We start from the raw sequence: 144,179 nt of genomic DNA, 5'->3' as shown, positions 1-144,179 counted from the left end.
AAAAACAAGAACTCAACCCACAACTATACGGTCAATTAATCCTTGACAAAGCGGGAAAGAATATCCAATGAGAAAAAGTATCTTCAACAAATGGTGTTAAGAAAACTGGACAGCAACATTCAAAAGAATAAAATTAGACCATTTTTACTAACCGTACACAAAAATAAATTCAAAATGGATTAAAGACCTAAATGTGAGACTTGAAATGATAAAATCCCAGAGGAGAACAAAGGCAGTAACCTCTTTGAAACTGATCATAGCAACATATGTTTCCTGAGGCAAGGGAAGCAAAAGCAAAAATAAACTATTGGGACTTCATCAAAATAAAAGTTTCTGCACATTGAAGGAAATAGTCAACAAAACTAAAAGGCAACCTTTGGAATGGATGCAAATGACATGTCTGATAAAGTGTTAGTATTCAAAATAAAAAAAGAACTTCCCAAAGTCAACACCCCAAAAAACAAAACAAAACAAAAATCCTATAATGAAATGGCCAGAAGACATGACAGACATTTCTCCAAAGACACGTGAAAAAATGCTCAACTTCCTTCATCATCAAATCAAAAGCACCATGAGATATCACCTCACACCTGTCAAAATAGCCAAAACCAACAACACAAGAAACAACAGATGTTGGTGAGAATGTGGAGAAAAGGCAACCCTCTTCACTGTTGATGGAAAAGCAAACTGGTGCAGCTACTATGGAAGACAGTATGGAGGTTCCTCAAAGAGTTACACATAGAACTAGTTTATGATCCAGTAATTGTACTACTAGGTTACCCAAAGAATATAAAAGTACTAATTTGAAGGGATACATGCCCCCTTAGCATTATCTATAATTGCCAAATTACGGAAACAGCTCAAGTGCCCATCAACTGATGAATGGATAAAGAAGTGGTGTGTGTGTGTGTGTGTGTGTGTGTGTGTGTGAATATTACTCAGCCATCAAATAAAGAAATTTTGCCATTTACAATGACATGGATGCAGCTAGAGAGTTTTATGCTAAGACAAATAGCATATCATTATAGTCATATATGGAATTTAACAAACAAAAATAAGCAAAGGGGGAAAAAGACAGAAAGAGGCAAATTAAGAAAGCCATTTTTTTTTTTAAGTAGACTCCCTGCTGAGCAGGGAGCTGGTTGCTGGGTTTGATGAGGGACTTGATCCCAGGACCTTGAGATCATGACCTGAGCTGAAGGCAGATGCTTAACCAACCAAGCCACCCACCCATGTGCCAGAAGAAATAGTCTCTTAACTATGGTCATCAGAGGGTCAATGGGCAGGGGCATGGGTAAAATATGTGATGAGGATTAAGGAGGGCACTTGTGATGAGCACCGGTGTTGTATGGAAGTGTTGAATTGCCATATTGTACAATGAAACTAATATCATACTCTGTGTTAAGTACCTGAAATTTAAATTTAAAAACTTTCAAATAAATAAATAAATAAATAAATAAATAAACCTCACTAAATGGAGGCAGGAATGGAGAAGCCTGAACAGCGATGGAAATATGCAGAGAGCAAGACTGGCCAGTGGGGCTGAGTGCTTGACTAAAACTCCCTTCAAGGACTGTAATGCATTACTGTACATCAAGTCTGGTGTGAGGGACCAGCCTTGCCCTGGAGACCTGCTCCGTAAATCTTTTGTAATTGTCTGTGGTCAGGCCTGAAAAGTCACACATAAGGTTTTTTCCTGCAACCAAATTCTGCAATGAGGATATGGTTGAAAATGCGATTTCTGGGGTGCCTGAGTGTTTCAGTAGGCTAAGCGTCTACCTTTGGCTTAGGTCATGATTCCAGAGTCCTGGGATGGAGCCCTACATTGGGCTCCCCACTGGGCAGGTAGTCTGCTTCTCCCTCTGCCACTCCTTCTGCTGTGTTCCCTCTATTGCTGTCTCTCTCTCTCTGTCAAATAAATAAATAAAACCTTTAAAAGAAATGCAATTTCTTTGCTCTCAAATTCAATAACACCATATTGTATACACACTATTATTGCATATAAAAGAGAAGAATAGATGACCATATTAGTTTTAGACTAAGTTATTAAGCTATTTTGTTGAATAGAAGGTAAGACTATTGAATAATAGAAGTATCACACACACAAACATATGGGAATGATAACTTTTATATGTGTAGTTAATATGGGGTTATTTGTTTTCATTAATAATGATGTAATTAAGAATACTTTGCAACACAAGCTGTAGCAATTGCCTTCAGTATTTGTGTCTTGTTTTCAGGGAAAATATCCTCCCTCAGTGAAAACCAACTTATTATTTTTTTAATATTCATAAAAATTAAAATCAATTATAATATGGGTTACTGAACCATGCATGATATGAGCAGTTTTCAAATTTTTTCTTTCCTCAGAATCATTTCTTCAAAAATTTGAAAAAATGAGTAAATCTTTTAAATATTTCTTGTTTTCTTTCCAACATGCTTAAAATGCAAAAGTCCTTTAAAATATAAATATCGTTCTAATTTTTAAAAGCACATTTCTATTTAGCCAAGCTACATTACAGTAAGTGTATTACACAGCAGATCATAGCACATTACATAGTAGGATAAATATTGATGCTTTAAAAGTGTTTTTTCAATCAAATTCAGAATCCAGTTAGATTTTGTATCAAACTGACCATTAGATTTAAGTCATATACCTGTCTTTCTTTTGCCATTAGCTTGTGGTTTAGAACAGCCAAATATAAATCAGATAATTATAATTAGGGGTATAGTTTATGACCATGGGGCTGTGTAATTAAGTAGAATAATGTCACTTTTTAATGTTATTTTAAAAATTGAAAAGAAATGCATATACTCTTTAATACTAAAGTGCACAAATGCACAAATATGTATGTATTACTTGACTCCAAAAATAAAACGTGTGTATATATCTTTTACTAGATAATTTAGATTATCTTTAAATATTTAAGGAGTTAAAAAGACCAAATCAGAATGTTTCTTATTACATATAAGTGTGATAGCACTCACAAAATTTAAAAAAAATATTGAGGCAAAATTCACATAACATAAAATTATCCCTTAACCATTTTGGAGTGTAGATTGTCATGGCATTTAGTACATTTATGATGTTGTACAACCATCACGTTTCCCTAGTTCTAAAACATTTTTGTCATCCCCAAAGCAAACCCTATACCTTCAAAGTGGTCTCTACTCCTTTCTCCTCACCTGAAACCCTGGAAACCATTAGTCTGCTTTCTGTTTCTGTGGATTTACCTCTTCTGGAAATTTCATACAAATGGAATCCTGTAATGTGACATTTTGTTTCTTCTTTCATTAGGCATATTTTCAAGTCTCATTGTCAGCACTTTATTTCTTTTGATGGCTGAATAATATTTAATCGGGTGTGTTTACCACTATTGCTTATCCATTCATCAATTGATGGGCATACTTGACTGGATATCACCTCTTTTCTATGGGGATTACAGCTTCTATGAAAATTTTTATGCAATGATTTATTTGAATACCTGTTTTCAATTATTTTAGGTTTATATCTAGGATAGAATTAGTAGGTCATATAGTAATTCTTTGCTTAACTCTTAGAGGAGCTATCAAACCACTTTCCACAGTGAATGCACAATTTTACAATGCAACCAGCAAAGTACAGTGTTCTAGTTTTTCACATCCATGCCAACACTAATTATTTTCTGATGATGATGATGATGATTGAAACTTCAATGTAAAGTAGTATCTCTTTGTGATTTTGATTTGTGCTTTTCTAGTGACTAATGATGTTGAACATCTTGTGCTTCTTGGTCATTTATAAGTCTTCTTTGGAAAGTTTACTCTAGTCATTTTCAATTTAAAATAATTTTTTTAAATTTATTTTTTATTTTTTATAAACATACAATATATTTTTATCCCCAGGGGTACAGGTCTGTGAATTGCCAGGTTTACACACTTCACAGCACTCACCAAAGCACATACCCTCCCCAATGTCGATATTCTCGTCATTTTCAAATTGGATTGTTCACCTTTTTGTTGTTGTGTTGTAAGAACTCTTTCTAAATTTTAGATATTAGATTCTTATCAGATGTGTGATTTACAATATTTTCTCCCATTCTGTAGATTTTTTTTTTCATTTTCTTAATGGTGTCCTTGAATATATAAAAGTTTAACTTTTGATGAAATCCAATTTGTCTAATTTCTCCCTTTCATTGCCTGTCCATTTAGTGTTATTTCTAATACTAAATATGAGTAAATATACATGAACTCTCATGTCCTCCATTCCCATGGCCACCTCTACTGTTGTGTGCATATAATGTGACTGATAGTCCAATTACACACACCTTACTCAATCTGGGTTAATGAGTGACTCCCATGGGACTCTCTTAATTTGAGTTTGAGTATGTCAGACATTCTCAATGACGGTGCCAGAGGTAAACAATATAAAGCTTTAATCTTGTTGGTAGCCATATTTCCTGCTTCATGGAGAAAAACTACAGTTGGAGTGGATCACACTAATATAAGAGAGAATCAGATACAAGAGCCTGAAATACAGTTCTGATTATTAAAGTCTTGGGTTACAGTGATTCTTGAGTCCATCTCTGTCCCTCAGCTTTCTTTCAGTAAAATTGTTTAATATTAAGGAAAATTCCTACAGAAATTCTTAATCCTTTATTTTTTTAAGCTAAGTTGATTTCAGGTTTCCTTCCATGCATGCAAATGAGTCTAACTAATACATGGCTAATTTGAGCTACATAGAACATTAAAATGGAAAGTGATGCTTAATCAACTAAATTACCACAGCATTGATTTTATTTATCCTGTAAGTTAAATAATTAGAATCACTTCCTTGTCTCCTCAACAAGCACCACTCCCCCATCCCTCTGAATGTTGCTTATTCCATAACATCTTTTTTTTCTTAAATTCAACTTCTGCTTCTGAACTTTCTCAAAGTTATATCTTAAACACTCAAGAATCATTTACTCCCAAATATTCATAGGTTCTCTCCTCTTTTCCTTTGTTACTTAAACTAGCTTATAGTTTCCATTATAGAAATATGCACATTGTCTTAGTTGATATTAGTTTTCAATAAATAATAAGCTATTAAAGTTAGCTTAAGAAAGCAGGGATTTACATATTAAAACAAAAACAGAAAATGCTATTGGCATCCAGAGCCAAGAAATATAGCCAAATAACATAAAGGAATCAGAAGCAGAGATTACCCCATCTTTTCACAAAAAAATCATCATTCCCTTCCATTTCCCTTCTCTCTAAACACCGAGATCATGCGTTTCTCTGCATTATAGTGAGAGTTGCTCACACAAACTTCTATTTTTCTAAATGTTATGTAACACTTCATCATTTTTTTTTATAGTCTAGTTAGAAACAAATCATTAGGTTCAGTCTACATTCAAGGGGGGTGGTAAATATACAAGGGCATGAATACCAGGGTGTGGGACTATCTGGGACTATCTAAGAAGACTATATCCACAGTACTATTACTGATTTTTTATACATTTTAGTTAATATTTGTTCATTTAACTAACTGACGCTTACTGAGTCCCTACTTTATATCAAATAATGTGTTAGGGTTTAGGGGATCAAGAGTGAGTTTTATGTATATATTCTCTAGTCCTCTCAAAAACAAAAACAAAACAAAAACTTCTGAAATATAAAAATAAACTCCTCTCTTCTCATATTGTTCCTGCAGATAAATAATGATTATTGTGAGAAATTTGGATCATAGAAGCTTGTGCTTTCATTTCTAGAGATATTTCCTGTTCACATTACCTCAAAACTAATGCCCCAAAGTGATGGTTGTGGGTTTTCTTACAAACCATAAGCACTCGTGGCAGAATCGAGGAACAAAGAAACAGCATTGTGAAGAGTTAAAGAAACTTCCACCGCAACTTCCCATGAATTCTGCTTCTCTGTGCTTACTCAATGACTTCTAAGTTTATCTCTCCTTCAGGAATGTTCCTTTTGGCAAATAATTCGCTATAATCCTGAAATCTAATTTGTACGTGAAATGCTACTTTTTAATTTAAAAAATAAATAAATAAAGTTATTTACTTTAAGAAATTTATGCACAGTGCTTGTCTTCATGGAGTTCACATTCCTGTCTGGAAATAAAAATTCCAAAGAGGAGAAATGATAAAAAAAAAAAAATCAAATAAGATCTCTAGGTAGATACTAAAGAAACTCACATAGAAATGTGTGGGACCAATGACAGCTTCTTTAGGAAAATGGAATGTAATTAGAAACCTGAAGATCCTTTGAAGAATCAGGAGAGAACACACAAAAGGAAGGAAATAGCATGATAGCATGTTGAATAACATGTTCAAAATCCTGGAAGCAAAACATGGAATGGCGTGAAAAATCTGTGCTGCTGAAGCACAGTAACAAGGCAGGAACTGGGTGTGGAGAAATTGACCAGCTCATCTTCTGTGGGCCCTGCATGATCTAGTAAGCAGTGTAGATCTTTTTCTAGGTAACTTTGAATGGTATTAAACAGAAAAGTCGCACATACCATTTTTTGTTTAAAGAAGATTAATCTTTTATAGCATAGCATGATTTATGTCATGCTTTCTCAAAACTATAGATCATTTCACTTGAACTCAACCTGTACTCTGCTTAACCCATTATCATCTGCAGAGAATTTTTATAGCTATTTTCAAACATTTTCATGCCTTCAACCAGTTTCAGTACTACTGCATTGCATTCTAATATCTACCATTTATATTTATGGAGCAATTAGAAGTATGAAGGAAAACATTCATGTACGTAACATGTACGTATTTTCATCTCTTTTACATGGCATTTACCTTTGAAGTAAATATGTGATTTGACTTGGAGATTTTTCTGTTTCATTACTGAAACACTTCAAAAATTGACTCAAAATACGACTTGCCATCATTTTATAGACTAAATGGAATGAGTTGATCTCAGTATCCCCGTTTTAAGTGCTCTCATCACAAGCAAGCAATATGTTTGAAGTAATTTACTCCCTAGAGATGAGTGCCTCACGATGAGTCATTCAGTCTATTGTCATAGTCCCACAAAACTTGGATAGTGTCTTATTAAAAACGTGTGGAACACAATTCACTGCAATACAGTTGTTGTATCTAATCTTAAATTGTAGGAGACAGTCAATCTTTATCTTGAAATAAAGGATGTTTTTTGTTGTTTTTTTAAAAATTGTGAGCCTTTAAAGGCTAGGATCACTCAGATTTATACACTTATTGCTCTGAATAAGCATAGCTCAGGAAAATAAAATATATCTTTTATTACCTTTTTATATTAATTTCTGACAAGTAGTTATCATTAACCATTAGAATGTATGACTTATGAGAACACTACAGTATTTGTAAGCTTCACATTGAGTTCATTTCAATTACTGATATCCTCAAAGTTGACCTTAAAAGATATATGAATCTCCCCTCTTATTAACTTATTTTTTTAAACTACAGTTAGCACACAATGTGACATTACTTTCAAGTGTACAACAGTAATCGGCCAAATCTCTATATATTTGTAGAACAGTGATAGGCCAAGTCTGTCTATCTATCTATCTATCTATCTATCTATATCTATATAGATATTTAAGATTCTATCCATTTATTTGAGAAAGAGAGAGAGTGGGAGAGAGAGCACAAGAGCAAGGGGGAGGAGTAGAGGGAGAGAGAGAAGCAGACTCCCTGCTGAGCAGGGCTTGATCTAAGGACCCTGAGGTCATGACCTCAGTTGAAACCAAGAGTTCGTTGCTTAACCAACTGAGCTACCCAGGTGCTCCTTTAATATAATTATTCCTAACAGTTTTCCTCTCTAACAGTTTTTCCTCCTTAAAATATGCATGATTTATAACACAAATAGAGACAATGAGATTGAGTTTAAGAGACCCTGGCTGAGCTCCAGTTTTCATGCCATTAATTATTTTGAAAAGATGTTCAATATTACATTTCTTCATCTAAAAAAATCTTTAGTAGAAGTCACAATCCAACTAGTTTGTGATTAAAATTAGCCATATCACTTGGACTGCCTCAATTCAGATCAACGCCAGGGCCCTGGGCGGGAAAACAACTTGTATCATTATCTTTTACAAGTTTCTTTCTCTTTTCTATCTCTTCTCATGTAGTCACAAATGTTTTCTTGTATCACATGTGTAAAGTTAGTATTAGAGGAATGTGACAAAGAAAAACAGGCTGATGGTATCAACAGGTGACTCTATGATATTAATTGTAATGATACAAGAGGACATTAAAAACTTTAGAGATTGGGCGCCTGGGTGGCTCAGTGGGTTAAAGCCTCTGCCTTCAGCTCAGGTCATGATCTCGGGGTCCTGGGATCGAGTCCCGCATCGAGCTCTCTGCTCGGCAGGGAGCCTGCTTCCTCCTCTCTCTCTCTCTGCCTGCTTCTCTGCCTACTTGTGATCTCTCTCTGTCAAATAAATAAATAAAATCTTTAAAAAAAAATAAAAACTTTAGAGATTTTAAATGCTATGTAAAGTACATTTTAATCCTGGCATTATATATAACACACCAATAACCCATTTCCATTTCATGTAACAAATTCAACCAAATTATTCCTTAAAAATATTTTTTGTTTTTTTGGTTCTTTGAGGGCATTATGTTAACTGAAATAAGTCAGATGGAGAAAGACAATTACTGTGTGATTCACTCATATGTGGAATCCAAAGAAACAAACCAGTGAAGAAAATAAAATCAATACAAAATGAACTCACCAATACAGAGACCATATTAATGTTACCAGAGGGGAAGGTGGATTGAGAGTGGGTACAATGGGTGAAGGGGTTAATTATATGATGTTGAAAGATGACCAGACTTTTGGTAGTAATCACTCTCTAGTGTATACAGATGTCAAATTATAATGCTATACACTTCAAGTTTATACAATATAATATACAATTTTATCTCAATTAAAAAATAATACTTATGTTCCTTTAGCAGTTCTTTGAGATATCTTCATTGTTCTGGTATAATTTTTCACATTCTCTATTTAAAACAAGTAAATCTGTGGGACACCTGGGTAGCTCAGCCAGTAAGCGGGTGACCTTTGGCTCAGGTCATAATCCCAGAGTCTGGGGATCGAGTCCCGCATCGGGCTCTCTGCTCAGCAGGAAGCCTGCTTCTCCCTCTCACACTCCACTTGCTTGTGTTGCCTCTCTCCTTGTCTCTGTCTCTGTCAAATAATTAAATAAAATCTTTTAAAAAAATCTATGAAAGCTGTATTATACATCTATATACTGCTTTTTGGTCTGCTACTTTTCTCCTTAATCACTGGTCACTTGTCATTCCCCACTTATTTATTTATTTTTTTCTCTTGAACTTTCTATGTTAATCATGTAAGATTCTCAGTAGATTTAATAGTAAGTTTACTTGTTTATGAATATTTGAAACAATACCATATTTAAAAATCTATGACTCTCCATATACTATTCTGGAGCACTGTATGAGCTACTCTATTTCACCTATAGAACAACTTCAAAGAAGCACTTCCATGATAGAGGATAGCTATTTTTCCGATGGGAATATCCTTAAGGTTTTAGTAAGGAGGGTTATGATGGGGAAAAGATGCGTTATTTTCCTTGTTCTCCAACATTTCTGTTTAATGAATGAAGAATATGCATGCCCACAACATTCCTCAATATAATGTTAGTTATACTTTAGTTAATGACAGGTTTTCAACAATTGAGCCAGCACATTTCTTGGCAGTGTTAGTTTTCTTGTTGAGAATGTCACCATCTTCCAGAACATAATGGACATTTGATTATAAACTGGGGAAAACTGTATTTGAGTCTATGGGTTAAATGTCATTTTATAATCACTTGCCACCATAAAATTACATTTAGTATGAAAAGAGATAATGTTTATGAGTACATAATAGACAAAAACATATCTATAAATCAATGTCACGATTTTAACAAGAGGAATAGATTTCAACTTGCAGTTTCTTTTATGTGTTTATGGGATGAAAAAAACATTATTATAACAAAATATATATAAGAGCTGAATATAATGTTTTGAATCTTCACAGAATAAATTTAGCTGGGAATAAATATTATTAGCTGGGAATCTGCACAAAAGTAATAACATCAAGTGAAGATGGCATATTTTCAAGGGTGCTACCTGGAAACTTTCTAATTAGTAATTCTTAAGAAGATTTTGGGAAGCAAACTGAGAGTTACAGAAAGGGGAAGGTGGGGTGGGTCGGTTGGATGGTGGGTATTAAATAGGGCATGTGTTGTGATGAGTACTGGGTGTTAGACGGAGCTAATGAATCATTAAACTCTACATATAGCACAAAAATTATGTGCTATATGTTAGCTAACTGAACATAATAAAAAGTAAAAAAAGATTTTGTAATGACCACCATATAGAACTCCCCAAGACAATTATCCAGACTCACTGATTTTAATTCTGTTGTAAAAGAACTTCCATATTTTGAAGGGAAATGATCCTATCTGATGTGCATATATATGTATTTTCCTCTTCTCCCTTCTGCCTGCCTCTTGACCGTATTTTTTTCTTGCTTAGTTTGGATTCTACAAATAACTTAATTTATGGGAACAAACTCTGGATAATCATGAACATAACTTAAATTAGACTTTATGCTTTGTGAAGAAAATTGCCTTTGGCTAAAGAATCATTGCATATAATGGTCTCCCGTGCAGGTTTTTCCAGGAGAATATGAAAAGTTGGCAGGTGGAAAGTATTTTCCTTCTCCTTGTGTAGAATTAGAAAAATTCAACTCTCTTCAGTATAAGAACCCTAAACTGAATTGTTCTCTGAAATTAATTTATTTACCCATTTAACTTTCTGGCTTGAGAGAATAATGCAGTGCTTTTACTTACTTCTGGAAGATGAAGGACAATAAATTATGTACCGAATTTTGTAAAGGGTTATTGTCATCTCCCACAGCCACATGCACACAGGCTAGAGAATCTCATGCCAGCAATTTAGTTCTTCCAACAAGAAGTGATGCTTGTTACTTGCACTCACATTTGCATGCCTAAAGCAAGCTACCAGACCCCTGTGTACATGGGAAGGTCAGCATTTAAAACCTCCTTGTGCCTGAAAGGAGAGAAGAACTGAATATAGATGAGCTTTAGTGTGTTTGCTTTCCTGGGCATCCTGGGTAATCATGCACATGATTAAAAATAAAGGCCAGATACTCATTTGTAGTTAGGATAATACTCATCTAAGAGTGTAAGTTTCAGATTCTAAAACAGAGTGGCCTTTAATGTTTGTATCATAGTATATCTGAAAGAAGTTCAAGAGGTAAAGCACTGAAAAACTGATGTTATTCCCTTTCCATAAATAAGAAATATTAGTTTCAGAGTGATATGTACATTTACCATGTTCACACACTAATAATTTATCTTACTGGGATTTGTACCCACTTCAGTTTGGCTCCAAAGTCGATGGTTTTCTCACGATGTTGTAGTTTTCCAAGAGGAACAAGAGCTAACACCAATGTCCTAAATGTCACTAATGAGGAAATTAAAGGCAAAAGTCATTAAATAATACATACATACATATATACATACATACGTAATATTAGATAATACAAGATCATAAGGAGTATTCAGGTTTTCTGAAACAATGTCGTAAGGATACAAAGAAAGAAAGTAAACAATTTGCTTATTGGCACAGAACTTCTGAGGATATCATTATTCTGAACAGGATGTAATGATTAGGAGTCACAAATGATCCTTAAGGCCACAAAAGTAGATATTTGCAAGGGCTAAAAGGAAAAATGAGAGTTTGATCTGTAATTTCATGAGAAACTATGAGCGAGCCTGTGTGAAAGTATCTTGTTTTCAGATAGATCAGTCCTGAATATGCTGCCTCCGAAGTAAAAGAGTAGTTTAGAAAATTATCAAATGGTTGAGAAAATCATGAGTGGAGAATTAGTGATAATGAGGCCCCAGAGAATGCAGGAGAGAGGGAGAATAAGAACATCCATGAGATTTTTAATAATCACTATTTTTTGTAAAATATTAGAGATAGTAATTGGTGATATCATATTATTTTTCAAAAAAAAGTGTTTAGGAATAATATAGGTTATATTTAGTGGTAATAATTGGCCCATACCTTTATTATTTGTCTTCAGTGATTCACAACAAGGAGGTCAGGAACTCAAAAAAAAACTACAATAATCATTGATATCTGCATATATAATGATGCAGTAGATGGGGCACCTGGGTGGCTCAGTGGTTTAAGCCTCTGCCTTCAGCTTCAGCCCAGGGTCCTGAGATCGAGCCCCATGCGGGGCTCTCTGCTAAGGAGGGGGCCTGCTTCCCTCCTCCCCCTGCTTCTCTGCCTACTTGTGATCTCTCTCTCTGTCAAATAAATAAATAAAAATCTTAAAAAAAAAAAAAAGATGGGGCGCCTGGGTGGCTCAGTGGGTTAAAGCCTCTGCCTTCAGCTCAGGTCATGATCTCAAGGTCCTGGGAGCGAGCCCCACATCCGGCTCTCTGCTCAGCAGAGAGCCTGCTTCCCCCACTCTCTCTGCCTGCCTCTCTGCCTACTTGTGTTCTCTCTCTCTCTCTCTGTCTAATAAATAAATAAAATCTTTAAAAAAAAAGGTGCAGTAGATTATTCTCCATATATATCCCTTTTGGTGAATACTCCTTAAATTTTATCCTCAAATAGTTAAACAGCTTTTTCAAATCTAAAATCAATGTATTTATCTTGTTGACACGAGTAGATGAAATTTGTTTTGTTCTGTTTTATTGGTTTTATTAGTTTGTTTGCTTTCGAGAGGAATATGAATGCCAGAATTATAAAATAAATAATATGAATCATTTGGTCCCAAGCTTATCAACAAAATGGTAGCTTATATAAAAATATGAAATGTTAATTTATTCTTGTGTTGACATTTATTAGTTAAGCAAATTTACTTAAAATATATTTTCCCACGTGATTTTACTTCTATAAGTGAGCTAGATCACTACCATTTAACCAAATTTTCTGAACTTTGGTCAATGAGACATATATCTGGGAAAACTCAGAAAAACTAGAACCTAGAAAAACTCATGCTAATAGTGATCAAAAAGCACACAGTATTTATATTCTGGGAGTGTTTTGGTGTGATGATAGAAACAGAACAAAGACAGTTATTATTTCACCATGAAAAGTCTGTGGTTGACATTTTTGAGTATTCATCTTGTTTGCATTATTGAACATTAAGAATAAAATTTAAAAAAGAACATTTAGTTACACTGCACATTTAAATGCAGAATATGCTTGTTTTTTTTTAATCTAATTTGGCTATCATAAAATGACGTGTGCCAAATAAAGCTGGGATTGTTTTCTCAATTTCAGAAATAAGTCCCTGAAAATGTCCAATGGAAGAGCAAAAAACTATAATAAAAATTTATTGATATCCAGGTGTCAGCATGATCCAGTTCATGTATCAAATCTACTTTATTATGTAGACTCAAAAAATTACCTCATTCTCTACATGGATAATTTCCACATAAGAATTACAAAAGATAATTAATATGATATAGCTGTTCATAATAATAAAACATAATACAAATATCATATACACAGCATATTGCTACTTCCAAAATATTTTCACATGTTTTTTATTGAAATACTTATGCTGTGTAAAGACGTCAATAATTTGTAATCTATCACTGTGGTGCTGGTGAGCCCGTACTTGTCTAAATCCTCTGGGTTCACGGATTCTCGTTTTCTCACAAGCTTCTTTCTTTTCTGGTACCCTCGCCATTCTGCATTTGTATCTTTGTTTTAGCTAAATCCTTCTTTTCAAAATTTAAGCTACTTTTAAAATTCCATCTTTAAAAATTGAGCTCACTATCTTGTGATGAGCATGGCCTAATGTATAGAGCTGTCAAACCATTATGCCTTGCACCTGAAACTAATGTAACATTGTGTGCCAACTATACTTCTTCTTCTTTTTTTTTTTTTTTTTAAATGGGGTTCCTTGGGCGCCTGGGTGGTTCAGTGGGTTAAGCCTCTGCCTTCGGCTCAGGTCGTGATCTCAGAGTTCTGGGATTGAGTCCCGCATCGGGCTCTCTGCTCAGCAGGGAGCCTGCTTCCTCCTCTCTCTTTCTCTCTACTCTCTCTCTCTCTCTCTCTCTCTGTGTGCCTACTTGTGATCTCTCTCTGTCAAATAAATAAAATCTTTAAAAAAAAAATGGGTTTCCTTAAAATCCCTGTCTTCTCCATAGGTGTCAAACTTCAGATGTAACATCTATTTGCAGTTCTCAATCTCTTATCTCACTTTCCCTCCTCCACTGTGAAAATCTGGTGTTTCCCCACTGCTGCTCTTAACCTCTTAACCCGCACTAGGGTTAAGAGGTTAAAAAAAAATATGTGTTGCTCCTGATTGCTATGTTTTGAATCATGTGTCCGCCCCCTAATTCATATGTTGAAGTCCTACCCCCGACTAGCTCAGAATGTGACCCTATTTGGAAATAAGGTAATGGTAGATCAGACTAGATAAAATGATGCCACAGTAGAGTAGCTTGGACCCCTAATCCGATATGACAGATGTCCTTAGAAAAAGGGAAAATTTGGGTGCAAACATGTAACAGGAAGAAAATATGAAGACACAAAGGAAAAGACGGCCATTTATAAGCCAAGGAGACAGGCATGGAATGAATTCTTCTCTCATTGCCTTTGAAAGGGACCAGTATGAAAACAAAACAGGACATGTTGGTTTTGGACTTTGGACTTTGGACTTGATCCCCCAGACCTGTGTGATAATACATTTCTGATATACAAGTCACTCAAGTTTGTGGCACTTTTTTTGTTTTGTTTTGTTTTTTAATAGTAGTTCTACCAAGGTAATATATCGAAGTAACCTGACTTTCTCCTTTCATTTAATTCTCTCAAACTTGTTTGTTTGCTTGCTTGTTATTATTTCCATTTCTTCTTTTGGCAAATGCTAAAACATTTGAGTTTAACAGGGGATCTCACTCATTGCTATGATTCAAAAAGCACATTTTAAATGGTAAAACATGAATTCCAAACTATATTTCCATAATATTTGTCCCCTGAATTATAAATCCACATATCAGTGCCTCTTGGCTATTTTCATGTAATAGTTCTGTGGGCATTTCACATTCCAGACTAACTGAATTACCTCTTCTCTTTGAGTTCCTTGTTTTTGGTTTTTTACTGCACCGATTGACATCATCATCAAAAAAACTGACTATATCAAATACCTGAATACTTTCTTTTACTTCCTTCTCCCTTTGCTATTGCCAGTAAATCACCAAGTTCTTGATTCTGTTTCTTTCTATTAATGTTCCCAGTGCTTTATGGAAGGACAGCATCATCATTCACCTGGGTAACTACTGCACCTTCCCAACTGATCAATCTATACGGAGCAGGAACCCCCAACTGATCAATCTATACGGAGCAGGAACTTTCCCAACTGATCCTCCTCACTGCACCCACAGTGCCATATACCTTTTCTCTCAAAATTGCTAACATTTTGCCAGATTTGTTTTAGCATTCTCTCTCTTCTCCCTCTTCCTTTCTCCATCTACATTATTCATATTATTTGTTATGAAAAATTTTAGAGTATATTACATGTATCATGCACCATTTCCCCTAAGTGCTTCACTGCATATTTATTAAGGAAAAAGGTATTTCCTATGTAACTATAATCCTAAAATTCAAAAAAATTATATTTGACTTAATATTAGCATTTCATTACCTACAGTCACATTTTTAATATAGCACTGCCCCCAACAATATCCTTCAAAGTAATTATTTTTCCCCGTATGTGTTCATGTCTAGAATCTTTTATTGCATTTAGTTGCCATTCACTTTAGTGTTTTTTAATTTGGAATCTTTCCCAACTTTTCTTTGTCTCTCATACAACTGACATTTTTTAAAAATACAAATCACTGGTTTCATTATTTATGTCTTAATTATTGATTTTCTGGGTTTTTTTCATGATTAAGTTGAAGGTTTTAATTTTAGGCTGAAAAAAAAAACACTTAAGTGATCTTGTATTCTTCTCAGGATAACATAGCTAGAGGCATATGCTTTAATTAATCTTATTTATCAAGTCGATTTTGATCATGTAGTTAAAGTGTTGAGCAGTTACTATATAGTCACTACTTTATTAATTTTATTTTTTGCATTTAATAAATAATTTAGAGGAGGTATTTGAGACAGTGTTAATATTCTACTACTCATTAAACTTTGACTTTCTAAATTGGGCGTTCATTGGTCATCTTTGCCTGAATCATATTTTACTCATCTATTGCTCTTATCATAAAGCTGAACCATTTTAAATGGATAGAAGACCTTTAATGATTTGGCTCCTGTTCAACTGCCTGTTCATTCTCTCGTCATCCTCCCCCCCTTCTATGTATATGCTCATGTTTATTTGGAGACATGGACTATATTTTGCTTACCACTGTTAAAATATTTTGTACTTTTGCCTATGTATGTGTTTTCGTGTTTTTATATGAAATATATATCCCACCACAGTTGATATTCCTTCATCAAAAACCACAAGAGGCATTTATAAGACTGACAAAACTTTTCTCAGTTTATGGAATCATTCAATATCCTAAATGAAAAGAAATACATTAATAAAAATAATCTTATTGTCTCATTTACTCATGTGCCAGCTATATGTATTCTGGATTAAAATAGTAAAATCTTATGGGAGAATATTTTCCACTTCCCGTTAAGGAGTCTTTCACATTTGGCTTTTCCTCCTCAATTCCTGGTATGTGTACAAGGAATGCACATTTAATTTAATAACTTTAAAATATAATTAAAACTATAAATGTATAGGAATAAAAGGATAATATATCACCAGGCCAATAAAAGTGAACCATTGGATGGCATGCAATATTATTTGGGCCACTACCTTGTCCCATTAACAAAGATAACACAGAGTTGATTGTCAATTTGACTTCATGATATTTAGTGTGAACTGTTATTTCCTTTTTATCCCCAACATAAGTTGCTGTCATCTTTACTTGTTTGTATTTTGGGCTATAATTGAATTTCTATTTTTAGTTAAAATTTTAATCCTTTATAAACATTAGAGGAGTATCTTTAAATGAAGTATTTTAATGTATAAATAAATAACATTTAAGGAAAATAGAGCATTTATTCAGTTAGTTGAACTTCCTGACTTCTCTTACACACACACACACACACACACACACATGCACACAGGGAAAATATTTCTGGGCATAAAAATCGGCAGCTGTTTTCTCTGACAAAAAATTGTACACAAAAATCAGGACAGAACAGCTCAGTGCTTTCATTTCGTATCAGATGTTCAGATAGTTTGAGGTGCTGAAGGCACATAGAGAAAAAGCCAATATCGAGTTTGAAAAGCAATTTGAACTTGTTCTGAAGCCATAGCTTGCAATCTGAAGTGTTTTAGTTGATAACCATTTTATATTCTGTCTTGCTCAAATCTTTCACTGTCAATATTTCTGACAGTTGGGAGTTTTTTAGAACAAAAATATTCTGTGTCAAGATTCACTTTATATATATTTAACAAGCAGCATTTTACATTCAGAATTTAATCAGAATTTACTACTCAAATAAGTTATCTCCTACTTAAGTAATACAGATACATACACTGATAGAAAAGAAGATAGCCTTCTTCTTACTGGGGAGGTGAAACTTATAATGCACATTTAGTAACTCAACTGGAACACTACTAAAGGTCTCCATATCTAAAATCTCTTAAAAACTTGGGTTTGTGGTTATAAGATTCTAACTTAAAGTTTTATAAAAGAGAGAAAAAACATCAATTACAACAACATAAGTATCTGTATCTTGGTGAAACAATTACTCAATACATTTATTATGTTCCTTACATATGTAGAACATTGAAGAGCTATAAAAATTTTCTATGATGTTTTTCAGTTAAAATTTAATTATGTTTTTATATTTTTAATACAAACATCGGAAAACATTTCTGGACCTCATTTAAAAGTTGTTTGAACTTGTGTACTAAGCATGAGGAATATTTTCTTTTCTTTTACAAAATATTTTACTTATTTGTCTGAGAGAGAGATAGAGCGTGAGCTCGAACAGGGGGAGTGGTGGGCAGAAGGAGAGGGAGAAACAGGCTATCTGATGTGCAAAGAGCTCAAGGTGGGGCTCCATCCCAGGACCCTGGGATCATGACCTCCTCAGAAGGCAGAAGCTTAACCAACTAAGCCACCCAGGTGTCCCAAAACATGAGTAATAGTTTCATTCTGTGAGAATTTGCTAATACACACACACATTATCTATTTATATATATATTATATTATACATAATATAATATATATTATATATGTGTGTATATATATATATGAAATTGATTAACAACTACTTTCTTTCACTTTCTCTATGGTGGCCACTGTGTGCGTTATGGAAAAACAGGAAAATCCCCGTTTTCCACTTCCAGCTGAAGCATGTTCAGAACCTAGTCTATAGGTCCAGGCTCTGGTAGGCAATGTTATAAAAGAAACACAGTGATTAAAGATCAAAACTCCCAAGAAGTCTTATTGTCTGTTTCTGCTTCTACTTCAAGAGGGCTGTAGTCACAAAGAACTGCTTCAGGCCATCTACCAGCAAACAACCATCAGCCCATGAGAAATCTCACAAACTAAAGGTACAATTCCAGGCCAGAACAAGTAATTAATCTAGAGTGAATGAACATAACCTGACTTCCATTACTCTGTATGCTCACCTGGACAGCACAGAACTTTGTATATCTATCCTTATAATTAGGAACTGAACCCTGCCTATACCTTGTTCTTTGAGATTTGGGGGATATATCGTTATCATGCACATCTTTGTGTCCAATTGATCTTTCTTAATATTCTTCAGTTTCTAGCCAGGATTTTCTATGCTGTATTGTTTTGGTTCTTGGCTCATAATGTTTATTTCAATTTCTCTTAATTGCTCATGTTGGACTGTGATTAACACATTTTCATGTCATTTATTGGACTCCTTGAGACAAGATGTTGTATCTTCTTCGTTGATACTTCATCCTTTGATGTTTTACGTCTGTATGAATTCATAATATTTCTTTGCCAATCTTTATTCTGTGTTAACAAAACCATGATGTATAAAAGCTGGCCCCAAATATTTCTGATCAATATTAGGATTTAGAGTAAAAAAAAAAATTAGGATTTAGAGTAAGATAAATAATATATAGATAATATTGCAGCATCTCTCCAAATCAGAAAAAAAATTGCAATACATATAAACTATTTCACATTTAGCTAAATTTGCCTTACATGATTTCTGAGTAAGCATAAATTTTACAAAGAGGGATAAATACCAAGCATGAAAATTGTAAGGCCAAGGATTGACACTGCCTTATTTCACACCATATGAAAAAGTATGAGTTTATTGTTTATCTTTGACAAAGTGATACTAACTTGACAGTATTTGATCTCCAAAATGGCTGAAAAACGTATTTTCAAGTTTAAAATAATTCTAGATTATTTGTATTTTGTAAATTGCTCAAGTAAAATGAGTGTGTTCTCGTTGAAAGATATATGAGCACATTCAGCAGTGTTTTGAATGAAACCACATTTCCTTCAGAGTTAACCATATTAACTATAACAACTATAGCTTAATGGCTTCATTTATTTTTCTATATAATTTTGCAATATTTACAGTTATTTATAGATACTTAGGTTATATATTTTATTTTGAATTATATTTTATTTACTCAAAGATGACCTTTTTATATCAATTAACACTACGTCTTAGAGGATTTTTTTCATCTATTTACATATAACTGCAATCATTCTATTGGTTATCAATTTTAATTTTTTAATGACCCCCCCACTAAAGGTCACTTATATCAAGCATACTGTTTTTTTCAATATTGGAAACAGTCGTGCTTCACATCGTGCATATATGTGAGAGTATGTATTTTCACATTAGAGTCTTTTTGCTAATCTGACTAGTGAAAATCACATCTCATGATTTAATTTACACTTATTTTTATACCTATTATTTCAGTCCATTCAGGCTATGATAGCAAAGTACTGTAAACTGGACAGTTCGTAAACATTTATTTCTCATAGTCCTGGAGGCTGGGAAGTCTGGCAGATAAGGTATCTGGTGAAGGCTTTTTCTGGGAAATAGACTGCTGAAATCTGTGTCCTCAGGCAAGGCAAAAGACAAACTACCTGTCTGGGGCTTTTTTTTTTTTTTTTTTTTTAAACAAGAACAGTAATCCCATTCATGAGGGCTCCACACTCAGGACCTAAGCAACTCCAGAAGACGCCACTTCCTAAGATTATCACTTTGGGCATTAAGTTTTCAATATATGAATTTTGAGGATACACAAACATTCAGACTATACACTTACAATTCATATATGAAACTTCTTTTTGTGTTTTTGCAATTTTTCCCAATAGGTTATAAGTATTTCTCATATATTCCTTGTTGGAATTTTTTTTTTAAGATTTTTTATTGATTTACTTGGCAGACAGAGACCACAAGTAGGCAGAAAAGCAGGCAGAGGGAGAGAGAGGGGAAACAGGTTCCTAGCTGAGCAGAGAGCCTGATGCGGGGCTTGATCCCAGGACCCTGAGATCATGACCTGAGCCAAAGGCAGAGGCTTAAGCCACTGAGCCACCCAGGCGCCCCTGGAATTTTTTCATATCAGAATAATTTTCGTAAATTATTTTTTCTTTTATCTATGGTGTAAACATTTTCCCCTAGCGTGACTTGGGTTTGGGGAAGTATTTCTGCAGAGGAGCGGATCTGAAATATTCACAAAACTGTACTTTGGGACATTTAAGTCTTACAGATGTCTCAGTTTACTAAAAAACAAGCTCAAATAACACATTTTCTGCAGACCATGTCAGAAAATGTTGAACTGGGAAACATTCCATTTGTGCATCTTCTCCCTATTTCCTGTGTCTACATAAAAACTTGCTTGCATGGCAGTTAAATTATATCTTGCTTGTCCGTGGTACATATCTGACCTGATATAAGAAATAAACACCAAGGATACTGGAGTCACCATAGAGAAGGATATTTACTCTAGACAGATGTCTTATTCTCAGTAGAATTTATGAGTTAGTATTCTACCAGTGATGTATTGAGGCACTGAAATTTGAAGTTAGTCTCTTATTACAATACCATCTAGACTTTTCTGATTATTAAATTTCTATTCCTCAGTTACTGAAATTTCTCCTACATAAATTGTTAATTTATGTAAAAAGATACCACTGGCATCTATAAGTTAAAGATTTTATTGATTAATAAATTACATTATTTGATTGGTTTAGGTGTGTTAAGTGCATGAGGTCTTAATAAACTTCTGCTTTGCCATTTTTCGTTTTTTAAATTTCTTTTTATTTTAAATCTATGTATAGATTTATCATAAGGGTTCTGTGAGCTTTCTATTAAATGCTGGAAAGCTTTTTATTTTTAATCTCTATTACTGGTTTCCTATTGTTGCATAGCAAATTCTGACAAATTTAGTAGCTTAAATCAATACACATTTATTAGCTCAGTTTCTGTGGACCAGAAGTCTGCACACAGGATGGCTAAGTCCTCTGCTCAGCAACTCATAAGGCTGAAATCAAGATGTTAGCGAATCAGCAAAATCATCAGCAGTGCTGCATTCTTTCTCACTAAATGATTATCCACAGAAATCAGTTCCTTGTAGGTGTAGAAGTAAGGTTCTCACTTGCGGGAGGCCACTTGCTGTTCCCTGCTACATGTCTCCCTCCAAAATATGGTAGTTTGCTTCTTTAGGATCAACAGAAGAAAGCCTGCCACTGCTCGCAATCTGTCTTCTGTCTTTTAAGGACTCACCTCATTATGTCAGACTAATATGAAATAATCTTTCTCTGATGAAGTGAAAGCCAACTATTTAGAGACCTAAAGTTACACTTGCAAAGTTCCTTCACTTTTGCTGTTCCTTCATCTTCAGCTACACTCACTCTTAAGGGGAGGGATTACAGAGGAGGTATATTCCCATTTTTTTTCCTCTAGAAGTCATTTATTTTGATTTATCCTATGAATTAATTCACAAATTTCAATACATTGACCATATTTCCTTAATAATTCTATTGCATTATTGTATATGTGTAAATATTTTCTCTAATTGCTTAACACTTATATTATTTGTTCCCGCTCCCTTCTTCCCTATTTGTATACTTGCCTTGTATTCTTTGTACTAACCCAATTATCCTTGAATATCCAGTATATAATATTCACTGAGTTAACCCCCTCTGTCAGCTACTGAGTCAACCTCTGTCAACTACTTTGTCTGATGGATGTACTGGAGCTTTTGTGGCTAACTGTGCAATTGTGTGTGTGTGTGTGTATGTGTGTGTGTGTGTTTCTTTTTTAATGAGATGTTGGATTCAACTTGATTTAAACTTGAAGAAAATTTCAGCATGCCAATGGCCTTATATAGACTCATACTTAGCAGGTATATTTCAGACTCCAATCAAGAACCCTTAATGTATTCCAATGAATAATCAATAAGAAATCTAAAATATTCTTCCTACAACTGTATGATTCTTCTTCTTCTTATATGTCTTGCCCTGCCAATTCCATCAGCTTTAGTGGCCTCCTAAGCTCACTGAGGTTGGGTGTTTCATTTGGGATTTATTTTCCTGCTTCCATATTCAAAAGTCTTTTTCAGAAAGAATGCCAAGTTTATTAAGGGGTAACCTTGGAGTTCATCTCATGCAATTAACTTTTGCCAAAGAATATAGTTCAGCAAATCAATTGTTCAATTACTAAAAATAGTTGGCTCATATGCTTTGTCCAATTTTTAGGTTGACTTTTTCTAGACAGTAAATCTGGTGCCAGTTTTCTGTCATGGTAGAAAGAGGAAATCCTACAATGATATATAGTCAGAAAAAACATTTCAAAGGATATACTCGATAAATTCTCCAAGATTACACAAATTAACATCATAATTGAAACAAAATATATAATCATTGATAATTGATTTGCCACAACCCTGAGGATTCCTGAAACATTGAGTAGAGATTGAAAAAAATTAATGTTTTTATAGAATCCTCCACGTAGGTGGATATTGATTAGAATGATAATTCCCTAAAGTAGGGGCATCTGCGTGGTTCAGTTGGTTGGGCATCCAACTTTTGATCTCAGAGTCTTGATCTCAGGGTTGTGAGTTCAGGTTGGGCTCCACCCTGTGGGCATGGAGTCTACTTAAAATAGTGATAATAATAATAATAATAATTCCCTAAAGTAGATGGGACTTTTTGTTTCAACTGATTTGAAGATAAAAAGTGGATACATTTGAGTAAGGATTAAGTCATGAGAAGTAGATTATGATTTCCATACAGTTTACAGTGCTCCACTAGGCACTAACTGAGGATAAAAGCCTAGATGAAAACCGAGTTGGTTAGTGAGAGTTAAAATCTGGTCTAAAGACTTGAGGAAAGAATCACAAATGGAATGGAAAGCTAAACCATCTAGAATTGGAAGAAATGATTTTTTTTTAAATTTTATTTATTTATTTGTCAGAGAGAGAGCGAGCGAGAGTGAGCACAGGCAGACAGAGTGGAAGGCAGAGTCAGAGGGAGGAGCAGGCTCCCTGCAGAGCAAGGATCCCGATGTGGGACTCGATCCCAGGATGCTGGGATAATGACCTGAGCCGAAGGCAGCTGCTTAACCAACTGAGCCACCCAGGCGTCCCTGGAAGACATGATTCTTTATGCATTTCCTATACTATCCTTAGTTCCAATGAAATGCTCTGGAGCAGACACAAAATTTCTCCTTAACAAGTCATCCTTTAAACTCTATCCATAAACTTTTGTTTTTGTTTGTTCCACATTTTTCTTCTTGTTTAATGTATATTTTTTAAACAATGCCTGCAGTCTGATTAGTAGCCACTCTCTCCTTTGTATTTTGTGCTCAAAAGAAATGATTTTGTTTCATACTTAACTGGGCTTTATCCACTTCCAAAGACTCCTGTACTTCACTCCTTTTGCTTTCTCATGAACGATCTTCCAAATGATGTAATCTAATGGTATACTCTGCTGGTCAAAAGCAGAATTTTAGAATCAAATGGTCAGATGGCATCCCTGATAGCTAACAGAAAACATTTTTGCCATTAATTTTGGAGATATGTTTAGTTTCATATACATGTTTGTGGGTGGAGTGGTGGTGGTTCTTGTCATAAAAAGAAAAAAATGTATTCTAAATAATATTATACTTAAAAGCTGTTTTCTAGTATATAAATTCTGAAGATTTTAGCAAGAGAAATTATTTTTAGCAAAATCTACCATAGGATCAATATGAAGTAGAATAAAAACACAACCTCCAGTTGAACTGGCACCGGAGTGTTCAGAAATTCCAGAATCCTGATTTTAATTTCCCTGAGGCTCCTGGGTTGCTCAGTTGGTTGAACATCTGACTTGGAGGATCTTGGGATGGAGCTCTGTCCCTCCCCATCATTCTCGCTCACTCTCTCTCTCTTTCTAAAATAGATAAATACAATTTTAAAAAAAGTTTTCCTCTTTTCAGTGGTCTCAGAAAAGTTTGAAAACCACTACTGGGGCAGATAAAACACTAGTCTAAATTCAGAAAGCATGTGTTATAATCCTGACAGCCCCCTTGAACTGATCCGGCTTTGTCAAATCAGTTGACATCTGTGGAACTCAGCTTCTTCATTAGTCAAATAAATTGGCAAGAATAAGAAGAATGCAGGTGGCTTCCATATTCTTCCCTAGCTATTGAACTGTACCAATATGATCTATGCGTAATTACTTACAAAAAATAGAAATATTTAAGACTTTGGCAATATAGATGAATAGTCAATGGCTATAATACATAGTAACTGAATCATTTCTTAAAAATTCCCATTGTAAATTCATAATGGCCTATTATGGACAAAAATTAATCTTCATATGATCTAGAGTATGAGTTTTTAAAAAAGCTTTTTTTTCCTTATTTGAGAGTGAGAGAGAGATAGATCATGAGCAAGTGGGAGGAGACAGAGGGAGAGGGAGAAGCAGACTTCTCACTGAGCAGGGAGCCTGATGTGGGGCTTGATCCCAGGACCCTGAGATCATGATCTGAGCCAGAGGTAGATGCTTAACCAAGTGAATCACCCAAGCACGCCTAGAACTTGACATTTTAAGTATGGTTTGTCTCATATTCATCTTATGCAGGGTGAAAGTGATCTCAAGAGAATCTGGAACTTTCATCATATCACTATTAATGTAACATCACTTTTTTTTAATAAGAAACTGTGGATATGACTTGAGTTTAATTATATATTTTGAGAGTAACTAGAGGACTGACTTTTTAAAAATTCATAAACAATCATCTAGAGAGGGCTATTATTGCTCATTTTGATTTTGAAGTTTAAAGACCTCTACATATCTGACACCACCTATATACCTATACATACCATCTTTCTATGTATCTGTGTAGCTATCACCTATCTATCTATCATCTATCAATTAATCCATCTATCATCTAACTAGGTAGATAGCTTAATTATATGTAGACACACACATACCAGGAAGAGCTAGCTAAGTATATCTTTTCAGCATCAGTAATATCAATATAGTGATAATGGGTTTATTTAACTAACTAGAAAGTTAACTCACCCTTAAGTGAATGGAATACACAATAAGTTTTAAGAAGAACATAGTCTTGAACTTTTAGACACTGTCAAAAACAGGTGAGTGGATGGAATGGGATGCACTAAGGTAGGTAAATGTGTATCAAGGAAATTGTGAACTGTGTCTCTGGCAAGGAAGAGGGTCATAGGAGATTTAAGGCACCTCAAACAAATAATAGTTGTCTTATCTAATGTCTCCTCAGACTCAACCTGGTATTTATTTTTTTTTTTTTTTTTTTTTTTTTTTTTTTTTTTTTTTTTTTTTTTTTAAAGATTTTATTTATTTATTTGACAGACAGAGATAGGCAGAGAGGCAGGCAGAGAGAGAGGAGGAAGCAGGCTCCCTGCTGAGCAGAGAGCCCGATGCGGGGCTCGATCCCAGGACCCTGAGATCATGACCTGAGCCGAAGGCAGAGGCTTAACCCACTGAGCCACCCAGGCGCCCAACCTGGTATTTATTTTTAATTCACTTTCAAAAGAATGTGTGTGGGGGCGCCTGGGTGGCTCAGTGGGTTAAACCGCTGCCTTCTGCTCAGGTCATGATCTCAGGGTGGGATCAAGTCCCTCATCGGGCTCTCTGCTCAGCAGGGAGTCTGCTTCCCTCTCTCTCTGCCTGCCTCTCCATCTACTTGTGATTTCTGTCAAATAAATACATAAAATCTTAAAAAAAAAAAAAAAACAATGTGTATGTGTGTTTTTTTTTTTGTTGTTGTTTGTTTGTTTGTGGGTTTTTTGCATGGCTACAAATAGTTTTTTGTTTCCATTTTTATGGTTTTTTGTTTGTTTGCCTGGTTTTGTTTGTTTTGTTTTGTTTTTTTAGTTTTGCCTTCCATAAAGGTTTCCTATTCCCAGTTTCACTCATTCATTCAAGTCTACAAATACGTAATGAGCACCATATAAGTCACACAGTGTTCTAAGCACTGCTGACAGAGCAAAGACCAAAACTTATAAAGCTCCCTACTCCCATGGAATTTATGTTCTGGCACATTCTTAGATGCCAGTGCTTAATTATGACTGCTGAATGGGACACTTCTCATAGATGGAAGAAAGCGTATACATCTCCTTTTTTCTTCTGTACTTCATTCCTATTCCACTTCATTAAATTTTGTATAGACTCATTTCCTCCCTATCATGGGAAGCCCTCTGCCTACTTTGGATTATATTTATTTTCCTTGCTTGAGATATCTAAACTGTTTCCATCCGCATTGAAAACCTATCTGCAACATACGTCAGACTTGCAGCTTCTTGCAGTACAAACTTCTTTAAAGTTAACATTGTTTCATCCTTTTGTTTAAACATACTGAGTTCTCTTATTTTTGCATATGTCCCAGTACAATTGAATTGAATAATGATATATTGGAACAGAAATAGCTGACTTTTTCATGACAGATGTAAAGAGATTTCTGATGAACATGGAGCTTCATTTTATACTTGAATTTACATGGCTTAATAGGCTTACAATAGCCCTCAAACTCCTTTATTCCTCCCAAACATCTTTTCATTGAAAGTTTTGGTGTTTAAACACAAACTTAAGATGAATTAAATCAAAAGATGTCTTCTTTTAGCGAGGTTCTATTTGAATCTCTGAAATACTCCTAGAGATGTGGAGATTCTTCTCCGTCTTTGAGCTATAAACCATGCTGCAGCTGCTGGGTATATAAATATCCTGGAGTCACCCAGGTTTGTGGTGAGAAGGAAACTTTTGGCAGCAAGAAATATCTGTTTGCCAGCCCAGAGTTCCTCCGTGTATGGGCCGCCTCCTGATTTCTTTTTTTCTTTTTTTTTTTTTTTATATAGCCAGTTTCCAGTGGCTGTGTAATCACCAAGCACAATACAAGATCAAAACAAATATGTCCTTAGGTTGATATTTTTCAATTTTTCCACCCAGCAGGTAAGCAAACATTCGTCAATTTTCTCAGAGTGAGCTCACTTCCAATTTCGAGGAACTGATTATTTGAACACACTAGAAAGGGAAGATGGAGGTCCAGGTTACACAGTGGTTACTACTTTGTTGAAGCCTCTTTGAGGTTTCTCCCAGAAGGAAAACTGCAAATGAACCCCACTGTGCCAGCCTGTCGCCGGTGGTTTGTACACACATTACTGTTCTGTGGAGTTCCAACAGTGCCTTTGCCCCTGAGCTTGATCTTAGGACCTCAGATAAAACATCACCCGTGTGTTCAACCGGTTGCTCAATGCTTTTATTCATTTCTCTAAAATAACACTCCAGTATAAAGCATATGAGTAATAGGAATAAAATTATTTCTGCATATCCACACATCTATGAACAAGGGCAAGATTAAATTTTGCCCTTTTTCATGTATACTCTATGGAAGAAGTGCCAATATATAAAAGATTTATTTTCACATTTCATCTAAAATACTCTTTTATCACTAAATTCAGGATAAAGATATTGCTAGTTATATATGTGCCTTCCCTGACCATAGGTCTTTTAAAGGAAGAAAATGTGTCTAGACATCTTTGATCCAAAAAAAATCACTACCAATATTTACTATACCTTGTAGTAAGTATTCAATAACTATTTCTTTGTGTCTTTAACATTTAGGAATAGTTGGAAATCACATATATTTCTATATAGGAGAATCTATATACATTCTCACATATTCATGTGTGTAACAATCTTTCCATATCACCATCAATATTTTTTTTCATATCTATTTACTTTATTATGGTTTTATATTTTAAAACTCATGGTGAGGAGTGCCCGGGTGGTTCAGTCAGTTAAGCATTTGCCTTTGGCTTGGGTCATGATCCCAGGGTCCTAAGCTGATACCCCACCTTAGACTCCCTACATATCAGGGAGTCTGCTTCTCCCTCTGCCTCTCCCCCTCACTTGTGCATTTGCCTTCTCTCTCTCTCCCTTGCTTTCTCTGTCTGAAATAAATAAATAAAATTTTTTAAAATAAACAAATAAAACTCATTGTGACTTGTGCTATTTTCTATCTTGCTAATATCGTTAAGCCCCAAAAGAATTCTAAGAAAAAGTACCATAGATTTATATCTGATAATTCAACTGCTTAGGATAAGTTGGCGGTTTGGTTCACTCAGAATATTCTCACATAAAATCAAGTGAACACAGTAACAGTGTGAAGTAAACCTGGGAATAATGTGTTAATTGTGTCTTGTGTGTAATGTTGTATAGAATGTGGTTTGGTGAATCTGCTCTAACATCTACTGGGTGACCCAATCATTTTGAAGAATCTGTTATCATTTCATCTCTACTCCTTTGCTTACTGGAAAAAGAGAAATGGCTTTTTTTTTTTTAATTTGAAGATGACAGTAAAATATATTTTTTCTTGAAAAATATCTATTTTTAAGATTTCATTTTACTTATTTATCAGAAATATATAGAGAAAAAGAGAAAGATAGAGAAATATAGAGTTAGAGTGCACACAAGCAGGAGGAGTGTGCACACAAGACAGGCACAGGAGAAGCATGCTCTCTGCTGAGCAAGGAGCCTGATGAAGGACTAGATCCCAGGGTCCTGAGATCATGAGTGGAAGGCAGTCACTTAACCAACAGCCACACTGGCATCCCACTGAAAAATATTTAAAACAAGTTTGAATTTCCTTCAATCAGTATGTCCTGACTTAATCCCTAGAAAACCCACTGTAGCCCTGGAACAACCCTTTTTTCTTGGGTGTTTTATTATCCACACATACGTCATGATGTCATCCACCCTTTTTCTTCAAATAACAACATGTGAATGATATCCAAAATGATGTTTTCAATTGTGAAACCTTGCTATAATTACATACTTCTATAAACAATGTACTCATTGTCACTAATTATATATCTAAAAGGCAGCTTAAGCTAAATTGTTAGAAAAACAAACTACTACTCTTTCCTTGAAACCTACTTCTCACATTCTTCCCTATCATACCAATGGCAACTTCATTTTACATTGCTCATTCCAAAACATTATCACTTTCCTTAAATATTCACTTTCTCTTATTGTATATATTTAATCTTTCAGCAAATTCCACTTTTTCTACTTTCAGAAATATCCACTGTTGACCATCAACTACAAACTCCAATGCTATTGCCCAAGGTACAAATACTATTTCTCATTTGATTTCTGTAGTGGGTTCTTAACTGAACTTTATGCTTCTACCTTTCACTTACTACAGTATAATTTCAAAATAGGAGACATATTATTTTAAGAAGGATGATGTCAGCCATCCTATCAAAATTCTGTAATTACTTCATACTTCGTGTACTATAAAATTAAAGTTCTTACAATTGTTCTTGAGCTTCTTCAAGGTCTATTCCTGTACAATATATATATATTTATATATATATAAATATATATATTCATATATACATAAATGAGTGGAACTGTCATATATATTAAACATAATATATAAAATATACATACGAAATACATATATTCACATATATAAATTCCACATATATATTTCATACATATATATTTCATATATATATATTTCATATATATATATACACATTCCCACACCTATATATACACAATATATATATTATATATGTGTGTATACCCCATATTTTATAAATATACCAGGCATGCTTTTTATTAGTTTAATCTTTAAGTGTATCTTGTATGATGTTCTCTAAGTATTGCACATTTAGTGATTTTCTAATCACAAAATGTAGTTTGAACCTGAGGTTTTATTACTCAATGAAAAGAAGCTTCATTTAAAACTCAATGTTGGCTCTCCTCTGTGAGCCACAACTATTGAAGATACTTTTACAGAGCTGGAATCCCTGAGAGAAAAGAGACATTGAATCCTAAGTAATAGGGGTCACATATTGATACTTAAGTATGAATAAAAAGGTAGAGACATTATTGTACTGGGAGGGTACGTGGCAAATAGGACGGTAGGTAGAACCACAGAGAACAGTGGAGATGGTTATTAAAACAGTATTCTGAAGGACAAGACAAATTGGCAACCAATAGCATATTGCTCAATCTATTCAAACAAAAGAAATTAAGAACCAATAATGAGGAGCCTTCAGAAGACATTCTAATAAAATGTCATGACCCTTGTCCAGGTGCTGAGGTTGAATCAATATTCAGATTCTAAATGAATGGCCAAATCCCCATGAGAAATGACCCAACAACACAAAGGCAAATGTATCCTGTGATGATTCTGGCAATTTCCTCCATAGGATTCTAAGCCATTTAATCCTCTTGAAAACAAAATCTTTCAAGGACACTTAGAAGTAAAATCCCAATTGATTTTGATACTGAAGTATCAAAATCATTGATACTGAAGTACTTGTAGTGTTTCACAGCAACATTTACATTTGGGGGATAAGCATGTTGGGTTGCAAATGAATCCAGTATTCATTACACACACACACACACACACACTCAAATACACATAGACATACATAAAATGTATGAGTGTAATGAACAGACTTGAAAATTGACAGATCTCCACATAATGCTGAGTCTACAGAGAGATATTGTAGTAAAGATAGTGAAGTGAAGCCAGTGAAACTACCTTTACCCTTCATTATAATTTGTCCAGAAAAGCAAGATATGGCAAACACATCAGAGGCCTTGTAAAATGTATGTTACCCTAAAGGCTGGAAATAACCTTATAAATATTCAGATGCCCAATACATCACTTAAGTTTTTAAAAATTCACTTATCAGGAGCATGCTTCTGAAAAGTGCAAAGAAAATTCTTGCATTACATAATTTCTCTCCCTTGTTTCTGGTAGTTTTTTTTTTTTTCTTTTTTACTTCTTGAAAGGTACAAAGAAAATTCTTGCATTACAGAACTTCTCCCCTAAAAAAAAAAAAAAAAAAAAAAAACACCTGAGGCTTTATCAGTTCTGGAGATAGCATATTCCACATCTCCGGTTGCTGTTCAGATGCATTTACTGAGTATTAAAAAAGGTTGTCAGATTTCTTGGGGTCCAGATCAAGAAAGTCTCTGCAAAATGTCTATGGGATGGTGTACATAGCTCTGTTTTTCCTTTCCTATAGTCCAGGTAATCCTATAATCTTAGAGTTAGTGATCTGTGGTGAGAAAAGATCTTGTGCAAGGTTTATAGCAAACCTCAAATTCAGCTGAATCATGTAGGTCTCTAGTTAAGAAACAAGGTTGATTCAAATTAAAACGACATTGAGATATCAGCTTACACCAGTTAGAATGGCCCAAATTAGCAAGACAGGAAACAACATGTGCTGGAGGAGATGTGGAGAAAGGGGAACCCTCTTACACTGTTGGTGGGAATGCAAGTTGGTACAGCCTCTTTGGAGAACAGTGTGGAGATTCCTCAAGAAATTAAAAATAGAACTTCCCTATGACCCTGCAATTGCACTACTGGGTATTTACCCCAAAGATACAGATGTCGTGAAAAGAAGGGCCATCTGTACCCCAATGTTTATAGCAGCAATGGCCACGGTCACCAAACTGTGGAAAGAACCAAGATGCCCTTCAACGGACGAATGGATAAGGAAGATGTGGTCCATATACACTATGGAGTATTATGCCTCCATCAGAAAGGACGAATACCCAACTTTTGTAGCATCATGGACAGGACTGGAAGAGATGATGCTGAGTGAAATAAGTCAAGCAGAGAGCCAATTATCATATGGTTTCACTTATTTGTGGAGCATAACAAATAGCATGGAGGACATGGGGAGATAGAGAGAAGGAAGTTGGGGGAAATTGGAAGGGGAGGTGAACCATGAGACACTATGGACTCTGAAAAATAATCTGAGGGGTTTGAAGGGGCGGGGGGTGGTAGGCTGGGGTACCAGGTGGTGGGCATTATAGAGGGAACGTATTGCATAGAGCACTGGGTGTGGTGAAAAAATAATGAATACTGTTATGCTGAAAATAAATTTAAAAAAAAAGAAACAAGGTTGAATCATCTGCAGCAGAGATTTATATAGTTTCAATAGTGCGACAGTGTCCTGGTAGAGATGGAATATCTAACAAATACAAGTGATCGTGTAGCAGGGATTTCCCATCATTTGGGTATGGTCAATCCCTCCAAGTCTTTATATATTGAATTAGCCCAATGATAACCTATGTCAAGCTTATATCCAAGACATCAGTTTTTTGAATTTTACAATTAAGCTCTCCAAGTAGATTTTGACCACCATGTCAACTACATTGCTGCCCACTGTCTCTCCATTAGTTCATGCCTAGAGCCGCATTGATAATAGTGGTTGAGGTCTAGAGAGGTTTAATCGGTTTTGTGACTAAGAGAGAAGGATAAAAGTCAAATTTGGTTCATAGACATGTTGATTTATTGTGGATGCAAGCTCAGGTGGCTTTATGAGATGACACTGGGGGCAAACACCATCATCTTTCATTTGGTGTGAGAGAAAAAAGTGGTCCAAGCTTAACATATACACAAACTTGGGGAGTTTTGAATGTTGCTTTGGGATTACCAAAGGCATGGAAGTACAAAGATGAAAAAACTACCAGGGACAAGAATTTCTGCATAAGAGGCATGTGGATGGACCTATGTATGTGGGAATAAAGTGTAAAACTCATTTATTGCCTTTTAGCAAAAACTTCACTTCTTAAATGGATTAGTCACTAAACAATGAAATAGGCAAAGTGATGTCAGCTGGTCATTCACTAGTACAGAGCAGGGACACAGGACTCATCTTTGGAGAACACAGATGTTAAGAATGCAGGTTCTGCATAACTGCAAAAGCCTGGGCTCTATTTAGCAAGGCTGTTCCAGCTGGCACCACCGATGGATATCAAACTGGCCAGTGATAGTCACCATTGCTGAGCCCCTTACAGAACATCATTCCTCAAAGAGGACTAACCAGCTGCTTTGGAACACTGAAGTAATCAACTAGAATAGCATTCAGCAAGAAATGGCAGTGATTTATCTTGCTTGAAATTAACATATATTAAGGAATCTGTTTGTCTTTCCTGACTTGAGGGCTTAAGCCCTCAGTACCACTTTCTACGGATTTACAGTGTTTATTTAACACAAGATGCTGCATAATATCGCATTGAACAAGAAACACAACTTATAGAAAAAGGTGTGTAGAAGTGGGCACATGCTATTGGGATCCATTAAATGGTATATGAAACTGACACAGGCTTTCTCATTACAGAGACAATCTTTAAAAGTTCAAGAAAATTGCAAGCTAGTTGATGTTACCTTGGTAGCTTGAAATTGGCCACAGTGGGAGTATTTATGATGTGGAAACTGGCACATGCTATATATCAGGACTTTCCCCCACACAAAGTATTGATGGTTATACATTTTCCAGAACAGGACTGGATCTTCCAGTCTCATCATATCATGCTACTCAGAAGCTGATGGCCTAATAAATAGATGAAAATCCCTTTTAAGACTGTATTTGAGGAATCATCATTAAAGTATTCTGGATCCAGCAACGGAGGTGTTATTTCATTTATCTTCCTCTTGAGAGATTCTCCATAAAATATATTAACCAGAGTGTTGGAATAGACAATTCCACAAATGTTAATTTCAACACATGCAGCTAGAATTTCTGAACAGCACATGTGGTGGTCTGCAATAGTATGCTGCTTAGGTCCCTCAATAGAATAGAGGCATTCAACCTACTTGTTGAGGATGTTGACTGCTGATGAGCTGAACCCTTCTCCAGTAATTTCTATCAGCTGCACAAATCTTTTTCATCCAGGGTTTCTCCCCAATGAGTGGATATCTAAGGGTTACCTTCATCCAATGATTGGACAAAGCATTGGGACCCAAAGTCCCAATTTCTGCATCATTTGAAATAGTTTTATACATCTTTTCCTGCTCCAGGTCTTCCCATAGAATGATTTATAATTCAAATTCTTCCTCTGCCTGATGTTTGCAGTGGTTATTCCTGAGACCACCTCCCAATACATTTTCTTCTCTCAAATTTCAGAAAAGCAGAATATGTTTTCTGGGGAATTTGATCTATGCCAGATCTTAATACAACCTTTGATGTTTGTGTTTATTTGACAGCTGATGATAAAATATATTGTCTATATAAATTATTACATTGTATTTTTTCAAATTTTGTTAATTCTACAAACAAATGCTTAAAACATATAAAATTGTTATGGCTTATTTCAGTGAGCAATTAACTCAATATTTATTGAACTTATGACACTGACAAGTCCTGGGAAGGACATGCTCAAAGTTGGTGTTAATGTATATAATAACAGCATGGGACAAAATAGTTAGATATCTCATTGTAAGCTCTCTATTCTTATATATTTGTCAAACATGTACATATAACGTATCTGACCAAATTGTCTTCAAATATAAAACAGAATTTTTAGTCCATAAATTGAAAATAATTTTTTGGTGGGGATTTAGCGTATTTTCATAAAGTTTGCATTTACATTGACAACATGTATCTAAAAAGAATGTATTTCCACAGGAAAATAATACACAAAATTTACATCTAAGAAAAATGAAAAAAATTATGTCTTATAAATATTTTGCATGACATCCATTACCAATTTTCTGTTAGGTTTAAAACATTCAGGGTACAGTCATAGACACAAACCTAGTATGTACACCAAATCCAGATTCTTTTTTCAGTGTAGGAATAATTATATGACTGAATAATGAAAATTAAAATCAGGTAGATGTTTTCATTATAAGTGTCTCCTAATTCTTCCACAAATGATTGAATAAGCAAAAACCTACACAAAAATAAATATCACTGAATTTTATATTTATTAAAGATTTAGGTGAAATTATATGCAAAAATACGTTGAATTGCCTATTTTTTTTTAAGATTTTATTTATTTAGTTATTTATTTATTTAGAGTGAGCAGGGGGAGCCGCAAAGGGAGAGGGAGAGTAAACCTCAAGCAAACTCTGCAGGGGGAGGGGATGGAGAGAGAGACTCTCAAGCTGACTCTGTGCTGAGAACAGAGCCCTTGATCCAAGGATCCTATGATCATGACCTGAGTTGAAATCAAGAGTTGGATGCTTAACCAACTGAGCCACTCAATTGTCCCAAAAAGGAAATATATCTTAATCTAAAATGATGTTATTTTTTTTTTAATTTTTTATTTTTTATAAACATATATTTTTATCCCCAGGGGTACAGGTCTGTGAATCACCAGGTTTACACACTTCACAGCACTCACCAAAGCACATACCCTCCCCAATGTCCATAATCCCATCCCCCTTCTCCCAAACCCCCTCCCCCCAGCAACCCTCAGTTTGTTTTGTGAGATTAAGAGTCACTTATGGTTTGTCTCCCTCCCAATCCCATCTTGTTTCATTGATTCTTCTCCTACCCAAAGATTTTATTTATTATTTGACAGAAAGAGACACATAGCAAGAGAGAGAACACAAGCAGGGGGCATGGGAGAGGGAGAAGCAGGCTTCTGGCCAACCAGGGATCCCTATTTGGGGCTTGATCCCAGGACCCTGGGATCATTGCCTGAGTCGAAGGCAGATGCCTAATGACTGAGATTTTGGGATGGAACTTGGGTAATTGCTAAGGAATTCATTTTGTAACAACAGTTCTAACAAGCTTTAGTATTTCCTTGTGTTTGCTTTCAGCCAAAGACATCCACTACAGAGATCTAGGCACGTCTTGGTTTTAGATGAAATTCTAGGCTCTCTTCCAGCATATCATCATAAAGAATTCAATTAAGCTTGGTCTGCACTTTGAAAATATACTCTGCAATGACCCCTAAATAACTTAAAATTAAGTCTGGCTGCTGGAGTCGAAGTCTTTACCTGATGCACAAGCTTTAGCTAATTATTTAGCCTCTGTATGCTATGATTTCTTCACTTGCAAATTCAGATAATGAAAATAATATTTATCTAACAAAAGTATTGTGAGATTTAAGTGAAATTACATACAATAAACATTGAGTTGCCTAGCCCTTTATTCATGCTAAGGAAATATTTGCAGTGGTGCTTACAATATAATTGTTTTGGACTTGGATAAACACAAACTTCGATTTTAGCATCCATTTCCTCTTTCCCAACAACCAGGTTACTCTCCTGTTTTTTTTTTTTTTTTTTCTTCCTCATCTTTTCTATCCCAATGTAAACTGGAGTGGATCTTCTATTTCCTTACTACTCAACAAAATGTGATTGGATTATTAGCAGACAAACAGGATGACAGCTGGTAAGCATTTCTCTTGGTATTGTTCATTTGAAGAGAAAAAGTGATGGACTATCCTCAAAGGATTTATATGAATAGATACCTAGCAGTTATATAATCCAGAATTTCATCCCCCGTTAAGTGCTCTCACAGAACTCACAAGTAAGTGATTTTGTGGAGAACTACTTTATTATCTTTGTAAGGTTGGTTCACCCAAGCTCTCAGGTAGCTCCTGTGGGTCCTGATTATATCAGGCAGTTATATTTTCCACACACATTTCTTCATAGAAGGGAAATAATCTATTTGGTTTCTATCTGCTCTTCCAATGTGTCTTTTGTTTACCTTCTTTTTATCTGACTTGTGATATCTTATTTTTTCACATCTCTTTGATTTGACTGTTGTTTCCTAGAAGACAATACAACAACTTCATTACCTGTTTTTCCTAGCACAGTGATTGACCAATAAGAGGTATTCTGCAAATGTTTGAATAACTGAATTTAATTTGGAATATCTTATCCTTCTAGAAGATTTTTCTGACATATTCTACCTTTACATAGAATCACTAATATTTCCCTTCTTTTTACTTTTTACTTTGTGATGTAGAAAAAAAGCAGTATTTGTTAAGGGTGGTGATGTAAAAGATTATTATCTTTTCTATAAACAGTTGGGCGCCTGGGTGGTTCAGTGGGTTAAGCCGCTGCCTTCGGCTCAGGTCATGATCTCAGGGTCCTGGGATCGAGTCCTGCATCGGGCTCTCTGCTCAGCAGGGAGCCTGCTTCCTCCTCTCTCTCTGCCTGCCTCTCTGCCTACTTGTGTTCTGTCAAATAAAAAAAAAAAAATCTTTAAAAAAAAAAAAAGATAAACAGTTGATCAGAAATTAACATCTAATTGGCTATTTACTATGACACATTTCACAACACATCAGTTCTATGATCTTTAGTTTATGCATCAACTGTTTCACCAAACTCATTACTATAATTTCTTCTCATTGTTCATGTATTTACATAAAAAATTCATGTAAAACATTACATGACATAAAAGTGTAATTTCTTAATATTATCTATTTTTCATATATATTCCTAGTAGCATGTGTTCAAATGACACTGAGACAAACAGGTATATGGCATGGTGGAAACCCCTTAAAGTGACTCCCAGTGAGTCAAACACATCAGAGTAAGTGAAATCTGGGACTTAACTACTAATCTACAAAAAAAACAATATGGATGTTGGTACATGAGAGTGTGACGCTGCTGAACACATGTCTTAAAAGTGGAAGCAGTCTTGGAAATAGGAAGTGGACTAAGGCTGTAATGATTTTGAGGGGCATAATAAAGTTGACGTGATATGAACAGACTGTTGAAATTCAGTGCTGCTGGTGAGAGCTTAGAAGGAGATGAGGAGTATGTTATTAGAAACCAGATGAACAGATATCCTTCTTAAATAATGGCAAAACATTTAATAAAATTTTCCCCTGCACTGAGGTAAAAGCAGAGCTTAAAGGTTTAGAAATTTGGTCACATAATAAGGAGATTTCCAAACAGTATTGAAGATGGGGCTTGATTTCTTCCTGCTGCGTACAGTGAAATTCAAGAAGTGAGAAATGGATGGAAGGAAGGATTCTTAAAAAGCTATAACCAGGACTAGAAGATTTTGAGAATTATCAGCACTCTAGAACAGACACTGGAAGTTATTATAATTAATACTCACTGTAGGGAAAGCATGCTCTGGAGTCAAGGCTGGGAGTTAGACAGTATGACTATTTGACATTTACTAAAACTTAAGAAGGATAAGAAAAATAAATAGAATTCTGTCACAGGAACATCTTTTCAAGAGATTAAAGGTCTTTTCAAGAGATTAAGAGATAAAATCAGAGGTCTCTAGAAAGCTTAAGAGCATTGGTTCCTCAGTCATCTCAACAAGAGGCCAAGGTACAGAAAGTATGATCTCAGAAAGATATGTGATGAGGTGTGTGTGTGTGTGTGTGTGTGTGTGTTTGTCTAATGTAGGGAACACCAGTGAAATCTACAGAAGGCCTATAAACTTCCTTAAAAATCGTTTCAGCAGAAACACCACCATGATGGACCAGAAGGGACAGAAAACACAATTATAAAAAAGGAAACTGCAAGATCTCCAACATTCTAATAGTAGGAAACTGGATAATAAAACTGAGATACCAACATGCATTAACTTTTATATCATAGGAAGATTTATGTAACAATGGAACTAAAACCACAGAGAGCATAGTAGAAAGCTATAGATGATTTTTCAGGTATTAAAACCTAATCAAGGAATTCCAACCAGAGTTAATCCAGATGTATTTCAAAACTGCCAGGACCAAGGACTCTTTACCATCTTTTTACTTCCTTTATGGGCTGGAATATATATAGCTGGAGTCCTATTATTATTATTTTTTAAATTTATTTATTTGATAGACAGAGACCACCAGTAGGCAGAGAGGCAGGCAGAGAGAAGGGGAAGCAGGCTCCCTGCTGAGCAGAGAGCCTGAGGTGGGGCTCTATCCCAGGACTCTGTGATCATGACCTGAGCCAAAGGCAGAGGCTTTAACCCACTGAACCACCCAGGCACCCCTGGAGTCCTATTTTATATTGATACTATATGGTGGGTGTTTTGTGGTAGATAAATTTGTCTGTTTAATTTTGCAGGTCCAGCAAGAGAGTGAGGTTGTGCCCAGAAGCTGTGTTTAAGAGATTATAACCAAGAGCCTCATTTGCACCTGGACCAGAGATAGATGATGGGATTTTGAACTTGGTACTAATGCTAAACAGGATGAGACTTTGGAGACTTTGAGGTGAGGTGAATGTACTTTACATTTGATTATGAAACATTGGGGGCCAGAAGACAGAATGTGACTTACAGGAACTAAGGTGACTACTAACAAGTGACATCCTTGTTTCTAACTCTTCTGACTTACTGGCATTCACCTTAGTAGAATCCTTCTCCTTGAGTGCAGTCAGAACTTGTGACTGGCTTCTAGCCAAGAGAAAATTAATACAGTAACTTTCTTCCCATTTTCATAATTCACTGAAATTATTCTACAGAGCAGAATCCACTGTCTGGTTCCACAGGTCTATTGTGAATGAAGAGGAAACATTCCAAGCAGACAAAATGACATGTAGATTATTAAGTATAGAAAAATGTATAATCTATTCAGGAAACTAAATTAAGTCTGGCTGGACCATAAATCGTGTGGAATGAAGGGAGAAGAAATGGATATGAGGTGAATATATAACCAAAGGCCATCATCGATATTTTTATTCATGTTGAATAATTTGACTTCACAATTTATTAACATGTAAATAATCACATTTTTGCTCTACCATTGTGATATTCAGTATGTTGGCCACTAGCTACATGTGGCTGTTTACTTTTAAATTGATTAAAATTAAAAATTACGTCCCCAGGTGTACTAACAACATTGTAAATGTTCCATAGCACTATGGGGCTGGTGGATACCAAACTGGGCACCGCATTTGCTTCACCACAGCAATTCTATGGGAAATAACTTTTTTGAAAAGTTAACTCCCTTTGTAAAGTTGAGTGAAATTGAAAGGAGAAAAAAGCAGGTGAAAGAAATACAGAAAATCACCAGAATGATATAGTTGAGAGATTGAGGTGACAGAAATATGAATGGAAAGAGGAAATATTAGCAAGGCTACAAGGGATTGAATGTTTATGCTCCCTTAAAATTTATATGTGAAATTTTAATGCAAAATGTGATAGTATTAAGTATTAAGAGATGATTAAAGCATGAGGATACAGCCCTTTGTAAGTGGGAGTAGGGGCCTTGTTGAAGAGACCCCGGAGAACTTTTTCCCCCTTCTGCCCTTTGAGGACACAGCAAGATCATGGTCTCTGAACCAAGAAGTAGGCCCTCCCATAATCCTGAACATGCTGGCACCTTGATCTTGCTTGGATTTCCCAGCCTCTGTAACTGTGAAAAATAAATTTTCATTATACTTAAGCCATTCACTTAATGGAATTTTTTAATAGCAGTCAGGCTAAGACAAATGCCCAAATGATTTAATGAATATTTTTATGTTGACAATTGGGAAAGAGTAGTTAAAAAGGTACTCAACTTCTGATCAATAAATCTAATATAAAATGAAATCTGTGTTTTGTGTGTTATGTATATTTAAATAATAATATAAAAAGCAAAATTTAAGTCTTTATGTTGTACAGTCTTGCCACTATACCAAAATACCTTACTGTGCTCATTATTTTACTTTTGAGATAGTGAGACTTCAAGGACAGCTGCATTTTGGACTTTGATGGGCCTATTAATTCCTATCTCATGAGAGGATTTCCCATAAATATTTGTTGAATGAATGAATAAATAAGTAAAAGAAAAATGGAACCTCAGTAAATTAGGATTATATGCAATGATATATTCAAATATACCTCATGCTAAACTATGTGTTTTTAGATTTTTTTAGCTATCTTTAAGATGATAAATTAAAACAGAAGAAGAAGAAGAAAACCTTTTTGAATTTGCTTTGATATGTTAGGTATCACAGATAGCCTGTAATAGCCTGTTTATACCAAGGAAGAGAATTGGAAAGCAAGATCCTCCAGGAAGCGTGATTACTAATTTTATTATAGGAATGAGGAGGGATATCTTTTTAGCATTTCTTGTTGAGAAACATCATTATCTGAAGAATGTAAAGAGGTCAGTGCTTCTTACAGAATAGTTATCTAATGCCTGAGGAAATATCTGAGTCTAAAGTTTGAATATTTTATTCATATGAAAGGATGGTGGGGAAAATAGAACATCTTTGCCATTAATACTATCATATTTGGGGGACGCCTGGGTGGCTCAGTTGGTTAAGCAGCTGCCTTCAGCTCAGGTCATGATCCCAGTGCCCTGGGATCTAGTCCCACATCAGGCTCCTTGCTCTGCAGGGAGCCTGCTTCTCCCTCTGACTCTGCCTGTGCTCGCTCTCGCTCTCTCTCTCTGTATGACAAATAAATAAATAAAATCTTTAAAAAAAATACTATTATATTTGGAGCTTAATTGTGCCCCCAATTTTTTTGTTTAGTTGGTTATTTTCCCCACTATTTCTTTGTGAAGTGTCTCTCTGCAAATATATTTACTTATGTGAGTTTTTTTGTCTTTGGTTATTACTATCCTTTTTATTTTATTTTTTTTTCCTGGGTAAAATTCTGTCTTCCAAAATATGCTTACTACAAAAATACAATTTCTGAATCAATTCTTACTACTGGTATCTTTAATAAACTGCTTTAAGGATATAATTTAATTAAAGCTAATTTGTCATGTGGTCATTAAAAATTAGAGATAATATGGATTCCCTGAGTATATTTAGGAGGCATTGAAACCCTAGTATCACATGAAATTAAGACAATTTAGTGGGTTTCAAATTATCCTTGAATAACTTAAAAACAACAACAGCAAAAACTGTACTGTAGAACTGCATTGGTATTCTCTGGCAGATATAATTTGATTTTCCTGTGCAGATTTCTCCCATGTTTGGTGATCAGTATATTATGTCTTCATTACTCACAGCAAACAAAGTTTTCTTGTGAATACAAATATATGTTATTAATCTTTGCTTCACTGAAACTTGAAATATTTCAGCCATTCTTTTCTTTTTTTTTCTCCAAAATACACTTACACTTGAGGTCCTATTGAAACGTGCAGCCTATTAAGGAACTGGTAAACTACGCCAAAACCTGTAATATTAACAAATTATCTTTTAAAAGTGTTCAAAATATATAGTATAAATGAGTTATCTATAAAAAAGTTTTATTGTATTTGTAATCAAATTATTTTCATTAGAGAACTATTGATGATTAGAATTATTACTAGAGATTAAAATAGGAAAACATGATATAGATCTGTCAACTGTTTAAATGGAAGACTTGTCTTCATAATTTCTCCTCTGTCTACCCCTTGTCTTCACATAGTATGTCAGAATAGTAGAGAAAAGCAGAGTTTTCTTCAATCCAAAAATCGGAATCAATATTTCTTGGCTCTCTTCCTTTCTTTTCTTTTTGTTCAACCTTTATTCTTTCATTCCTTTACTACTTATATTTGTCTCTATGTAACTTAAAAAAATAATCTCATTATATTATGCAATTGAATAAAACTATTGATCTGTTTTTAAGAGATTTACTTTATAATGCCAACTCTTTAAAAATGGAGATCCAACATTTTATATTCTCTCAAAGTAATATAAATTACAAAATTGTAAATGAAGAACTAGAAAGTAAGTTCTGAAGCGAAAAATACAAATTTTGAACTATATATTCTCATGAAACTCTCTAATTTTATATTCAGTAACTTTATTCATAATTTAAGAATAACAGTGTTTTCAATCACAACTCAAAGGACTACTGTGACCATAACATGTTTGGATATTCAAATGTTTTACAAAATGCAGAAGTGGCAATTACATTAGAAATCTGTTTCTCTTCTGAAGGTCCATGATCATTCAGTGAAAGAGGTTTCTTTATTTCTGCTTTATTTCATATTATTAAGTTGAAAAATAGTTTTCTTGAAAATTAAATTCGTGCAATTTCACTATAAATCAAGACTAGAGTGAATTCCTCTTCCAGGAGGAGATAATGAGATATCTGGAGTGATTTTGCCCACCTGTGAAATTCAGAGGGTATGTGAAAGAGCCCCAGGAAATTTTTAAGTAAATTATTTCTCTCTCATTTTCCTCTCTAGTCCTTTTTTTTTTTTTTTTTTTTTGACATCACTTATGCCCTTGGGCTTCTCTGTTCTCATGGACCCTGAACAAGGGTTATGCTCTATACCAAATGCTCTCTCCTCTACAGCAAAACATTTTCATTCTGTCACCTGGGTGGCTCAGGTCACTATCTTGGGGTTCTGAGCTCAAGCCCTGGGGCCAGGATCCTTGCTCAGTGGGGAGTCTGGTTCTCTCTCTCCTTTTACCCCTCCACCTAGCTCATGCTCTGTCTCTTTCTCTCTCTCAAAGAGATAAATAAAATCTTTAAACACAAACAGACAAAAAACTATTTTCATTCCTTTCCCCTCCCACCCCCCAAACCAAAGTGCTCAACTTCCCCTATACTGCTGTATGGTCTGCTCAATTATTGAAACAAATATCATATTGAGATTTTATATATATATATAAAATAAGTGTGTGTGTGTGTGCGTGCATGTGTGTGTATACATACACACACACACATATATAACACACACACATATATAACACACATACATATATATAACACACACATATATATGTATGTGTATACATATATATATATATATATATATATATATATATGAATAAAATGACTAAAAAGGCCAGGGAAGATTTTAAAAAATGATATAGGAACATCACTGATAAAACATATGGTGTATTCAGTGTGAATCGCTCAAAGGAATTAATATTCTTATTGATACTTACTCATTTCACACATACCAAATTTAAAAATGGCAGAAGACTGCAGAAAAGGAGAAGGATAAGCAATAGCAATATAAATTTTATTCTGGTTTTTACTAATTTTCATTAAAAAACAATATTTAAGTTACATTCCATTCATTGCTCACTTTTGGGAATAGTGTGACTATAGAGTACATAAGTGATATTACACTATTTTTATATGGTCTTTGAGGTATATATCTATTCATTCCAATCCCAATCATATCACAGGAAAGTTTTTGTCAAAATTGACAGTCTACTACTGTAATTTTTATGAAAATATAAGGAGCAAATACCCAGGACAATCTGTGAGACTATTCTATAGGACTTAAACTACCTGATGTTGAGACCCGCCTACAGCTATACTAATTAATACAATGACTGTTGGCACAATGACAGATAAATAGACCCTGGAAGGTAGTCAAGAAATAATCTTACATTAATCATGTCCTTATATTTGACATTTGTGACACTGAAATGCAGTGGGTAAAGAATAGTCTTAACAACAAATTGTGTTGGATCAATAGCATATTCACATGGAAAAATAAATAAATCTTATTGCTAACTCACAATATGCACAAAAATCAATTTCAGATATATTGTGATTTAAATATAAAACAGTAAAGTTTTTAGATTAAAATGTGGGAAAATATGTTTAGGATAATTATATAATAATTATTATTATAATAAAAAAGTGCTAAACATAAGGAGAATTGATAAATATGACTACATTTATTTTTTTCTTTTCTTCAACATTTATTTATTTACTTACTTTACAGAGAGAAAGAAAGTGTGAGTTGGGCGAGAAGCAAGACAGGCAGAGAGGGAATCGGCAAGCAGACTCCCTGTTGAGTGCAAAGCCCAAAGCAGGCCTTCATCCCAGGACACTGACATTGTAACCTGAACCATAATTCATATATCTGAAAAGGGACTAATTTTCAAAATATAAAAATCAGTAAGTAAGGGATATAAAGCCCATCAGCAATGGACAAATCTGTAAAATGTAGTTCACAAGAGACTACCTAAATTATTCATAAACATGAAAATTTGCTAATTAGTCATAAAAGAAATTCAAATTAAACATTTATATAAAACAACTAAATATCCACCAGAAAAAACTTTTAAAAAATATAGTATTTAAAAATACAGGCAATAACCAGTGTTGGCAAGAATATTGACCATCTGGAATACATACTCTATTTGTGGAATTATAAATTGGTACAATGGTATAATTATTCTGTTAAACACTTGACTGTGTCTACTAAAGCTCCACATATCTATATTCTTCTGATAAATGTATTTGACTCGATTTTTACACAGAGGAAATATAGACATATCCCATCAAAATATACACAAAAGGATTTATAAAATCATTATACTCATAATAACACAAAACTGGAAATGACTCTTCAACTATAAAAATGGACAAATAAATATACTGTGATGCATTTTTTAAAGATTTTATTTACTGTAAAAATGGACAAATAAGTATCTTGTGATGTATTTTTTAAAAAGATTTTATTTATTTACTTGAGATAGAGATAATGAATGGAGAGAGCTCAGCAGGAGAAGCAGACTCCCTTTTGAGCAAGGAACCTCTGTGGGATTCCATCATGGGACTCCATGATCATGACCTGAGCCGAAGGCAGTTACTTAACCAACTGAGCCACCCAGGCACCCTACTGTGATATATTTTAAGCAAGGGTTACTTAACCAGTAAAAGTAATGGATGAAGTTTGTCTACATTCTTAATCAACTGAATCTCACAAAATAGCAATGAGAGAAATAAACTAGAATCAAAATAGGATTGAGTAGAATCATAGATCTTTTTTTTTTCTCTTTTTTGAATGTTTTTACTTTTTATTCACCTTCAGGGTGATGAGACACCAACTATTATGCATCAGATTTGCCTTTGTATATGGGAGAGATGACAATGAATAACATGGGATTCATGTTGAATCAGTTGATATATTTATTATAACATCCAGTCACAAAATTCATGTAGCACCTGAAATAAATATTTGTCATTTATTTAATTTCATTCAATGCACTAAAATATCATCTGTTCTTCCTTTTGTTCACTAACACCAAACAATACTTGGTACCATGGATTTGCTTAAAAAATCTCATCCAAGATATTTTTATAACACAACTGTTATGGCATCTATCTAATCTATCTAATCATCTATCTAAATGATACCTTTTTTTTTTTTTTAACAATCTGAGACATTTCTTTGACAGGAGAAATTAGCAGACTTCTAGTCTTCCTTTCTAACAATAACCCTGAAGTGATCAAAAGTTTTATGTCTATGCTTCTGTTTACACTAACTGTCAAAACTTCTTAGTGAAATGGATATCAAGATAGGGAATTGCTTTCATTATTTAATACTGAAATTTATTTTTCCATGTTTTCAGAAAAAAGAGAAAGAGAGAGGACATATTGTGAAAAATTTCAAATTGCATGGGGTAATCTCACATTTCCAACACTTGGATGGACTTCACTTTTCATCTTTCACATTGTTATATTATTTTTAAATATTAGGCACAAGCAAATTTATGAGATAGGGATTTTAATTTTTTAAGAAACAAGATATTTTACATTACTCATTTGTTTATGTTTATATCTCAGCTTGTGCAAATTTAAGTGTCTGATGAGCATTTTTACAGAAGTGACTTTATTTAGAAAATCATTTTTGTTTATAAATTTGAAGTGTAGTTCTATTAAATTACTGTACACCATATTACTGACATGATTCTCACAGAGGGTTACTTGTTAACAGTTAATATCTGCTAAAAAGCCTTTGAAAATTTGAAAATATTGTAAATAATTTTCCACAATGTTAAAATAATTACATAATGAACTAGAATGATCTACATTAAATATATCTAAAGCTAGACAAACAGTCATCACTGGGGAAGAGATGCACTTCTGGGATGCTCTACAGATATCTTCCCTAATGAAATAACTATAACTTGTAAAAAGTATCTTTTGAAAACTATCTGAAGTACCTGGGGAAACATTAATTCAGAAGTATTCATATAATATTATGAAGATCAAGAAGTCTGCAGCATTGGAGCCATTATCTCCTACCCTCCCCACCAACCCTGGCTCGGTGAGAAAGTGTCCCATTCCAGGTATTTATGGTTAAGAAGGACATGAGGTTGCAAAAGCAAGAAACAATGGAATTCCAATTGTCCTTGCTTTAGCTCATTCACAGAGTGAGTTTCCATGCCAGGAAAGGCAAGCTGAGAATACCAGGGGTTATCATACCACACTTGTCTCAGACAATTCAGGTTACTATAACAAAATACCACAAGACTGTGTGGCTTATAAGCAGCAAACATTTGTCTCACAGTTCTAGAGGATAGAAGTCCAAAATCAGGGTACTAGAATGCTCAGGTTCTGCAGAAGGCTTTCTTCTGGGTTACAGACTGCTTACTACTTGCGATAGTCTCTCAGGTAGAAGGAGCTAGAACTCTGCATGGTCTCCTTATAAGAACAATAATCCCATTCATGTGGACAGCATCATCGTGGTGTAAGCACATCCCACAGGCCCCATCTCTTACTACCATGCCTTTGGGAATTGGAATTTCAACATATGAATTTGGGGGAACTACAAACATTAAGTCCATAACAACACTTCAGTATTCTACTTCTAAAATAGGATGTCAGTCTGAAAGAAGAGACCAGCTGTATCCACTTACAGCTCTGGAGAATTGTCTCAGAGCTTTGGGTAAGGTGAGAGACAGACCATAAGGCAAAGCTCCTAAGCTTTCCTAGAAAGAACTTACTTTATTTATTGTATAATGTGGCCAGCTCAATATAATTGTACTCTTGGAAACAGGGAGATTTTGTACCAAGCAAGTAAGAGGAACCTGGTAGCTCCAAGAGAGCAACAAGCCAAAACACAGACCAGTTTGGCATTCTCAGATAATTCCAAGGAAACAGGACATTGTTGAAAAACAAATAAAGCAATCATCCAACAATAAGTGGAGCCTAGCAGCTGGGTGTGTTACCAACGGAGTCAGCAGGCTGAAAAGAGAGAATGAGATGCCCAGAGAACGTCCAGTTATAACCACTCTTCCCCCAAGATGACTGCAGGCTCAAAGATTTCTAAGGAGTAGATTGGGGGTCTCACAAAGCAGGGAAAATAGATTTTGCTAGTGAATGCAGCCAGGACACTAAACAAATATAGGAGGAAACTACAGCAACACCAGAACTGTAGGAAAGATGGAGTTAGTTGCCAGAGTTACTATAATAGTCTCTATTAAATACCCAGGTTTGGAAAGAAATGATGAGACACATAAGTAAGCAAAAAAGTGTGAGCAATACACAAATAGGAGGAGAAGGCAACAAAAATTATGAGAGGGCCCAGATGTCACATTGACCAAAAGGTACTAACTAACTAGTCATTATTGATACATAAAAATTAAAAAAAAAAAAAACTAATGAAAAGAAATCATGTTTAACAAAATATAGTAAAGTATGATGATTATGATGATCATGTCTTATTAAATACAGATTATCAATGAAGAGAAATTATTTAAAAAATAAATAATTATTAATTCTAGTATTGAGATGAAAAATTCACTAGGGAGGGTTAATAGTAGATTTCATCTGGTGAAAAAAATCATCTCCATAGACACAGAAAATTCACTGGATAATATTAGACATACCTTCATAATTAAAACACACACACACACACACACACACACACACACACCCCAAAACTAAAACTAGGGGAATCTTCCAGAATGTGATAAAGAATATCTATAAAAACTCCACAATTAATATTGTATTTAATGATAAAATGTTGACTATCCTCTCTACAATCCCTACTTATATTCAGCATAGAATTTCTATTCAGGGAAATCAGGCAAGAAATAAATTGAAAGACATTAAGATTGTAAAAGAAGTAGTAAAACTACCTCTGATTGCAGGAGACATGATCTTGTACATAAAAAATCCTAAGAAATCCACACAATAAAATACAAAGTCAGTATACAAAAAGCAATTTTAGTTCTACACATTAATGATAAACTTCCAAAAATAAAATAAATGAAACAATTTCATTTGCAATAGCAACAAAAAGAATAAATTACCTAAGTACAAACATATACACTGACAACTACAAAATATTTTTTAAGAAATTAAAATAGACATAAATAAATGGGAGAATACCCCATGTTTATGGATTATAAGCCTTAATACTACTAAATGACAATACTCCAAAATTTGCTCTACTGCTTCAAAGTAATCCCTCTCAAACTTCAACTATATTTTGCAGAAAAATTGACAAGTATATTATCCTAAAATTCATATGGAAATGGAAGAGACACTGAGAAAACTTGAATGAGAAAAAAAAACAAACAAACTTGAAAACTTAACTTAAAATATGCTACAAAGCTAAGGTAAATAAAACTGTGTGTTACCAGCATAACACAGTCATATAGATATACAGATTCCATATAAGTCAATGAAATAGAATTGAGAGTCCAGTTACAGTCAACTTACTTTCAACAATGATGCCAGACAATTCAGTGAAAAAAGAATGTTTATTTTTCATTGAAGTATAAATAAATAAATTAAAAAAAAAAAAAGAACCCATACAACTCAAACATCAAAAGAACAAGCAGTCTAATTAGAAAGTGGGCAGAGGAACTGAATAGACATTTCTCCAGAGAAATGCCAACAGGGACATGCAGAAATGCCAACAGGTGCATGATAAGATTCTCAACATCATTAATCATCAGGGAAATGAAAACTAAAACCACAATGAGTTTTCACCTCACACTTGTCAGAAAGGTTAGCATCAGAAAGACAAGAAATAAATGTTAGCAAGAATACAGGGAAAAGTGAGTCCTTGTGCATTGCTTGTGGGATGGTAATTTGCTGCAGTCATTATGAAAAACTAAATTTTCCTCAAAAAATTAAAACTAGAAGTCACATTCAGCTTCTGGGTATTTATCTGAAGAAAACAAAGACACTAATTTGAAAAGATACATGTGCCTCTATGTTCATTCGTTCATTGCAGCATTAGTTCCAATAGCCAAGATTTGGAAACAAGCTAAGGGTCCATCAATAGACAAATGGGTAAAGATAATGAGGTAAATATATACAATGGAATATCATTTGGCCATAAAAAAGAATAAAATCTTGCCATTTTCAACAAAATGGATGGAATTAGAGGCTTTTATGCTAAGTGAAATAAATTAGAATGTATGATTTTACTTATATGTGGAATCAAAAAACAAAACAAAACAAATGAATGAATAAAACAGAAACAGTGTCATAAATACAGAGAACAAACTGGTGGTTGCCAGAGGACAAGGGTTAAGGGGTATGGATAGAGTAAGTAAAGAAAATCCAGAGGTATTAACTTCCAGTATTAAAATAAATAAACCACAGGGATGTAAGATACAGGATAAGGAACATGTCAGTAATATTGTAATAACTTTATATGGTGGTGACAATTAGTAATTAGACTTAAATTGGACTGCTGATCAGTTCATAATGTTCATAATGTATATAAACGTTGAATCACTATACTGTATACCTGAAACTAATATAATATTGTATGTCAACTATAATTTTAAAAAAAGGTTAAAAAAGTCATGGTTTGGGGCACCTGTGTGGCTCAGTTGGTTGAGCAACTGCCTTCGGCTCAGGTCATGATCCTGGACTTCCAGGATCAAGTCCCACATCGGGCTCCCAGCTCCTTGGGGAGTCTGCTTCTCCCTCTGACCTCCTCCTTTCTCATGCTCTCTCTCACTCATTCTCCCTCAAATAAATAAATAAAATCTTAAAAAAAAAAAGTCATGGTTTCCTAGAAGCAGAAGAACCAATATCACAAAGTAAAATAAATAATTACCTAATTTTTTAATCAACTGATATTTTAGAGACTGTGGATCAATAGCAATTGTACATGATTAAAAAAAAAAAAACCTGTTATGTTCTATTCCAAATATAATTGGAATTCTTTAAAAGGGATCTGTTCTTTAAAATGGTAATTGCCTTAGCAGTGGTTCATTTCACTGAGAGTCAGTACTCCTCAGGGAGTAAATAGTTTTGTGTTATAAATAGGAAATTGTTTTCCAGCACTACAAATTAAGCATAATAGGTCATGGACTAGAGGACTATTCTGACCTAAACTAAACTCAAAGTATACAACAAATAATAAACAGAGCAAGTGGAAATCAAAATTAAAGCATAGAAGAGGACTCTTACTTATTTGTATTCCATATTCTCCTCATTACAAAAATAAAGTCATCAGAACTGAGGATCTATAAATGGGACCATGGCCTTTCTTCCAAAACTGTATCAACTAAGATTGTAAGCAAATTCAGATTAGACCTTGACAATGACAGTGGCTTATTAATGTCCTTATTTATTATTGTCCTTAATTATTAATGTCCTTAATATCAAACAATTTACTCATTTGATAATTGCAAATGATTATTCATGTTGAAGACACCAAGATTTGTGTTGTTTGAACTCAAAACTGCTGGTTACTTTATGTTTATTTATATCATTGAAGGAAAAAATATAGAGTATGATTTTTTTTCTAACAAAATAATTGCACAATTTACATCATGTTGGGTAGACTTACTAAAGTTAGTATATAACATGTCAACCCATTACATTTTCTAACATAAAAATATTCCATAGATTAAATAAAAATTATAATAGCTTACATATTTTATTAAAAACTATATTTGAAAGAAACTTAAAAGGGACTTTATGTTTATTATTGAATAAAATAACCAGGAATAATGTGACATCTACTAAGACATTCTACTTTCTCCTTCACTTAAATAACATCTTTCCCTCTCCATTTTGTGTCATTGCTCTTGGCTCCTGTAATTACTAATATTTAAATGTTCTTCAGTGCCGTCTCCTGCTTATTGAGGATAATGATTACCTCAAGACTTTGAAAATTCACAGTTCTTGGTACAGAAGTGTGTATATTCCTAAAGTGTATTAAATATATATTTTTTCATTTCAAACAAGAATGTAGCAAATACTTTAGATTTAAAAGTCCCTGTTCCATATCTACTATGGATCAAGTAATGTGATAGAGATCACACAAAGACAAATCAAACACAGCCCTGTATATGGTGTAGTGAATTTAGAAAGACCAATATGAAGTTCTAAATTATTTTTTGAAGTTCTAAATTCTAGTCAAATATGTGAAATGTCATTTTTTTACTTGAATTCTTTGTTGTTGTTGTTGTTTTTTAACTGTTGTATTTTAAGAGTTTCTTGTATATTTTGGATACCAGTACTATTTATGCATATATTTTCTTCCAGTCCATAGCTTATATAGTCCCCGGATTTCTATTGAAATCATCAGCTCTAACAAGTCTAACTTTTGCCAGTTGTGTCATTTCTCTTGCATGCAGAAATTAAGAGATACTGTACTCTGCCATTAGTATGACTCAAAAAATCTATCCATTGTGAAGCCTTTGTCTCCATGACATTATCTATTGAATTTCATGACTTACATTATGAAAATAAATTTGGGGACCAACCTCCTCATCTCCACTCACTCAACAATAACCCTGGTCTTTACAGCAGGATTTCCCTAGCATATTTAATGTACAGAATGTCAATGCTAAACCAGATCATTATGAAAAAACTACATTTGAAAGTACCTAACCTAATTCTCTGTCAGAACAATGGACTGAGTTGAATACTCCATGAAATATTGTTTATTGAGTTACCCTAATCAATTGCATTTTCCTGAAAAGGAACTCGAGTCCATATACAAAGTATCTCCCTCTCCAACCTCAAACAAGCTTTGTGTGATTTCCCCTTCTGCTGAAGTAAACAGAGTTATGCTGGGAGTTGCTGTTGCACTCTTGTTAGACACGGTTTCTCTTCTCGACTTCACAGCGTTGGTCAGGCATGGCCTATAATCCTGAGCAGTGGGGATCACCAATGAATAATTTTTTTAGTTCTTTCATGGTAAGCTCTAACCTAGGGGGAAAAAAAATTTCATCCCATACTAAAATGTATGTCTATCAGGTTTAAGCAGCTATTTAAATCCTTTAGAATCCCAACAATAAACTGGACTTCTTAACTTCCACAAACAGGGCTTGACATGTGTCTTCTCTCCAGGCTGCCAGCAATGCCCACACAGATGTTAACTTATCACAGAGCAGGCGAAGAAAGCTTTATGAAGCTGTGAGTTACATGACTATTTTCCCCAGCTCCAGAGAACCAGAGAGAAGACAGAGTGTAAAGAACTCTCTTTTTGCATTACTGGTTTTAAAGATGAAGGAATGCCATCATGAACCAAGGAATAAAGCTGGCTTCTAAGAAGCTGAAAAAGACCAAGGTTCACATTCTCCCCTATAGCGTCTAGAAAACTGCAATCCTATCAATGCCCCAACTGTAGCGCAGTAAGACTTGGGGCATATTTCTAACCAACAAAATATAAAACAATTTTTTTTTATTTTTATTGCTTAAAGTCACTAAGTTTGTAGCAATTTGCTGCAGCAGCAGTAGAAAACAAATACAATGTCTCAATTAACTCACAACTTGACAGGAAAAAAAACATTTGAACAAATGCCAGTTTGACTTTGCAATCAACTCACAGATACTTAATCATATATTATATGTTAAGGGGTGATTTGGGCATCATAATCAATGTTGATACAACTGATTTTGTTCCATGTCTCATAAGAAGTAGATTTTGTGAGTGAAGTTGGGACTTGAGAAGCAATTTAATTTACATATGGGGAGAACCAGAGAAAACTGTCTACGGAGGAGAGAAACATGAACATAGAATCATCATTCTATATTTATTAATCATTTAACCTTGAACAAGCTACTTTATTTACCTAAGTGATAGTTTTAATAACAATGCAGTGAAGGTAATAATAAGTACATAGAATTTTGATATATATAAATAATTATGCATTATATGCATGTATTATTTGATATGAAAAACATGTAAGTATAGCTCTTGGAAAGAAATAAGTAGGTAAAAATACCCAAACCATAGGTCCTAACCCTTAAAAGGTACTCAATAACTAAATTTATATTATTAGAATTACATGATATCTTTTCCTTCCTTGTAATCTCTTGGCTTTTCTCTCTGTCATTTGCAATGTTTATTAATTCATTTATTTAACATGCTTCATTATTTTATTCAACACATAATTATTAAGTTTATATTTTGTACCAAACAATGTCCTAGGTGCTCACAGTACCAGATTGTAATAAACAAAGTCCTGGAACTCAAGGAGTGTGCATATTCTAAAAGGGAATGGCAATAAATACATAAATGTATACAAATGTAAGTTAGAGTATTACAGAGTCCTCTTCCTATGTTTTGTATATCTCTTTATCTTTCATTCTGCTAGTACTATGTCAACCAATTTAATATATTAAAACTTTGCAAAAACAAGAATTGATCTAGTATTTCTGAGAGAAGCAATGACTTTGATCAGAGTAGAAAAAAACATTTTTTTCCTGTATGTATTTAAGTGTATGTATTTAAATTGGGAAAGTAGCAGTTTATCCTAAAATATGTTCATTCAAAAATGTGGAGTTTGGTTTGGTTAGTGTTCTAAAAGAATGTATAACACCACTGGAATTGGTGAAAATTATTTTTCCCTTAGTTGATAAATGGAAATACGAATTACTTTAAAATTTCCAGTGTCTATTTAATTTCATTTGGTATTGATTATAAGGCATATGTGAGCAGCACATTTTAAGAGTATCATTCCGTGGAGTGCTTGGGTACTCAGTTAAGCGTGGGATTCTATTTTGGCTCAGGTCATGATCTCAGTGCTGTAAGATCAAACTCCATGTCATAACAGGCTCTGCTGTCAGTGGGAAATCTGCTTGAGGTCCCTCTCTCCCTTTCCACAGCATGCTTGCTTGTGCTCTTTCTCAAATAATAAATAAATAAATCTTTACCCAAAAAAAAAAAAATATTTCCTCAGATCCAATATATTTAGCTAATAATTATCAGCTCGCCATTTTTACCAAGATCAATATGATAGATTGTCGGAATCTGCAATGCCTGGTTAGCTAAGACATGGTAAACACAATCCTCCTTGGGAGAGGCTGTTTGAAAAGCAAATAAGGAGGGACTGGAAGAGATTATGCTGAGTGAAATAAGTCAAGCAGAGAGAGTCAATTATCATATGGTTTCACTTATTTATGGAGCATAACAAATATCATGGAGGACAAGGGGTGTTAGAGAGGAGAAGGGAGTTGGGGTAAGTTGGAAGGGGAGGTGAATCATGAGAGACTATGGACTCTGAAAAACAATCTGAGGGATTTGAAGTGGCAGGGGGGTGGGAGGTTGGGATACCAGGTGGTGGGTATTATAGAGGGCACAGATTGCATGGAGCACTGGGTGTGGTGAAAAAATAATGAATACTGTTTTTCTGAAAATAAATTAATTAATTTAAAAAAAATGAAAAAAAAAAAAAAAAGAGTGACCAGAAAATTGGGCCCCCTTTGAAGTTTCTGGAGTGAAACAGCCAGATCCTAATTGTGGCTCAACACTATCTCCCAGGGAACAAATGTTTAACTTAGGTTAGACATAAATCCTTAATAATCACCTACTTCCTGTCTACAGGTCATGAACACAGTTGTAATCACACAGTCCCTATACATGTCACTGCCCTAATTATTGAAATTTTACACTCCATTTTTTAAAAAAAATATTAATTTTATTTTATTTTTATAAACATATAATGTATTTTTATCCCCAGGGTACAGGTCTGTGAATCGCCAGGTTTACACACTTCACAGCACTCACCATAGCACATACCCTCCCCAATGTCCATAACCCCACCCCCCTTTTCCCAACCCCCCTCCCCCCAGCAACCCTCAGTTTGTTTTGTGAGATTAAGAGTCACTTATGGTTTATCTCCCTCCCAATCCCATCTTGTTTCATTTATTCTTCTCCTACCCCCTTAACCCCCCAAGTTGCATCTCCACTTCCTCATATCAGGGAGATCATATGTCTTTCTCCGCTTGAGTTATTTCGCTAAGCATGATACCCTCTAGTTCCATCCACGTCGTCGCAAATGGCGAGATTTTCTTTCTTTTGATGGCTGCATAGCACTCCTTTTTAATCTTGATTCTTTGATGTAACAGTAACATGCATAATAAAAATGGAGGTAGAGTTTGACTTGGGGCCTTTTACCACTAGAGTGTTTGGTCCCCAAGCCCTCTGCTTTCTCCTACTTAGGCTTCTGGAGTAATCTTTTCATTTGCTGTCTCAGGGTTTTCTGGCGAAACCCAACAACAGGTGTGATAGGAAATGGGGAAAATGCCAAGCTAGGAAAAAAAAAAGTATCTTAGAGACAATGATCTAGTAAAATGGATAAAAAAACTAAGTGAAAAACAAATTGTATGTCACATAATTCACTGATGCCTCACAAGTCTATTAAGAATTTTGTGTTTTAATGCCTTTTCTAAAGGTACAGAAACTGTGACTCAGGGAACAATGGTTGTAAATGATAATATAAATATTAGACATCGCCCCATTATTTTATTTAAAAATATGTTTTTCAAAACAGCACATATTGTAACATTAGTATCTCTCCTTAGGTAATAAAGGTGTTTGGGAAAAGCCTTTATTGGGTAAGATACACCTGTTGGAAGGGGATACAGTTTATATGCTATACTGTTCCTATTACACAGACATGTTGTTTTTCAATTTTTATCACATTTGTAAGAGTTTAAAATGTGATGATTGAAATGTGATGATTAAACATGGGGCACCTGTTGACTCAGGGGGTTAAGCCTCTGCCCTTGGCTCAGGTCATGATCTCAGGGTCCTGGGATGGAGCCCCCGCAGGGCTGTCTACCCAGCAGGGAGCCTGTTTCCTCCTCTCTCTCTCTGCCTGCCTCTTTGCCTATTTGTGATCTCTGTCTGTCAAATGAATAAATAAAATCTTTAAAAAAAGAAAATTAATCATAATATGTAACTGAAGGCCTATCGCTTCCTACAATTAGAAATAAAATAATTACTTAAAACTAATTATCTAAATTTTAGATAATTGCCTCTTTAGATAAATTTTGCCTTTAGATAAATTTCTGCCTCTGGAAATGCAGAGGATTGGGTAGCTGCTCCTCTTACAAGAGTGAAAAAAATGAAATTGGATTTCTCCAGAGTCAAACCCAATGTTCCAAGACTAAGTGCACTTAACAGAGTTGCTTGTTGAACTACTAATGCAAAAATATATAAAATCAAGAGGAGCAGCTTAGTCTTTCATATTAACATAAAGAGGAGAGGGAAATATTTATAGTCAGTCTAAGAAAGATTCAAATTTCTTCACTGTGCATTGATGAAATTAGTAGCTATTTGGGATTAATAGTTTGTTCTATTATTTAATGGCTGCCCAATATTCTTGTCTTGTGAAAAGAAAAATAAAACACAAATTAGGTATAAATTGTTTTGGTTTCCTAGTTTTAGAGTAGATATGATGTATTTTAGTTGAAATGTTCTCTTTATTTAAAGGAAAAAGTAAAAATCTCAAATTAAATTGTAATATAATTTAGGAAAAGTTGTTAAAGTGGTAGCCATATAATTTTTAATAGAATTTTACTTTTATAGAATTATAAAGGTAATAGCTTTGATATATTTAAAAATAGCATTTCATATCAGTCATTTTATAATTGAGCTATTGTCCCATGCTTGATTGTTAAGTAACCTAAAGTAACCATAGGCATGTATCAAAAGATTTAAAAACATATGTCTATTTTATATGTATCAAAAGCATGCACCAAAATAATTTAAAAAATCTTTTTCTTGTTGTCTTTCTTTATAAGTGGTTGCATAAAAGCACATATAATAATAAAGTTTGTTTCTTTCCAGATGTGAGTAAAAACTCAAATATATATTTGTTATCATTAAGTATGAGAGAAAAAAAGGAAAATAATTATGAGCTTTGTTTCTTAAGATTTTTGTGTTAATGATATTCATCTGTCTAAGTTCACTGGTATATTTCAATATTTATTTTAATTAATATAAAATATATATGTATATATTTCTCTGTACATATGTAGAAATAAATTTACTATAAGAAATTAACTCATGCAATTATGTAGATTGTCAAGTCCCAAGATCTGCAGTTGGAAAGCTGGAGACCCAGGAGAACTGACAGCACATTCTAGTCTGAAAGTCTGCAGGCTCAAGACTCAGAAAGAGCTGAAGTTTTAGTCTGGACATGAAAACAGGAAAAAAAACTTATATTTCAGCTTGAAGGTAGTCTGACATAATAATCTCAGTCTTGCTCAGTCTTTTTGTTCTATTCAGATCTTGAACTGATTGGATGAGGCCCATCCTCTTTAGAGAGAGCAATCTGCTTTATTTGGTGTATTTTTTTAGATGTTAATCTCAATCAGAAATATTCTTACAGACACACCCAGAATAATGTTTGAGCCAATATCTGGACATACATGGCAGGCAAAATTAATCATCACATGCTTCATAATTTTTAGAGCAAAACAATCTTACCAGATTGTCTTGGTCATTTATGACCTCTATAACAAGAATACCATAAACTGGATGGATTAAATGACAAGTATTTACTTCTCACAATTTTGGAGGCTAGGAAGCACAAGTTCATGACACTAGCAGATATGGTGTGTGGAGTCAGCCACCTTCTTGTATCCTCACATGGGGAAAACAGAGTAAGAGCAATCTAGTCTCTTTCTCTTCTTCTGAGGACATTAATCGCATTCACAAGGATCTCACTCTCAAATCCTTATTACCTCCCAAAGGACTCATCTCCAAATACCATCAAATTGGGAATTAAGATGCAATATATGAATTTGGGGAAGACACAGATATCTAGTCCATACCAAAGATCAAAAAGCATACTAAAAATATATAGTAAAATAAAGTTTATTGGATTGATGCAAAAATGACGGACTTATCTACATTTGGAATATAAAAAAACAAAAACAAACAACATATATATTTAATTATATGCAAGACATATATAATTACAAATTTATATTTATTTATAATTGTATATAATCGTTTGATAGGGATAAGATTTAAAAATAAATGAATATATATATATTTTTAGTGATTGGCATTACTGCAATTGAATAAATGTTTGGAACACAATTAAGCTACACAGTTCTTTAGACGTCATTATAAAATGTATAGACAGACAAATATTTGCATATAAGAAATAAAATCATAACAGTATTATAATAAAATAGACATTAGGTCTAAATGAAGGAAATCTGCCTAAAATATATTAATATCTGAAATCATAGAGATAATGGTCACTAGGTCATATAAACTTAATGTGCTATTAACAAGTAATAATTATAAACATTATTTTAAAAAGAACATTTTGCCATGTATATGATGAAGTTGTAGTCTACTTTATATAATAAAAGTTCTAAAAGAACTACAGAAAAAAATAAACTGAATAAGAAAAATAAACCTGATTAAAAAGTAGACTTAAAACTTTGACACCTCAATAAAGAAGATATACAGGTGGCAAATAAGCACACAAAAAGTTGCTCTTCATCATATGCTATCAGGAAATTGCAAGTTAAAATAACAGTGAGATACTACTACATACCCATCAGAATGCCCAAATCCAGCACACTGACACCAGTAAAGGCTGTTGAGGATATAGAGCAAGAACTTCATTCATTGTTGGTAATAATGCAAAACAGTAGAGACACTTTTTTAAAAATTTTGATTTCAATTTTTTATTTAATTCTAGTTAGTTAACATATATGGTAAAATTGGTTTCCACTGCAGAATTTAGTGATTCATTACTTTCACATAACACTCAGTGCTCATCACAAGTGCCCTGCTTAAGTAAGGTACGGACACTTTTCAAAAACAGTTTGCTTGTTTCTTACAAAACTGAATATATTCTTACCAAGCAATCCAGCAATCTCACTCATTGGTATTTATCTAAAGGAACTGAAAACTTAGGGCCACACAAAACCTTTAGATGGATATTTATAGCAGCTTCATCCATAATTTCCAAAACCAGGAAGCAACCAAGATGTCCTTCAGTAAATGAATGGATAAACTGGTAGATCCAAGCAAAAGAATATTATTCTGCAGTAAAAATAAATGAGCTAAGAAGCCATGAAAACTCATGGAGGAAATGGAAATGCATATTAGTAAGTGAAACTGGCCAATCTGAAAAGTCTGCACACTCTATGATTCCTACTATATGATTCTGGGAAATGCAAAACTAAGGAGACAATAAAAAGATAAGTGGTTGCTCAGGGTTGGGAAAGAGGAATGAATAAACAGAACACAAGAGGATTTTTAGGGTATTGACAATACTCTATATGCAACCATAAGGATGGGTACATGCCATTATACATTTCTCCAAATTCCAAAGAATGCACAATACCAACAGTGAATCCTAAAGCGAGTTAGGGACTTTGAATGATTTTGATGTCTCAATGTAGGTTCCTCGATTATAACTGAAGAAACACTTGGTAAGGGAGTTGAGAGTGAGGGAGTTTAAGCATGTGTGGGAGGCAGAGAGCATATTGGAAATCTCTGCACCTTTCTATCAACGTTATTGTAAATGTAAAGTTATAGTTAAAAAAATTCAAAACAGGGGCGCCTGGGTGGCTCAGTGGGTTAAAGTCTCTGTCATCAGCTCAGGTAATGATCTCAGGGTCCTGGAATCGAGTACCACATCTGGCTCTCTGCTTAGCAGGGAGCCTGCCTCCCCTTTGCTCTGCCTGCCTCTCTGCCTATTTATGATCGTTCTTTCTCTGTGAAATAAATAAATAAAATATTTTAAAAAATTCAAAACAAAACAATAGTCCAATATAAAAGTGGAATGGCGACCAAGTCATTAAGAGAAAAACAAAAACAGAAGCAAACTTCATAGCTGGGGCACCTTGGTGGCTCAGTTCATCAAGCCTCCCATTCTTGATGTCCATTCAGATCATAATCTCAGCATCTTGAGATCAAGCTAGCTTGGGGTTCTGTGCTCAGCGGGGAGTCTGGTTGGGATTCTCTCTCTCCTTCTCCTCTGTTCCCCCTCCCCCTGCTCTCCTATGCATACATTCTCTATCTCATACAAATTAATTAATTAAAAAAATCCTTCATAGCCCAAACACACTTTAAAAATAAAATTGTAAAAGAAGTTTTAGAAACAAAGTTACCCATACAATTTTGGTGAGAGTATAAATTGAACAATTTTCTAAAGAGAAATAGAACTATATGTGCCATTTGGTAGGGAAATCCACCTTCTAAAATATATGTATGCACTTTAGAAACTATCTAGTAATTATGGAGATGCATATACAAAATTATTTATAATATCAAGGGTCTCAAATTGCTCATGCAAACTGGGAAAATAGTTTAATAAGAAATTAGAATATTATTTCTCCAGAATATCATTTGTACTGTGTCAACTTCCCACAAATTGAACAAGATTATAAAAGATCAGCTATTTTTTAATAATTAAAAATTAAAGACCTATAATGATACAGTAATTTCTTTTAATTAAGTAAATTATGACCTGTTAAAATTAAGTCCTGTTAATCAATGCACAGTTATCATGTGTCTCTCAGTATGGTCAGCACCGTGCATCACCTGCATGGATCTATGTTATGTCCTCTGCAATTCTTTCAGTTTCTTTTTATGTGATTTTTCCATCTTGCTTCTAAATTTTCCATTCTTGCCTGCCCTAAATTTCTCTTAAATTCTAATATTTTTCCAGATTCTGGGGCATAACTTTGCTATTTCCTTTTCTTAGAAAATTATCTGATTCATTTTCCTCTGACTAAATCTTCTTGATCATCTAGAATTGTTCCAATGTTCAATCATAATGAATGGTTATAGTCGCTTCTCCTAATGGGGAAATATATTTAATTAGTTATTAAAATCTCTGGTACTTGAAATACTCATTATATATTCAAATATAATTGGGTAATGAAAGACATTTGTTTCACATTATATATTTATAGCAGTTAGAGTTCAGTTCCTAATGTCAAGGACCGTAGAAACTACATATGCATAACTGGGAACATAATTCAATATGGAAGAAATTGAGGATATGATGGCTTTCAAAATAGAATGGTTAGTCTGACTTTCTTGGTAACTAAAAAAATATTGTATCATTTAAGCCATCAAGTACTGCATTTGAATCTAATATCTCTCACATAACCTATATGAACTTTGAAATGTGCTTAATGTCCAATGACATCATTATCCTCACCTACAGTAGGAGAACATTAGCTCCTTTTGTGGGGGTGGGGGTGGCTGAAGGAGATGGGTTTAAGAGGTGGAAGAGGGAAAGGTGGTCTACCTAACCTACTTTTAGCTCTAATTAAATATGTTTATATTCTTACTCTGTTTACTATTTTTGTTGATATAAGCTGCTTCAAATCCTGTTAACTTTTAAAAATTCTTCCCTTTAGTTTATACATATCCCTATGTTTATTTCCATTTTTAAGAAATACATTTGAAACTCCAGTATTTTATCACCTTCTATAAAACTTGCCCTTGGAGGCTGATGCAAAGACCAATTAATGGTTTCTTCTCTTTGAATCCTAGAGTGAAAGGGTCCAGGGATATTTGGATTAATAGTTTTCCTGGATTCTAGGTTTAGAGATTTTACCTTCCAGGTGGTTGATCTATTGTATTTGTTCTCTGGGGCTACCTCAACAATGTACCATAATTTATATGGATCATGCAATCCAATTCTGTAGTTTAGAGGACTAACTGACATCAAGATATTGGTAGGGTTTCTAGTTCCTTCTGAAGGGTGCAAAGGGGAATCTGTTCTATGCTTCTATTTTAATTTCTGGTAGTGTTAGACATTCACTGGTTTGTAGATAATATTCTCTCTGTCTCTTTATACCATCTTCCCATGTGTCTGCTATCTCTATATTTCCTTTTCTTATAAGGACAGCAAATTGGATTATGGTTTAATCACTGCATCTTAACTTCATCATTTGCAAAATCTGTATTTCCAAATAAGGTCATAATAGCAGGTCCTAAGTGTCAGGACCTCATCTTTTGTCAGGACACAGCTCTTCCCATAATAGCTACCTATTATAAAAATTTAACTTAGTGATTATATCTTGTTTATAAAAACATATATTTTTTAAAGATTTTATTTGTTTATTTGACAGAGAGAGAGAGAGGGAGAGAGAGCATAAGCAGGGGGAGCAATAGAGGGAGAGGGAGAAGGAGAAGGAGAAGCAGATTCCTTGTTGAGCAGGGAGCTGGATGCGGGGCTTGATCCGAGGGCCTTGGAATCATGACCTGAGCCATAGGCAGAAGCTTAACCAACTGCCACCCAGGTTCCCGTAAAAATGATTTTTAGTATTATAATAACTTAAGAATTGCTGTTTAAATGAAACCTCCAATTAGGCAGTTATACACACTCTAAAGTTATAGGTGATGCTGAAATGCTGATTAAAGAAATGAAGTCTAATTTCACTTGAGCAGGACCAGGGATTTAATTATGTGAAAACCACTGTATAATAATGGTAGAATAGTGTTTTTATTTTTTCAAAGAGTATTTTTTTTTTCAATAACTAAATACACACACACACACACACAGACACACACACACACACACACAAATCCTGTGCTGGCCCATTAAAAAGAGTCCCAAAGGATTTTAGTGTATTTGAATCATAAAAAGTGGTATTCCACAACTGATTACCATTGAGTAGCATAAATCAGAAAAGCACATCCATAAAATTGAAGAAGTGCCAAAAACATCTGGTAGTCACTATCAGAGAGCACAAGTAACTGAAACTTGAAGCAAAAAGATTGTGAAAAGAAAATAAACAAATTGCAGGGGGCCAGAATTATACTACTTTTTATGTTGGGGATTTTTTTTTTCTTACATCTCAGAAAAAGGCATAAAGGCCTAGCAGAAAGCAGAAAACTTGAGTTTGAGATATTGTTATGGAGGAGACAAATTTTTGTTTCCAGAAGTAATAAGATATCCAAGATGTGAGAAACAGAAATCTTGGAGAAAAATGACCCAGAGAAGTGATCCCAGAATTCTGAGCGCTTTACTACTGTAGGTCACTGGTAAATCCTAGAAAGCATGGGGGCAAGAAGCCAAGATATCAATCAGAAAGAAATTGTTAAGTGACTAAAAGCTAAGACCTTTCAGTAGTCTTATGTTGCAGTGGAAGCAAAATTGGATTGTAAGATAAGTGAGGAGAAAGGACAGCAATAAACACCTCATGCATTCAATTGAGTCTTCTAAAGAGCTATGGCCTAAACTAAAAAACAAACCAGATAAAGACAAGCCTTACAACACAGGCTCAAAAAATTGAGGTTTTTATTGAGACCCAGAAATACACCCTTACTCTAACTTCTTGCAAAGAGCAAGTTAATTCTTCCCTGAAGGAAAATAAAGCTATCTAGAGCTGCTTAACATTTTCATATACAGAGTATAATATGCAATAAAATATCCCCAGTATTAAAATGAGACAAAAATTGAAAGTCTAAAAACCAAGAATAAAATCTTATACATGAAACCGATCCACAGGTGACCCAGAAAATTAAGTCATCAGGCATGAAATTTAAAACAAATCTGATTAGTCCACTTAAATCTGCTCAAAACAATGAATAGCAATATTAGCAATTATACAAGATAAACTTAGAACTACATCTGCTACGTGAACATTTGGGGTGACTCCTGCTACTAAGCCAGCAGAGGTAGGACAATTGGTCGTGATCACTCTGTGTAGGTAGGTTAGCTTTTATGCAATGGGAACAGAAAGTAATAATATTGCAGTTCATTGATGCAATTTGTGTTTTTCCCATGCCTGGCATTATTTGTAAATGATCAAGTATAACAAATAAAGTCTAGTGAGAATATGATAAACAGGGTATCAGATACGAATTTCTGAGTCAACCAAGTTGGCAAGCAAATTCTGATCAGCAGAAATGTTAACTAAATGGGAGGTGAAACTGCACTGGATAGTAGACATCCTATTTAAAAAAAATTTTATTTATTTGTTTATTTGACACACTGAGAGATCACAAGTAGGCAGAGAGGTAGGCAGAGGCAGCCAGAGGGAGAGGGAAAAGCAGGCAAAGGCTTTAACCCACTGAGCCACCCAGGCACCCCTAGAAAATAGTATTAGTGATCATCTGTTGTGCCCCCAGAACCAACTACAGCAACAGGACTTAAGGTTTCTCACATTAACCTTCCTTGGCTAACTTTTCCCAAAATTATAATTATATGGAATCTTAGTGAGACTTAACCTAAACACAGTAAAAAAAAAAAAAAAAAAAAAAAAAAAGTTGTGAGAAGTAATTGAATCTGCGTGGTCCAAAGAGTTAGACTGTGTTGGGTACAATCATTCACCAGAGTGTCCTTTACCAAATGGCGTAGTCACTCCCCAATTTCAGTCACCGTTGGCTAATGAAATTTGCAGCTGCTCTCTTCTCCATAAAATTAGTAGAATGTTCTCCTTTGTAGTGTAATATGTACTCCATGAATTCCCTGTGGTATGAGAGTGAAGTTTGTCTCAGCCAAGATCACATTGTTGACTAAATTACTTCTACGGCCTTATTCTGAAAGAATTCCCCACCCCCCAAAACCTATTGGCTCTAGTGCTAGAGAATCTGACATAAACCAATTTCAACGTATTCTATAGCCCCAGGATAACCTGGACACAAAACTCTCGACAATGAAATAAAACTATATTATTATAAAACTATATTATAGTTTCATAAAATTATATTATAAACTAATGTCTCTCAAGAATATAGGCAACATATTTTAAACAAAAGCCAATCAATTTACTTATGTACAAATATATAATACATCAATTTACATTGGAAATTTAATATTTATCATTCAAAAACAAACACATATTTCTAAAATAAAAATATATAATATTCTGAAATAATTTTAAAGAAACCTATATAAATTGAGAAACAAAACTTTTTCAGGAAGTAGAAAATTAAGTATTTTAAATATGTCAATTTTTTAAAGATCTCCATTTAGCACAGTATCAAAAACAATAACATACTTAGGAATAAGTTTAACCAAAGAGGTGAAAAATATGTACACTGAAATCTATAGGACATTTTCTTTTAACAAACTAAAAAAACAAAACAAAACAAAAAACCCACAAATAAATGGAAAGAAATCCAATGCCCATTGTTTGGAAGAATAAACATCTATACATTCAATGCAATGTCTATCAAGATTCAATAGCATTTTCCACAGAAATAGAAAAAGCAATTCTAAAATTTTTATAGCATCACAAAAGACCCTGAATAGACAAAGCAATATCAAGAAAGAAGAGCAAAGCTGGAGGTCTCACACTTCCTGATTTCAAACAACATTACAAAGCTATCGTAATCAAAACAGTATGTTACTGGCATGAAAACAGACATATGGATGAATGGAATAAACTTGAAAGCCCAGAAATAAACTTCTGCATATTCTGTGAACTAATATTCGACACAAGTGTCAACAATACTCAAAGGGGATTGAATAGTCTTTTCAACAAATGTTGTTGGGGAAACTGGCTATTCAGGTGCAAAAGAATAAAATTGAACCTTTAACTACACTACTCAAAAATTAATTGAAAATAGATTAAAGAAGGGCACCTGAGTGGCTCAGTAGGTTAATGTCTTCAGCTCAGGTAAATGATCCCCAGGTTCTGGGATCTAACATTATATCAGGCTCCCTGCTTAGTGGGGAGTCTGCTTCTCCAGCTCTCTCTGCCCTTCCTTCTGCTCCTCCCTCTCACTCGTACTCTTTCTTTTATTCTCATTCTCAAATAAATTAAAACTTTTTTTTTTTTTAAGAAAGAAAATGGATTAAAGATTAAATTCTAAAACTCCTAGAAGAAAACATTAAAAAAATTTTGCTAAAAATTATATAATGTGCTTGCTACGTAAGTATTTCAGCTCTGTCCACAATGTACGACACTTTTGAAAATATGTTTTAAATGATTTTTTTTCCTAGTGTGGATGTACTCATTTATATGGGATTAAGAGCACTGCCAATTGTTTCCTGGAACTTGTAAAATTAACCATATGAGAATCTCACTAACATTGGCAGGTATAATGATTCTTGCTAATGAAAACACAAGTTAGTATAAACTAGAAGAATATAATCAAGAAAACTGATTTATATGTGTAGATTTTTATGTGATTTTATAAAGAAAACTTTAAAAATAAATTTGATTTCTCCTGACTTCACATGGATAATTTATCACATGCTAAGGTAAGCATGTCATTAAAATAATAGTATTAATTGATGTTCTTTTCACAGACATTATTTATGATAGTATATGTTACTGTTGAGAGTTTTGCATGACAATACACTTAACCATAAATCTGGTCATACTTTACTGAATTTTTTCAGAGTGTTTGGCAAGCAGTTGTTTTCTGCAGTAAACATGCAGACGGATTTTAGTGACCTTTTGAGTATAGATCCTCATCTCATTTTATTGCTGTGATAAAATGTCAGCAAAAAATGTATGTATTCTTTAATAGCCTCTGGAGAGAGCTGAACCTAAATCAGAAAATAACAACCATGATGATAAAAAGCATATATTTTAGTATTTGGGGTGCAAACATAAGTATTTGCTGAGGAGACATTTTGTGTTGAGGATTCTAATGTTTATGAATAAGGAATACGTATAACTAGGTGTATATTTACGATGATAAAAACAAGTCTGTTAAATGAACTGTTTTTCCATCTAGTGCCAACAATGGGTCTTCTTTTAAAACTAATTTGCTATGTCATAGAAGAGTTTGTCCTGTAATTTATAGCAGAATTTTTAAGACTAAGACTACTACAAGTGAAAATGTACATTCTTAACTTCTTGCTTCTGGTAATGTACCTACAAAGTTGTCCATAAGAAAAAGTGTGTCTTGATTGAAACAAAGAATTAACAAAACAAAATTGTTATTAATAGCAATTAATACATCCTCCTGTGAAAATTTGTGAAAAATGAAAGATCTGCTGACCATTTTATAGCCACCTCTAAAATTTTAATTCTCAATTATAGGGATTGGAGTTCTACAACTTAAACACACAGAAGTGTGAATTTTTTATTAGGATTAACCAATGTTGATTATTTATCTCTATGATGAACATTTAACTTATATACATCACTCTCTCTATAACAAATTATTATAATTTTAAAATCTCATATCAATAATTAATTTTTTAAATTTTTTTTATTTTACAAAATTAATGAAGTTATTTATTTATTTATTTATTTATTTATTTATTAGTTTTTTATTTTTTATAAACATATATTTTTATCCCCAGGGGTACAGGTCTGTGAATCACCAGGTTTACACACTTCACAGCACTCACCAAAGCACATACCCTCCCCAATGTCCATAATCCCACCCCCTTCTCCCAATCCCCCTCCCCCAGCAACCCTCAGTTAGTTTTGTGAGATTAAGAGTCACTTATGGTTTGTCTCCCTCCCAATTCCATCTTGTTTCATCGTTTCATCTTCTACCCACTTAAGCCCCCATGTTGCATCACCACTTCCTCATATCAGGGAGATCATATGATAGTTGTCTTTCTCTGCTTGACTTATTTCGTTAAACATGATATGCTCTAGTTCCATCCATGTTGTTGCAAATGGCAAGATTTCATTTCTTTTGATGGCTGCATAGTATTCCATTGTGTATATATACCACTTCTTCTTTATCCATTCATCTGTTGATGGACATCTAGGTTCTTTCCATAGTTTGGCTATTGTGGACATTGCTGCTATAAACATTTGGGTGCACGTGCCCCTTTGGATCACTATGTTTGTATCTTTAGGGTAAATACCCAGTAGTGCAATTGCTGTGTCATAGGGAAGTTCTATTTTCAACATTTTGAGGAACCTCCATGCTGTTTTCCAGAGTGGCTGCACCAGCTTGCATTCTCACCAGCAGTGTAGGAGGGTTCCCCTTTCTCCACATCCTCGCCAGCATCTGTCATTTCCTGACTTGTTGATTTTAGCCATTCTGACTGGTGTGAGGTGATATCTCATTGTGGTTTTGATTTGTATTTCCCTGATGCCGAGTGATATGGAGCACTTTTTCATGTGTCTGTTGGCCATCTGGATGTCTTCTTTGCAGAAATGTCTGTTCATGTCCTCTGCCCATTTCTTGATTGGATTATTTGTTCTTTGGGTGTTGAGTTTGCTAAGTTGTTTATAGATTTTGGACACTAGTCCTTTATCTGATATGTCGTTTGCAAATATCTTCTCCCATTCTGTCAGTTGTCTTTTGATTTTGTTAACTGTTTCCTTTGCTGTGCAAAAGCTTTTGATCTTGATGAAATCCCAATAGTTCAATTTTGCCCTTGCTTCCCTTGGCTTTGGCGATGTTCCTAGGAAGATGTTGCTGTGGCTGAGGTCGAAGAGGTTGCTGCCTGTGTTCTCCTCAAGGATTTTGATGGATTCCTTTCGCACATTGAGGTCCTTCATCCATTTTGAGTCTATTTTCATGTGTGGTGTAAGGAAATGGTCCAATTTCATTTTTCTGCATGTGGCTGTCTAATTTTCCCAACACCATTTATTGAAGAGGCTGTCTTTTTTCCATTGGACATTCTTTCCTGCTTTGTCGAAGATTAGTTGACCATAGAGTTGAAGGTCTATTTCTGGGCTCTCTGTTCTGTTCCATTAATCTATGTGTCTGTTTTTGTTTCTAAAATTTATATGGAACCAGAAAAGACCTCGAATAGCCAAAGGGATATTGAAAAAGAAAGCCAAAGTTGGTGGCATCACAATTCCAGACTTCAAGCTCTATTACAAAGCTGTCATCATCAAGACAGCATGGTACTGGCTCAATAATTAATTTTAAACAGGAAATTGTCAACCCATAGATGAGAAAATCTAGTAGTATAAGTGAAGAATATAGAGAAAGGCAGGGATGATTAACAGTGTTATAGAGTCAATGAAGTTTTGCATGTACAAATAAGAAAGAGAAGCACAATGACAACAATAAATATTTGACAATTAAAATAAGGTTTCCAAAAATAAATTTTAAAAAATGTAAAAATATAGCTGAGGACTTCATTCTGAATATCAAATACATTAAGAGAAAATATGAGAGAAGTAAAGAGGTCTAAACTAGAAAGTTTCAACATCTGAAAAATGATTAAAATTACTGAGTGCTTTTAGTCAAAAAAATGTGAATTTTCTAAAATAAAATATGATAGTGGTTTATCAACAATTTCCATATTTGCACTTCTTTTAAATATTGTACATTTTGGGGCCCCTAGTGGCTCAGTGGTTTAAAGCCTCTGCCTTCGGCTTAGGTCATGATCCCAGAGTCCTGGGATCGAGCCCTTCATCGGGCTCTCTGTTCCACAGGGAGCCTGCTTCCCCCTCTCTCTCTGCCTGCCTCTCTGCCTACTTGTGATCTCTGTCCGTCAAATAAATAAATAAAATCTTAAAAAAATATATTGTACATTTGTCTTACATTTTAGATGGAATTTTACCAAGCTAATGTTACTTTAAAATAATATTTAATGTTGTTGAAATGTAAGTTTTATCATTTACCTATTGCTGTGTAATAATAGTTCATTTCATATTTAGTAGCTTAAAACAAAAACCACGTTTTTAGTTCATGATTATGGTAGACAGCAATAAAAGTTAAATACAGCTCTTTGGTTCATCAGATTGCAGCAGAACTTCAGTATGTTACGCGTCAGCTAAGAGACCACATCTGACAGTTGACTAAGGCACATTAGTTCTTGTTCACATGATGTCTTCAAACCACCGGCTGTGTCTATGCACTGCTGCAGTTCCAAGCAAGACTGACTGGAAAAATGCTGCATTCCATGGACCATAGTAGGTCACAAGGCAAACTTGCATAAATAAGTAGTATTATGAGGAGCTAAAAATAATATTGCAAATGCTGAGGATAAAGGGAAGAATGAAGAATTGTGATCATTTTTGCAATATAGTCCTATACAATTAAGATTCCGTTTTTATCATGTGACCCACATCTTTGAATGTTAGATATTTATTTAAAGATTTTATTTGTTTGTTTATTTATTTATTTAAGGAATGCAAGCAGAGCGAGGGACATAGGAAGAGGGAGAGAGAGAATCTCAAAAAGACTCTCTGGTGAGCAAGGCGCCTGAGCAAGGTTAGATTGATCGCATAACCTGAGCTGAAATTCTGACACTCAACTGCATAAGCCACCCAGATACCCCAGAACGTTAGATATTTGAAAGATTTATAGGGTCACCGGGTGGCTCAGTCATTTGCGTGTCAGACTCTTGATTTTGGCTTAGACCATGACTTCCTGAGTTATGGAATGGAGACCTTTTCCAGCTCCAAGCTCAGCAGGGAGTCTGCTCATAGTCTCTGCTCTGTTCCTCCCCTTCTTGTGCATGTACACACACTCTCTCTCTCTCAAATAAATAAATAAATCTTAATTAAATGATAGCTTAATAAAAGTGTGAGAATGCCAATTATTTTTCTCCAAGTTGGAGACTATCTTCCTCAAAGTGAATTAAATATGACCTTATTTTCTTTCATAACTACATAGCTTTGATGTATATATTTATGTGTATATAGGTAGATATTTCATATCCATATATGAAATATATGGATAACTATAATTAATAGAGACATAATGCATAGTGATTCAATTACATAATCCCCAGCTTCTAGGACCCATTTTTACTTACAAATATCTATCAAGTTGTTGACATAGTTTTTTCTAGTGAACATTATATCCATATTTTGCCTGAAATATTAATCCCTATTCATTTTGATGAAGTGGTTTAGTTAATTTAATTCCTAAAATGAGCCAAAATAACTGGTAATATTTAAAACAATTTTTTTAAAAATTAAAGAAACAAGACTGGTTAGTAGCTAAAAATCAATACATACCCAGAGAGACAAATTCAGTTACTTTGATATTCATGGCCCATAACATAGTTTCTCATTTCCCTACTAATCATGTTAACTAAAAAACAAACAAACAAACAAACAAACAACAACAGCTAGTTTTGACACACTTTTAGTTCATTCAGTTTGTTTGAATAAACCTGCTAGTATGTAGACATAGATTTCAGCCATGGAAATATTATTTTTTATTTTTATTAAGAAGCAAATAATGAGCACAGAAATATTACATTTTCATAAGATTAAAACAAATGAGAAGGACAATGTTAAATTTCATCTGATGACATGGAAATTAAATCACTAGTGTTATGCCTCTATTTTCCAAATGTGCACTTCACATACATAAACTCTGAAGCAAAATACAGGAAACTTCTGGATTAAAGAATATCCAATCTAAGTAATGAAGGAACACTAACTCTTAAATTTTAATTGGGTTATAAAAGTAATCATCCCAGTCTATAAAAGCTGTTATCCTTATTACAAGCATACATTAATATCCCATATATGGTTAATTATGTCCACTCTCTTTCATCACTATTTTCAAAATGAAACACAAATTGAGAAAAAATGCATTAGGTATCTAAGATTACATAGTTTGCATTTTCTATTTTATTTAATTACCAACAACATGCATCTAATAAAACTTATTTGCTCTACATTGCTAATAAATGTCATAAATAACTCCTCTCTAACTGCTGAACCAAGATGTTCACTTACAGTACTAAATTAAGAAATGCCTTAAAATAAAACATTGGGAAAAATTATGATACTAAAACAAGTGAAGAGGGCAATGATTTTAACTGTTTTGTAATTAATTGTAAATCTAAGTTTAAGAATACTACTGCTAAATAGTGAATTTGGTTTATATACCTCCCAAGTGCCACAGTGTTTGTCATTCAATAATCCCATAAAATAATAATGTGAACCAAAGTATATGCATGACAGCCTGAGGGATAGGCAGTAAACCTCTACAGATCAATGTGTTAAGAAATTTTGTTGTTGTTCATTTAACTCCATGATAAGTGTGGGTATTAAAAGCCCTGGCAACCCCACTGAGTACTCTTAGTCCCCAAAGTAGCTCCTTTCTTCTACTTCCATTGATTTGCCTATGGAGGATCGGACTTCAGTTTCCAGTATCCATCCACCCAAATGTGGGCAGGCTGTTTTATTTGTCCATTATGAGTCATGAGCCTCAGTCTCAAAAAGAATGTGTCATTTTGGGTGGGAATGGAATCAAGGGCTATTGACATTGCTACACAAGTTTTAGGTAACCATTCAAAACAGATTTTTGCTGTATTGTCTTGCATTGATGTTTCTCTGTTGGGTTTCTGTTTTCAATCTCTGATTTCTATTCTGATGTTTATTCTTTCTCCCACTTGCTTTGGGTTTATTTTGTTCTCTTTATACTCATTTCTTAAGGTAGAAAAAAGTATTGATTTAAAGTATTCATACTTCTGTAGTGTAAATCTTTAGTGTTATAAATTTCCCTTTCAGTCTTTAGATACTTCCAATATATTTTAATGTTTTATTGCTGTCTTACTTCAATTCCATTTCCTCTTTGCCCATCGATTATACAGAAGTTGTTAATTTCCAGATGTTCAGATATTTTCCTTCTGTTTTTGTTATTTCTAGTTTGATTCTATAATAATCAGAAAAAAAAAAAACATTGCATGATTTAAATTTGTCTAATTCTGTTAAGGTTTGTTTTATGGCCTGGGATATAGTCAATCAATATTCCATGGTTGTTTGAAAAACGGGTATTCTATTTTTGTTGAATGTCTTACGTGTTTTTATTGTGGAGTGCTTAATAATATCAGTTAAATTCTGTTGACTTTATCGTTCCCTTCTTCGACATTCTTGCTGATGTTGTCTAGTAGTTCTATCAACGGCTGAGAGATGAGTGTTAGTGTCTCCAACTATAAATGTGGATTTGTCTATTTCATCTTTTAGCTCTGTTATTTTTTTACTTAAGGAGATTTTTGACTCTGTTCTTTGGTACTTTTACACATTTAGGGTTTTTATGTCTTCCAGGTAGATTTTTCATTTTATAATTACATAATTGCCTGTCTCTAGTAATTTTCTTTGCTATGCAATCTATTTAATCAATATTTGCACGACCATTCCTGCTTCTTTTTAAAATTAAGATAGCACAGTATATCCTTTTCTGCCATTTTAGAGTTGGTCTATTTATATTGTTGAATTTGAATTAATTTTCTGGTATACAGCATATACCAGGAACGTGTTTTTTCTACTTAACTATTCTCTGTCATTTAATTAGTGTATATATTTTTTGATCTTTTTTTTTTTTTTTTTTGAGAGCAAGAGAAAGAGAATGCATACAGGCATGGAGGGAGTTGGGGGAGGGGCAAAGGGAGAGATTCTTTGAGCTGACTCCCCACTGAGCATGGAGCACCACAGGGAGCTCCATCTCATGATACTGACATCATGACCTGAGTCAAAATCGAGAGTTGAACACTTCCACTGACTGAACCACCCAGATGCTCCTAACTAGTGTATTTAAACCATTACATTGAAAGTACTCACTAAAATATTCAGGCTTAAGGCTGCCATTTTATTATTTGCCTTCTGTTTGTTCTACTCCTAATTCCTCTCCTTTTATTATTATTATTATTTTAATTTTCTGTGAAGAATTTGAATGTTTTACTTAGAACTCCATCTTGATGTATTTAAAGTTTTGTTATTTTCATTTTAGTATATTGCTTGGCAAAGTTTTCTCATGTTTGCTTTGTATTTTTTTAAGTTTTAATTATTTGAAAGAGAGAGAGAGTGCACACACTCGAGAATGTGAGTGGGGACGGCGCAGAAGGAGAAGGAGAGAGAGACTCCCTAAGCAGACTCCCCACCGAGCATGGAGGCTGATCTAGTGCTGATCCCAGGACCCTGAGACCATGATATGAACTGAAATCAAGAGTTGGCTGCTTAACCAACTTAGCCACCCAGACAATTTAAGTAGTGGGTGCTTTAACTATTATGGCATACATACATAACTTATTATAGTATATTAAAATTTTACCTTAAGTAAAGTGTAGAAGTCTTACTTATATTAGGTGTTTTTCTCAGTTATTAAATGTAAAGATGAAAATTCCTCCCTTATGGATATTTGTAACAGTATCTTCAATCATATTTGGTAGAAGGAAGATCCTTTTGGGATTAAGCATTTATTAAGTCAGGATCCCCATTACATGTACCCTCTCCAGGCACTTCACTGTCTCGGCAGAAGCAGGAAGTGTTTTAGACATGGAAGGAAGGATAACTGTTCCCCTACTGGATTTTGTAAGTAGAATTTGTGATTGATCCCCCTTGCTAGTGACACCAAACTTACCTAATACTATGAAAGATAATCATGTTTAATTTGGTGGGAAACAAGCTTCCCTGGCTGGCTGCCTTCTGTTACTAATCTGAAGATGAGAAATACCATTGCTGACTCATTCCCTTCTGTTGGGGAGAAAGGGAACTTAATATACCCTAGTGCTTTGATGTTCCTCCAGTAGCTCAGTCTCCATGTTTTTCCTTCCCATACTACCTTTGGCTCTCCTTTGGTTATATCTCACAATGTTTTAAGAGTTTATGGTTTACTTATTATGGAAGAGGTCTTCTGGTCTACACCATCTTGTTCAGAGCAGAAGTCCCTGTAAAGCCTTTCTAAAGTATCAAGACTTTTTCTATAACATCTTTGTGTTTTGAGAACTTACTTCAACTATTAAGATTATATGTACTAGCAACACATTTTCTTAGTTTTTCTTATTTCAAAATGTCTTTATTTTCTGAAATATATTTTAGCCAGATACAGAATATGTGTTTGATAGTTACTTTTTTTTCAAACACATGAAAAATGCTGTGCAATTTTCTTCTGGTATTTGTGGTTTCAGATGAGGAATCCACTGTCAATCATTACAGGTGTTCCCTTTAATGTGCCATTTACCTCTAGCTCCTCTCAAGATTTTTTTTCTTTGTCTTAATTTTCAGAATTTTAGTTATTATATATTTTTTGTGTTGATTTCTTTGGGCTACCTCTCATTCAGTCTCTCAAATCTATAGGTTTATGTCTTTCACCAAATTTGGAGAATTTCCTGCCATTGTATCCTTGAATATTTTTCAATTCTACTTTCTCCTTTCTTTTTAGGTCTCACATTATACAAATATTAGTTCTTTTGCTTTGTTCCACAGGTCTCTGGCATTCTATTATTTCAGCTTCCTTTCTATTGTTCAGATTGGATAAATTCCACTGATCTTTCCTCAAGTTCATTACTTGTATTCTGTGTCATTTCCACTCCAGTATTTTCTCCATCGAGCAAGTTTGTTTTTATTGTAATTTTCAGTTTTATAATTTTTTAAAAAAGATTTTATTTATTTATTTGAGAGAGTAAGTAAGAGAAGTACAAGTGGGGGGATGGGCAGAGGGAGAGGGAGAAACAGACTTCCCACTGAGCCAGGAGCCTAGTGTGGGCTCTATCCCAGGGCCCTGAAATCATGACCTGAGTCAAAGGGAGACACCTAACCAACTGAGCCACCCAGGCAACCCTCAGTTTTATAATTTCTATTTGTCACTTTTCTGCAACATCTATTTCTTTTTTTTTTTTTTAAGATTTTATTTATTTATTTGACAGACAGAGATCACAAGAAAAGCAGGCAGAGTGAGATAGAGGAGGAAGCAGGTTCCCCACTGAGCAGAGAGCCGGATGTGGGACTTGATCCCAGGACCCTGGGATCATGACCTGAGCCAAAGGCAGAGGCTTAACCCACTGAGACACCCAGGTGCCCTGCAACATCTATTTCTTTACCAAGATTTTTTTTTTTCATTTATTTCAAGAGAACCTTTAATTGCTTGTGGCAACTTCTATGACGTCTGCTTTAAACTATTTAACAGAGATTTCCAACATTTAATTCATTTCCACATTGGTTTCTGTTTTTGTGTTTGTTTGTTTTTTTCTCATTCAACTTGTAATTTTTATGAGTATTGGTATGAAGAGTGATTTTCAGTTATAATCAGGACATATTGGTATTCTGTACAAGAACTATGTACCTTTTTTCTTTCTCCCTTCATCTGGGAATGCTGTTAAGCTGTGGTACTATGGAGGTTTGGGTGCTTATGTTCAGTTTATCACTTGGCCCCACCAACTCAATCCTGGAAGAAGCCAGGAACTTATTCATACCATCTTGTTGCCTCCAAGTGGGAAATTACCTTACTTCTCTACTAGCCTCACAAACTCGACGGAAAGGAGAACCATACAGCCAATACACACTGTGTGAGAGGGGTATAAGCTTAACTTCTCATGGTTCCTGCTGACTTAAAAAAGGAAGAAGTTGTGTGCCAACTAATCCTTCCTTGTACTACCTGTTCTGTCTTCTTCATAGAAGGTGTATGGTGAAGGCTTAGGTCCCCACCAGGCCTTGCTGTTGTAAAGTGTGAGTGAAGGGGAGGGGGTACTGAAATATCCAGTAATCCTGACTCACACTGCTTCATTCAGCACTGGGTGTTGAGGCTCAGCCATTCATTGGGCCCCAGTGATGCCAGATTTGTGTGTAGAAAGTAGAGTGCTAAGTAGCTTGGATTCTCACTGCCTTATTTAGTCTTCCTGACATTGGGTAGTAATGGTGGAAGGGTATAATTTGGAGTAGCCACTAGCTCAACCTTGTGCTGCTTTGTTAAGTTTCTTTGCAGTTGGATGGGAATAGAAGCTCAGCTTGCCACCACACCTCCCTGGTTGTGGTGAAACTACCCTGATTGAGAAACTGGGGTACTATCTGATTTCCCCAAATAGGAAATGGTATATCAGCTTCTCTCTCAGACCTAACAATACTAACTTAGTAGGAGAAAAAGAACATCACCTGTTTCCTTGGGAAAGGGAAAGATAATAAATTCTCTGTGAGACTCCACAAACTACCAAGTTGGATACTCCAGAGTACTGTTACCTGATTCTGCAGAGCAAGGAGAACACCACCTTGATTAACCTGTTAAAACCCACTATGTTGGTGCTATATGTAGTAAGCAGCAAGCACTCCCAGGGATATCCATACTCTAATCCTGAAATCTATAAGTATGTTACCTTACATGGAAAGGGGGATTTTGCCAAGGTTATTAAAATTATAGCCTCACAATGGAACTATCTCGGAATATACGGGGAGTGGACTCTAATGTAAACATAAGAGCTGTTAAAAATAGAATATTTTCGGGCGCCTGGGTGGCTCAGTGGGTTAAGCCGCTGCCTTCTGCTCAGGTCATGATCTCAGGGTCCTGGGATCGAGTCCCGCATCGGGCTCTCTGCTCAGCAGGGGACCTGCTTCCCTTCCTCTCTCTCTGCCTGCCTCTCTGCCTACTGTGATCTCTCTCTGTCAAATAAATAAATAAAATCTTAAAAAAACAAATAGAATATTTTCTCTGGGTAGGTTGAGAGACATGCTGAAGAATAACAGGAAGAGAAATGTTACAGATAAGATAATTAGATATATTCAAATTGAGATAATTTGATATTCCATTGCTGACTCTGAGATGTAGGTAGGGGCATACACTTAAGAATCATAAAGAAATATGTACAGATGTTTCTGAGGCTTTCAACCTTTTTTCTTTTCATAAATATCTATTAAAATCTTTTGCCATTTTTAAATTAATTTTTTGTCTTTTAATTGTTGAGTTTTAGGAGTTCTTTATATATTCCAAATATAAGCACCATATCATATAAGTGATATATAAATGTTTTCTCCTGCATATGTTTTCTTTTTTTTTTTTTTTTTTTTTTTTTTTTTTTTTTTTTTTTATTTATTTATTTGACAGAGAGAAATCACAAGTAGTCAGAGAGGCAGGCAGAGAGAGAGAGAGAGGAGGAAGCAGGCTCCCTGCTGAGCAGAGAGCCCGATGCGGGACTCGATCCCAGGACCCTGAGATCATGACCTGAGGCGAAGGCAGCGGCTTAACCCACTGAGCCACCCAGGCGCCCCTGCATATGTTTTCATAGTTGTCTTTTTTAAGTAAAAATATTTTATTAGATGAAGTATAATTTGTTGAGGTTTACTTTATTAACTACCAAATATTTTTCATGGAGAATATTCTAGATTCATTTTAGAAAATTGCATTTCCTGATGTTGTTGGTTGAAGTGTTTTATAGAAGTGTTAGGGATAGTACTGCTTAGATCTTAGATTATCTTTCAATCCTGTGTTCTGTTGTTCAATTCATTATAGGTCATTTGTCTGCAAGAATTTTTTTTTTGTATTGTCTATTTTTCCTTTCAATTCTTTTTTTTTATTTTTTACATAATCTTTTAGTGTTCTTTAGTTATATATTTGTTGATCATTGCTTTGCCTTTCTATAAGATTGATAACTTTATTATAAAAAACCCCTTTGGTCTTAGTAAGTTTTTGTTATTGCTATTGTTTGTTTGTTTTTATCTTAAATTTTATCTGGTATCAATACATCCATTCCATTTTTTCATTGGTTACTATTTAAAAGGCATATATAGTTCCATCATTTTCCTTTTAACCTATCTGTAACTTGAATCTAAAATGTGTCTTTTTAAAACAACAAAAAACTGGTCATATTTTTAAAAGTCTATTCTGTCAGTCTTTGCTTTTTTAAAGTTTTAGTCCCTTTGCATTAATGTAATTATGGACGAGGTATGATTTATGTTTGACTTCATACTATTTGTTATATGTCTAAATTTGGGGTGGGGGTAGTACTCTATTCTTCTATTAATGACTTATTTTGCTCCCAATAGATATTTCCAGTGGACTATTTTAATCTCCTCAATGTTTCTGTAATTATATTTTGTTTGAATTATTCTTAGTGCTTTAGCAGATTACAGAATCTTATTTAAAATAATTTCACATTAATACCTACTTAATTTAAAGAGTATACAATTGTTTTCCCTATTCAGCTCCTTTTCAGACCCATTGTTTATGTTACATTGTCATCCAAATTACGTCTTTCCACTTTTTGACACTGTCAACATAATTTTATAATTATTGGTTTATGCAAAAAGGGTTACAAATGAAAATGCATCGTGCTCTATGTGAAGTATGCTTATGTAGTTACCTTTATCAGTGTACTTCATTTTGTTGTGTGAAGTCACCTTCTATCCTATCCTTTCACAGTGAAGGATTCCCTTCATTATTTCCTATGGGTCTGATCTGCTAGCAAAAAATTTGTTCATGTATTTCTACCTCTCTGTGTCTTGATCTGGTACTCCCTTTATGCTTATATTCATATTTTGGTGCTGTCCTTCAGGTATGCGAGACATTTATTCTTTTTTTTTTTTAATTTCTCTTAGTCCACATAATATCAGTTGATTTATCTTCAGATTCACAAATTATTCTTTCTGCCAGCTGAATTCTGCTGTTGTGCCAGTTTCATGAATTTTACATTTTTATTTTATTTTTCAATTCCAGACTTAAATCTTTGGAATTGAGAAATATATATATATATATATATATACATATATACATATATGTATATTTAATTTTAATTTTTTTATTGTCATCCTTCATTTAGTGAAACATTGTTCTCATAGTTTCCCCTCTTAGAAAAATATGCACTGATTATTTTTAACAAACACTTTTGGGAAATGGTTGTTCACACTGGGAAAGTTCTGAGTCAAATCAAATAAAAATAATCCTTGCATTGATGGTTTCTGAGAATTAATAGACAAATCAAATAATTACAGTTCTCTAAGAATGTTGCTTTTGAAGAATATGAATGCCATTTTGCCCCTTCTAATGAATGCTAGGCTGTTGGTTTCCACTGTGATTGTCAGATTCCATTGTGATTGTGAGACTGTTTTCATAGTTTCTGCAGAGCTAGATAGAGGGCATTGGGAATGGGACAAGATAATATACCACGTGGCTTACCAGTTCCACAATTTTTCTTGATTACTCCCGAGATTGTTGAAAACCAATGTTTAATTTCCAAATTTTTGAAATATTAAATTTGGTAAGTTTTGAGTGTTTTTGTTACTTTTGTAGAAAAATAAAATATTTCTGGTGGTCCTTACTTTACCATCTTTGACTACCTGTCCATTTAGCTTTTCTTTCAATGTAATACAAATATTAGAGGTTTCATCCTACCCTAATTATTTTTAATGATTTATTTATTTGAGAGAGAGAGAGAGAGATCCAGCTGGAAGGAAAGGCAGAGAGAAAGGAAGACAAGCAGACTTCCTGCTGAGTGCAGAGCCTGATGTGGGACTCCATCCCAGGACCCTGAGATTATGAACTGACCTGAAACCAAGAGATGGATCCTTAACTGACTGATCCACCCCAGGTGTCCCTACCTTAGTTATTTTTAAGTGAACAAATGCAGCCATTTAAAGTATATTCACATTGTTTTGTAACAGATCTCCAGAACTTTTCATCTTGCCAAACTGAAACGCAGTACCCATTAAATAACAACCCCTCATTTTTCCCTTCCTCCAATCCCCTGGCAAACACAATTCTACTTTATGTTTCTGTTTCCTTATAGTAGCCATCCTAATGGGTGTGAGAAATCTCATTCTGGTTTTAATTTGTGTTCCTTTATAAGTGCCGTTGAACATCTTTTCATATGCTGTTGGCCATTTGTACAACTCTGGAGAAATATCTACTCAAATACATTGTCCATTTTTTAGTTGGGTTATTTGTTTTGTTGTTGAGTAATAGATATTTTTACTCTTTTGGATTTTAACTCTTTGTCAAATCTATATTTGCATTTTTTCCCCGTTCCGTAGGGAGCTTTTTCAGTTTGTTCACTTTAACAGTTGACACAGAAATTTAGGTTTAATGTACTCCCATTTCTGTCTTTTTTTTTTTCCTTTTGTTGCCCATGATTTTGGTGTCACTTCCAGAAAATCATTGTCTTATGTTGAGGTCTTTAGTCAATGTTGAGTTAGGTCATATGTGGTATAAGGTAAGGGTCCAACTTCATTCTTCTGCATCTGGATATATCCAGATTTCCCACTGCCATTTGTTGAAGAGCATTTCCTTTCCCCATGTAGTCTTGGTTTCAAAACTACAAAGATTATTTGGTCATATATGTGAGGGTTTATTTTATTCTTTTTGATGCTTCGTAAATGTATGCCTGAAAATGTGCCTATTTTACTCTTATAGTTTGACTGGATGGAAAATCAGTTTGGAAATAATAATTTCTTAAAACAAAGAAATAGGGAATTTGGCCACTTTGGATGTACTTTAAATGCATTTACAAGTGCTGCAAAAGGTGAAGGAATCTTTAATCTGCCATCTTAAATTATGCCTTTCACTGGGAAATGGAAAATGGTATGAGGTAGAGCAAGGGAGTGGTGAGATTAGCTAAGAAGTTACTATTCTAATCCAAGTAAGATAGGCTAGAGTTTTGAACTAAATTAACAGTAGTGTTTGAAGTTTGAACATTGATTTTATTTAATTTATTTTTTTTAAAGATTTTATTTATTTATTTGACAGACAGATCACAAGTAGGCAGAGTGGCAGGCAGAGAGAGAGAAGGAAGCAGGCTCCCTGCTGAGCAGAGAGCCCTATGTGGGGCTCCATCCCAGGACCCTGAGATCATGACCTGAACCGAAGGCAGAGACTTTAACACACTGAGCCACCCAGGCGCCCCTGAACATTGATTTGAAAGGGCAATCATACAAAATAAGGGATACAAATTTTTATAAAGATAGGGACAACTGTAACAATCACTGAACCATAGATAATGAGCAATGAACAAGTTTTGGCTTGCTGTGTTTGAAAGGCCATTTTGCATTCAAGATAAGATTAATATACAAAACTTCTTCTAAGCAATGCAGTTAGAATGGGTTTTCCCATAGTTCTTTGATTTTGCAAATTTCTAGAACATCAGAAAACTTCTTGTCAACATCTAATTCTCTTTAAAATTGAATTTTCTACTTCTTTGTAATGTATTGTAGAAAAATCTAAACAAACTTTGAGACAGACTTGGAAATTTTCTATCAGAACTTAGACATTCATCTCAGTCTCTCAAATGCCAGTTTTCTTATCTGTCTTTAAATATCCAAGCACATAGTATAGTAGCTATCCCTACATTATAGAATGATTAGGAGGAACAAGTTAAGTTCAGTCATATAAAGTGCTTGGAAGAGTACCCGATACATATTAAAATCTCAATAAATGTTAGTTTGTTATACATATTATACAACATAGCCCATAGATTCTGTCACTTAAATGTATACTAAATATTTTCATAAGGATGGAGATGATGTATATGAATCACATTCTAACGTCCTTATTAGGAGTTACAAATACATATTTTCATTCTATATACATAAATTATCTGTATCTATGAGTAAAGTACAGAATTAAGATCTGATGAGCCTGCTAGTCATGATCTTTTATGAACATATCAAAATATTTATCTTTGAAAGTAAAGAGATCAACTACATTTTGTTTGTTTATTTAAACACATAATTTAAGAATCACCTTTAAAATGGAATTAGCTTATTCTCATATACAAAAAAAAAAAAACCTCTATTGTTTGTTATATGAGATCTTTATTTACAAACATCTAGCTAAATGCACTGGAAATAATATGATCATAGTTGAGCAATACACTGTTGGAGAGTCACAATTTTTTGAAAGCTATATTGACCTTTCCAAGCGACTAGGGTATCATTTAGTATAATGAGTGCTAATTTCCTAAGTGGTATCCTAGTGACCTAAAAGAGTTTGCACAACTTCTAAAAGTGCTTCTTAGTCCCCATGGTGTAGTTTACACAGTGGGAAAATATGGTTCATTATCTCACACACATACATTACAGGGAAAGAACTTAATAGTCCCAGTGACATTTTTTTTTTCTGAATTTAAACTGGGTAACAATAAAAAGAGTGTTTCTAAAAATAAAGTGAAATTTACCTGCAGAAAGTCAAGTATTATAATCAGTATTTCTTTCCTACTGAATTCTGTCAGAAAAAAAAAGTATTAATCTCTAAACCAATTTTAGGGCTCCTTTTAAGATGTAAATGAGTATCAGAAGGGAGGGGCTATCTTAGGGCTAATTTCTCTAGTGCACTTAGAATGATGATTTTCATCTTCTCCTATTGCTCTCTAAGGCCCTTTTCTGGTTCTGCAAACTGATGTTTTGCTGTTTTCAAGCTTGAATGGCAATCGGAACATATTTTTTAGTTCAATGAATTTCTATCTAGGCAAGTTCTTAATTGCCTTACATAAACAGTTTCTTCAACTTTTTTATAAAAAATAATCTTACACAAATCATTGGCTCCACAAAGAATAAAATTTAGATTTCTCTTAATGATTGGAAAATAGAGTAGCAGAATGAATAACATATTGTACACAATATATTCCCATAACATTGTACACATATCATCCTTGCTTTTTCTTTTGCATTATAAATATGAATATCCAACTTAAGACAAAGAAGATATCATTCTTTTCCCCCATTCCTAATTTGAGACCATAAGTGCCTTTTCAAAATTATGATCAAGCCTGAAACCATCACTTAAGAGATGGGAAATAAGTTATTATGTCGGGAACTTCAAGTTAATGTGTAGTGTATTGTCACAAAGAGTATTTTTTTAAGAGGTTTTATTTTTTTTATTGTGTTATGTTAGTCACCACAGAGTAGTACATCATTAGTTTTTGAGGTAGTGTTCCATGATTCATTGGTTACATATGACACCTAGTACAAATATTAATAAGTGATGAAGCAAGAATATGTTAGTTTTGTGACAAGCAAAGGAGAGAACGGGAGGATAGTGGGCAGATGTTTCTTTTATCATTTAAGTACCATTAACATCTCTTTCTCTTTTTAAAAATTTACTTAGGGGATATTAAGTTGCAGAATCAAGTTCATTATGACCTATTTTTTCCTCATATATATCAAAGAATTACCCTAGGGTAAAGAGTAGTGTATTAACAGCTTTAATGTCCCTCTAGAAATCATGTGAATATCATACAAAAGTGTGGATTCTGGTTTGATTAAGTTTTAGGTAGGGCCTCAGAGTCTTCATTTTTAAGAAGCTATACCAAGGGGCGCCTGGGTGGCTCAGTTGGTTAAACAGTTGCCTTCAGCTCAGGTCATGATCCCAGAGTACTAGAATGGAATCCCGAATCAGGCTTCCAGCTCCACGGGCAGTCTGCTTCTCCTCTCTCATGCTCTCTTTCACTGTCTCTCTCTCAAATAAATAAATAAAATCTTTAAAAAAAAGAAAAAGAAGAGGAAGCTGTACCAAGGGATGTTAGTGTGTCTGATATATGGACCAAAATATGTGTAGCAAGGAACTAGAAAATGATGCTATTCTCTCTCTCTCTCTCTCTCTTTTATTTATTTATTTATTTTTAAAGATTTTTATCTGTTTGTTTATTTATTTGAGAGAGAGCGAGGGCACATGCAAGCATATACACTGTGGGGGAGGAAGGAGCTGGGAAAGGGGCAAAGGGAGAGAAAGAATCTCTAGTAGATTGTTATGAGCATGGAGCCTGATGTAGGCACTGAGATCATGACCTGAGCTGAGACCAAGGGTCAGATGCTTAACTGACTGATCTACCTGCTCCCAATTAATTTTTTTTTACTATCATTAAATTTGCAGATATATAAGGTTTATAGTTCCTTGGGAGTCACATGGTTAATATCTAATCATATACAATAATGTTTTTTAATTAAACTGAATAAAAAAGAATAATCTATTGCAAAAAAAGGATTATAGAATTGGGGATTATGCTTCTACAATGACTGTCTGACATATTTGGTTCCATGACCTAGGTTGTAGAATCTAAACTATAACAGAACAAGAAAATAATTATTCCAAAGTAATTCAAGTATGGAGATACTCTTCTTAAATACAGGGCATCCCATGGAGTTCTACAACTGTCTAAACACTGAATATGCAAAAGGGTATGATTTTTACCATGGAGAAGTGAATGTGTTAGTGTTCATTGATATACATTAAATTCCACAAGTAGGAAAGCTTATTTATTAACATTAGATGAAACCAGATATGATTTCCATTGCATATTTTTCCCATTGCATATTTGATAGATTTGACCCTATAACCATGCCTATGTGCAAGAAGTATTATTTTAGAATTCATGAAGGTTTAATTGGGTATTTTATACCTCTTATAAAAAGTAATACTTACATCATGAACTTTTGAATAAATAAAATATTAATAGCCAGTTATTTAGTTTGTTATTTGATACTATATTAGAAAAATTACTGTTTATTTGGAATTTAATACACTTAAAGTCTTTGCAAGAAATCTGAGTAGATTATAAATTTGGCAGTTGTAGTGTCTAGAAAGCCTTTTAAAAAGGAACACTTTCCCTAAGATAGCATAAGATCAGTACTTCTCCTATGCATTTGAAAGAAAAACAAGAGTGAATAGCTATTATTTCAATGAGTGTATGCTATGAAAAGGGAATCTGTTAATGAGAAAACCATGTGCTACTTAGGGTAAAAATAATACAAATGTATGAAATGTGTGTAAATGTTACATGTAACTTTATAGAACAGAAACCAGAAACAAAGTGATGTTTTAGAATTGCTGCACTCTAGTCACTGACGGGATAGGATGTGATTTTTATCCTTTATGAAAGGGATGACTGTCTCCTCATCTACTGGATTTCAATCATTTTCATGTGTTAATTACCATAACCAAAATTCTTTGGAGGCATAGTTCTTTTTTTTTTTTTAAGATTTTATTTATTTGACAGAGAGAGATCACAAGTAGGCACATAGAGAGAGAGAGAATAGAGAGAGAGAGAGAGAGAGAGAGAGAAGAGGAAGCAGGCTCCCTGCCGAGCAGAGAGCCTGATGAGGGACTTGATTCCAGAACTCTGAGATCATGACCCCTGGAGACATATTTCTAAAATCTGTTTTATTTCTTGGAAATTTCACTTCCTTGCTCTACCTGACTCCCTCTCAATGAAAGGAATCTATTATAATGAATATTTGAACTGTGCCACTTGTTGAGAAACTTTACTTTTTTTAAAAATATTTTATTTATTTGAGATAGAGCAAGAGTAAGAGAGCATAAGCAGGGGGAGCAGCAGACAGAGGTAGAAGCAGACTCACCACTGAGCAGGGAGCCCGACACTGGGCTCAATCCCAGGATTCTGAGATCATGACCTGAGCTGAAGGCAGATACTTAACCAACTGAGCCATTCAGGCACCCCTTACTGGGTTTTTTGTTCAAATGTTTTTGGTAATACCATATCTTACTTTTCAGGATCTGGTAATAGTTGACTTTCTAACTCTGTCAGCCACTGAATTTGTCACAAGTTCTGCTTGTTACAGTGTGAAACGGATACCCGTACTCCTAGAAAACTGTCATAGTTAAAAAAATCCCCCCACCATTTTGTGTTATGAAAAATAAAGTTTTCCTAGAAAGGATGCCCTTCCCCTATGACTTCCTGTAATACTTATAGAAGACTCCCCACACTTACTTGTGCATATCAAGGCCAGACCTTTCAAATACCACTCTGCCTAATGAAGGATTAATGGAACTTGTTTGTCATGGCCTATAAGCCAGAGTGCTTATTAAATGACTTACCCAAACCTATGTTTAGGACCCTGAACATTGAACCACCATCAGGAAACATTCAACCTGCCTTAGAGACACTTTCCAAAAATTTGAGAATTGGCTAACCCCAGGGAACAGTATTTCCTGATCATCCTATTCCCCTACACTTTATTCCTTTTAAGCCTTGTTTACTCCTCCTGATAAAAGAAAAGCCCTTTTTTGCTTGCCTGACTTTTGAGATATTTGCCTAACTCCTGATTGGAATGTTCACCGTATCATCAGAGAGTCTCATCTCTTGTTGCAAGGGTCCCTTTCCTGCCTCTTGCAATAAACCTTCCAAATAGTCTCAAGTTTGAATTTGTTTCTAATTTCAACACTTGCAATTTTAACAATCATATATTTAGAGACGGCCACTTTGTCCTGATACCTTGATAAAGGCAGGTCATAGCTATGCTTGCATACTATTAACATGCTTCTAATTATTTTTCTGTAGAGCTAGAAGACAGAAGGCCTAGGAACTCCTTGCCAGATGATTTTAGACAATAATTTCCCACATTTTTTGCTATTGCTAAAAAGAATCTCCTCAAAAAAAAAAAAAAAAGTCTCCTCCATCTCTTTATACTTGGATTATCAGCTTCTTTACCTCTCTCCACCCAACTACTAAGCCAATATCATATAATTAAGATTGTCTTCTTGGTGTGTTTTGTTTATTTTTCCAGCACCATTCTACTCAGGGTCTGATTTCTGTATTAGTAAGCATAATGTTAGAATCAATACCCTGCAGAAACTAAAAATAAAATGTTTCAGTGTTTTTTTTTCAGAGTTCACTAATGACAGGTGGTTCTGTTCCGCCTTCAAGCTGTGTATCTGGATAAATGACTTATCTGGGAACAGACATATTCACTTCAATTCACACCCTACTGGGCAGAAATAGTTACATGACACCACCCCAACCACAGTGAGAACCAGAAACATGAGGGAGTATGGATATTTGGGAGTGACTGTCTCTGCTGTGGCAGTGTTTACGTATTTTAAAATGTTAGAGACATTCTATATAGAGGGATATGTACCTGCCTTCTGTTAATGATAACAAGACATGTGTTACATAAATTATTTCCTGTTTTGAAACACAAATTCTCTGAATCTAAGTGCAGCCTCTCATATAGTGAGCTATCTCTCATAAGTGTAGCTAAAACATATTTATTTTAAATTATATATATTTATTATTTTTTAAATGTAATTCTAGTTAGTTGACATAGAGTTCAATATTGGTTTCTGGGGGTGCCATTCAGTGGTTCATCATTTACACATAACACCCAGTGTTCATCATAACAATTGTCGTCCTTAATATCCACCATCCACCTATCCCAAACCCAACCCAACCTCCCTCCATCAACTCTTAGTTTGTTCTCTGTCTTTAAGATTCACTCGTGTTTTGATCCCCACTCCCCACTTCCCCATCCCATGTTCATCTATTTCCTTTCTTAAATTTCACTTACAAGTGAAATCATGTGGTATTTGTATTTCTCTTATTTAGGTCAGCATAATATACTGAATACACTCTAGCTCCATCCATTCATTGCAAATGGCAAGATTCCATTCTTTTTGATGGCTGAGTAGTACTCCACTACAAATGCACATACACACATATATTTTCTTTATCTATTCAACAGTTGATGGGCATTTGAGCTGTTTCCATAATTTGACTATTGTTGATAATGGTACTATAATTTTGGGGTGCATGTATTCTTCGGAGTGTGTATTTTTGTATACTTTGTGTAAATACCTAGTAGTGCAATTGCTGGGTTATAGGACAGTTATATTTTTAGCCTTTTGAGGAACTGCCATATGTTCTTCAGAGTGGTTGCACCTACCAACGGTGCAGAAAGGCCCACCTTTCTCTACATCCTCACCAAAATCTGGTGTCTCCCGTGTTGCTAATTTTAGCCATTCTGACAGGTGTGAGGTGGTAGCTCATCATGGTTTTTCATATTTATTTCCTTGATGATGAGGGATGTTGAGCATCTTTTCATGTGTCTGTTGGCCATCTGTATGTCTTCTTTGGAAAAATGTCTATGCTTTCTGCCCATTTCTCAGCTAGATTATTTGATTTTTGATTTTAATAAGTTCTTTATATATTTTGGATACTAGCCCTTTAGCAGATACATCATTTGTAAATATCTTCTCCTATTCTGTATGTTGCCTTTTAATTTTGTTGTTTCCTTCACTGTTTACAGTTTTTTATCTTGATGAAGTCCCAATAGTTCATTTTTGCTTTTGTTTCCCTTGCTCTTGGCAACATGTTTTACTTAACATGTTATGTCCAAGGTCAAAGAGGTTGCTGACTGTGTTCTCCTTTAAAATTTTGACAGCTTCCTATCTCACATTTAGGTCTTTCATTTATTTTGAATTTATTTTTGCAGATGGTGTAAGAAAATGATCCAGTTTCATTCTTCTACATGTTGCTATCCAGTTTTACCAACACCATTTGTTGATGAGACTTTTTTTTAACACATTGAATACTCTTTCCTGCTTTATAAAAGATTAGTTGCCCCCCACGTAGTTGTAGATCAATTTCTAGATTTTCTATTGTGCTCCATTGATCTGTGTCTCTGTTTTTGTGCCAGTACCAAATGCATAATGCAAAATTGACGACTACAGCTTTGTAATATAACTTGAAGTCCAGAATCCTGATGCCTACAACTTTACTTTCCTTTTTTTAGGATTGCTTTGGCTATTCAGGATCTTTTGAGGTTCCATACAAATTTTAGGATTGATTGTTCTAGCTCTGTGAAAAATACTGGTGGTATTTTGATAGGGATTGCATCAAATGTGTAAATTGTAAAGCATATTCAGAATCTATGGTTGTGTCTCTGTCAACCTCCTCCTCAGAGTCAAGTCACTATTATTGCCTCTTCCTTCTGTGAGGTTAAGGGACCAATATGGTATGTCCAATTAAGAGTCTTGGCAGAAAATTATATGCATAGCTAAAGCTAAAGATCTGAGGACCAAGTTTTCAAAGTGGAACCCATCTTATATGAAATCAAAATGTTTTGGATGTACTGCTTCTGAATTTAAAACCATTTTATTTTGTTTCCTGTGTTATGGTATTTTCAAACAAAATATGTATTGTTCTGCATTGATTTGTGATTATCATATGGATACATACTAAAGGTAAGTTAAATTCAATTCATGAAAAATAAGAGTATCAATATGTTGTGACTTTTTAATAAAAAATTATTAATGACTGTTTTGTGCTTTACAGTTAAAATGACAAATTTAATATGATAAAATATATGATAAACTTTTAAACAAATATACATTCTGTACACTCAATTCTCGATGAATAGTCTGTTAGCAAGTATGTTATTTTTATTTCCCCATTTCAATATTTTTAGTTCTTTAGTTCACGTTCTCCCAGATTTAAAAGCTGCAAAAGAAAGATGTAATCCAAAAGAAAAAAAAAATTAAAAAAGGAAAGATATAATCTGGGGTGCCTGGGTGGCTCAGTGGATTAAAACTACTTCTTTGGGCTCAGGTCATAATCCCAGCGTCCTGGGATCAAGCCCCAAATTGGGCTGTCTGCTCAGTGGGGAGCCTGCTTCTTCCTCTCTCTCTCTCTCTCTCTGCCTGCCTCTGCCTACTTGTGATCTCTCTCTCTCTCTGTCAAACAAATACATAAAATCTTTAAAAAAAAATCTTTAAAAAAAAAAAAAAAAGAAAGAAAGATCTGCATACTTGTTCTTTATTCTGAGACATTTTACATTTCCAGAGGTCCCATCTCCCAAATCCTTACCATGCTCCAAATTGGATTTTACTTGATCTGACTGCTCACTACCTCAGACACTGTATCACCCACCACACACATGACTTTGTGAATGGCTTTCAATTTTATTGGCCTGAGTACCTTCCTGCAATATGCAAAACCTGTCCATGCCTCAAATCCATTGCTTTTAATAATTACTCATCTCCACTTCACTTTCTCAAGGCGAGTACAATGCTTCTTTATTTCCATTAAGGTCTCTGCATAATGGTCCAATCATCAGAAAGGTCTGTGGGGACCACTCATCCTCTGATACATCTCCACATTTCTCTCTTTCTAAAATTGCTCATTTTTAGTAGTACTTTAGACTACTTAATAATAGAAAATGTTTTTAACATTCATTTTCTGTGTCCCCACTAGAATATCAACTCCATTAGTGCAATGAATTTTGGGTACATTCTGATATATCCCCAGTTACTAGAAAAGCCTATTGCTTATTGGATACTTAAGACTTATTTGTATCTCCAGTAACTTGAAAAGTTCCTATAATACTGCAGATATTCATGGTACATCTATTGATCTAATGAATTAATTAAATTAATTTGTTTTAGGGGAGTATGTATGTACATTTGTATCTATTTTATGGACATAACCAATATAGAATCATGCAAAATAACATTTTGGTTGCTTTACTTAAATTAACCTATTTTATCTTACAACAATCAAAGGTAAATATTATTATTATTCTTGCTATATAATGTGAGAATTAAAGCTTACAGAGGTAAAGCAATATAGCTACTGGCACAGACCAAGAAAATGGTTGTGTTCTCAAGTTAGTTGTTAGAGATTTAAATAATAGATTGAACAATAGACAGGTAGATAGATGATTGATGGATATCTAGATAGAAAGACCAACCATGTAAGCATACACTTTCAGAATACAAATTTAACAAGACAGTTTGTTAAAGGACAAATATACTTTATGAAACAAAATGAGAACATCAGAAGAGAGGATTTAAGGTTTGCTTTGTTTTGGCTTAGTTTTTGTTTAGTAAATCTATTAGATATATCTTGAGTCAAAATACAATATAAGGTAAGATTTACCAGATACTGTCATATCGAAATAACAAACAAAATCTAGAATTTTGTCTTGTTCTTAATCTTACAGCCATTGGAAAACATGAGGCAAACAAAAATAAGGATGATACTGAGCTAAATTATCATTCTTAAGGGATTAAATTACAAAATATTATATACAAGGTAATCCAAGTTCAATAGCTGACTAGTTAGCTGACAATATATTCATGGAAATAGAAGAAACTGTAGAAGGAAAGAAACTCATCAGTTAGACAGTGACAGTTGATTACTTTTAGCAATGGCAGTAGCAAGAGTATCATTATTTTTTGGACTAGTCCCTACATTCCACAACATTTAAATAGGACTAGATGACATCTGCACATTCAGTGCGTGAAGACAGAAGAGAGACATATGAAACTATAACACCAGAATATTTTATAATGGGCCATATGTATGCTTTTTTTCCCCAATGGAAGACAGTATCTTTAATATACTGAGTTATAAACAGACCTGCCCTTTGGAAAGCAACACTATCTCTATCTTCCAAGGCTATAAATAAACCTGTCACTTGGGAGACATAATCTCTGTATTCCAAAGGGTTTGCTGGATGAATATTCTTGAAAAGATATTTCAGAAAAAAGGGACATCAGTTCCTGTCTCCAAGATTGGCAGGCATATGAAAAAGACCAATGGAAAACAGCCTACAAATAGAGAGAATATCTGAATTGCTTATATTCTGTGTTTTGTCTATTTTCTCCTTCATTAATCATGACAGATAAAATGGATGATAGACAGCTTGGTTTTGTTTAGTATTGTAATGAAAGAAGGAATAATTCAGGTCAGTAAAGGCTTCCTCTAGTTCTCCCAACTCCCATTTTCAACATCATATTTTCCAAATTTAGGTTATATTATTTTACTAGTAAATGGTATATTGAAACTGGCTCATACCACATTATGAGAGTCAATTTTTAAATGTTTAAGAATTTTACAAAATAATTATTAAAAACAGCTACTGTTAAAAATGAGATTACATAAATATATAATTATTGAATTATATCTAAAAGGTAATAAATACTCAAACATATTACATATTATTTTGAAATATTTACCATTAAATATACTTTTGAGTTTATATGCATATAGTGTATCTCTATGATAGAAATATTACATATTGGCATGCTACTGTACATCTCCACCTCTTATATACTGAATTGTGTCCCACTAAAACATATATTGAAATCTCAACCCCTGGAAGCTGTGGATATGATCATAGGTGGAAATAAGGTCTTTGTGAAATTCATGAAGATGAGTCCTACCAGGTTAGACAGACCTATAATCCAATGCCTGGTTTTCTTATAAGGACAGGGAAATTTGTACATAGCAGCACAGAAAAAGAAAATGTCATGTAATGAAAGAAGTGAAGATTGGAATGATGAATCTTCAAGCCAAAGGGAGCTAAGCATTATAGGCAAGCACCAGCCTCTAGAAGAAAGAAGAAAGGATTCTCCTTTAGAGACATCTGAGAGAGCATGGCCTTGCCAATACCTTGATTTTAAACTACTACCTTTCAGAACTGTGAGATAACAAAATTTTCTACTTCTAAGCCACCCAACTTGGGGTATTTTGTTATAGCAGCCCTAGGGAAATAATATGTATCCCAACTCCTTATTCACTAAGGTCCCCTTGGTAGCTTGAAATTGATGATGATGGGAATATTTAGAAAATGGAAATCAGCAAGTATTACAAGTTAGAGACTGATTTAATACTGATGCTAAAAGGAGTTTTAGTTTAATGAACACAACCTGCATGAGGGTTAGAAAGAGTTGACCACTAGGTCATAGATAGCATTCAATGGTAATATATTTATTGAAATAAAACCAGATTAGGAGGCAACTCCATTTGTCACATCATACAATTTGACATTGCAAATATCAAAATAGTCTCAGAAACTAATAGTCTATGGCCAACTTTCCATAAAGAGTATTTTCCCATGATCTGAACATAAGCATTTTATATGAAATGATGGTGAATAATACTTCAAATTTTCAGTGACTATTTGATATGTAAAAGTAACAGAAATATGTAATGGAATTTATAAGAGTCTTGTTAGGAAATATATGATATTTCTCCTGTCATCCCCAACAGTTCCCCTCTTCAAAGTTATTTCAGAGCAGAAACTGGTCAGGACTTCTCAGGGATTTGCAAGTACAGGAAGAGTAAGAGGGAAAGTTGAGAGAAGAAAAGATAGATCTCCTTAGAGGATTTTTCAGAATTAGCAACCTGGGCTTCAGTCTAGGCTTATCAAATTAAAATGAGGGAAGTAGGGCAAAATGAATTGAAATAGACAAAAGTTCACCAGGTGATTATTATGTACTTGATCAATTTTTAAAATAGATTTTCCTCTAATTATGAGATTCCATGATCCTAAATTTCCCTCCTGACTGGCTTTCTTTTCTCCAATGCTTCTGGGGAGAATGACATAACTATGTTCTATTGGCAGTGATCCTTTGCGTTGTGTAGAGCGAGAAGGGCTAATATATTTCTAACATTCTCAATTGCCCTAGTTTGGTATTCACAAAGCCTAGCATCACTGACTGTTCAGAGTCACCTTAATCTGGCTAAAACTAGACAGAAGCATTCTACCTGAAGTTTCTGAGAAGGCCTGCATGTGCTGCCTTGTTTTGAGTTCTATATTAGGACATCGTTAGAACATATCTATACATCAATCATCTAACGTTAGGCTTCCCACTTGACTTCTTTGTATAATACTTGCTTTCTATAACACTGTTTATCAATCAAGCATTAGCTAGCAATATTTGATACTGGCAGATTGGTTTCATTTTAATGTATTTTGCTTATCTTGCCTTGTCATTTAATCACAAATATGTCCATGATGAACTCCTACAAAAAGCCAGTTTTGTATCCATTAAAATTTGTTATTATATTAATGTAATGACTTGCAAGTGGAAGTTGATAGTATATTTGAGTATATTTTTCAAAATATTTGATAGCTTTATGGCTTTAGCTTGTCTCTTTGGGAGTTAAGTATATAAACACAAGATGGGGCAAAGCATTCAGTGATTATTTTCAGATCTTTATTACCTGTGAAGATTACAAGTGTAATGATCTGTTTCTCTCATGTTGGCTGGTTGGTGATATCAGACTCATTTAACTCGGTCATCCATCCAAAACATTGTGCTGAATCTGCAAATTAATTAAATACTATTGACCATCCTCATCTGCAGGTACTTTGTTACATAATGTAAACAAGGTGGGACAAGTTATTTTTCAAGTAAATATTTCTATATATGGTGATCAAAATTGTACATACACAATTATCCTTATTGTTTTAGATTTAGAAAATTTAAAAGTACATTGTGATTACTGGAAAGATTTTTAAAGGCAGGACTACATAAATAACAGAGAAAGAAAAGCAGTGAAAAAGGCATAGAGTATTAAGGGGACCTGACCTACCAGATCTCTAGATTGTGCAGACCCCAGATATACAACCTTTTTTGGTCATATGTGATCTGGCTGGAACTACTAAATGTGATTCTGCATCATAGTTAACATACAGTAAATAACATAGGTTGTAATTGAGAAACTGCCTTATTTTCTTTTGGGAAGCTTCAACCATATTATCCAAATGAGAACCATAATTATAGGTTGAATGTTTCACAACAAAATTCATATACTGAATTTTTAACCACAAGTTCCTCAGAATGTGACCTTATTCAGAGACAGGGTCTTTATAGAAGTTATCAAGTTAAAGTGGGGTGACAAACTTCCCTTATAAAGGGGAACTTTGAAGAGAGACGTGCACACAGAAACGTGGATGCCAGGTGAAGAGACACAAAGAGAAGGTGACCTTATACAAGCCAAGAAGAGAGGGCTGGAAGAGATCCATCCCTCACCGTTTTCAGAAGGAATCAACCTTGCTGACGGCTTAATTTCAGACTTGACTTTGAACTCCCAGAACTAGGGCACAACATATTTCTGTTGTTTAAGCCACTCAGTTTATGGTTCTTCATCATGGGAGCCTCGGTAAACTATACCAACACCCTCTTCCCATATGGTTCTGCTTACCTCATCACAGCATTTGGACTAGGGTTGACACCGGCACCATTGCACTATGCTGGACCACACACACACTCTCACTTTCCCAACCATAAAACTAGGGCTTGGGTGAATGACCAAAACAGAAGACCTGTTAGGGTCCTTTCATGGACATATTTAAATTGGAATGCAGAGAATAATACCCTTACCCGCAGATGAAAAAAAAACAAAACAAAGGAAAACCAAAAAACTGGAAAATATGAGTCCTGGAGTTGTTGGTTGTCCTTCTTTCACTCCATGGGGAAAAGGAAAAAAAAATCAGCAAAATGGAAAATGGACACAAGCCTGAAACAAGAATAATAAGAAAAGGCAGAAAAAGTCAAGGATCCTGGGTTGTAGTTCTCAGACGGTCACCTCTCCAAATTTTCCTAATTACATGAGCCATTGCAGGGAAAACTTTTGTTTGTTTCTTTTGTTGATTACTTTCTGTTTGATATTGTGCAATTTTTAAAAACTGTTTGAATCTAAATTCTCATCAGTAAAATGGTATCAGTATTAGTTAACTTTTGAAATTATAAAAAAGTCAATATACCCTCTCTCTCTCTCTGCCTGCCTCTCCATCTACTTGTGATTTCTCTCTGTCAAATAAATAAATAAAATCTATAAAAAAAATATAAAAAAGTTAATATAAATATTTGTAAAGTTCCTGGCACACAGTACATACAGAATTAAAAGAATATGTTTTTAATATTATATCAATGCTTAAACAAAAATAAAGATTAATTAATAATCATGGTACACTCTAAGGCAGAAGGTCTAGAGTCTTGATTTTTTGAATCATAACCTTAGGCAAAATTTACTTCTTACTCCTGCTTTGTCTGTCCTGTCTAGGGCCTGTCTAGTGGATATAATTTTTCTTGATTTTATCTGAGCTTCTCTCTGCTCCCCCGTTCAATCTGCTGGCTTCAACATCCAGTGCTTCTCATTCATTGAACTCCCTGCTGCTTGAATTCTTTATTTTAATGTCCTACCTTAATTCTCCTTGTTCGTGATCCACATCATAATGGCCACTGCCAAAATATATGGTCATTGTCTGGCAAGCCATCAACAAAATCACCTGAATTGAAACCTCATTTTCTTTTCTGAGTTGTTGGCTGTCACACAAGCACATTCACCCCATGACAAGAGGAAAATAAATGTGATGGCAGTAGGTTAGCAACTAATTTACTTAAGCTTCATAAAAGCAGCTGTTTGAGTTCAATTACAGAAATAAAAAAGAACTAGCTGATAATAGACCACAGTCAAGTGTTCTAGAATTTTTTTAATTTTTGTTTTTGTTTATTATTTTTCTACTTTACCTACATAATATTATTCTTATAACAAAATCGCTCAGTGTAGCTTCTAAAGTACTTCTATGTTCAATTTCTACATATGAGGTCATTTTGTTTTTTATGCATGACTTTCCATATTCTTGTTTCACATGAGCTAAACCTTTAGTTGTTTACATGTCACTGATCCTAGGCCATAACTAGAGGCCACATAAAATAGATGCTTATTTTAAGAGGTGATAAAAATGAATCTGTAAATAAAATGTGCACTTTAGAATAAAAAAAAATGAGCAAAATAAACTAATTTCTAGAGGAAAATTTTGATGTTATTGGTAGGCTCCATGCTGAGTGTGGAGTCCAGTTCAGGGCTTGAACTCATGACCATGAGATAAAGATCTGTGTGAGATCAAGAGTCACTAAGCCACCCAGGTGTCCCATATTATATGTATGTTTGTTTTTTTAAAGAAATCTTTCACATCTACATTGTCAGTAAGAGTGATTTTATTAATGTTTTCTGGATAGCAATAACTTTTACAAGATGCAAATTGATACATGTCATACTGATGTTTCTAAACTTTGAGTTTTTAATGTAATAAATATGAAAAAATGACAAAAGTTATTTTAGTAATTTGTGTATATATGTGTGTGTATATATATTTATATATGTATGTATATAGTAAGTTGATTTTTTCAAAGTTTATCATTTTGTTGACACAGGTTGTATTTATAGATATTCCTTCATAAACCAAATTTCTCCCTCAGTAAGAATACTCATTAGCTTATCCCAACAAATGCTATTTTGTGCTAGACTCTAGAAATATAATAATGAATAAGTGAAAATTTAAAATATAGACAAAGTAAGTATTGCTTTACAATAGAGAATTAAACTCTGGTAGTAGAAAGAACAAGGTGCTAAGGAAGCATACATAAACAGTAGCTAATTGAGTCTTTAGGGATAAATCAAACATTTTATCCTCTAGAAGAAACCCAAAGCTTGCATCTTCTAAACCTCTAAAACACACACACACACACACACACACACACACACACACACACATACCCATACACACCCATACCTCCCCACACATATGCATGCTCACACACAAAACAGTGATCAACACAGTACAAATTTACATATAGGAAAAGCATGCATAAAAATATGCTATCTTTGAGATTAAAAAAATAAGGAACCTATTGGACATAGGTTGCTTGAGCAGATATAAAGAATATAGTTTGGTAGAAGTGGTTTCTTAGGTTTCCCATTTTCTTTTATTTTAGGAGAAAGGTAAAAATCTCTTGAATTCTGTTCCAGGCCACAAGGAACACACACACACACACACACACACACACACACACACACACACATCTATTTTGGATCTTCCTGTATGTCACCATTTTATTCTGAAACATCTAGAAATGACAGATAATTTGAGATCTGCAAGGAAAGATACTCATTTTCCCTATTGTCTGAATCTAAGACCTCTCACTTACATAAACCTATATTAATGAGTTGGAGGTCAAAAATTGGCCCACAAAACAGACATTTCAGGTCTGGAAATTAAGTGGCAGAAACTGTGTGTAAATGAAAAATATGTGGACCAAATGAACAAGCGGAAATTGCAGATAGAGCAATCTATAGGTGGGGTTTGGGAAACATCAGAGTTAAGAACATAGTGTCAAATTAGAAAAGATTCCATGATAAAGCAATGATAGAAATCTCAAGACATGCTTTGAATGTTCTAGAGTGGATTGACTTAAAAGGTCATGGGGAAATTAATTACATAAATATCTATAATCAGATATTAGAGAGTACATGCTGATGATAATTAAAACCTCCTACTGGCACCCTATATAAAAAAGTCCTAATTAAAATGTGGTCTAGGGTAAGAATATCTTATGTCAAACAAAATAAAAAGAATCTAAAAAACTAAAATTAGCAAATGAGAATTTAATACAACTGTACAAGTGTTTTAAGGACATGAAGAAAAAGATTGACATAAAAATGGAAATTAAGGGTAATATCAATGGAAAAATGGAAGTTATATATATATATATATATATATATATATATATATATATATATATGGCAGGTCAAAATAGGAATTATAAACTGAAAAAATCAGTATCTGAAATGAAATTTTCACTGCGTGTGTGTGATAAGCAGAATAATCGTGCCCTTTTCCCCAAATAAAAACGGTATCCACATCCTAAAGAATCTATGAATGTTAGATTACACAAAATGAGAAGTAAGGCTGCAGACAGAATTAAAGTCTTAATAAACTTACCTTGAAAATAGAGATATCCTGGATTATCCAAGTGGATAATGTCATCATAAGAATCCTTAAAATTGGATCAGGGGACATAAGAGAAATTGTAAGCAATGTGGTATGAAGATTCAACTTTTCATTTCTCATTTTGAAGTTGGAGGAAGGGGGGCCATGAGTCATCAAAAAGGGCATCCTCTAGAAGCTGGAAAAGGCAAGAAAATGGATTCCCCAGCCCCACCCCCCCGAGCCCTAGAAAGGAACATGGCCCTGAACCACCTGGATTTCAGCCCAGTGAGATATAGTTCACACTCCTAACCACAGATCTGTAAGATGACAGGTTTGTGTTGTTTTATGTTACCCAAGTAATTCTGCAAAAGCAGAAATATCAAGTAATATAAAAACAGAAATTTCAAGAATTGAAACTAGCAGGTGAGGCCTTTAACATAACTATTACAACTCATATTCTCTCAGCAAAAAATATTGATATAATAGAGAGCAAGTGGGATCTCAGTGGAAGAAAGGAAACAATAAAAGAGAACCAAATGGAAATTCTAGAATTGAAAAGAACAATATCTGTAACAAAAATTTTATTGAATAGGCTTAAAACAGATTCTACACAACTAAAAAAATCAATTTGAAGACATTTCAATAGAGTATTTAAATGAAGAAATGAAGAGTGCTGCATATGATAAATAAGTTGTTAATGTAAAAGGTTTTTATGGTAAGAAAGCTCTGTAGATGATTGCATTCAATTCCTTCCCTCCTCGTATGTGCATTTCACTCTTCACTGAAGGACTGAATTGATTAGCAAACAACAAAAGTGACATTCTGGGATTTGGCCAAGTTTTGAAAGATCTGGCTTCCTCTACTTTCTTCCTCTTGGATCCCAGCCACCATGCATTGAGAAGCCCAAGCTACTTTAGAAAACCCACATGGGTCACTCAAGTGAACTGCTGCAGATGAGCTCCCAGCCAAAAAGTAGCACCAACTGCTAGCCAAATTAGTGATCTGTTTTGGCCATATAAGCCCAGACTAGTGAAGAATCCTGCAGCTCCAGTTGGCATATGTGTTGCAGAACTATCTACCTAACCCCATCCAGAACATCCCTATCTGTTGCAATCCTCTAAAGCCAATGTTTATCCTGTTAGACAATCCCAGCTCTCTGTCCTAACTCGAATTCAGTACTTCAGACTACTCCTTACTGTTGTAGAACTTTCAGCACTAAATACCTGGTTCATTGGGCTGACCTCCACCAAGGCTGTTGAAAAATGAGTAATCATGTGACTAATCCTGTATGTCTATATGATTACAGTGACTAATCGTGTGTTCCTAATCATTTTCTATCTACCCGTCACATCTGATGATAGAATGCTGCAGGAGTTTGTAATTTGAATGAAGTTGAAGGAACTTCATTCATATCCTCTAAAATCCTAAATACCTTCTAAAAACAACATAACAACCCCCATCCTAGAGGATATCGCTTTCAAAGAAATTCTTTGGTCATCCAATAGGATTACTGTAATTTCTTCTGCATATATTCTCTATCAGGATATGCTATTTTTAGTTTAATAGGGAAGACAGCCCAGTTCACTCTATTTTTAAGGCTGGTAGCTGCACCAAACAAAACTGTCAGCTTGAAAATTGCCCGAGATAAAAAGCACATTAAGTACAAAGGACAATCTACCTCCTGAGTTTGGAAAGGTCAGATGGTCCCGAAGACATAGGGAAATAGTTTTAATCACCTGAACTCTATGTGTTCTACTCTGTCTTATGCAATCTTTTTTTCTTTTTCTTTTTTATAAAAACAAAGCAAAACAAAACAAAAACACAGTGGTCAGTGGTCATGACCTATGTGTGTAGGAACCATGGGCCAAGTCAGTATCGTGCCTTGATATTCATTTATTTCATTTTCTCTATATCAGGGGAAAATTAAAACAAACAAGACTGAAAACAAACAAACAAACAAACAAACAAAAAAACCTACCTGACTTTCTGTAAGCAATAAGGCAACATGGTAAAAAGAAGTAGAAAGAAATTTACACACACTCACTGGATCTTAGCATACCTGGAAGTCCAAGCTGTAGCTCTGTGAACAAGAGAGGAGAAGGGAAGAAGAGCAAAATGAATTTCATGACCTGTAGAAAGAACAATAGCACAAAGAAGCTCAAGTCTCTAGGTTAATCAGGGAAACCAGTTATTCATCCAGGAGAACCTCTACCTTCAAGACACTCTTACTCTCAATTGCTACATACACTTCAGTGATTTTTCTAGAAACTATTTTGTCAAAATATATCTGAGGCTTGGGGCATCTAGGTGGCTCAGTCAGTTGAACATCTGCTTTAGCTGAGGTCATGATCCCAGAGTCTTGGGGCCACTCCCTGTGGGGCTCCTTGCTTACCTGGGAGTCTGCTTCTCCCTCTCCCTCTTCTACTCCCCCCCCCCCAGCTCATGCTCTCTCCCTCTCTCGCTCTCTCAGATTAGTAAATAAAATCTTTGAAAAAAAATATCTGGGGCTTCAAATATATCCAATAAAATGGAAAGACATGCATGTAATTTTTTTTTAAAGATTTTATGTATTTATTTGACAGAGATCACAAGTAGGTGGAGAGGCAGGCAGAGAGAGAGGAGGAAGCAGGCTCTCTGCTGAGCAGAGAGCCCGATGCGAGGCTCCATCCCAGGACCCTGGGATCATGACCCGAGCCGAAGGCAGAGGCCTTAACCCACTGAGCCACCCCGGCGCCCCGACATGCATGTAATTTTATTTGCAAAAATTACTGCAGCATTTTTTATGAGTAAAAAATTGAGAAATAAACAAAGTTTCCAGAATAGAAAGATGGTTGTTATCTCCCTTGGTCATGAAAAACGATTCTGGGAGCCCTATTGTAAAAGTGTATATTACGATATAAGTCTAAATTCTCTTTTCATGTTAATTTCATGATATTTATGCATTTAAATGAAATGAAATTTCATGCATTTAAGGAAGTACTTAATCTGTTGCCTCAATTTCCTCATCTGGAAAAGAGAATAATATTAATATAATCTACACTTAGAGGTGAAACTACTATTTAGTAATTACTAAATAACTTATATTCCATGCCACTAATTCTATAAGAGGATGTTTACATATCTCAGTGCTTTCCAAACATTTTGACTTGGACCAATGTAAGAAATGTGTTCTGGATTGTGATCCAGTACACAAATAAATAAACATGCATAGACATATGCAGTTTCAAATACATAAACACATAAAAGAATTCTCAGAACATTTATGCTTTCTATGTATAGAGCACCTGATTTTTTCACTCCGTGATATGCTATGCTATTGGTGCCATCGTCCACTATTTTATTTTACATTTTAAAAATGCTTGTCCTGACCCCTTAAATCAACTTCATAATTGACTAAGGCTTGGAACGCTCTTACAGATGTTACATGACCTCTAAATCAGGCCATCATTTACTACCTTAACTACCTAATCATTTACTGCCTGATTTTACTAATGTACCTGTATACTCTTTGATATTTCCTTATTAACTGTATTTCTGTCTCCTCCCCCTAGAATGCAAGATTAATGGAAGTAAAGTTGCTTCTTCTACAATAACGGTTAACAGTGTCCAACACATATATTTTTAGTAAATGATCAAATAAAATATGGCCCCATGAAATGATTAATTAAAAATGGGTAAAATGTTATAAAATCATAATATAATACTTATTTCTATATATACCTACATATAGAAAAATAGGGGAAAGCAGAATCTGGTTGAAGATCATGTAAAAGATATATATTCATGCAAAAAAAAAAAAGAATCATGCATAAGAGACCAAGGATAAATACTGGTGATGTGGGACATTGAATCCATTCTCAAGTTAGAAGATTTTTTTAGCAATAAAAACAATTCAAGAGTTCACTGAGAAAAAATAATATATTTCATTTCATAAATTATTACAAACTATAACACACTGAGAAATATGTCTTACATATTTGAAATATAAGTTTAGTACCAAGATCCTCTGAAAATATTCTTAAGGATGTTGGATATATTTATATTTATACTTAGTTTTACTATATATTTCTCTCTCTTTCTTTTTTTTTTTTTTTTTGTCTTTTAGTTTGGTATCTTTCCGGTTTATGCAAAAAGCATAATCATACATGTAATTACCTATTCAAAAATGCTGGCAGTTACCAAAAATGAGAGTATTAATATATCCAGCCTAATTTAGATATTATGGAGATCCCAAGGCATTATTTTCTAGTTAATTTACATTCCACATCACTGTATTAAATTTCTATGGATGTGTGGCCTTGTCAAAACTCTTTTTATAAAATGTGACAGCAGACTAGTAGCAGACTCTATATACACAGTGAATTAAACTCAGTGAACTGTCAGTATAACTTGATATTAGTGGAGTATTTAAATTGAAATTGTGACTTCATTTTTTTTAAATTTTTTATTTTTTATAAACATATATTTTTATCCCCAGGGGTACAGGTCTGTGAATCACCATGTTTACACACTTCACAGCACTCACCAAAGCACATACCCTCCCCAATGTCCATAATCCCACCCCTTTCTCCCAAACCCCCTCCCCCCAGCAACCCTCAGTTTGTTTTGTGAGATTAAGAGTCACTTATGGTTTGTCTCCCTCCATTTTGAATAAGATGTCTTATAACCCCCTATGTTAAAATGACTGGAACAAAGGTATAGAACATTTAAAAAGTACTGCATGTTAACAACGGCAGTATATCAAAGCAATTTCATTGACAATGTTTTTTTTCACATATTCTTCTTAACCACTTTTATTGTGAAATACATTAAAAATAAAATTGAGTAACATTAACTTTTTGATTTAAGAAATAATAATAAAATTTTAAAAAATACATTGATTGTTCACATTAAGAAATGAATGACTATCAGGAATAGCATTCCTAGGGGTGCCTGGGTGGCTCAGTGGGTTAAAGCCTCTGCCTTCAGCTCAGGTCATGATCCCAGGGTCCTGGGATTGAGCCCCTCATCAGGCTCTCTGCTCAGTGGGGAACCTGCTTCCCTTCCTCTCTCTCTGACTGCTTCTCCCTATTTGTGATCTCTGTCTGTCAAATAAATAAATAAAACCTTAAAAAAAAAAGTAATAGTATTTCTGAAAATCACAAAGAATATCCACCAATGTGCATATTCCTCTTCATTAGAATTACCATATAAAGAAAAAAACTTTACATTAATGTACCAAATACACTCCCACTAATGGTAGGATGGAAACTTTTGTTGTCTCACACTCTTAACACTTAATATAGATAGCTTTTAATTTAATTTTTATTATTATTAAGTTGCTGAATATAAAAATACATTTTATTATGAATTTAAAGTTCTATCTGATATTCATTGGATTAAGGTTCTTTAAATAGGCTTCTGGCTTATTTGTACTTATTCTGTGAAATACCTGTCAATATTTCAGCCACTTTTATTTGGAAATTATTTTATTGATTCATAGATATTATTTATACATTTACAATAAAAATTCTTAGTTGGTTCTAGGAATTATTCTGGAAGTGTGCAGCCTGTATTTTTACTCTAATTATGCATTTTAAAGTAAATAACATTTGAGTCTAGATAAATTAACCTCATAAATTATTTCTAAATCGTTTGTAATTATTTGTCTTTTATAGTTTCCTACCCAAACTCACAACATATTTCCTTATATTGCTTTCTAAAGTTTTATTTTTGCCTTTCTACTCAACTGTTACTGATTTTTTTTCAGGTCATGAGTAAGGGATGGGATTTCAATTTTCCCCATATGAATAACTGTTCATGAGTAACTCATCCTATTTACAGGAGAGCCAGTAATATACATTATTCATCTTTAAAATTTAGTATTAAAACTTATTACCTGATACAGCAGGCCTTTCCACTTTCCCTTCAAAAAGGTCTTAGCTGTTTTCAGTCATTCCTTTCCTCTATATCAATAATTCTCAATGGAGAATGATCTTGCTCACGATGGGACATCTGACAATATCTATAGGCATGTCTAATTGCCACGAGTGACATTTGAAAGGAATGCTGCTAAATATCTAATATTCGCATAGGACACTAACATGCATTTTTTCCTTCTTTTAATGCATCCCACATGTTTTGGTATCAGGATTATGAATGGCTTATAAAATGAGGTGAAGAATGTCCATTTTTCTTTTTTCTTAAAGATTTCCTATTATATTAGAAATAGGTTTATTTATTATATAATAGAATGCACCTAAAAAACATTCTATATGATACATATATATCACCTTGTGTAAAGAGTTTCTTTAATTTCTAATTAGATTTCATTAATGATTTGGGGACCATTCAGTTATTCTATTTCTTCTTGAGTCAATTTATACCTTATATTTATTGTTAAAGCATATTAATTTCATCTGTGTTTTCATATTTTTTGGTATGGGTATATTCACAGTAACATTCATGGGTTGATTTCTACCATGTGGTTATAAGTGTGTGTGTGTGTGTGTGTGTGCGTGCGCGCGTGTGTGTGTGTGTGTATTTATCTTCTATCTGGTGGCACATGCAGGTAATTGTTTTTGCTTCCTTTCTGTATAGTTAAGTTTACTTTCCAATCATTTTCCCAATATGATTGTTATTCTCTGTAGTCAATGCATTATGTAGGATTCTGCTATTACATTCCAAGCTTACTGGTAGCCATAGGATTTCTTTCTCTCCTCTGCTCAGTGCAATTGTCATTTCAGAATTTCAATTTTATAATGGTTGGCAGAAGTGCTTAGTGTGAAAATGGGCCTGGTACTTTTTTCTGACTCATGGTTTTTGCTTTATTTTTGCTTGTAGGCTCCAAAGCATCCTAACCCTTTTGTTAACTCAATGTTAAATGTAATAAAAGTTGTTTATTTTATCCAGGATTTTACTCCCTTGTCACAACCTGCAATTTTTTTTGCATATATTATATAATATTTTCCATAGTATTTAAAACAGAAGTTTGTACTTTTGGTGTACACTTTCAGCTGAATCTCACATCCTGACACAATATTTACCAAATACTAGAATATAATGTATAAAGATGACTATCAGTGCACTAAGTGGTGATAATGGGAAGAGTACTGCCAAACAGTAACCTCTAAGTCAGGTTATCCTAAATATCATTTATGAAATTATCTCTGATGGCCACCTACTTTCTCTTTTTCTAGTTTTCAATAAGATGAGTCCATACAGTATGCGTTAACTATGTGATGAGTACTATCCAAGGCACTGAATACAAAGTGGTAGCAAGATTTTCTGACAAGCACTTCCTTATGATCATCCAATTATAGTTTCCAACTAGTACCATACTTTTCTCTCTGATTTATAAACTATTTCTTTGAATGCTTCACTTAAAAAGTAAAATAATGATGGAATTTATAGACTACAAAATCATTCATTTGTATTATGTTTGGTATGGTAGGTTTTGTGAGTTTTGCACTAGTTTAATGAAATCAGTGAGATATTTGGTATCACAGATACAGTCTTATTGTAAAGTTAAGGACCTTAGAATATTAAATATTGACAGGACCCTACTCCTAGCTTCTTCAAATGGAATTATTTTCCAGGCTGTTCTAGGTGTTAACTTGGAATCATAGCAGGTAAAAATTTACAGTAGGTAGAATTAAATTCTCTATCTTCAAAAAAATGTAAGCAGTTCAGTTGGAAGCCCTTCTGAAAATTTAATCTTTCAAAAGGAATCAAAAGAAACAATGAAAAGGATATGGAATTTTGGATCAAAACAAGTAACGTGTAAATATTCTAAAATATAAATTACATTAGAAAGCCATATATTCATAATACGTTTTTTTTTAAGAATAAAATGGAAATAACAGTATCTGACCAATTTAGTTCATGGAGTCATTTAAGAACGTGCAATTAAAATGCAAATTTAAAAGAATATACAGATGTTGCTACCATTCCCTAAAAGTACCAAATGTCTCAGAACACACGGAGATGAAGTCAGTTTACAGTACATCTTCTTGACTGGGTACAGTGAAAGATAAAAAAAAAAAAAAGAAAAACTAAAACAAAAATAATTGTATTGCTAAAAGCAATTGCTATTGAGAAAGAGGAAAATAATTTTATAATAGAGGAAAATAATTTAAATTTTAGAAGTTAGAGACATTTCTTCAGCGTTACTCTTGGCACTGAAAGATTGGCAATGTTTGTATTATTTCATTTCTAATGTGTCTAACACAAGGTCTGGCACATACTTCATACTCAGAAATATATTTATTAATTACTTTCAGGGAAGTGAAATGCTTTCATCAGAAGCAGTTCAATGCAAATATGTCCTCTCTTTATGACAGAAAATAAGGAAATCGTCCTCATTGTTGCAAAAAATTCTATCAGAAAGTAATGGGAGTAACTGAGAACTAAATTTGATAAGATTAATTTTGGCAATAAGGCTGAGGTCCTAGAACTTATTTGGGAATTTTTAGGTTCTTGTGTTTCTGTTTTGCTGATAGGTAAAGTATTCATTGTGAAACACAGAACTGAAACTCTAAGATACTGCTATACATAATCCCAATTCCTTAACTGTTCTTTTTTAAACTTCTTTTCCGGCTTCCCTTAATCAGTGCAATACAGTCCTTAGGGCTTGTCCAGTTTGGGGTAAGCATCTATTTTCTGTTTCTTTACTAGGAAAATAGAGAGCCTAACTGATAGGAAACAATGAGGTTTATATTACCTGATATCCAGTAGATGGTTAGTAGCATTGATTTCTTCTTTGTTTTCTTTTATACTTATGTGAATATGTTTCAATTCTTATGTTATTATAACATGCTAGCCATGTTCTAATATTAGACTTTTTGTTTAAAATTTCTAAGGAAAATAAAACTGCAGATAATTTTCTCAAACACTAAAGACCTCAACTGTGTAAATGATAGTTCTTAATAGCCAGAAAGGGCATAATGTATGTGCAATGTATGTGCAAAAAGTTAAATGATCTGAGAATGAATAAATAAACATATGCCTGAGTAAAGTACATATGTAAAATCGATTTAAATGTATGCATGAATATCCTCAGCTTCTGAATGTTAATTCATACAATAAGGAATAATTATACAAACAGAGAAGCATATTTGACCATATATCAAATAAATAGCCTACCCAAGGAAATAGAAAACAATTAACCTAAGAGGATGATTCAGTGGTACTGACATCATCCACTTGATTTAAAATAATTCATTCTACCACAACATGAACTGAAGTATAAGTCAATGCCCACTTAAAGTGTTTATTAAAAAAATATATTTTGTATCATTAAATACATTGATATGCCAAAAATCTCTAAATTTGATGGAAAGTCTGGTTTTGGGTGTTGGCATCTCATTTCTGTCTCCAAATAACACTGAGATAATGCTATTTACTAGATGATGTAAAATGAGAGAAAGAGTAGACCAATATAATTCTCCCAAACAAAGAGACTTTGGAGTTTCATTGCACAGACAGCAATAGCTCCATAATATGGAGCTATTTCAAAGACTGTCACAAGAGGTGTTTTATCAGGGACACAAATATCTTTGTAGCACGTATGATGAAAAAACCTAATTAAATGGCACACAATTTAATCAATAAATAACATTAGATTCATTATTTGATATCTTTCATTTTTTAAATTTTATCATTGAATAGATAATTTGTCATACAAAAGATATTACCTAGAGTAGCTTGATTTTTTAAAGTTTGATTCTTCTTCGACCTTTAATTTAGCCCAAAGTAGAGCTGTGGATAATGGCTGAGCCATTATCCACAATTAGGTGAGATCATGCCCCACCACATAAGACTCATAGACAGGCAATTTGATCCAGACACTCAAAACACCTAGCTTTGAGAGAGACAAAGGAGGCAGACAGATGCTGGGTGCATTCACGACACTTTATTAAAGGAAGATGAATTTAATATTAATTGATGGCTAAAGAGAAAAGAAAATTTGTCGACATTCTCCCTCTGGTGCAGCAATCATCATTTCGCGTCAAATCCTATGAAGGTTCTTTGTTGCCACTTGGCAATGCCAAAACATCAGAAGATCCTATCTGGACTTAAAGAAACTTCCCTTATAATTCACTTGGAGAAAGGGCAGATTACACCTCCTATGATGCTTTCAACTGTTCTGAAAACTATTAACACATTTTCTTGTCCACTCTGTCTAAGGAGCAACCCCAACACTTCCTTAAGTATTTTCTGCTAAAATGGCTCAATTGAAGATGAGTCATTCATGAATTGTTTCAGGGATTGCAGTTTCCTGGCATGTTTCAGCTTTTAGTATGCTTGAATTTTTGTTTTATATTCCATTTCACATGGGTTAGCAAATTTACTTCTGCAGGAAAAATATGACCACCAGTTCTTCTGAATAAAGTTTTTACTGGAATTCAGCCATGCTGTCTAATTTTGGTATTGTCTGTGGCTAATTTTGTGTTATAATGTTGAGTACTGAGTAGTACCTATGGAGACTATATGGCCCACAAAGTCTGAAATATTTACTATGTGGCCATTCACAACAGAAGTTTGTTCATCCCTGCTCTAATAAATGGAAAAAGAAAAAAAAATAACATATTGCCTAGGTTTAATAATTTGCAATCATGCTGTTGATGGGGAACAAAGATAAGAATTACTACGACATAGATTAAGAAAATGATGCAGAGGGGTACCTGGGTGACTCAATTGTATAAGCATCTGCCTTTGGCTCAGGTCATGATCCTAGGGTTCTGGAATTGAGTCCCCCATCGGCCTCTCTGTTCCATGGGAAGCCTGCTTCTCCCTCTCCCTCTCCCTGCTGTTCTGCTTGTTTGTGTGCGCTCTTTCTCTTTCTCTGTGTCAAATAAATAAATAAAATCTTTAAAAAGAGAGAGAGAGAGGGAGAAAGAGAGAGAGAGAAAATGATGCAGAGGTAATATTGCCAGTGACTCACCCAAAACAAATTTCAGGATGGGGTACTTAGATGGCTCCATCTGTTAAACATCAGACTTTGGCTCAGGTTATAATCTAAGGGTCCTGCTAAAGAGCCCCATGTCTGGCTTTGCACTCAACAGGGAATCTGCTAGAGGATACTCTTTCCCTCTCCCTCCATCCTTTCCAATGCTCACTCTTTCGCTCTCTCAAATAAATAAATAAATAAATAAATCTTAAACAAACAAACAAAGAAACCAAATTTCATGATAGCTGAGATTTGTGTGAACATTGAAATCATTTTGCTCAATGCAATTATTTCTTCCCATAATATTCTATCAATTCCAGAAACATACTCTTATTAATCTTCATGTTATTAGAGATTATATGAGCAATGAACTATAGTATTTAGTTAGGTAATATAAAATAACAAATGACCATAAAAAAGGGGAATAATTTTCCTATGAAAATATTTTGTTCCAAGTATGCTCAGATAAGGGCCATTCACAGAATCAGGAAGTACAAAATAAAATCACTTAACAACCTTCACACTGATGACGTTAACGACTTTAGAATGGAGCTCATGTAATGAAAAGAAAATAAGATGTTCTGATGTTTATCAGTCTTCATTATATTTTCTCCTATAGAATTGCAACTTCGTAAAACTAAAATCCCATACTTCTGTGAATTACACGTTTGAACTAACTCTAAAACCCCCTACTGCAATTTATTATGATAGTTTCTCAGGATTTTCATATTTTAAAAGTCTCCTCAACCTTAATCATGCCAATAATTCATTTAAAGGTACTGTGCTTATTTAGTTCACTGAAATCCTACCCAATTCATAAGGAAAAAAAAAAAATCTCTGAATACATAATGCTGTACTTTTGCATTTAGCCATCTGTGCACAATATGAATCATTTAATATTTTCAAAAGGATTTTATAAACCACAGCTTATATTTATCATTCTGTCTTTGATAAATAGCTATCTGAGCAAGAAATGGTCCCAGCAATTAGTGTAGCTATTCATGTAAAATTTTTCAAGTATCATTTTGATATCTTAGTATGATGAATTTCCTTTATTCCTTTTCTTAATTTCATAAGAGGAATTTTTCATTTCATATTTCATGACTATAAACCTCAAATATGTTTCTATGGGAATTATAAACTATCAAAAAGGAAGCAATTGCCTCATTCTTAACAAGACTCCTAAATTGTTAAGATAAATGAGAGGCTATGTGTTTCAAATGTAATTTTTCCTTATTTCATGGTAACTGACCAACTCAAAAGAATGCTGAGAGTATTTTTTATCCTCTTCCCTATCATTTACAATCCAACAATTCAAACTTTTTTTTTCATTTCTACTCTTCCAAGTTTCATAAATGAAATTACCACCATGGCAAGACCAACAATTTTTAAAGATAAGAGAAAATGATAAGAGAAAATAAGCTGATTACCATTACAGATCACTGTATCCAAAATAATCCCTACCAAAATCCATCTGATAACTAAACAACAACAACAAAAAATATATATATATATGCTCTGTCATGAAGAAAATCCATTATTAGAAGGCTTAATACTCTTGAGATTGGTTTAAAATGATTGTGTAAGTGAAAATTTACCACTATATTTGAAATGTCTTAATATAAAGTTACATGTTTCCTTTCATGAAATTAACTCATTTAACAAAATAAAACTGCTTATAAATGAAATCTATTCTAGAAACATGGATTATTTCTAGAAATACCTAGATTTTGATATTATTTCTCCAAAAATATCAGAAGGAACACATACATGCATGTACACACAGAGAAAAGTATATGATATATAGTACATATTAATATTCACATGTGTGTATGTGTGATTAATGCATTTAATATGTTAACATCTGACTCATACCATAATTTTTAGAAAACTTGGAATTACATGAAAAAAAAATGTATATACCAGAAACTGTTAGAACTGGAAGGAATTTGGGAAGCTACTGATCTAGAATTCTTCATTTTGCATCTAACTAAAAAAATGAATACCTGAGAGTCAAAATCACCTGTCCATTGAAAAAACATTATCAACTGAGTGAGAGTTAGAAAACAATACCATAATTACAGTCAATTGGACACAAATATCCAGATCAGTGACATCTCTATTACTTCCACATACAGAGAAAGGAAGCTAAAATTTAAGTCAAAATCCTAGTTTTCTTGTTCTACTTTGGTCATGTAGTATGCCTGTTACTTGGAGCAAAAAGATTACCTAGAATTTTCTGAATTTCAGCTTTTTCTTCCACAAAATGGAAGAGCTTAGTTATAATACACATAAAATCACTTTAAGCTTCTCTAACCTGTTAAGTAACATTGTTTAAGTTCCGTTAACATTCTCCCATTGAGAATATTCCTAATAGAAAGCTACAAATGTAGAATAGTTAAATATTTGTGTCATTTAATTCAAGACATTTTTATTTTTGATGGTTTAAATAATGGTGCAATATATGATTCATACATATAGTAGATAAAAATAGTGGTACAATATGTGTAAGAAATACCAGCAATTAGTGGGCTTAAAATCCATTTTATGGGTTGGAGGGATGTAAGTAATATAACCAACTATCTGAATAGTCAGATATATGTAACCCTACACATGAATTTATTTACTTCTCTTTTAAGTCTATACTGATACAATGACTCAAAGTGAAAAATTCTTCGGTTTAAAAATGGCAACATGTGTATTTACCTGTTTTTAAAGTCTTTCTTAATCATTTTACAGAAGAATTTAAAAAAGAGAGAGCGAGAAAGAGACAGCCAGCCTGGTGGAGGGCACTGTCAGATGAAGAATACGGTTTCATTTTTTTATGGTTTTAGCTTCAGTTACTCTGCTCTTGGATTCTTGCTTGTGGTGATATCATCTGGTGTCAGAAGACATGCCCAGGTGTACTGCTCACAACCAAGCCTGTGAAACTTCTCGTGGGTGTTTCGCTATAAACTAGTGTCAACACAGTTTACTTTCTCTGGAGTAAAGACAGAGCTACCATACAAATATACAAAGAAAATAATAAGAAAATGGTTGCCTTCATTTAGATGTTTATAAAAAGTGTTTCTTCCTAAAATGAAAAATAAAAACGAATTGAAAAATCAAGCAAAATAAACTTCTGGTATCAGGCGATGGTAGAAACAGCTGCAGCAAATATGATAATAAGAGAGAAAGCTTAATTGAAACAGATGTTTTAAAATGTGCAATTTTAAACGGTATACAAACATTGATGTAAAGTAAATTTTAAATAAAATGGAATGGATAGGAAACATGATTAAAACCCAAGAAAAAACAAAAATAATCTTGATGAAAACTAAATTAGAATGATAAACAATAATTGCTTTGCCTAGACAACAAAGTATTAGATAGTGGAAGAGAGTTATTTTTTATTTTAACTTCAGTGATTTTTAGGCAAATGTGTCTAACAACATCTTAGTAGACATTTTCAATGATGATAAACTTCAGAGGGTATCCAACTTTGAAAAAAGTGCCCTCTCAACATTTTAAAACACCATCCAATAGAGTCCCACATTGCAAATTTCTGAGGAATGTTCAAAAACCTCATTGTTAATCTAATTCATAAAAAGATTTAAATTTATCATATCTAACCAAATTCTCTCCTCATTCTAGTCTAGAAATTGTCAAGAAAGGTTAAGGGTCTGAGATTTCAAGCTACTTTTAAGCCAACAAGACCAGCTGCACAGTTTCATAGAAGATGGCAGAAAACACAAGACTCCTGAATAAAAGAAAAGGATTGCATCATGCACAGTATCATAGGCAACATCAACACAAACCAGAATAATCTGTCAGCTCCTCTTGTCCCCATGTCTACAGGGGTCATGTAGGCAGGCTTAGGTGTAGGACTACTCACAGAATGGGCTCTAGTGGATTTAGGGAACCTAAATATATTATAATAGATAGTAAGCAAATATGCCCTTTGTTTTAGAGGAACATATTACCTCTATCTTTCAAGATTTTTGTTATACAGACATCTTTTAAAAAACAGTCTATGATAAAAGGCAACAAATTCCTTGCTCCACAAAATCTACAGAAATGTAAGAGACCATGGAATATATTCTCCCAGGACATTTTAATGTTGATACCAGATCCAGTTCTAAAACCAAAGTAAACTTAAGTGGTTGCCTGAGAATGAGGGCTATCTCTTTCTTGTCTAAATTTTCTGTCAACTTTGGCAAAACTTAATTTCACTTAACTATACTAACTGCTATCCACTTACACTTGTTGCACATATCCACACTTTTGGCAATGTAAATTGTAAAGGACTATTGTTGGAATAAGATGTACAAATTAAGCCTCTTTAAAACAGAACAAGTGGACACTGGAGAGAGTGGAGGCAGTTGTAAAGGCTGTTGAAAGAGTTCTGCCTGCTCAAACATAGATATTATAAGAATGGCCAAACTGAGACGTGTGCTGCATATTTCATAAAAGCCAAAGGTTTCTGGAATGTAGTTGTTATCACACAAAAGTTAATATTAGTTAAAATGTGTTTAAATTTGACATATTTCAAGTTTATATAAATTCTCTACCAAAATAAAATATTTTTCTTATGTATTTAGTTTTACAGAAAGCCATTTTAGATTTTTCTCACTAAACAGCCAGAGTGGACTTGATGTCTTAGGATTGGATTCATCTAAAGGCTCGTTTACTCAAATGATTGTTGTTAATGTTATTAACTGGGAACTCAACTGGGGATGCCAGTGAAAACCCTACAGATAGCCTGTTGATGTGGCTGCCTGGTCTTCCACACAATGTGGTTCCTGAATTTGGACAGCAAGAAAATAAAGAGATCAAAGGAGTTTAACTGTCCTTATGATCTAGTCTCAGAAGTCATATAGCAATCTCTCTGTTGTAGTCATGAACCTACAGATAAAAGGGATCCTAGTCTTCAGTGAGAAGACTATCAAAGTCACATCAAAATGAACAGAGGAAGAGGTGATATTATCTTGGCTATCTCTGGAAAATATAATCTACAAAATCCTATATGCAGTGTTGTGCTGGAAATATCTTACATTGGCCCATGAGTCTTAATTTTGTGCAACTCTTCTCAATCTGCTTTCAGTGACATCACATTAACAACCAGATACCAGAGTACTCACATTTGGAAATTAAAAAAATAAATAAATAAAAGTTACAAATGCTTTTTTTTTTTTTCATTTTTAAATCAGGGCTACCTGTTAAATATTTATACCATCATATCGCTGCTTCTATGTCACTTCATCCATTTTGACACATTTTAATTCCTCTTGTAAGTCCCATTCTTCTGCCTCTGCTTTTCTATAACTACAATACTAAGATACAATATTAACACACCTGTTTACCCCCTTAGATAGTAAGAGAATGAGAGAGAAGAAAAAGAAAGGAGTTATTTATAGATAGAAGATAGGGATAAACATTATATCAAATTAAGGAAGAGAGGTCTATAATTACTATGGTCTTCATTTTTGTATCAGATGATGTAAACTTAACTGGTATCCAATTCATATTCCCTTTGCCCTAGGTAAGCACTTCTGTTGGTCATGGTAGCTTGCTTTTTGGACAACCCAAAGCTCCTTTCCAGAAGTGTCTGAACAATTAGCAATTCTTTTTGTTTTAAGTACTTGATGTGATTTCCCACCAAACCATATACAAATAAATGAGAGTACAAACTGTCCCACAAAATCTTCCTCTTACCTCATTTGGGGTCAGAATGAATCTGCCCAGCCACTGTAGTAATCCACTTCCTTGTTCTTGTTTCCTGTTCAGTTCAAAGTGGTCATGTGGTCCTCTCCGCTAAGGTCTCTAGGCCAGCAGAACTTATCAGTACAGGCATGGGAAGAAAATTTCTTTTTCTTTAGATTAATTTATTTGAGAGAGAGAGAGAAAACAAGAGCATGCATGAACATGTGCTCATGAGTGAGGGGAGGAGCAGAGGTAGAGAATCTTCAAGCAGATGCTCCACTGAGCATGGAGCCTGATGTGGTGCTTGATCTCATGACCTGTGAGATCATGACCTAAGCTGAAACCAAGAGCTGAATGCCCAATCGACTGAGCCACACTGGAACACTGAGAAGAAAATATCTTATCAGCAGATCATAAAAGGGAATAAAGAGAGGAGCTGCCCACATTCTGTACCTCTGATTGCCGTAAATGTGAATCCTAGACCTGTGAAAACAGCAGCATATAGTGGTCACTGATTCAAAACAAATATAATGTCCTGGTAAACATTAATAGAGCTACATACTGTGTTGACAGCTAAAGGCATGTTGTTCTAACAGGTATGCGGTGCTATTAGTCACGCTGTTTTAGGATGTTAAAAAATACCAGTGAACACCAAAAGTAGGAGCATTTCACACACTCCAAAGGAATTCCCTAGTCAGAAGCAATGTCCTGTTTTATAATTTGAAAGTGAGGAAGGCTTTATATAAACTATGGATGGTGGTTTTGGCAAAATATTTTCAGACAGTAAAATAGAAATCCACAGATTTATATATTTATTACTATTATTATTGTTTCCCCCAGTGAGAACAGAGCACTATGTCTTCCACGATGAGAACTTTAAAAAATCTGCCATCAAGTATATGGCTGGCTTTGCTAGGGAATAGCAATAATCTCTACAAATTCTAAAGGAATGTGGTATTGCTTGTAGTATAGTATTTTGCTCAGCAAAAATCTTCTAATGGTTTTCACTTGGTCTTCCTCCTATAAAAGCTCTCACTCCATGGATCAGGAAATCAATGTGGAGATTCTGGGTGTTGTCGAGTATAGTTGTTGAAACTATGCATTCTGAAATTGGGCAAGTAAACACAGGGTAGGTTTTAGGACTCCTGTATCTACCAGGAACCAAAACTCCTTTAATCACCTCTATTCCAAAGGTGCCTGGGTGACTCAGTCATTAAGCATCTGCCTTCAGCTCGGGTCATGATCCCAGGACCCTGGGATCAAACCCCTTATCAGGAAGCAGGAAGCCTGTTTTTCTCTTTCCCACTCCCCCTGCTTGTGCTCCCTCTCACTCTCTCTCTGTCAAATAAATAAGTACAATCTTAAAAAAAAAATAATAATCACCTCAATTCCATAAGCCCATATTCTTCCTGAATCTACAGGAATTATGGTCAATTAAGTAACATTGACCAGTCTTCCCAACAAATTCTAGTTATACTCTCTTCCTCATTACACAGTGCAAAGACAGCTTCTGGGAAAGGTAAGAGGAAGATACGTATTACAATTTGAGGGTGGGGTAGTGTTTTTCCTCAAAGGCATTCAGCTTTCTCTTCATTCATAGGTTTTTCAGTCTGGAAACTGGGCTTTGACTGTCTTTTTTAGTGACTCAACTTAGACCTCTGTTTAGGAGTCCTCGGAAGTTTTTACATTATAAATCAAAAACTTTTTAGTTATTGTTATTAGTGTTGCTATTTTTGATGATGATAATGATGATGATTATTATTTCATTTCTAAGTTTCCTGTGATCTATTAGCCAGTGTTAAAAATCTCTGTAGGTAAAAACATTCTGATTACAGCTGTGATCTGCTTCTCATTATTGAATTCACATTCATCTTGAGTTTGGCAATTTCATGCTGACTCTTGTCTCCTGCTTCTGTGGGAGTCTGTTACCACCATTTAGAGAACCTGGTTCAAAGAACACACTCCCCATTGTTATTCCTGGCATACAGATACCACAACATATCAGAAATTCCTGGACAGAATTTGACAAGTGATTCAACTTCCCATATTTTGTAGAAATAAATGCATAGGAATTCCAACAGATAAATTGCCTACATAATTAACTATATATGATTTGTTTCTATAATACAAAATATATTTATAAATATATTTGAAATCATTAAAATAATATTTATTCATTTAAATTTATGACACTTTAAAAATTTTCCAGTTTCATATGTTACTTTAATTCCTTTTTTTTAACTTTAATTCCTTTACCTAAAATCAAATCATAGTGGCCAATACTATAACAATATTATTGGGATTCCTGTTGTCATTCATTTGCAGAAGGTACAACGTCAGTAAGTTTGCAATAGACTGCCAAGATATTGTACTAAGGATAGTTAACACTGTTTTAAGAAAAACTAAGAATCTTATTTTAATACTTTCATTTGAGGGTATGCATAAAGTAAATAAAAAACTAGGAGCTTAATTGGAATTGGAATTTCTTAATCTTGGGAAAAAGAATCTGTATTTGTTTCAGTTATTTGCCTTTTGTCTTACTGAGTAAATCCAAGCAAAGAACATTTCACTGCCAATTCAATGAGGTAAAGGATAATCTTTAAAGAATATACTAGAATAGGATCTTTAAAGTAGAATATAAATCAGAATTTAGAAGTAATAACATAAAATTATACTTGTAAATAGCTAAGATGGCACAAACCATTAAACTAAGTATTCATATAAAATGTAAATATTATAAACCAGAAAAATCCTAAGTGTGTTTTTGTCTAAGTGTGTTCTTTTTAGTATTCCATGTAATACAGTCATAATGAAAAATTATAGTTGTCTCAGATTATACGAATTTAACTGTATGGGGCGCCTGGGTGGCTCAGTGGGTTAAAGCCTCTGTCTCTGGCTCAGGTCATGATCCCGGGGTCCTGGGATTGAGCCCCGCATAGGGCTCTCTGCTTGGTGAGGAGCCTGCTTCCCTTCCCTTCCTTTCTTCCTCTCTGCCTACTTGTGATCTCTGTCTGTCAAATAAATAAATAAAAATCTTTATTAAAAAAAAAAAGAATTTAACTGGAAATTTTGGTTAGTCAAATGACTTTTTCAATCACCCAAAATCACAAACAAAGCAAAAGTATTTGCAGAGAATCAGGCAGTAATTACGATGTGAATAAACAATGTTCTAGGCTTTACATGTCTATTTCCTTAAAATATTTTTTAATGATCTTGGAAGATCTCTTTGTTCTATGGCTGGTAGCTGGTTTTTGTATCAATTGCTACACAATCTAACTCTGATTCTTAGGGGGAAATGAGGAATAACATTCACCTTCACTTTGATTTCTTTTTCATCAGATTCAGTACAGGAAATGTCAGATCTAAGATAACGAAATTGTTTTAAAGTAAATTAACTATATACTAATTTCAAGGATATTTATAGAAATAAATACTATAAAAACAATAAGGAAAACTTTGAAAAGCATGTTTTCCTATTTAATATTACAAGACATGTCAAAAAAAAAAAAAAAGGAAAGAAAGAAAAACCAAAACAGGAAGATGTCTCATGTCTCATAATAGTGAGGTACATAAATCAATAGAAAGTGACCAAGAACTGACAGAAATATTACAGTTAGTAGACATTTTAGGTAGACATTGAAGTTATTATTAAAACTGTATTGCTGGAGCACTTGGGTGGCTGAGGTCATGATCTCATGTTCATGCTCCATGCTCAGCATGGAGTCTACATGAGATTCTCTCCCTCGGGCCCTCCCAATCATACCTACTCTCTCTCTAAAATAACATAATATTAAACTTCAAGAGATAAAAGTCACAATGTGCCAAACTGAATTAACAGTCATGTAGGAAGTACAGATTTAAAAAATAAATAAATAAATAAACAAAGCATCAGGATGCTGAAGGATAATTTCAAATCACAGTAAAATTAAAATTCCTAAAGGAAGGAGAGAGAGAGGTAAGACAGAAATAGCATTTGAAGAAATAATGGCAGAAAATGTTCCAAATGTGATGAAAACCACTAAGTCAAAGTTTCAAAAGCTTAAAGAACTCCAATCCCCCCAAAAAATGAAGAAAAAAAGCCTACAGGAGGGCATATCAAAATAAAACTGTGAAAAGTAATAATAAAGAGAGATGTTTAAAGTACAGAAAAAAATAACATGCAGAGGGGAAAAAACATAAGGATGACAAGAGATCTCTAATGAGAAATATTTCAAAAATACTTTTTGAGTTTAATTTTTAAGGTACTGAATGCAAAAATAAAACTTTCAATCTAGAGTCTATCCATATGAAGTATCTTTTAAAAGGCAAAAATGAGGGATGCCTCAGTGGCTCAGTTGATTAAGCAATTGCCTTCAGCTCAGGTCATGATCTTGAAGTCAAGGATGGAGTCCTTCATTGGGCTCCCAGCTCCATGGGGAGTCTGCTTCTCCCTCTGACCTCCCCTCTCATGTTCTCTCTCACTGTCCCTCAAATAAATAAATAAAATCTAAAAAAATAAAAAAAAAGACAAAAATGAGGGCACCTGGGTGGATCAGTCGGTTAAGCATCTGCCTTTGGCTCTGATCATGATCCCAGAGTCCTGGAACAGAGTCCCATATAGGGCTCCCAGGTAGGAAAGTGGGGAGTCAGGCTTCTCCCTCCCCTTTTGCCCCTCCCCACTTGGTCATGCACACACGGGCTCTTTCACTCTCTCTTAAATAAAAAATATATAAAAATCTTTAAAAAATAAAAATAATAAATTTAAAAAACAGATGGAAATGGAGGGGATAATGCTAAGTGAAATAGGTCAAGCAGAGAGAGACAATTATTGTATGGCTTCACTCATATGTGGAACATAAGGAATAGTGCAGAAGACCATAGAAGGAGGGAAAACTGAAGGAGAAGAAATCAGAGATGGAGACAAACCATGAGATACTCTGGACTCTGGGAAGCAAACTGAGGGTTTTAAAGTAGATAAAATGGGGTGAGGGGATGGGATATCCAGTGATGGGTATTAAGGAGACCACTTGTGATGAGCACTGACACATTTAATGAATTGTCAAACACATCAAAAACTAATGTTGTACTATATGTTGGCTAATTGAACATACCAAAAAAAAAAAAAAAAAAGAAAGAAAAAAAATTTAATTAAAAAACCTAAAATGAAACAAAAACACTATCAGATACATTAAAAAAAAAAAAAGAAAAAGAAAGAATAGCAGGTTTCTGTCAGTATAAAAAGTGTCAAAAGAAATTCTTCAGACAAAAAAATAATAAAAGATACTAGATAAAAATAGGAGTCCTTAATAATAAATAAATTATGGACACTTAAAATGGTAACTTCAAGATTAAACATATAAGAATTTTGTTAATTATTTCCATCTCTTCAAAGGGCAATATTTTATGGGTGCTTGGGTGGCTGAATTGGTTAAGTAGCTGACCCTTGGTTTTGGCTCAGATGATGATCTGAAGGTCTGGGGGATGGAGCCCTGTGTTGGACTCTGGGCTTAGAGGGGAGATTTGTTTGAGATTCTCTCTCTCCCTCTCCTGTCCCCATTCACGCACTCTCTCTTTCTCAAATAAATAAATCTTTAAAAAATTAAATAAAGAGTAATTTTTAATAAAAATAGCAAAGATATAGAATAAGGTTTATAACATATTAAAAGTAAAAATCATGACAAAACACTTTTCAGTAGGGAGATAAAAAAGTACATTATTTTGAAGGTCTTATAATTGAAATGGTGTATCAGTGGAAGATAACTATAAATTAAAAATGAGTGCTAGTAAAAGAGAAAAGAAAATTAGAGATAATGTAATATTAAATCAGAATGAAAACTACTGACATATGAGGCAAAATATAGTAGAAATGATAAATCTAGTTGTTAGATATACATTCAAATGGAAAATAGAGAAATAAAGAATCAAATTGTCAGGAAGTCTTACAGGAATATTTAATTTAGCACTGTTCATTCAAAACAAAACAAATTAATTTCAACAAAGAAATTTGTTGAATACCTATTATAAAAGGTGAGATAAAAAGAGTAATTCATGTTATATTTTCATTGACTCAGAGTTTGAAGATGGCAAGAGATTTTACATATCTTTTAGTAAATCTCTCATTATATACAGATGATGGCACTGAGGTTCTGCAGATATTTCCAAATTCAGAGAACAAATGACTTTCCTAATCTGGGTTAATTTCAATATTGAATATAATAAGTAAAATGCCTATCATTTTGGTAAATATAAATGCTTTATAAATAATTGTTGTCAGGACACATAATCATCACTCAATCTCATAACAAGTTTGTTTTATGCAATTTTACAGTACATTATCTTTTCAAGTAAGAAACTAATTCCCAGGGGCACCTGGGTGGCACAGTAGGTTAATGCCTCTGCCTTCGGCTCAGGTCATGATCCCAGAGTCCTGGAATGGAGCTCCGCATCGGGCTCTCTGCTCAGCGGCGAGCCTTCTTCCCCTTCTCTCTCTGCCTGCCTCTCTGCCTAATTGTGATATTGTGATTTCTCTCTCTGTCAAATAAATAAATAAAATCTTAAAAAAAAAAAAAGAAACTAATTCCCAATTAAAATACTGATAGTCATCAATTTAAAATTAAATATATACATCTATACATTACATGCCACATGTATAAGCACACAAACATGTGTGTGTATGTGTGTGTGTATTTGCACCTATAATAGCTTGTTATTGATTTGAGATACCTGAATTCAAGCATGGAACTTTGAAAATGAAATCACTTATGCTTATTTTATTTTATACCCGGTTATAGGACATAAAAATTAAGAAGTATATCAAACAAATAATAAACTGACATGGTCTGCCATACAAAATTTTTGTTATAGCTTTCACAATTATCTTTTTTTTAAAAGACTTGTTTATTTAATTGAGAGGGAGAGAGAGAAAGAGAGAGAGAAAGCAGTGGGGAGGGGCAAAGGGAGAGGAAGAGAGAATTCCAAGCACACTCCCTGCTGAGCGTGCAGCCTGACCCGGGGCTCCATCCCAAGATCCTGAGATCATGATCTGAGCCAAAATCCAGAGTGAGATGTTCAACCGACTTTGCCACCCAGGTGCCCCACCATTTCACAATTATCTAATTTGGTTTTATAGTTTCCAGAGGAGTCAAATTATTTATTGCTCTGTGTTTTCTTATTTTTTTGTGAGAATTGTTATTATTTACATACTGTGGAACTTAAACTTTTAAAGAAGTAAATTGATGACTTTTTAAAAGTATAGGTCATGCAATCATGCAATCAGTAAGTAGAATATGTTCATCATTGTGAAAAGTTTACTCGTGATCTATTGGGGAAAACCCCTTCCTTCACTGTCAGTCCTGTAAACCACTGATCTTCTTTTGTCCCCTATGGTTTTCCCCTCTGACCTTGTGGATGAAGATATCCTAAAGAATCCTGGGATCCTGCAGATGATACTGAACAAAACAAACCACCCATGCATTGGATAAACTGGAGGAAATACAGAAGAGAGAACAAATGGGGCATAGCGGCTACTTCCTGACAACACGTTGATTGAGCAGATCATCCACAAGTGAGTTGTATTATGCACTTGGGTCCTCCCTTCTGCTCTCTGGCTCACCAGAGGAAATCTCCCTGTAGCCCACACCAACTGAAACATAGAAGGAAAGGAAATTCTGAGAAATGTCGTTTTTTCTAGCCAAGAAGCACATTGCAAAGTCTTCACAATGAGGAGGATTTATACTTTTTTTTTTGTAGATGTGATTTTAAAAACTAATGCAAATCACTGATTTAAATTGAATCAGTTAAAAAAAAAATTGAAACAGTAACAAAAATATGATCCAGTTGTCCACTTTTTCATTTGAGTTAGATTATAATCTACGCCTACTGTGGTGCCTGAGTGGCTCAGTCACCTGAGTGTCTGATCCTTGATTACTCCTCCTGTCATGATCTCAGGATTGTGAGATGGAGCCCTGCATTGGGGTCCAGGCTGAACAGGAGTCTCCTTAAGATTCTCCCTCTTCCTCTGCCTCTTCCCCAACTCATGCTTTTGCTCTTTAAAAAAAAAAAAAAAAAAAAAAAAAATCTGTGCCTGTGTAGAAACTTGGAATATTTACTTGATCTGAATATACTGATCTAATTTTAAAATTATGATACATAACAACAAAATTATTTAACCAATTAAATCAACCAATGTCATTACAATAAAATAAATATATTTTTTTAAATTTATGGGTTTACTTGAGTTCATTAAATGTATATTGTGAAACTTTGATTGTTTTTGTTTTTAAGATTTTATTTATTTATTTGACAGAGATCACAAGTAGGCAGAGAGGCAGGCAGAGGTTGGGGGGAGGAGCAGGCTCCCCATGGGTCAATCCCAGGACCCCAGGATCATGATCCAAGCTGAAGGCAGAGGCTTTAACACAATGAGCCACCCAGGCGCTCCAACTCTTGATTGTTTCAAATTGGAAACTCCATATCTCCTCCCCCAGACATCATTATCCTTTCCTTGTTTCTGTTGTGTTGTCCTAGATGAATGGCATTCTTTCCAGTTATGTGGCTCAGTGTATATGGTGTGCTTCCAATCTAATATCAAGCGTCAAGGTATGCCATGATCTACTACTATTGCTTATTTCTAATATGCAAAAATAGAAATAAATGACCAGACTTTGGTATGTAAATATCTTTTACACTGCTAAAGAATTCTTGAAAGTTCTGCCAAATGCTCTTAATGTTAGTCTTCCAATTTTCTTTAGACTTTTAGGGTATAATTGAATTAGTCTTCATCATACAAGCTTCTAAGAACTGTAAGTGATGGCTTCACTATCTAAATTTAATTGAGAAAAAAGAACCTGAAAATATGTATTGCTTTTAACATTGTATGAAATGCAATATTTTATAATAATTTACTTATTTACTATTTAAAGATCCACTTTCTTATAAAAAAACACATATTTATAGAGCTTGTGTGGGTACATGTATATACTTAATTTACCTGTATAAAATCTCCTGGAAGGAATCTAGAAATAGAGAAAAAGTCATTTTACATTATCCACACTTTCTACTACTTATATTTTTTGCATAATTTTATAATGATTTATTCTTGGAATTCCATTGTCTGAAACAGTATGCATACTATCATTTTAAATAAAAATCCTTACAAAAACAAAGAAAGAAAGAAAGAAAAGACTTTACTGCCCTAGATGCCTATAATATTGCAGACAAAAACAAGGGTATCTAATTATATAATTAGACAATTAATCCAGGATATTTATTTCAATTTCACAAAGAGAGATGAATGATTAAATTTCTTAATTTAATTTATATGCCTGGTAGCAATAGCAAAATTTTATGGAGCTGGAGATTTATTTTCCATCCATTTTTTTGTCACTTAAATAAATAGAAACATGCACTAAGGGATCATCTAAGATATACATGCATACTTTGAACATTTTAAATTAAAGAGTTAATGACATTATTTCCAACTTGGCAGCAAACAGAAAACTAATTCTGGGTGTGGGGAATATCAAGGGATGGGAAGTGAATGAGATTTTACAGTCTCCTTAGGGTTAGTATTCTTGAGAAACCTTATCTTGTCCACTGAAATATAATTTTTCCATGGTAGATAGAAAAAAAAATGGCATATAAGTGGAGAGTATCTAACAGTGAATATATATGCAATGGGTTCACCTAGTTTGGGATATCATCTAATTTCTTCAATAGAAACTGTCAAAACTGTATAGTGGTAAATGTAAAATTTAAAAAAAGGCATCAGTGTCTATCTCTTTCATAAGCTTAGATAGTCTTGGATGGTCTCTCTGTCCTATTGCTGGTAGGAAGATTTTGGTTTTTGTTTCGATTGCTATACAATCTAACTCCCATTCTTATGGGGAAGTGAGGAGTAACATTTACCTTGACTTTGATCTGTTTCTCATCAGATTCAGCTGCAGGAAATGTCAGACCTAAAATAGTTTCAGGTTTGCCATAAGGCTTCCGGGAGGGGCTTTTTTTTTTCCCTCCTCACTGCATAATTCACTTTGTGATACTAGGAAATGTAGGTTTCAGAAGACTAAACTGTTTGAGGGGAGAAAAGCAACAAATTCCTTTGGACTTTCAATCTTTTTCTTTCTTTCTTTCTTGTTTACTCATTATATAACAGTAATTCCTACATCAGGTCTCAAGCAATATTCAACTTGGTAAACATGGTGGGATAAGCTCCCTAGCCCAATTTTTTATTACATTTCAGAGAATATTAATGCAGGCTTTCAAGTTTCCCTTAGCAAGCTTCATAGCATCTACTTGAGTCCAGCAGCTGAACTTTCCTGCTATTTCACTAATTGAACCAGAGGCTTTAAAACCTTAAGATACAAAAAATAAATAAATAAATAAAATTAAAAAAAAATAAAACCTTGAGATACAATGTCTTTTAGTGGTTCTACCAATCATAGGTCAGTCTTTTTTTTTTTTTTAGCTGTTATTGCAAAGAATGTCATTCAAATAGTCCATACAAAATTTAGCTAATTCTTCCCAAAGAGTCAAAACAAACAAACAAACAAAAACCACAAAAAAACCTAGGGTCTTTGGGATCAAATGGAACAAAACCATATTTTTTCATCTCTTTTGTACATGCTTGCTCAGTCAGAACACAGGGTCATGTGGTTATGCTATTTTGTAGAGATACCTGGAGGGGCATATAATCCCTTCTGAGGCACTAGTAATCTTATAAAGAATGAATTTTCAAATAGTCCTTAGAAAAATAATCCCTTGTATCACCTTTTTCAATCAGATACACATATTCATGTAATTTCTAGCTAAATTGATGTGTGTCTAATTTACTCATTGTCGATTGTTGAGAAATGCCGATATATTCTTAAAATTTTCCATAATATAGGAAATACTAATATATACCACTTAAAATTTTGAGTATAGAGACTGTAGGCATACAGGTAAGATAGTGGCTCAGGATTTGGCATTTTCATACTAAATATATTTGTTTCGTTTCATAGAATGGCTTAGAGAATTTTAAAAGTATCAACTAATTTCTTTATACAATTACTAGCATATCCAGAAAAAAGGGGGATTTGATATTTTCTAGGTTTATACTTTATATTTTAGTTCATTCTGCTGGCTTAATAGTTTTAACTGCTTCCCTGATAGAACATCAGACTGACTCAAAATGTCAAAGCTAACTAATGTCACAGACAGAATAAAGCCATAGAAACACCTAACATCCTAAGCGCTGCCTTTCCTAATGTACGATATTAATATTAAAGCTAATTTTTAGACTACAACTCACTGATCTTGATTAATATTTTATTTAACTGAGAAAAAAATTTAAAAAAAGATGTGATATTACTTCATTGAAGTTAAAATAAAACAAACTAAAATATTATCAGATACTGTGCTTATCATTGTTATAGCATTTTGAATATGGAAATATAAAAGTGATCAAAGTCAGACTGAAAGATCACAAAACAACTGAAACGTCTGTGATAATGAGTTCAAACTCAACTTCTTTTTTTAAAGAGAAGAAGCAAAGTTTGGGGAGGGCATTATGGGTAAGTTTATTTGCAAGAACTGCTGTGCATTTCCATTATGATATGCATTCCAAAGTCTTCCAAGACTCTGAATCTGTTGAAGGTGATGTTTAGTTTGCATTCTTGAAATGATTTTTTTAATGTAACTAATTTAAGTTGATGCATTATTCATTTGAAAAATTGTACTGACTCAGAAATGTGACCAGCTGAAAGAAAGTAAATCTAGCTTTAATCACATATTGAGACAAGAACAAAATTGAACAGATCTTAATTGTCTTGGCCCACGAAAACGCTGATGCATGTTTCAGATTTTTTTGTAGAAATAATAATTATAGCATCCAATATGGGCTCTTTTAAGACTTTACAAGCCAACTATACTGATATTGTTCATTTATATAGTTTTGGTTTTCTTTCTGGGAAAAAAATCAAGGCAATTTTCCGCTAAATAACACATGCTGATCATTAGCAGAAAGCCAAAAATGTAATATGCTTCTGGGCAAAACGGCACATAAGCCAAAATGTCTATGATAGCAAACATGCATGGAATAAACATATCTTTTAATTTCAATAATTATCTTTATTATCATGATAGATATTCTGTAGACAAAACAATAGGTAACTGAACATTATCTTAAGTTAACACCATTATTCTAGTAAATATACAAAAATGAGTGCTTTATATAGGATAAGTTGGAAAGTAAAAATAAATATGTTTTTAAATGCAAACAGGAAATGTAAATTCTGATTCAAGTTCTTCCCCTAACTAATCTTGTTAACTTAGGGAGTTTAATAAATATGTTTAATTCATATTTCACTAACTTTTAAATTTAAAATTATAACTACACACACACACACACACACAAAAATGATCACCAAAGTAGTTTTATTACTCTATACCTGATTATATATATCATATTTGTAAACTGTCATGCAAATTCATAACTTATTCATATAGTTTGCTATTGTTATAATTCTTTTATATATTTGCTACTTTTTCCATAGAAAATGCTTTATCTAACCTTCATGTCTTCATTCCAATACACATATTGTATATATTTATAATTCTTTTCATATCTAAAACTTGGGAGTTCTATCAATGTAATGCAATACTATTTTGTATTTAAATAAAGATGCATAGAAATATCTAATAAGTATCTAATAAAATTCTATAAGGTCAAAGTGAAACTACATATTTTAATTGTCTAATTTATTAATTAGTTTGAGGGAAATATTTTTTAATGCTAATGACTCTTGATGATAAAGATGGTTATGCTTACAGAGTACAGGTGCTTTAGTAATTATAAATAAAAAAAATTTTGATTGCCATAATTTTGTTGTTAATCAAACACCTTAATTTTTACTAAAACTAAGGAACATATGGTCATTGCATAGTCAAAACAGTAAAGCTCACCCTATACCTGCCTTAAGAACAAGACACTTAGAAAATAAAATTCTTATATTTGAGGAATCTAAGTGGAAGCTTTATTATTTTTATTGATATGCCTTATGCTACAAATTGAAAATTATATTTATACATGGAATGTACAGCTTCCCAGTATCAATTAAATCTCAGAATCACCCTAACTCCCTCTTTTAATACGTAATTTTCTTAAGTTATCCTTAAATAAACTAAGGCCGTACTTTGATATGGTATGTCTTTTAGTTGGAATGGATATATTGTTTATAGCTAAAATCCAGTATTTGTGGTGTTCTTTTGTATTTTCATGTTCTTTCCAAAATATAGCAAATATATGTACTTTGTTGATCAAAACATTATGTATCATTATGATTCCAATATGAACTTTTCAGATAAGCATATCTGAGAATTGTTAAGCTCTATTTAAATTAAGAGGACAAATTATGGGAATTTCAAATCAGTATATATAAACAGTTACAAAGAATAAACTTAGAAAAATTAAAGTAGTCCTGCTTTGAATAAAAGTAATAGTGAATATTATCTATGGATATGTGAAATACAACAGTTATAAAATATGTTTTACTGAAATTTAAACAAAAATTCACTAATTACTATGTAAACAGGAAGGTACATATCATCTTTTAATCTGAGTAACTACACCCTAGCCCATATGTGTTTTATTCATGGATATAATAGCTCTAATGACACTAGGCTTGGTGAGGAAATAGTTTATTAATAAATATTTTTATGGATGATTAAAAACCAGCAGAGGTCTGTACCACCTTTCCTTAAGCAAAATGGAATTCCTCTTCCTTATGATTATATAGTTCATGATTGTCCTCTATTTATAGTAACAAAACACTAATGTATGTGAGAAAATAAAATATATTATTTTGTGTAAAATAACATTTACATGACTGCAATGTGATTTGGAAAAATTATGGAACAATGGAAATAGAATACTGTTACTTTCTTACTTAAATCCACAGTATGTTATTTTTCCCAATGTAAACTGTAACATTCTTATCAATGTATTTTATTATGACTGTTATTATTACCACAAGAAACCTGTTATCTTGGAGCTATAATAAAATATATGGTGGGCACAATATATTGCTTTCAGCAACTTCAAAATGCTTTTAGTACACTTATCCATGTCAAACTCTTAATGGCCTATAAATGGTGGCTAATAAATTATGTTTGAACTGGAGAAAATTGTACCTTCACTCTTGAAAATGCAGTTGTTACAATGTTCAGTAGTTAAAATTGTAGTGGAGAATGGAGGTTTTACTAACTGAAATAGAGATACTTGTTATACAATGTTTTACCCTTTTTTAAAATTGAAATATGTATGTACCTGAGAATTTAAAGGCCCTATCAAACAAAAGTAGGTACCATCTGTTTCTCTTCTCAGATGTTAAAAAAAAAAAAAAAGGTTAACTTGGGATTGTCTGATTTCTACCTATTTCATAATATATCATACAAATGTAACTAATCTACACAATGTACAACTTTATATTTACATGAAAAATAAATTCTATTTATTTGGAAGACTCCATGGAATTCAACTCTGTGGAACTAGATAATATTAGTTGGACATTATAACTCATTAAAAATTACAGACTAAAGGTATTAGCCTTAGGAAAGGTGTTACTTCAAACCATTAGAAATATTGGGGGATAGAAATAAAAATCCAGTGCCAATTTTTAATTTAGGGATTAGCTTATCCTGGGTTTTACTTATAAGCAAATATTGCCAATGGTTTTGATGATATACAAAGATTTTACGATGTCTTATCCTTTCTTTAATTCACACTCTTGATTACTGTGCAGTAAAGCAAATAATAAGGCTTATCCATATAAAAAACATAAAATAGAAAAAAGTCATAACTTTCTGCATTTAATGTAGCACATTAGAGATAAGCTTAGCAATGAACAATTTTTATTAATTTATTTCATGCAGTCAACCTATATATTTAGCAGTGAGCACACAGTAGCTGCTAGTGACCAAATATATGAATTTAAATATGCTATACTTATAACTCATGATTCCTATTTAAGTACCAAAAGACTGTTTATAGGCATAATAAAGTCAATTATTTAAACAAATTTTCAATAAAGTACTAAATATATATAAAAATTGCTTTGTTTTGCTTTTAAGAGATAATTTTTGGTTAAGAAAAAATACATTATGTGGTGATGGCCAATATTTACTATATAAAGCCTAAGACAGTTTTCTAAAAGTGTGTTCATAGAGGTAGTTTCAAAGATTTCTAAATAATATTTAGAGTTTACAAGGAATGAGGAGAAAAGGCACAGTTTAAAAGTAAGATGTATTGTATTAGAATCTATTTTATTTTTCATTCTGGATTAATTGAGAAGGTGAGATATGTATTTGCTACTAAAAAAAATGGAAGTAAATAAAAAAGCTGGGCTTAATTTTTGAACAAGACTACTCTAGTTCTACTGAAGCTTTGCTAACTGATTTAAGTACTAGATTTAAAAAAATATACTTGGTTTCAAAAGTACTTTGGTTTAACTAGTAAAATACATAGAATCTCATCTCTCAAATTATATTTGTGAATATATCCTCCATTCTGTTTTTATAATTACTGATAAAAATTCATAATTACTACAATAATTATTAAATACAAAAGAAAAAAGCAAACTATAGATTTATTATTTCACATTAATTATATATATGAATTAATATCTGAAAATATTGATAAACAATGCATGTGCCTAAAAGAGTTTAAATAAGGTTAAATGTCCAATGTTAGGTACCAAGCTTAGATAATAATGCTTATCAATATTTATTGAGAACCTACCATGGATTAGTAACTTTTCTGAAGTTCCTCAACTCTTTAAAGATATATAGGATATTTTCCCCTTTTCACAGATGAGCAAATTCAGTTATAGATGGCTAAAGTCAATTACCCAAGATCACACAGAGTTGTAGGAATATTGATCTTAAAATGCTTCTATTATAACCATCCATTATTCAACTGATGTTTATCAAATTGCAAGTCATGGTTTTTAATAAATTATTGGAAAGACTTCGAGTTTTTTCTCAGGTGGTAAACACCTGGAAAGAACACTGCTCCTATCCATACAAAATTCTGTCACAGTGCAAATTCATGACTTTTCTCTACTCTATGAGATACAGGGCAAATGAGTCAATTTATAAGGGATGACAAGTACTTGCAGAGAAAGGTGAGACCTGAGTACCAGTTTGCATGGGTACACACAACTGAACACAGTTTATATAAATCAGTGAGGACTTTTGGATAAATAGATAGAAAATGTACACTGACAAAAAAGCAGATAACGCTTATGAAATACTGTTACTGTGGGATTCTATACAAACTTTTTTTTTTTTTTTTAAAGCAACTCCAACATGAGCTAACAAAAAGATCGACAAGTACCGTTAAAGAGTGTTGCTTGTAATTCAGACATAGAAGAGCAGAATAGCAGCAGCTCTAGGAGGGATATGATACTACATTTGGACCCTCCCACTACTCTGTGGAATTGAAGGCTTAATCTGTAGAAAAAGGGCAACAAATACTATTGAAATTATGATGCTGGTGAAAATCATTGAAACCCAGAAAAGGGAGTGAGGAAAACACGCACACCAAGCACACACACCCCACACACATATGCATGTACATACTCCCAACACCAGAGAAGGGCAAGTATCATATACTGGGCTCACCACTACAGCCACAGAGGTTTGGGAGCACTGAAAAAGCCACACCCACAAGACACAGGAGCATGGTGCCTTTTTAACATCAAAGCTTAATCAGAGCAACAAAAACCACTTTTATACCGATTCCTACAATGGCAGATTAAATAGCATAAAATAACATAACAGCAAGGTACTTCAGGGAGATGGTCAGGAGAGGACTGAGTGTGGGAAAGAGATCTACTCTGAACACAACGTAAAAAGAACAATCTAAAGCTGAGACTGGAATAGACATTTAGAAATGCTAGAAAACCCAGTTTCCACCTAAACACAAGATTACAGCAAGAGCAGTGGTTCTCAACTGTAGATTGCTTACCTTTCCCCAGGGTATAATTAGCCATATTTACAGACAATTTTATTTTATTTTGCTTTACCCCAACTATTTATTTATTTATTTATTTAGATTTGCATCTAACACCTAGAAACCAGTGACACTCCTAAATACCCTGGAATGTACTAGAAATCTCTCCATAATTTTTTTTTTTTAAGATTTCATTCATTTGACAGACAGAGATCACAAGTAAGCAGAAGGGAGGCAGAGAGGAAGGGGTGGAAGCAGGCTCCCTGAAGAGCAGAAAGCCCAATGCGGGACTTGATCCTAAGGCCCTGGGATCATAACCTGAGCTGAAGGCAAAGGCCTTAACCCACTGAGCCACCAGGTGCCCCTCTCCATAAAAACTTTAATCTAGTCAAAACTGTAAATGGTGCCAAGGTTGAAAAATAGAATAATTTGAAGTCTATGATACAGTGAAAGAAACGATAGCAACAACAGACTTTTAATTCATTGAAATTTCTAAAGGTTTAACCCAAACTCCCACAATAAAAATTTAGCAGAAAAATGCTGTGCTGACTTCCACTAATTGTCTCAACCCTAGTGTCTTGCACAGCATGTCTGACTTTCAAAAACAAAAATTATGACATATACCAAAAGGGAGGGAAAAAGAAAAACTCACATGGTCAAGAGGCAAAACAATCTGCAAATGCAGACATGATACAGATGTAATAACTATCTGGCAAGGAATTTAAAATAACTATGGTTGATTTATTAATGGCCCTACTGGGAACAATGGACAATGTAAGATTAGATGAGTAATTTTATCAGAGAAATGGGAAAGCAACTATCAGAGAAAATCAAATACAAGTGATAAGAAAACAAAACAAAACAACAACAAAAACAAAAACCCCAGTTAACAGAGGAAGACTGCTTTTAATGGCCTCATTGACAGACCATCACAGCTGATGAGATAATTAGTGAACTTGAAAATGAAATGAGAAAACAACCAACGTGAATATGAGATAGAAAAAGGAAAAATGGAGCACCCTAGTACTGTCAGACACTATGAAATAATATAATATGTGTACAATTGGAAGAGAACAAGGAAGGAGTAATATTTAAAGATATAATAACCAAAACTTTTTCAAAATTAATGACACTCAAGCACATATCCAGGAAGTTCAGGGAGCACCAAATAGGAAAAACATAACAACAAAAACAACACAAAACACACACACACACACACACAAAACAACAGACAATGACAAAAATTGTACCTAGGAATATCATATTTAAACTGGTGGGAAAAAATGTCCTAAAGAATAGCTTAGAAACAGAAAAATATGTATGACATACAAAGGAACAAAAATAAAATCCATAACAGATTTCTCATCAAATATCATGCAAGTTAAAAGACAGTTAATCTATTGAGAGGATCATATGATTCTTAACCTTTCTTTCATTAAAATGGTGTATTACTCTGATTGATGTTCAAATATTGAATCACCTTTTCAGCCCAGGAATGAATCCCAATTGATAGTGCTAAATAATTCATTTACTGTACTGTTGGATTTGATTTGCTAGTATCTCACTGAGAATTTTTACAATCATATCCATCAGGGATATCAACCTATAATTCTCTTCTAAAGAGAATTAGACTCCCACTAAAGTGGGGTTCTTTTCTGGTTTTGCTTCATAGAATGAGTTTGGAAATTTTCCTTCCATTTCTATATTTTTGTTTTTTTTCCAAACAGCCTGAAAAGACTAGCTATTAAATCTTCTTTAAATGTTTGGTATAATTCCCCTGGGAAGTCATCTGGCTCTGAAATTCTGTTTTTGGGGAGATTTTTGATTGCTGATTCAATTTCTTTGCGGGTCAATGGTCTGTCCAAATTTTCTATTTCTTCCTGTTTCAATTTTGGTAGTTTATATGTTTTTAGGCATTTATCCATCTTTTCCAGGTTGCCCAACCTGTTGACATAATTTTTCAAAATATTCTCTTATAATTGTATTTTTGTGGTATTGCTTGTGATCTCTTCTCTTCCATTCATGATTTTATTTATTTGGGTCTTTTTTTTCTTTTTGATAAGTATGGCTAGGGGTTGACCAATTTTATTAATTCTTTCAAAGAATTAGCTCCTAGTTTCATTTATCTATTCTACTAGTTTTTTGTTGTTGTTGTTATTGTTGTCTTTTATATTGTATTTCTGTTCTAATCTTTATTATTTCCCTTCAGCTGGCTTTACGCTATATTTGCCTTTGCCTTTCTAGTTGCTGTAGCTATAAAGTTAGGTTGTATATATGAGACTTCTCTTGCTTCTTGAGGTAAGCCTGTATTGCTATAAACTTCTCTCTTATGAGTGCTTTTGCTGCATCCCCAATGTTTTGGACTATTGTGTTTTCATTTTCATTTGCTTCCATGTATTTTTTTCTTTTTTTCTTTAATTTCCTGGTTGACCCATTCATTCTTTAGTAGGATGTTCTTTTTCTTCCTTTTTTTTTTTTTTTAAGATTTTATTTATTTATTTTCCAGAAAGAGAGAGAAAGAGCGAGCACAAGCAGGAAGAGTGGTTGGCAGAGGGAGAAGTAGGCTCCCCACTGAGCAAGAAGCCTGATGGGGGACTCAATCCCAGGACGCTGGGATCATGACCTGAGCCAAGAGCAGATGCTTAACCCACGGAGCCACCCAGGGATCCCTAGTAGGATGTTCTTTAACCTCCATGTATTTGTGGTCTTTCAGTTTTTCCAATTTTTTTTCTTATAGCTGACCAAGTTTTATACTGTAGTGGTCTGAAAATATGTATGGTATGACTTCGCCTTTTTGTACCTGTTGAAGTTGATTCGTGACCCCATATGTGAACTCTTCTAGGGAATCCTCCATGTGCATTCAAAAACAATGTGTATTCTGCTGCTTTAGGATGAAATGTTCTGAATATATCTGTTAGATTCATTTGGTCCAGTGTGTCACTCCAAGCCATGGTTTCCTCAATGATTTTCTGTTTAGGTCTGTATATTATTGTAAGTGGGGGGTTAAAGTCTCTTACTATTGTCATGTTATTATCAATGAGTTCCATTATGTTTGTTATTGTTTTATATACTTGGGTAGTCCCAAGTTGGGGGCATAAGTATTTGCAATTGTTAGATCTTCTTGTTGGATAAATTCCTTGATTTTAATATAGTGCTCTTCTTCCTTTCTTGTTACAGTCATTGGGTTAAAATCCAGTTTTTCAGGGCTCCTGGGTAGCTCAGAGGGTTAAGCCTCTGCCTTTGGCTTGGGTCATGGTCTCATTGTCCTGGGATCAAGCTCCACATCCGGCTCTCTGCTCAGCAGGCAGCCTGCTCCCCCCTCTCTCCTCCTGCCTCTCTGCCTACTTGTGATCTCTCTCTCTGTGTCAAGTAAATAAATAAAAAATGATTAAAAATATAAAAAAATAAAATCCAGTTTGTCTCATATAACCATGGCTACTCCAGTTTTCTTTTCACACCCATTAGCATGATAAGTAGTTCTCCATCCCCTCACTTTCAATCTGGAAGGGTCTTCAATTCTAAAATGGGTCTCTTGTAGACAACATATAGATGACTCTTGTTTTCTTATCCATTTTGATGCTCTATGTCTTTTGATTGGAGCATTTAGTCATTTACATTCAGAGTGATTATTGATAGATTTGAATTTGGTGCCATTGTATGACCTGTAAAATCAGCGTTTATGGAGGTTTTCTCTGTTCCTTTCTAATCATTTCTGCTTTTGGTCTTTCTTTCCCATTCAAAGAGTCCCCTTTAATATATCTTGCAAGGCTGATTTAGTGCTCCCAGTTTTCTCTGGGAAACTCTTTATCTTTCCCTCTATCTATTCTGAATAATAGTCTTGCTGAATAGAGTATTCTTGGCTGTATATTTTTCCCATTCAGCACATTGAATATAACATGTCATTCTCTTCTGGCCTGCCAAATTTCTGGAGATAGATCTACTGCTAACCTTATTTGTCTTCCTTTGTAAGTTAGATATTTCTGTTCTCTTGCTGCTTTTAGGATTTTTTTTCTTTATTTCTATGTTTTGCAGATTTAACTATGATGTGTCTTGGTGTTGGCTTGCTTTTGTTTGATTTTGATGGGAGTTCTCTCTGCCTCCTGGATTTGGATGTCTGTTTCCTTCTCCAGATTAGGAAAGCTATCAAGCATAATTTCCTCAAATAAACCTCTGTCTCTTTTCCTTCTCTTTTTCTGGGACTATGATATAAATACTATTATGCTTTATGGATTCACCAATTTCCTTATGTCTACACTTGTGGTTCAATATTTTTTCTTTCCCTCTTCTTTTTAGCTTCATTACTTTTCATAATTTTATCTTCTATATCACTTATTCCTTCCTCTGATTCTCCCATCCTCATGGTCATTACATCCAGGGGGTTTTGCATCTCAGTTAAAGCATTTTTAATTTCTGCCTGACTAGTTTTTAGTTTTTAGGTCTTTTAACTCTATAGCAAGTGACTCCCTGCTGTCTTGTATGCTTTTCTCAAGTGTAGCTAGGATCCTTTTAATTATTGATTTAAATTCTGGATCAGACATATTACTTGTATGTATTTCAACTAGATCCCTGACTGTGGCCCTTTTTGTTCTTTCTTTTGGGATGAATTCCTCCATTTTGTCATTTTGTTTAGGTCTCTGTCCTCTATGGATTAGGAAAACCTGTTATGTTTCCTACCCCTGAGAATAATGACTTTATAAAGAAGGGGTTGTATACTGCCCAGGGCCCGGCATTTCAGGAATCTCACTGGTGCATGCTATGCACACTCTGCTGTTTTGACTGTTCTTTCCCTCAAGTCAGTCCTTTCCCATAGGTCAGTCCTTCCCTCTGCTATTTTGACAGTTCTTTCCTTAGGTCAGTTAGGAGTGTTTGGAGCATGGCCAGGGTGTGGCATGTTTTAACTAGGTGTGCTCTGGTCTGCTTGTTAGAGGAGACCTGATGCTATTTCTACTAGAGTAGAAGCTTTGCAAAATTCTAGTTAGTAGATGTGCTGTATGGGGGTTTGTGTTGGTCTTCTAGAGGAAGTGTGGGGAGTAGGAGGGAGGGCTTGGTATAAGTGGCTTAGGTCTCCATTATTAGGACTGTGCTGTTACTGAAATTCGTTTATACCAAGAGGTGGAGAAGAGAAATGGCACAGGACCCTTTCTTTGGCCCAGAGAGGGGAGTTCACTCCTGTCACTGTCTGGGAAGCCCTCCCAGAAAAGTGAACAATATCCCTTCATGTGTCCTACATGTCTCTCAGCTTAGTGCCTTCACTTTATGTCTGGGTGAATTGCCCACATGCCAATACAATGCACCCATGTTCTATCCTGGACAGATCCTTTGAGTTTTAAAACTCCAAGTTGTAGAGACCTGGCATGGCAGGAACTTGTCCTCTCCTCTGGGTGAGGATCTCCCTGCACTAGGACTGATGCAGATTTTTCCCAGAAAGGAAGCCATACCAAAGTGCAGGGGCATGGCTTGGAGTAAAGCAAAGCAAAGAGCCAGTGTCCAGGTCAGCCACCTTCAGCAGGTGTCTGTACCTATGCTGAGGGATGGAAGAGAGTAATGGTGACCACTGGCTCTTTTGTCCCTGGAAAGGCATGCCATCTCTCCAAGAATATCTCTGAGAAAAGAGAACCGTATCTCCCAGTAAAACCGGAGAATCCTTTGATCATGCTGTCTTCTACTGGACTATCAGCCCTCCTCCACAGGAGCACAGCAGCACCCCTGGGCTCCACACTGCCCATTCCTCAGATCTCTAAAACTCCAGCCTGAGCCCCAGTGGTTGTAAAAATACAAATATCAGCCCCTTTCATTTTTCCAGTTTTCCTATACCATAGTTTTTCCTTTTGTTTTAGGGAAGTGTTTTCCTTGTGTGATTCCCTGTGCATCTCTCTCTCTCTCTCTCTATTTCTCTCTCTCTCTCTCTCCTCTCTCTGTGACCAGGAATCCTTCTCTTCTGCGGCACCTGCAATACTTTTTTTTTTTCTTAAAATCATGTCTTTGTACCTCCTAACTTCCACGATGTGGCCTCTTCTCTCCTTCTAGCTGTGCAGTTTGTTCTGTCAGTCCTCAGCATGATTTCTTGGGTGTTTAGAATGTTTTGATATTTATTTAGCTGTGTTCAACGGGATGAGATAAGCTTAGTATCCTCCTACTACTGTACCATCTTATCCCCTTCAGTGAAAATTCTATTTTCTTATTTTTCATTGCTGCTAAGAAAAATACTGGATAAAGCAAAATAATAGCAATACATTACATCCTTACTGTTTGTGTAAAAGTAAACTGTGGCAAAATTAAATAAAATAATTGAACAAAATAATTGATTAAACATTGTTATAATGCCCATCTGTTATTCAAAGTAGTAGAATATCATTTGAAGGAAGACTTTGATCAATTAAATTTGCATATAGGAGACATAAACACTGAATGAAATATGGAAAAAAAGTTATGTATAGCATCATTTAAATTTTTACTTTAGAGCTTTAAAAGAGGAAATGAAGTAAGAATAGTTTTTAACTGACACCGTTTCATGAAATTTTTCAAGGAAAATCAAATCCCTAAAAGAAAAGGAAAAAAGAAATGTTATAGATCTCTGGGATTTTGAAAAGCTTTTTGGTCTTTACCAATGTGTCAATAATTTCTTCTCTGTACAGACTGATACTGTTTAAATATAGAAAGAATAGGGAAAATCAGATTAATTAGGATTCCATAGAATTGTTAATTTTATTTATCTATGGATTATGAAAGAAACAAAGGAGTAGAGATTACACATTCTGATATTTCCTTAAAAAATGTAGAAATTCTTTGGTTAATCTTATTTTCTCAATAATATTTTTGACAGCCAGTTAACACACTTATTTTAGTTCTTTGTTGATGAAAATCACATTGACAATAACAACTATATGAATAGTTACTAGTTAAGGTTAAAAGTTGTAGTGAAACCCCAAATTATATTCCTTTGTCTTTCTCAAGCTTGTTTCTCTGTTTTTCTTGTTTTCTGTATCCCTGCCTCTTATATTTCCCTTTATCTTTTTCTTTCTCTTACACACACAGGATAACTACATCCCCTTCTCCATCACACACATATACATCCTGCAAAACATAAAGTAATTGGATTTGTCTTATCAAATTATGTTATTTTAAACAATGAGTAATTATCTATTCCCTGATATGGAAAGATGTTCAGGATGATTTTTTTTTTTTTAAGAGGCAAAAGAGTTTGCAGAAAGTAATCTCTCGTTTGGAAAGAAAATATTTTCATATGTATGCCATTTCATATTGGAACAAATATGATTTGGATGAGGAGTTTGGATGGAGATAGGATAATGGATGCATACACTTGCATTGTAAACCATGAGATCATTAGACAGAGGAGCTCATTTAGCATTTTTAAATTATCCCCCTTAATGTTCATTATACTGAGAAGAATTCTATCATGCAGCATTAATCTTTAATATTATCATCTCCATGAGAACTTTGAATGAGGTTAGAAATGCAGTTATAGTTGGATGACAATATTGGCTTCACCAAGGCCTGAAGAGATGTCTCTGAGCATAACACAAGGTAGATGCTCTATTTCCATGTTGCTTGTTTGATGCCAATGACACATGAAAACAGGAGCTCTAAGTGTTGTTGTGCATGGGAACATATTTGGAGACAGATTGCTCTAATTTCTGTTGTTTTTTCACAGGGGAAACATAATACTTCATATGGATCTTCTTCTCTCAATGTTTGAAATCTTGACACTCATTCAGATTTAAATTTCCTTCTAGAAATTTCTTGTCACTTGGGTTCATGGAACTGTATGTAAATTCTGTAGCAACAGTCTCTGCTTTTGTAGTTTGGCTCTCTCATTTTTTAAACTGGGAAATAACAATGTCATCAAATTTTTGAAACAAAGAAAGTGGTTTTCTTAATAATGGATGATCAGGTATATTGTTGCAAAGATTTTCAGAAAATCATAATTTTAACTAAATCATAGAAGTGTCAATTTCCTCAAACAGTACAATCTGTATGGTTTCATGAGTTACAATACATTCTAAAGTGATAGATTATGAGTTCTTTTTAGAATAAGTAGAAAAGATCAATGACAACCCTAATTTTTTTTCTTTCGGATGACCATATATTATTTTTTCCTTTATCTTTGGAAATTAGTCTTTCCAATAAAATCCCAAGTAAATATGACCCACGAGCAACTTGATTTTTTAAAGTCTCTAAAATGTTATAATAAGTCAAAGATATCTCTCACGTATTAGGAGATGATGGTCTTCATAGAGAGATATCATTTGACAAAAGGTAATTAATTCTCACTCAAATTATAGTATAGATTTTAAAATTGTCTATAATACTAACCTGGTGCTTTAGAATTATAATGCAAATTAAAACAAAAAGGATTGCAGTTTACATGCTCTTAAACCATGTAATAAGAGTTTCCACATACATACTGATGGTGATACAACTGCATTTTTAAAACAGCAAATGAAAAAAAAAAAAGTGTGATGTGTCTGAGGCAGTCCGGTAGAAGTTGAGAGAAAACCAGGATGGTTATGTGGAATATAGCAAATGTTAAATCCTTTAAGTCTGAAAAGATGAATTTTGAGAGTATATAATTATAATATATAATTATAATCTGTAAGATTTTAAGGATGTTTGTACATTCAATCCATGCTTGTTAACCAAATCTTCAAACACTCGCACCCCCTAAATATATAGTTTTTTTTTCTTTTTGTAGTTTCAACTCTTTATTTAAATTCCAGTTAGTTAGCATATAGTATAGTATTAGTTTCAGGTGTAGAATTTAGTGATTTATTGCTACATACAATACCCTGTGCTGATCACCAGTGTCCTCCATAATCCTCATCACCCATTTGGCCCATCTCCTTGCCCACTTTCCCTCGAGCAACCCTCAGTTTATTCTCTTTAGTTAAGAGTCTGTTTTATCATTTGCCTCTCTTTGTATTTTCCTCTGTATTCATCTGTTTTGTTTCTTAAAATCCACACATGAATGAACTCATATGGCACTTGTCTTTTTCTGACTTATTTTGCTTAGCATAATACTCTTTAGCTCCATCTATGTCATTGCAAATTGCAAATGGTAAGATTTCATTCTTTTTGATGGCCAAATAATATATATATATATATATATATATATATATATATATATATATATACCACATCATATATACCACATCTTCTTTGTACATTCATTAGTTGATGGATATTTGGACTCTTTCCATAATTTGGCTATTGTTCATAATGATGCTATAAACTTTGGGGTGAATGTGCCCCTTCAGATCAGTATTTTTTTATCCTTTGGATAAATACCCAGTAGTGCAGTTGCTGGGTTGTGGAGTAGTTCTATTTCAACTTTTTGAGGACTCTCCACAGTGTTTTCCAGAGTGACTGCACCAGTTTGCATTCTCACCAAGAGTGTAAGAGGGTTCCTCTTTCTCTGCATCCTTACCAACACCTGTTGTTTCCTATGTTGTTAATTTTAGCCATTCTGAAAGATTTGCAGTGGTATTTTATTGTAGTTTTGATTTGTATTTCCCTGATGATGAGTGAAGTTGAGCATCATTCCAGATTTCTGTTAATCATCTGTATGTCTTCTTTGGAAAAAATTCTATTCATGTTTTCTGCCCACTTTTTAAATGGATTATTTGTTTGAGAGTGTTGAGATTTTTTTATGTAAAATATCTACTAGGGGTGCAATAAATATATGTACTATTAAACTTCACTAGTAAAATTTCAATTAGGTAAACTATTGAGAAATGGGATTTCAGGGTGTAAGGGTAGCTATAGTAAGCATATTATTCTAGAAAATAATTCTGTGGGGATGTTTTCATTTTTTATTAAGTATTAAAATTTTAATTCCAGTATAGTTAACACACCATTATATTTGTTTTAGGTATACAATATAGTGATTCAACAATTGTGTACATTACTAAGAACTCGCCATGACAAGTATAGTCTTTACTCCCCATCACTTATTTCACCTATCCACCCACCAACATCTCCTCCAGTAACCATCAGCTTTCTGTAGCTAAAAGTCTGTTTCTTGTTTTGTCATTCTCTCTTTTTTTCCCTTTGTTCATTTATTTCATTTACCTTTCCTCTATGAGTAAAACCATATGGTATTTGTCTTTCTCTGACTTACTTCATTTAGCATCATACCCTCTTGCTCCACCCATGTTACTGCAAATGGCAAGATTTCATTCTTTTGTTTGTTTGTTTTTATGGATGAGTAATCACACCACATTTTCCACATTCATTCAGCTATCAATGGACACTTAAGACACTTCCACAGTTTGACTATGGTAAATAATGCTGCTATAAACATAGGGGTGCATATATCCCTTGGGATTAGAGTTTTTTGAATTTTTTGGTAAGTACCCACTAGTTAAATTGTTCTAGGGATATTTTTAGATTTCATAATACAAGAAAGATATTATTTATGGAAGACCTCAATTGAAAATTAAATATGCAATTAATAATATAATTATTCTTTAGAAAAACCTTTATTACCAATAATTTAGGAATAACATTTCTATTTATTCTACACATATAGGGGAGGCTATTTTTGAAATTACAAATGTCCTATAGATACATTGAAAGAAAGAGGTTTGGGTTAAGATCTGAGTTAAGATTATCAAGTATATTACCATATGGAATTCATAT

The sequence above is a fragment of the Mustela putorius genome, unplaced genomic scaffold (assembly GCF_011764305.1).
Source record: "Mustela putorius furo isolate JIRA1106 unplaced genomic scaffold, ASM1176430v1.1 tig00001826_pilon_pilon_pilon, whole genome shotgun sequence".
Classification (NCBI taxonomy): Eukaryota; Metazoa; Chordata; class Mammalia; order Carnivora; family Mustelidae; genus Mustela; species Mustela putorius.
Note: the sequence above shows the minus strand (reverse complement) of the source record.